Below are 144,179 nucleotides of genomic sequence, written 5' to 3'. Positions count from 1 at the left end.
AACTTCATACATACCCAAATCTCAGCATAAACAAAAAAATCATTCCTTAACACAAAACATATCATCTCATAATCATGATTGTCATCTCATATCTATTAGATTTGATCAATCATCAAACACCAGGGTACATACCTAGTTTAGATCAAGCAAAGCATCAATAGCCCATAACATGCATATTTTCTTCAGATCTAACTATTCATAAAATTTCCATCACTTGCACACAATGCACACACTAATCTTCATCATCTTATATATTTTAGCCTTTTTCCAATACCAAGGGTCAAAACCATACTCTAGTAGATGGTTTTCTTAGATGGGATCAAAACATATGTTACTAGGCTCAATACCACATGGTAATGCCATAGTAAGGACCCTTGGTATTTAGAATACCATGGTGCAGAAACTGTACACACCTTTGCTTCTCCAAACTTGCGTGTGTATGCAAATTTTCTTAACAGAACCTGCATTTACTTCTTGAACTTTTCAAATTTATCATATATATGCCTTTGAACTACTATGTCTTTTCCAAAACTCTCTGGCACATCTGTAAAACACTCTGTCACATCCTGTTTACATCTTTAAGAAGTAGGTTTCCATCAAGAGACAAATCATCAAGTAGGTTGTCATTCATCAACTAGGCTTTTTTCAAGGACAACTCATCAGTTAGGTTTCCATCAAGGACAACACTTAGTTCACAATCCCAATAATCTCCCCCTTTGGACTTGATGGAAACCACTTTGCTGTTTGGTTACCACAACTTGTAAATATATTGAGCAAAGCACCAATATTGTCAAACACCAAGCTACTCTCCTCCTTTGACATCAAGGGTAAAGGACTGACCAATGTTGAATGAATACTTCCATATCTGAACTGCTGAGTATGAACACTGATCATGCTCCCCCTAAGAACATGTTGAAGTTTCTGAATGATGAACATTGAAGTACATGACTCTATGACTCATAATACTTTTCCTAACACCAAGGACTCAAATTTACATCAATTACCCAATCACAATGGGTTTAACATCATTATTACATCAACTTCCCAAAATAAGTGGGGTTACAAATTACATTACATATCCAAAGGGACTTGACCAAAATAGTCCATACATGACTGAATTTGATAATGAGTACATCATAGGTATTTACGAATGATAGATAAGACATTTATAACCAAGACTAGAGACCTCAATAAGGCCATGATAGTCATCAAAAACTATCATACACCATATATTATCTACACTATAAACATATGTCAGTAGCAACTCATCATCAATTATAAGATAGAAAAATGTAGCTTCAATATCATCCACCTCTGACCCAGTATGTAGTCACAACATCATAAGTGAGAATCATCATAAGATAGGACAATGTAGCATCATTCTTCAATATGCCATGTTTAGATGTAGCAGTAGCATATCAAAATGTCTTCACAACATCATTTTCTTGGCCCAAATTCTTCATAAGAAGATTTATCACACCAACACCACTTCATCAATATGCAACATAATCAACTGTTCGTCATAGAAAATTCATCATTCAAGCAATTCATCAACATAAGAAGCAATGCCAAAGAATCATTATGTATGAAGAAAACATAATTCCAACAATGCATTATTAGAAGCATATAAAATGCTCCCCCTGAACCTATGCCAACCATTCACTATTAGATCTTATCATATCATTTCATATATCATTAAGAATCATCGAGGCATCATCATCAACCGACCATCCATCAAGTCATCAAAAACTTATACAAGCCAAAATCACTTTCAAATGGCATAAAAAAGCTATAACCTTAAACCATCAGAACAGAAAATGCAATTAATAATTGACTTGAACCATGTTAGAGCCTTTTCTTGAGTCTGTCCCACTGCTTCTTCATCAAACCAAGATATACGTGACTATGGAACTTAGAAATCGTGTATATACACTCATTTTCTTCATCAGATCTACATACAGAAAGTGAAATACTAAAATTTCACACTTTCCACTCCCCTCGAGTCTGTTTTTTTTGTGCCTATTTACGCTACTTCACCAGGGACATTATTAGTAGTATAAGCAGTAAGAAAATAAAAAACAACCATGGGAATCAATATGTATTACTCCCCCTGAAATTACACATCACTAATCCTAAGGACCTGATAACCATCTTCTATTTCCTTGAGATTAAGTACCTGTCACCACTTCTGTAGTCAATGTTAGAAAGATTCATTTATGAATAAGAGACTACCATAGGTACCATATTATTTTACTCTAAGTCTAAACCTTTCTCATATCTATGAGAATTACAATCTTCAAACACATATAATTTGTCTCACTTTCTATATCCTCTTATTATTACTTTTTCAGTTAATTCATTCATAACATTACACTTGGTTGATGTAAACACAGTTATATTTCCCTTGTCTACCATTTTTCCTACACTTAGAATATTCTACTTTAGTCCTTGAACTAACAAAGCATCAATTGTTGCTCTAGTTTTATTAATTCTAGCTTTACCTTGTCCTAGAACTTTTGCTGAGATATCAGTTCCAAGAATAACATTACCATGATGGTTTTTCTCGGGAGACTCCATTTTACTCTTATCTCCAGTCATGTGATGAGAACATGCAATATATATGTACCATCCATCTTCATATTCGAATTAGTAGAGAGCAAGACCACACCTTATTTGTTCTTCCATTTCTTGCTTATTGGTGGATCCATCTTTTTAAAATTTTCTGATATCAATGTTTTTATTTGGTTTCTTAACATATTGTTTGCAGCGATCAATAGACTTGTTTCTGCATTCTTTTTCTACATGCCCAAACTTGTTACAAGCATAAAATGTTATATGTTTCATACTCCTTTTATTGAAATCAATGGCTTTGTGACTGAACATATTGAAAGAAAAAAAATATCCCTTAAAGTACCTGGAAGCTAATGATCTTTCTGTGAGATGGTATTAGCTTGAAAGATTCTACTTCTACAACTGGATGCAACATGTCCAAAATTATGACATATAGAACATTCAACGTTTTCTATTAGAGGAGAAAATCGATTAACACTTCTATAGTTAGGAGTAATTGATTTCCTTTGAAGAATTTCTTTCCTTTGTTGTTGATGAAGTTGAATTCTTATCTTCTTGTTGAGCATTTCAGATTTTGCATTAGAATTCCCCACTTTAGCTTGTGAACTAGATTCACCTTTAACAGTTTCATGAAATCGAAGACTAGATTTGATGGCAGGAGAGATTTGACAACTAAGAATATTATCCAAAATGTTAGCACTATCTTGAAATAGAAAATGTTTATATTTTTCTTCTAATTTACCTTTTAGGATATTTACCTCAACCTAATATTGATTTTCCTACTCTTCAATATTTCTTAAATCTTTCTTCCTTCCTCTGCTTGTTGTTTCAATTTGAGAATATCTTCTTTCAGCCCATTCTCTTGTTCTTCAAAAACTTGAAGTAGATATTAATTCTTCTTATTTTATTTTTCAAGATATGATCTTAGAGTGATGACCTTAGCTTCAATACCTTCACAATATTGGTTAGATGCCATACCAACATGATCCTTGTTATCATAAGCCTGCAACTTATCATTCTTTTTCAAAGTAAGATCAAGATCAACAATTTCTTCTAAGATCAAAAATTTGTTCTAACCTGCCTTATTTTGAATCAACAACTCCATTTGTCGTTTTGGACACATTCTTAGATATAAGATTACTTGTGGGATCTTCCTTTGGGACTTCTTCATGTATTGCTTGTAACTTGTCCCATACTTTCTTTGCAGTGGTACAATGCATAACCTTATTCAATATTGAATCAGATATACTACAAACGATGTTACTCAAAGCTTTACTATTTTTTTTCACTTCCTTGTCTGATAGAGGAAACTTGGTGCAACCATTGCATGCTATATTCCAGACCAAGGATAATTTTAGGGGCGAATGTTCGCCCTTTGGCGAAATTAAGGGGTTTTAAATTTTTAGTGGGCGAATATTTTGTATCATAGTACATTTTTACAAATCACCTCAAATAGCCCACCTTATTTTAAGGGAGAGGGTAAAAAAGGTAAATTTAGCCCTTGAAATTAGGACTTACAACCTTCCATTCGCCCATTTTCAAGAATAGGTTTTATTTAAGTGAATCCTATGGGCCAAATACCATATTATTTTCAAGAATAGGTTTTATTTAAGTGAATCCATTCGCCCATTTTCAAGAATAGGTTTTATTTAAGTGAATCCTATGGGCCAAATACCATATTTATAAAAGAGGTATGGTAAATTAATAAAAATATAAATAAATGAGTGGTATGGTAAATAAATAAAACATTTTTTATATTTACTCCATAAGTCACCTTATATACATGTAAGGGTGTAAACAAATAAAAATATAAGTAAAGTGGAGGTATGGTAAATAAATAAAACGTCTTTTTATACTTACTCAAAATGTATGGTAAATAAATAAAAATATAAATAAACTAGATGTATCGTAAATAAATAAAACCTCTTTTTATATTTAGTCCATAACCTTCATTCTATTTATGAAGGCTCAAGAAAACGGTTTTATTTAAGTGAATCCTATGGGCCAAATACCATATTTGTAAAAGAGGTATGGTAAATTAATAAAAATATAAATAAACGAGAGGTATGGTAAACAAATAAAACATTTTTTTATATTACTCCATAAGTCACCTTATATTTACGAACACTCAAAAAATGGGTTATATTTAGGTGAAACCTATGGCCAAAATACTATGGGACAAATACCATGGACTAGATTGTTATTAATACCATTCAAAAAACAATTATTAACCCTAATATTAGAATTAATAAAAATAAAAATGGCACATGGTATTGACCCATGGTATTCACCAAAATGACACATGGTATTGATCCATGGTATTCACCTGGAATGTAGCCTATTTAAATGGGGGAATTAAACCAGCATGTAGCCTATGCTAAGATTCACTAGGACTTTACAAAGTTTTATTATTTAGTGAAAGACTTGCCAAGATCTTACAAGATTTTATAATTGAGTAAAATATTCGCCATGCCTGGTGAGAGATTCGCCAAAAAATTATATATACATATTATATTATTGATAAAATCGCCTTCCATTTTTCCTATATACCATGGAGATTCGCCCATTTATTATATTTATAAATTTAGGGGGGGTTCTTAAAATTTTCCCTGTTCCAGACATCGAGATTCATTAGATTTTGTTTCATATTTCCTTTCCATTGTTGATAATTATCTTTGCTTAGCATAGGCACATCTGCATTGTCTATTGATTCTAATTTTCCTTGATCTGTTGCTTCAAGAGACTTACTTTCACTTTTACCCATAAGTGCAAACTTAGTAGCTTCATTATCATCATCACTATCATTGTTGAATATACAAGAAAATGTATCACATCTTGAACAAGAATCCATACCTAATGATGCTTCGTCTTCTTCATTCTTGATCACTAGAAAGTGGTTTTCTCTCATATTTGAATATTTGCTGACATTTGTAATCGTTACTGCATATGATCTGTTCATGTCAAATTTTTCAATAAAGGTATCATTTTCTTCTAGCGAATGAATGAAATTATCATCAAACTCATCTTCAAATTTCATAAGTAAATGAAAATCTTGATTATACTCACCTCCATCACCATTTGAAAGACCACCACTATCTTCATGTGAATAAAAACTTCTCTTGTTTTAAAAAATCTTACTATTTATTTTGGGAGCTTCTTTTCCTTTCTCCTAATTTTATTTATACGAACACTTATCAAAATAATGACCAAATCTACCATAAGAAAAACATTTGAAAGGAAGCTTACCTTTGAATCTTCCTATACCCACTTGGAGTTTCTTTACGAAGTTTTCTTCTTCTTCTTCTGATACACAACCTAATTCTCCCTTCTCTTTTCCTTTTATGGTAGCTTTGAAGGTTGCTTTTCTCATATATGAAGTACCACCTTTCTTCATCTCAAATGCTATCAATATTCCATGGATTTTATCAAGTGTAAGACTTTTCAGATCTTGCATTTCTTTAATAGCAGATAGTTTGGATTTGAACTTTGGAGTTAGAGATCTCAAAACCTTTTCAATAATATAGGCATATTTTATTTATTCACCAAGATTTATCATGGAATTCACAACTTCATCTACTCTAAGGAAAAATGTTGCAATGCTTTCATCATCATGCATTTTCAATGTCTCATATTGAATTATGAATATTTTAAGTTTAGCACTTTTTACCTTGGTTTCACCTTCATAACTTTGGATAATCTTATCCCACATTCCCTTTGTTGTGTTCATCTACATTATCTTCACAAATTCGGTCTCTGCCAGACTTCCCAAGATGGCATTTACATCCTTTGCATTGGTTTCATATTGTTTCTTTCCTCTAGTGTCTGAAGGAATGGAGGCTGGAAATTGATATCCACTTTCAACTATTTCCCATACATCAGCTCCTAGTTCCTGTAAGTATGATCTCATCCTAACTATCCAAAAGACAAAGTTAGTTCCATTAAATATAGGAGGCCTAATAGGAAATACTCTGTCGTGACTACCCATCTTGATAGATCTCCTTCAAGCGATCAAACTTTTGCCAAAGGACCTTCTCTCATACCAATTGTTGGGAAAAATATTGGTGGGGGGGGGGGTGAATTAGTATTTTCAAAATCAAAAACTTTTCAATTCTTATTATTATTATGTATGGGAATTTATTGAAAGGAACTCTCATGTGTACATAAATGTTCTTAAGACAACTAATGTACATCTAGTAAACTTATGTTTCAATTAATTCCTCATATGCTTATCTTCAAACAGTGCATCGATATTTCATTAAACATTAGATAGATAGTAGCCATGTGAAGTAAGAACAAAGTAAATCATCACACACAAACAATAGACATGAACACCAAGATTTAAGGTGGAAACCCAATGCGGGAAAAAATCACCTTTCAATGTCATCTCTGTCTTATTTTAATATAAATAAAATATTTTTACAATCTTGCACTAGTGTAGACTCATACCAGTACCTAGGCACCCACCTATAGAAGGTTATAACCTTCTCTTATTCTCCAGCTCCTAATGAGAGGTAGCTCCAACCCCCTAGCTATTGTACTGGCATAAACTTGTACTAGTATGTAGGCACAAACCTGCTAAAGGCTACAACCTTCACTCATTCTCCAACTGCTACTGGAAGGGAGCTCCAACCCCCTGATCTGATTTACTAGCTACTACTGGAAGGAATCTCCAACTACCTCAACTCCGGGGAACACATTTCATAAATTTTCATATTGGATCCTCCTGCTACGACACATCATAAATTGTAGGCCATGTTTCATCAAATTTCATACTGGACCCACTACAACCATTTAAGCTCAATATCAATCATCAAATTGTAACTCATCACTGTAACTCAATCATCAAAATTTGACACAATTAAATCAACTAATCAATGAAACCCAATCAAATGAAACTCAAGCAAAACTCAACGAATCAGTCAGATCACTATAACCAAAATATCAGACATCATACTACACATCACAGAAACCAGATCCTATAACTGTAAACCCTGATCAACCACTTGTCAAAATGTATACGATATTTTACAGTAGCAAAGTTGTGTATGTACGCGCCTTTCATGAAGCATACCTGCATACAGATCTTAAACCTCTGAAAAATGAAAACTGAACAACTGCCATTCTGAAACAAACATTGAATCATACTCAGATCTACTACAACATTTTGAACCAATCACAAAAATTTCTCTGATCTTCAAATTTAATCAGCAAGTAAATTCAACATTCTTCAATTAATCAATTCACAATCAGGACATCACTGCTTAAGCATAGATCATTAAGAAGATTTCATTATCAAAATTAGAAACAAATCAAAAATTGATTAACTAATCAGACATTCGTTTTTATCAAAATCCTAGTTTCTGTACGCGCTTTCCTCAAAGCATATCGCATGTGTACGCGCTTTTCAGGAACCAACCCCACATGTACGCATCTTACCAAAAACACATCTACGTGTTTACGCGCCTTGCAAGCTATAAAACCCGCATATAGATCTTCAAATTTAGATCCAAATCTTCACTGCAACATAGAAATTCAGACATACCCAGCTCTTGGCATAAACATAAAAATCACGCGTTAACACAAAACAGATCATCTCATAATCATGATTGTCATCTCAGATCCATTAGATCCGATCCATCATCAAAATCCAGGGTGCATACTTAGTTTAGATCAAGCAAGACATCAATATCCCATAACATGCATATTTACTTCAGATCTAACTATTCATAAGATTTCCATCACTTGCACACAATGCACACATTGATCTTCATCACGTTATATAGTTTATCCTTTTTCTGATACCACAGGTCAAAATTGTACCCCAGCTGATGGTTTTCTTAGACAAGATCAAAACACATGTTATTTGTCTCAATACCACAGGGAAATACCATAGTAAAGACCCTTGGTATTTAGAATATCATGGTACAGTAACTGCACGTGCCTTTGCTTCTTCAAACTCGCATGTGTATGTGGATTTTCTTAAGAGAACTTATGTATACTTCTGGAACTTTTCAACTTTATCATACCTATGCCTTTGAACTGCTATGCCTTTGCCAAAACAAGTAGGTTTCCATTAATCAAATAGGTTGTTATCAAGGACAATTCATCAAGTAGGTTGCCATCAATGACAACACTTAATTTATAATTCCAACAGATGCACTCTTTTCTTTGTACATGAAGCCAACTGCACTAACCAAGATTCTACATGCACTTCTTTATTCAAACCACACATATCCACCAAGTTAGGACTAACATAAGTATAATTATATCTAGGGTCAATCAAAATAGAAACAACTTAATCAAAAATCTTACCATCCATCTCAATGATAAATGCCTGAAGGTATTCCTTTCTGTTGCCCAGTGTTGCATAGATACAAGGAACGTTTTGACCAACATACCTAATAGTCTGTGCCTCCTGTGCATTATAGATCTGAGGCATACCACCCTGATTATGTGGAAAATCTCTCTTAAGGTGTTCCTTACTACATGTTCAACACTCCAATCATCCAGTACCATCACCTCTATGTTTCTGTTGTGATCCATGTCCATGTCTAGCTATATTGAACTTCTTTTTTGGTAACACATTTTATTTCTCTTTTGCATTCTGAGGCATTCTTATTTTTGGTTGCCATTTACCCTTAACTTTCACATCATGTTTATGTCACATCATGTTTACATCTTCAACAAGTAGGTTTCCATTAATCAAATAGGTTGTTATCAAGGACAATTCATCAAGTAGGTTGCCATCAATGACAACACTTAATTTATAATTCCAACAGATGCACTCTTTTCTTTGTACATGAAGCCAACTGCACTAACCAAGATTCTAAATGCACTTCTTTATTCAAACCACACATATCCACCAAGTTAGGACTAACATAAGTATAATTAGATCTAGGGTCAATCAAAATAGAAACAACTTAATCAAAAATCTTACCGTCCATCTCAATGATAAATGCCTGAAGGTATTCCTTTCTGTTGCCCAGTGTTGCATAGATACAAGGAACGTTTTGACCAACATCCCTAATAGTCTGTGCCTCCTGTGCACTATAGATCTGAGGCATACCACCCTAATTATGTGGAAAATCTCTCTTAAGGTGTTCCTTACTACATGTTCAACACTCCAATCATCCAGTACCATCACCTCTATGTTTCTGTTGTGATCCATGTCCATGTCTAGCTATATTAAACTTCTTTTTTGGCAACACATTTTATTTCTCTTTTGCATTCTGAGGCATTCTTATTTTTGGCTGCCATTTACCCTTAACTTTATCCTTATCCTTCCCTTTCCATCTTTCTTAGATTCATTCTTACGGTTTGAATGTTCATAGAAATGATTCAATTTCCCAATAACTTCCTCAAGTGATCAAGGCTCATCATACTCAATCTGATCTCTAAATACTAATGGAAAACCACTGACAAATATCTAAACTTTAGCCTTCTCATATTTAAGATAAAGTACATACCTTAATAGCTCCAGGAAATTAGTTGTGTACTCTTCATTTATCATTGATCCCATATTTAACTCATAGAATTACTTGACCTTACTATCATAGTACTTTTTTGACAAATAATTCTTCCTGAAAAGCCTCGTGAAATCATGCCAACTCATGTCCTCCATCCTGATGTCTCTGACCCACTTCACATCTTCCCACCAGATATCTACTTTACCTTTTAGGCTAAAGATAGAAATTATGGCCTTTATTCTTTCCGTGTACTCATTCAACTCAAAGAACTTGCTCATCCCAAGTATCCAAGCCTTTGCATCTTCTAGTTTATTTAAGTTTCAATCAAAAGTAGGTGGATTTTGTTTCTTAAATTCATCTGGAAAGTATCCCCTGTCACTCCTCTTGTAAGGATGATAACAATGATGATCACGATGCATTTTAGGACTAGAACTAGAATAATACTTGTGTCCATCACCTCTCCTATCTGGAGTATCCAACAACATGCCATCTCTCACTGTGTCATCTCTATCTGACCCGTGACTACCATGAGACCTACTGCCATGTGCCCAATTAGTTATATCCTCCTATGCATGGTTGATCCAAAGTGGCCCCTGTCACTGCAATTATATCAAGCTCTGAAGGAGTATTGCTTTAACCTTTACATGTTTCTCTTGTGCCTTCATGATTTTGTCATTTTCTGCCTTACAACTCCTTATTTATTCCTTCAATTTTCTCCATGTATCTGCTAATTCAGAAGAGTGCCCAACACCACGCTGCTCATCTGATTCATAGGGAGAATCTCTGTAGTCTACCATCTTGCTAGTCATTTTTTATCTCTGTCCTACAAGGCATACTATGCAAGCTAAACCAAATATCAATAAACCAACATACCTTAACATAATTTGGGGAGGATATATCATCTTCAAGATCAACCAAATCAACGTAATACATGTACAAACATAATCATAACAACATATAGATATATAACAAATAAGTGTATCAACACATAATCCTCATTCTAGCTAGAGTCCAGTCATCAATGCATGATCATATCAACTACACATACCATGACCTCTTGCATGAAAACAACAACAATACCAATGTACATTGACAATGCGCAATCATAAAAAACATGTAACCAATCATACACTCATGATGACACACTTCACAACAACAACATCCTCTTTCACATGGCAACACCACTACAACCATGCCCGACACCATGCATATGCAACAAGAATATGGACCACAAGGATGATTAACACATGTGTAACCAACATGAATGCATGACTGACACACACCACCCATCCAGTCCAAGGGGTAAACCATGCTTTGATACTACTCTATGGTATCAAATATCATCCAAAAAGAATAGAAACCAGACACCACCCAAAGATAATGAAACCCGCTCTGATGCCACTATGTAACACTCTCATCCCACATCTATCCATCTAACCGACCAACTGGGGTAAATATGCGATAAGAGACCACTATAATGGGATTCAACCTCCTAAGTCCCCTTAAGGAAGTGGAATCGACAAAAACACACCATGCAGACCTTCTACATTAGCAACAGAACTCCTAGGAGCTATCCCAACCACTCAGGTAACCAACCCCTAGGTCCCACTGAGTTTTTATACCATTAAACCCTCGGACACCCCATTAATATGGACAAGGGTGTGTCTGGGAGGTTCCAAACGTTCCCACAACATGGGTATCCATGTGTCTAGGGACTTTTATCCTTAGACCTGTGCCTACGACTCCAGGATTTGTACAACCTTTTAGACCTAGAGCCTAGGTCATTTCCTAGAACTCAATGATGGTTTCTTAAATGAATTTACACAACAAAAAAATGATGCATTTGCAAAAACATTTACAAGGTCTAGGCTAGACCCCTACTAGCCATGACATGCATTTTGTCAAACATGTCACAAATATGTAATCTACAGGTTTCAATAATTGATTTGAGCATAGGGGTCTCATACTTATATATGAGAATAGCTAAGGAAAATTGTTCCCTTATATCATTAGACACATTGTAATATATCATGAGCGAGATCTCTCTTCAACCAAGCAGCCCCGTGCCATATTCCAAGCATGAATGTGGGACTCAAACCAAAATAACAAACCGGGGCATCTCGAGGCTACACCACCTCACCCTCATCAATAGAAACCAGGATTTACCACAATCCACACTACATCACTAGGCCAACATAATAAACATGTAATAATAGGATTTACCATGATCTCCACCAGATCACTAGGTCAAAAAAAGTATGTATGCCACCAGATTTCTCCACCTACACCATGAGGAATTTTCCTATATCCTAGTCTCTCAGGCTTTACCATAATGCACAGCGGATCACTAGGCCCTAAACTAAGACTCAACCCTCTAGGTTTTACCATATATCCTGCAATTCACCGGCAAGGATTCCTAGGACTGATCAAGGGCAACCACCTCTAGGCTTTACCGTATATCCTACCATTAATTGGTCGAGTATTCCAAGTCCCATCAAGGCACACAATACCTGGCTTTACCGCAACCCACAATATGGTTCAAGGGTCACCAGGGTAGTGGCTTTACCGCAATCCACATTCTGTTTCAGGTATCACTAAAACATGTGTTCTTTCTTTTGGAGATCCACCTCACTCAGCTTCAAATCCATTCGACAATCCATCTCAACCAAAACATGAGAACCCCATCACACCATGGCTATCTGGAAATGCCAAGGCTAGGCTGAAAACAATGTCACACCTAGAAAAATCAATGCCATGACATAAAAGAACCACATGAAATACCATGCATGCCAAATCTATCGAGGAAAACACACATAAAAATTGATACCTGTAAAGAATCTTGTTGTAGCTGCAAGATCCTACTCTTCCTTTCTTCCCCTTCCTTCCTCTTGCTTTCTTTTCCTTTTTTGATCCAATGCCAAATTTCTCCAAGAAAACTCTAAGTGTCCAAGAGTGAGAGAGAGAGACAAAATAATGAGAGAGCTGCAAAACTGAACTAACAAAAAGGTACCAACTAATCCTCAGAAGCCTTTTTAACAATTAGGCCTCTTATTTCTTCATTTTCCTTCATTTTTCTCCTCATGTGCAACCTGTGACCTTTTACCTTCCTTTTCTCCTAATTTCCATTATTTTCATAAACAAATGTGCCAAAAATGCCATTTTTCCTTTCCAAAGCCTTAGCCATTGCTTTTTCCAATTTCCTTAGCCATAATAAACCAAATGAATACCCACACTAGGATGTCTTGCCCACATTCAGCTTGGAATAAGTGTCCCATCAACCATGGTTATAATTTTTCCTTTATTAACTTTTATTACTTGTAATTTTCACCAAGGTTTACATTTATCTTTCAGTCAATAAATTTGAGTTTTGTGATCTAACTATGTGCTAATCATATTGGTGGCAAATGTAACCTCATCTATGGTGCAAATCGAGTGATATAGGCCAACATTGTGGTAAGAATTATATTATATTCATCTACCTCAGTGTCATTTTCTCTTTCTTCATCAAAAAATAAAATCATAATTACATCACTTCTTTAAAAAAATTCCAAATACATTCTTCAGATGCTTTCTCAATCATTTTTTGTTAACATCCCTCACCTGTGACATTCTAAATCTTAATATAAAATTGTTCAAATATGAAGTTACTCTTTCTTAGCTTCATCAAATCTAGTATATCAAGAAAAAATACTCTACTTATCTACTCATAGAATGCATATAATTTCCCTGGTGGAGATATGACTTTAATATCTATAAACATAATAAATAGCATGATGAAAATTAATAAAGAGTAATATTTGATCAGAGATAAGGAATATTATAGGTAGGACAATATCTTTCTCCCAACATTATTTCATGAAAAGGAAGGTGATACTATTTCAAAATGTATCCATTCCTACCTTTTTCTATAATCAACATCCACATTTGTCTCCCTATACACATGCTAAAGATAAATGTGGTTGAACGAAATTTCCAAACCCTTAACATCTTCCAAGATAGAATTTAGAAACACATTTTTACATATTTGTTCATCATTTACGCATCTGATGAAAACTTGAGAATCACTAAACACCTATAAATTGGTAATTCCTTTTTCATTTGCCAACAACTATAATAGTTTTAGTGCCATAAATTTTGCATAATTATTTTACCCCTCCCCCAATCTCTCCCTAAACATAATGTAATGAATTTATTAGAATCCATACCCTTTTACATACAACAAGATCCATGTGTGATTCCCCATAAAAGAAAAAATCCCAGTGAAAGATCTTATAAATTTATTATATATCTTCTAACCTCACTAAGTCTTCTTCCTTATCCTATGGAAAATGAGTCAACATGTTGAGCCCATTGGCTAAACACTTTATAAGAGTAATTTGTTTTTATTAAAAAATTTAAAGTTTCCTAGCCAACTATATCCCTCAGACCATTATTTAGGGAAGATTCTTAAAATCCTTTGTTTGTGGATTCCTTTCCTAATTTCTCAAGCATACTTCAATAAAATCCCTTGACCAAACATTTTTCAATCATCTTAGAATATCTACTTCTAGCCACACCTATTTTGAATAGGCATAATCCATGAACAAATGACCATTTGTCTCCTCATTGAGTTTGCAAAGAGCATGTCTAATAGGACCCTACCGATTCTTATTCTATAATATATCCCAAGTTAATACTCACTGCATAATATTTTTTCTTCATGGAATTCTCTTATTCCTTCCTTTATACTTAACAACATATATCCAAGGCTAGGCATGTAAACCACCAAAGGAGAAAAAAACTAGGCTATCTAATCATGACATTCTTGGTTGAACTAGACTCTTTTCTAAACATGATAAAATAACCATTCCATAAATAACTTCATTTCCTATGAATCATAACCTATTTTCCATAAGCCAACATTACTTCCATATCAAAGTTATAAGTAGCTCTACAATGTGGGAAATAATGCAAAAACCTTTATCCCTTAATGACTAAATCATTTGTAGCAGTAGTAGATGTTCTCTTCCACTCCCAAAGTGAGCATCCTCTCTAATCCTAAGTAGATTTCAATACCCACCTTGCATTCTAGGGACCCCAATCAAAGGAAAATCCTTCACAACTTCCTTCCACATTATTGCAATATTATGCTTATATTTTCAACCCTCTTGATCCCATCTTCAACTGAGTTTATATAAATATATTTATGAATCACCACTTGACACCAAAACCCTTCAACTAAAACAAGCCTCCAAACATGCTTAGCTGCCAAAGCTTTTGGGAAAAGGAAAATGTTCTTAATGCTCCACCCTCTAAACAACTTTATTACAACTAGTTTCTCCCATTTAACCCATAGAATCACCTTTTTACATCTAACCCACCATAAAAAATCCCAAAACATGTTATTTTAATATATTCAATAATCCCTTTTGGAATCCATGACATATACATGCAACAGAAAATAAAAAAATTCCTCAAGAATGGATTTAAATAGAACCAATCTTCCTCCCCACAATAACCATCAGTAACTCCAACATGCCAAACATTTTTTTTGTTTAGCTATAGGCCAATTCCAATATTGTTTCAAATAGTTATTAGTATTTTTACTTTTTATGTAGAGCCCTAAATATTTTAGTGTATATTCCAAATCCATCATTATGTAAGGAAAAGCAGAGAGAAAAATCTTGTTCCTCCTCCTCCAACTCTAAAAAGGAAGTTGAATATTTAGCTATGCTAACCTCCATCTTGATTTCACCATAATAAAATATAGAGCACCACCAAACTCAATTAGTTCTTATTTATTACCATCGCAAAATAATAATACATCATCTACAAATAAAAAATGAAAGCTATAAATTCAACCTTATATAAAATTATTTCAAAGGTCCCTCATATCTTTTCCTCCATTAACGATCTACTTATAACTTATAAGGGGAAACCTTTCCTGAGACCTCTTCCTACTTTAAGAAAACTTGAAGTAGCACCATTATTGAGAATCAAGAAAAAAGGATGTTTACACAACTCATCATCCCAGTGATAAAGGTATCTCAAATCCTAGATGTGTCATCAATAAAATTATGTAAAGCTAGCTGGTCATGTCATAAGACTTTGAAAAATCTAGTTTTACAAACATTTCCTTTAAATGCATTAATTTAATGCTATGAATGCCCTCATAAGAAATCCCAATAGCCTCATGAATCGGCTAACCATCTAGGAAACAAAACTACTCCCTTAAAATTGTATTGGATAAAAGATTTTTTTACTTTGTCTAAAATGATGTTTGTCACTATCTTATAAATAAAATTGCACAAACATATTGGATAAAAATACTCAAAGGAAAATAAATTATCTTATTTTATAATAAGAACCAAAAAATTCATATTAAAGCTACTAACATTCTTCCAGACAACCTTGTATTCTCTACCACTTAAAGAAAACCAATTTCCAATATTTCTAAGAATGACCAAAGAAAGTCCATGGTCCATCCATCTAGACCTAAACATTTTTCCTCACAAAGACTATAGAGACTATCTTTTAATTCCTCGAGAGGGACCTCCTCCATTAATGAAATAATATCCTCTTTTGAGAAAACACTAGTGAACACTTGTGTTAGTTTGGTAAGCTATGCCTTAGGGGGTGGGTGAGTTATCTTATTGTCCATTGAATAGGGTCATTGTTTTTCCCTTGTATCCCCCAAGCAACATGGTTTAGTTTGACTATTTATGGATTTTCCCTTAGGTCTAGGAAAAGTTCATACAACTTAGAAGTGAGAGGCAAGGTTATCGAGGCAAAAATGTGTAATAACCCCATGTTGATTATCCATGTAAATGGAAGGACCTTATAAAAGAAAAATAATACCAAGGTCATGGGACACTATTCCAAGTTGAATGGAGGGAAAAACATTAAAGTGGGCATCACTTGTGGTTAATTAATGGCTATGGAAATTGGCAAAAGGAAAAGGGAAATAAATGGAAATTAATTCAAGAAATAAAGGAAAATAGGAGAAAAGGAAGATGAAGAGACAAAAATATGCATGTAAGGGAAATTAAAGAGAAAATAAAGGAAAATGAAAGAAAAAGAGGAAATGGAAAGGAAGAGACACCAGATACCAATGATAGAAAGATATTTGAGAAACAATTGATAACTTTTGATCAATTTGAGCTTTTAACAACTTTAGTTTTTCTAAGGAAGAAATTGAACTCCAAGAGGAGCGGGAGAGCACTTGGACACACAAGCAAGAAAGAAAGAAAGCAAAGGATAAGAAATGGAAAGCAAATGAGTGCTAGGAGAAGATTCGAAGAGCAGCTACAATAGGAATATTTTTCAGGTAACATGTTGCATGTGCGATTTCCTTGACAAGGTTTGAAAGTATGGTGCATGCATTTGGTTTAAATGATTATTTTGTTGTCATTGGCATGGGTTTTTCTTGGAGTGATAGTGGTTTAAAAAAATTTCCTTTTCCATTTCCTAGAGAGCCATGCTGTGATGGGATTCATTCTTGGTTAATCTTTGGATTGTCAGAAGATTTTGGATCCGAGTGAGGTGGTCTCGTGAAAATTCCAAGTGTTGGGATGGAGATGGTTTCCTTTGGAAAGCCCTTGATAGGTGGTTAGAGACAGGAAAATTACTTTGGGCATGGTGAAGAAATTCGAAGGCATCCAAGCTTGTATTGGTTTGATGATCTATAGATCGGTTTAGGTGAGATCACTATGGCTTGAGGGTGGAGGTGGTTTAACCTATGGAGTCACCATTTGGTTATATTTGGTTTATCCAATGAAATCCCACATTCATTCTTAGAATATGGCATGGGGGTGATTGTATGAAAGAGAGATTTGGTTCAGCCTAATATATGGTCAAGTGGTACATGTAAGTCCCTAACTTGGTTGAAATTTACATATGTTCTTATCTGTTACTTCTTATTAAGATCAATGAGCACATGTATTGGTTATTATGTTGATTTTATGACTAGCTTGTCATGGTTTCATTCTAGTTAAATGCTAGTTATACGCATGGTTAAATGATGTGCTCTTGTTACAGATCTTGTTCATGATTCGATAAGTTATTGAATGGTTACATTAATATATGAGCTAACAAGTGTTGTTTCAGCTAGCTTGGGAGACTAGAAAGCCTTCTTAATGATTCTATGATGAAATTGGTGAGACAATGAACATATATGCATTCATGACCTATAGCTAATATGTTTACCATATGTTTGTATAAATGTTTATCATGGTTTGGCATGTTTGGGTAATATCCGAGCCTAAGTGTAGGCTATACATATTTGTGATTATCTTCAAATTTATTTTGGAAAGTTTTGGGCAGTTTCCTGTAGGTCAGCCTTGAAATTGTGGCACTGAATCCATGGTTACAGGAAAAAAATTGAGGATTTTCTACTGTAGCCACATGTAGGATAGATTGTGCATGTGGATATAGCCTTTTGCACACATGGAAAACTTTGCATGCATGCGGGAAGGATCACCAATGGGTGTTGTCAGACATTTGGGTGATCAAGCGTCCCTAGGAGGTTGCAGTAAAGTTTAAGGATAGTAGGCCCCACTTCCATAACGGGAACTTGGTTGTTGGGTTAGGCATGATAACTCTTAGCTCATGTTTACCCTGGAGAGCTTGTAAAAATAGGTAAACATGGGGTGGGGTATTACAGGGTGGTATCAAAGAAATTATGTTACATGTAAACCTTTCTTTGATGCTAGTGTTATAGAGTGGTATCAAAGCAAGGTTTACAGTATTGGACCTCAGGGTAAATGTAGATAGTTATGGTTATCATCCATGTAGTTATTGTTTTAGTTTGTATTGTCATCTCGATTCATGCATGATGTTGATATGTTGTTATTATATATTGTGCTAATCTAGACTGACTTGTGCAGATGTAAAAGCCTCCCCTGAGATACATTGAGGTATGATTTTGATTATGTCTTCTATTTGGTTTATCTAACATGGTATGTTTGTAGGAAATAGAAGGAAAAACAATGAAGAAAAAAATGGTGGATTATAATTCACATGACTCCCCATATAGACCTGAAGTGAAATACGTGGAATAGGAGAAGTCAGTTGAGCAACCAGGAGAGGAATATTCTCTTGATCTAGAAGATATATTAAGAAGTATGAGGAAAAATATTAGAAGTTGTAAAGAAGATAATAATAGGTTGATTGAGGCACAGGAAAGACTTGAAAATTCTCAATAAAAGTAAGCTAAGGTCAATGTAGAGATTCTTCAAAGACTTTGAGACTTACAAAAGCAGGGGAAACTGGGGAACAATCACGGGAACATGTAGGAAGAAAAGGCTAATGAGGAAGATGATAGCACGTCTCAGAGAAGGCACATATTGGACAGGGATGATACAGTGAAGAGTGGTAGACTCTTGGATACACCTGAGAGGAGGGATAGAAATCATGGATTTTATTCTAGATCTTTGTCTAGGAGACATCACCGCTAGCATCATAGGAGGAGTGAGTATTTTCTAGAGGAATTCAACAAAAAGACAAGAATCCTATTTTTGACATGAACATGAACAAAACTATGTGACAAATGATCTTGAGTTGGCAACCATTATTCATGTATTGAAGATGTGGAGGTATTATCTCCTTGGTAGGAGGTTTGTCTTGATGAGTGATCACAGTGGAATGAGGTATTTGTTTAACCAACCCAATCTGAATGTAAGGAAACCTACATGGCTGGCTAATCTTAATGAATTTTATTTTGAGATTAGGTACATCAAAGGCAATGAGAACGTGGTTGTAGACACTCTCAGTAGGAGAGTATAGGGGAATCATATTTCAGTTGTGAGCTCTTATGGGACATATTTATAGGAGAAAATCTTACATGCAAGGTAGCATGATGAGAAGTACCAGCAACTGAAGCAGATATTGCAATAGCAGGGTGAGGGTGATCAAGATGAGGAGTATCACCTCATAGTAGATTGCTTGGTCAGATTTAGGAGCATGATCTATGTTCCAAATAACAACGAATTGAAGAAGCTTATTTTGATAGAGTTTCATGTCAAGCCATATTTAGGCCACCCACAATACCATAAGACTTTGATAACTATTAAGAAGTTCTACTATTGACTGAATCTGAAGAAAGAGGTGGTTGAGTTTGTTGGCAAGTGTTTGGACTGTCAATAGGTGAAATTTGAACGCAAGTGCTATCACAAAAAATTGATCATCTAGTGATAATTTACTAGATGGATCAAAGTACACCATGTAAGGCCAATTTTACCACAGTAAAATTGCTTTCACTGTGAGAAATTACTTAATAAACCACATTTATACCCATGAAGAATAATTAAATAAATCACTATTTGTTTAATTATCTTCTAAGAAAAATTAATTAATCACTAATTAGTTATTATTCCTTGTCAAGTTTGACCAAATCCCTTAGAAATAATTAAATAAATCATTATTTGTTTATTATTCCTTAACCATATTTCTTGAGATGATAAATAAATCATTTATTTATTTATTTATTATTTCTATATAAAAGTTTAAATACTTTTTCCCTCTAACCAAATATAATAAAATATTCCAAATGGTTATTTCTAGAATGGGTTAACAATATTTTATTATTTCTCATTATTTGAGGATAACCTAATATTTTGTTATAAATAAAAGGGTTTTCCATTCATTATTCACTTTCGATTATTTTCATTGTTGCGCTCACTGTTGCGGCTCTAATTATTATCATTGTCGCACACCATTTTTTCTTTTCCATTGGGGTTCTCATTGAGCTCAAACATTTTGTTTATTGGGTTTTACAAATTATAAAGGAGAGAGACTCTACAAAAGATGAAGACATTTTAGGATAGCCAAGAACCCATCCCATAGAGGGGGACTGGTAACAGTATTCTTTCCCTTCACAGGTGTTGTTTAATAAAATATATTCTTTATATATCTAGTTTCCATTGGATTATTGGAGTTACTTGTGCTTATTTTACTATTCCATTTTGTTGTTTAACTATGATTGTGGCATAGATTAGGGCTTTGGTAGGTTTTGTTTCTATCATTTACTGCATATCTACAATTTTTAGCAGCCATTTTCATTAGTAAGACTATTTTTCATCCACAACCTGAAGTGATTTCTTTTTGTACACATTCAAGAAGAAAACACAATAAAAATTTGGGGACTCCACTGGGGAAATTTCTTATAGTCGCCAACAATTTGGCTTGTTGGCGACTCCACTGCATTTTTAATTATGATTTGAAAACCTAGGTAACCTTCAGTTTTTGACTTAGGGTTTTTATTTTTCAGTGTCCTGATGTTTTTTATTGGATTTTTAACCCTAGATCAGTCAAATTTCTAACTCCTGCAAGTTTTCTGGTCTTTTCTACAGGTCACAGGAACCAGCCACGACAGAGATGGCAAATTTTTTCGAGACTTGCCGACCGAGAATCAAGGAGAAGAAATCGTAATTTTCTGCCCCAAAAGTGTGATATGGAGGTCCAGAGTGCACTTTTTGGCCAAAAAAGTGCGATATCCCAGTGATCAGTTTAGTACCTGCGATTTTACGTTTTCTGGGATTTTTTCCGATCTATATTTGGATTTTGCCGAGAGCTGTCTGCTAGGTTGGCTGACCACTGTCTCATCCCACTTAGGTCTTGATCTACTCTATTTTTCTTGTCGAAGTGGAATTTAGCCTCTTTAGGGCTTCTATTACACTTCCACCTTTATAGGAGGATTTTAGTTGAGTTAGAAGTCTGAGTTTTTGCAGAGCATTCAACCATATTTTCCAGATTTGTACCTTCTTGTTTAAGATCTTCAAAGATAATTTGTTTCCATCCAAAGTTTCATCTTATACCTTGTTTGGTCATTTGCTTGAGGGTCCCATTGGTTGCCCTAGGTTTCACACCCATCTCCCTATCTTTTTGCAACGATTTCCCCTTGGTTTTTTGTTGTTGATGCACCACTTTCCAACAACATATTGTCATTTGATACCAGTCACACTGACACTTAGATCTGTTGGCCTTTTCCATGCCTTTTCAATTGATTGTTCCACCAACCAGCACAGTGTTTTCAATCCCAGTTTGTGTGGGGTCTAGAAAGTTGATTTGTTGTTCATTTTCTATTTTTAATTTCAGTTTATTTCAGCAATATTTTTATTTTTTCAAACACGATCTGGGCTTAATTAATAAACACAATTGTACACACAAGTACACCTTAAGTGAAGGCGCTTGGTTTACACCACCAAGCCAAGACTTAAATTAATTAATTTATCTCCCCACACAGAAGAAAAAACATCTTGTTGATCTCCTTTCACCATTTCCGTCTCAGTTGTGTCTTATAGCCATTGCTCCACCAAGGTGTTTGTCGCAAAGACTCATATACATTCATCCCCAATTTCCTCTTGGGAATATTACTGCTCCTCCCAGGGTTCAATTTCATAGTCCCTCGAGTCCCAATACCGACTTCTCTTCTGGTTCATCTAATTCCTCATCTGATTCCAAGCCTCCGTCACCACATACCCTCATCATGTCAAGACCCACTACAGGTGTAGGAACCCAACCTCATGTTGGCTCCGATTCTACCCCAGTGGTCATATCTAACGGAACCATTTCAAGAACCATTTCAGTAGCTCCCATGCTACCTTTCATTGTTGGGTTAAGCCTCCCGGATTTTAGCTAGTTGATCAATGACCCTGTACACCACGATGTTGGTTGGCCAACTATGCCGACTAAACTTCCCTCTGACATTCCCACGTTTGAGGGTAATTCGGGAGAGGACCCTACCAATCACATCCACTCCTTCCATATGTGGTGTTCATCCAATTCCATCTCCGATGATTCCATTCGTCGTCGGTTGTTCCAGCGCACGCTCATTGGAAATGATGCAAAGTGGTATGTAGACTAGCCCACTGCCTCTCATTCCATTTTCGCGATGCTTACTAAAGCATTCCTCTCAAATTTTTAGTTACCTCTTTGATACAACATTGGTACGAATCTCTTGAATAGATTTCATCAATCCTCTGCCACCCGTCTTTCCAATCATGTGCAGGAATGGCATAGAAGGAGGAGCATGTGCCGTGCTCCACCCTTCAAAGACCATGTCTACCTCGATTGGTTTCTTAGGACTCTTTTAGTGCCTATTTCCAAAGATGTCGTGTCTCATTTTCCTTAGGAGGAAGAGGCTCTCCATACTACTCTAAGATATGACTTGATTTATGCTCAATCTGGTTATGTCTATACCATTATACTAGACCTCCCCCATCTTGGTGGTGCCAATGCACTAGGGTCATCTGATGTCGCCAACGATATCGTTGGAGATATTTCACATCCTTCGCCATATACTCAGCCAAGTTATGGCTATCCACAGGGGGGCACCAATTCCTCTAACACTTATTCCCCTCCTGCCAGCAACGTGTATTCAAGACAAAGCACCTCTTACGGATTTACCCAACCACATCAACAGATTTCAGTGCTAGCTAGTGCTCAACCTATCTACCAGACCATTTCCCCTTCACCATATTATACCTATGCACTGTTGAGCACTCTAGCCCCTCAGGAATTAGCGTCATAGCTTCCCATGCATCCTCAACCCCAGCAGCCACCGCTCCCTCAGGGTCAAGTGTTTGCACAACAGAGTGCAATCAATCCCCAAAATTCGAAGAAAAAGAATAAGGGGAAAGGTAACAAGGGTAACCAGGGTAACCAAGGTAATCAACCTAATGAACCCTAGGGGATCTAGCCTAACAGCAACAACCAGTAACAGGGTGACCAACCCAAGCAGAACAAGGTTTTTCATATGAAAAAGCCTTGTGCATGTTGTGGTGTACATGGCCATTATAATCATGAGTGTCCCCTCTTACCCCATATGCACCAAATGTGGTAAGCCTAAGCAACTTCTAGAGGTCAAACTCCCATACAACAACCGCCTCATAATCCTACGTCATCTCAACCGGAAGTGCTCACAAATCCTTTCCCTCAGCAAGGATTTGTTGCTGCTCAACCATAGCCAGCTCAAGAAGCTCACCTTCCCCAACCTTCTAGTCTTGGTGACTACCAGATCCTCATGATGAATTTTGACGAGGTCAATACCTTTGACATCAACTTGTAGACTCGGCCACGTCAATATGACAAGCCATCGACTTCATCTGCCATTGTGTCCAAAAATAAATCATCCACTGAGCCTCTTACAACACCAAATGGTCCGCTACAGATCCCTCAACCTAAAGTTGAGTCAATTCTTAAGATCCCAAAGGGTCCATTACACCGTAATGCAGCTTCTAACCGAGCTGCCCATACATACAATATAGTATATGACTTGGCACAATCACCTACTGCCATGTCGACACTAGACGTCCTCCAGTCATGCCCATCTCAAAAGAAAGCTCTACTAACTTCTTTGGGCATAGTAGTTCCTTCAAATGATTGTTTGATTATCTTCCTCATTGACACATCAGAACATCCTCCATTACTTCCATCCGTTGCTTTCCAGATACCAATCAAAGTCTTTAATTCCATCATCTCCCAATGCATTATTGACGAAGATGCATCCACCTGCGTGATGTCCACTCTTGTTTGGAAGCAAATCAAGTCACTCGAGTTGTCCCCATCCACCATCACTTTGTGTGATTGGGATGGTCAATCCTCCCAGCCTCTCGACATGTATCTGCGTTCTGTCATGTTGCCGATTATGTGTCTTTACCTTCCTTGCAATCCCAGAAAGAGTGTCTCATTTCATTATCCCTAAAGAAGACCCTTTTTACCTAAGTTTTTGGGTCGTCGCGAGTTCGAAGTTATCCCCCTCGTGAAGCTGGTCACATTAACACTAGCCCTAGCAAAGTCTTTGCTCTATCCCCATGTTGCACCCGCGATGAACCAGATTTGGCAAGTTTTTCAAAAATTCATCGAAACTTCAAGATGAAGTTGCTTCATGGGTGGTCCTAGGGCTGGTTTTTGGGTTAGTTGAGCTCGCCTTTCTCCTCTAGGATAGTTCTTCCACCTTTTGGGCAACCTCCCTAAGAGATAAGCTCTTCCTTCCTTATCTTATGGGACCTCTCCCTCCTATAAATATCTCCTCCACGAATAACATCAGCTAGCTTGGATGTAACTAGATGATAGCTAGATGTAATTTGATAGTTTCAAGTTTCTAAGAGAGGAGTAGAGGTATCTAGAGTGTTATTGGAGTGTAGAAGTAGCCTCATTTGTATGTTGATTTGAAAGATGTTTGAGTAGAGTTGGTTTGAGAGCTATCTAGTATCAACCCTTTTGGACAGAAGAAAGAGTCATATGTTCCCTTGGGAGACGGTTCACAAGTACATACTTATGGAGACATACTGATAAGACCCTTCAAGGAGGCTTACAATGTCAAAGCTCAGTTGTAAGTTTTACTTTGATTTCTATTAATACAAATCAATAGCTTGTTTCCTATATCGTGCGTTAAATTATATGTTGATAGCTTGAGGTTCCTTGACTCTTCAAGTAGATTGTTTGGTTATTTTCTATTGTGTTTGTGGTGTTTCTGTACATGTTGCTTTCAGGTGTGAGTGACTAGAAGAACAAGAGCTAGACCAACACGACAAGGACTTCATCGAATGTCGAATTGAAGGTAGGTATTCATAACACCAACTTTCTAAGGAAATTTTCTTTGGTATTGTTTGTGCAGTGACTAGACCCACTCTTGGGCTAGAGGGGTTTCCTCTGTCCACAGTGGGAACTTACTTGTGTCACACATATCATGCTTTGACGCCGGTTCAACCGCTCCCTATGACCCCTGTCACTGCTTCAGTTCCACCACCACCTCAATAGGAACCCACTCCTATTGCAAAAGCATATCGACTTGGGAGAAAGTCCAAGAAAAAGGAACCTAAGGACAAGGCTCCCCAAGCACCTCCAGCTCCCAAAGCTCAAAACCCAACATCTTTATGCGCTTTGTGTGAGGTTTTTGGGCATGCCACCAAAAAATGTCTTGAACTTCCTCATCTTAAACCTTTGGTTAATGAAATATTCCTTGAGTTAGAGATCCCTGAGGTCCAAGCTACCTTACCGGGATCAACCAAGAAACACCAAACGTTGTGCACAAATCACCCTTGTGCTTTGTACAATCATTATGGTCATTATTCCCATTATTTCCCTCATCTAGACAAATTTCGTGATTGCATCCAAGCACTTTGCGAATATGAGGCCAGTCATAGTGGATCATCTACTCCTCTAACTGTGGATTCTAGTACCACTAGTGTACGAGAATAGGGGGACTCTGGTCCCACCATCGTGATCCCTCCCCCCGATGTCAAGATGGTAGAATCCATGGTCAATATCCTTTACCTATTATCATCCTTGAGTTCCTCGCAGGAAAACCTCCCTGATATTTCTATGCACACTTCTATTGAACCTCCTTCGTTGGAAACCCATGTCTCAACATTGATAGATTTCCTATCTACTAGCTCATCGTCTACCATTTCAAATGATGCATATGTGAACCTTATTTCTTAGGATGATGCACCAGTTATCATCATCGCATCATGTTATCAATCTTCCTCTCATCCCCCATCTTCCATTCTGATGAGGACGTCATTGAAGCCATGACTACCAATTATTATCCTTGGCACGATATGAACCATCATGCATAATTCCTTGCATATTTGGAGTCCACCACTCTTAATACATCTGATATGCCCATAGCATACTGGGGGGAACATAGGCCCCTACATCTCCTTATCATCCTTTGGACGATATCGTGCCAAGTTGGGACGAGATGCCTGAATCCCTTTTTATAGCACTCGAAACACAATGGTGCTCCACAAACTCCTCCTGCTAGGGGGCATCATCCCCACCTTTGCATACCAGATCAATCCCTTCCATCTGTTTGTGGGTAGTATCCCATGCTTGGGGTCATGATGGTTTCCCCTGGCCATATTCTCAATTGATTAACATAAGTCTCAGCCTAGATCCCACCAGATCTAGGTATGGTCGATTATCCTCCCATTCTTTGGAAAGTTTTTCCTACCGACCTCCCCAGCGAGCCATATTCAAATCGAATATCGTAGACATTTGATACCATATCTTTAAATATTATGATCTATGTCCATAGTTCCCATGTTTAACTTCGTAGGTGAGGATGAATCTATACCTCCTCTAGTAGTTCATTCTCGTTTCCCTCCTCCCTTAGTTCTTCACCAGGAACCATTGTTCTAAGAAGCATTAAGGCCATTTTTAGACAAGTAAGGCCACTTGCCTAAAAGCCGCAGATTCCAATTCTGATGGTTGGTTTATCTGCTACGATCTCCATAGGATTTAGGGCCTTTTCCTCCTCTCCAAATTCACCACAGCTCACTTAGCAAATGAATTCAAATTGGAGGGAAAAAATTCTTTTAGAAGAAAACCCATAATTTTTTTGTCACCCATTGCGACTAAACCGTAGCTCAGTTTGACGAACCTCTAGCACCATTGGAAAGATCTCATCGAGTAATATAATGGGTCTCTCTTAGTTTTTGATGATTTTACACTTCACCATGAAGTCATTTTTCCCAAAAGTGTCACTTCATCGCCTCTCAAAATAGAATTTCTTCATATGTGATGCTTGAACTTTCAGGACCACCTTCCCTTTGCACTTGTCATCTCATGTGTTCATGAGAAACCATCATTTTCTCATGTTTTCATGGTCCCAAGCAGGCCTATTTTGTGTGGCGGCGTCAGTGAGTGACCCTTGTTCAGAGCATCCGCGATGAGTCACCCTTATATCCATGAAGTCTGTTTCACATCCCATTGTATAATGTCACAATATTCCATCCATATTTGCATACCATTCATCCTATGTTGCCCATTTTTGCCTTCAGTCATACTATCCACCATCCCCTCTGGAGTCGAGTAAGTCACTACTTGGTCAACCATGCATGTTATGCTCTGAGAAGGGAAGTCATCTGTTTGTCCCTTAGTCCCATTTTTTCCATTGTCCTCAGTGTCAATCCATCAGTCATATTACTATTTTTCCTCGTGCCTTAGATGATGATCCTCATTGCCTCACCTATGGCGGGCCCTATTCTGTCGACATCTAAACATCTATTCCAGAAGAATGGCCTAGAGGGTGGTATATCTTGGTTCCAACTTCCACTCTTGTTTAGCACCTTGAACCAAGCAAAGGGAATCATCATTTCTCTTTGACTTGGTTGTTTCATGCTCATGATTCATACACTTGATGGTCCAGTGATGCAGCATATTGTACCAGTGATTCCCGAGTGTGTGTGAGATGTTTTAGACCTTATGAGGGGGTGGCCCTTCAGGTAGTCCCCACATTCCCGGATGCATTCATATTATGCTACAACCTTAGATGAAGTTCCATAGATTTGATGGGTTTATTTCCTGCCACTTGTAGCGCTCATGACATACATGTCTCCTTCAGATGATCCATTCAGTTTGTAGTGCCCTTTCCTATTCAACAGAGCTTCTTTGGTTGTTCTACCCTCCCTCCCACCCATTTTTGAGAGAAGGGTCATTATATCTCATGTTCTCAGATGTCATTGTATTTAGTCCTAGATCATGTTTTTTCCAGGTGCATTGTGTATATGGGACACATTGTATTATTTTTTGCCTCATTTATGCCAACGTGTCATGTACCATTCATCATGTACTTCATTGCTCATATTCATGTTTATGTGTGCATCATTATTTTTGTACTAAGTTATCTCGGTGGGTATAGGTATGCCTCCCCCACCTCACTGAGATACGGCACCACAAAACAAAATGAGACTTGCATTAGTGTCGCCCCCTTTGTCACTATCCTCTTTCACTTCAGCTCTATTGGTCTCTCTCTATCTCTCTCTCTCTGACTCCACTTTGTTGTCTACTGATTGTGTCCTTACAATGTACTTCGGTCACACATTTTTCTCCTAACACTCGTACATTTGGGGGCAATTTGTTATCACAAAAAATTGATCATTTAGCGATAATTTACTAGATGGATTGAAGTACATCATGTAAGTACAATTATTACCATAGTAAAACTGCTTTCACGGTAAGAAATTACTTAATAAACCACATTTATTAAGTCATTTATAATTAAACCCATGAAGAATAATTAAATAAATCACTATTTGCTTAATTATATTCTAAGAATAATTAATTAAACCATTGTTTAATTAATATTCCTTGTCATATTTGACCCAATTATGAGAAATAAATAGACAAATCATTAATTATCTTATTTTTCTCTCCGAATAATTAATTAATCACTAATTAGTTATTATTCCTTGTCAAGTTTGACCAAATCCCTTAGGAATAATTAAATAAATAATTATTTTTTTATTATTCCCTAACCACATTTCTTGAGATGATAAATAAATCATTTATTTATTTATTATTTCTAAATAAAAGTTTAAATACTTTTTCCCTCTAACCAAATATAATAAAATATTCTAAATGGTTATTTCTAGAATGGGGCTAATAATATTTTATTACTGCTCATTATTCAAGGATAACCTAATATTTTGTTATAAATAGAAGGGTTTTCCATTCATTATTCACTTTCGATTATTTTCATTGTTTCACTCATTGTTGTAGCTCTGATTATTATCGCTATCGCACACCATTTTCTTTTTCCATTTGAGTTCTCATTGAGCTCAAATATTTTGTTTGTTGGGTTTTACACATTATAGAGGAGAGAGACTCTACAAAAGCTGAAGACATTTGAGGATAGTCAAGAATCCATCCCATAGAAGGGGACTGGAAACATTATTCATTCCCTTCACAGGCGTTGTTTAATAAAATATATTCTTTATATATCTAGTTTCCATTGGATTATTGGAGTTACTTGTGCTTATTTTACTATTCCATTTTTCTTTTTAACTATGAATGTGGCATAGATCAGGGCTTTTGCAGGTTTTGTTTCTATTATTTGTTGTAGATCTACAATGTTTAGCAACCATTTTCAATGTTAGGGTTGTTTGTCATCCACAACCTTAAGTGATTTCTTTTCATACACATTCAAGAAGAAAACACAATAACAACAAGCATCCAACTGGTCTATTGCATCCTATTCCGAGGACATTGAGGCAACATGACTCCATCATGGTTGTGGTTGAAAAGTTGAGCAACGTAGATGACTTCATTACGTTAAGTATACTAATTCATCTAGTGAAGTGGCTTAGATCTTCATCAGGGAGATAGTAATGTTGCACGCGGTTCCCAAGAATATTATATCATATAGATATGCCAAGTTCACTTTCAAGTTTTAGAAGGAACTATTTGTAGGCTTGGGGAAAAGATAGACTTCAGTACAACTTATCATCCACAAACATATGGACATACATAAATGGTTAGCAAGATTCTTGAGGATATGCTGAGGATGTATGTCATGAATCAACAAAGGAAGTGGGAGGAGTATCTTCCACTAGTCGAGTTTTCTTATAATAATGGGTATCAAGAATCCTTGAAGATGATTGCATTTGATGCTTTCTACAGGTGGAATTGTAATACTCCTATCAGTTGGCGTGATCTAGTGAGCAACTTACTGATTGGACTGGATATGTTGGCAGAGATGGAGTAGGAGATATAGGAAATTAAAAGGAATTTGAAAGCAACACATGAAAAGAATAAGAGTTATGTGGATCAACAAAGAGCATTCAATGAGTTTTAGGTTAGGGAGCATGTGTACTTGTGCGTCAAGCCCAAGAGGAGCTCCTTGAGGATTTGGTCATGCGCCAATTTGGCACTACAATATTGTGGTCCTTTTGAGATCCTTGAGAGGATTAGACCAGTGGCATACAAACTTTCTTTGCTTCCATCCATGAAATTCCATGATGTTTTCATGTTTCATTGCTTAAGAGGTATGTACAAGATGTTGATCATGTGATTGATTGGTTTGTGTTGCAAGTGGAACTAGAGAGAGAGTTCCAGCCATATCCATAATACATATTGCAGTGGAAACAACTCATGCTCTAGAACTGAGAAATAGAGCAAGTTAAAGTGAAATGGAAGCACTTTGGGCCTGATGAAGCTACATGGGAGATGAATGATTAGATGCGGGTATTATATCCTTCTTTATTTGTTGGTTGAAGAAAATGAGTTTTCATATATGTATATGTGTGTGTGTGTGTCATTATAAATATTTGCATCGAGCTATGTTTATAAAGCTCCAATAAGCAGTATGATTGTCCTGTTTTTAGTAGTTTCTCACTGTAAATACTGCAACGAGTTGTGTTATAAAGCTCCAATAAGTATGATTTTTTTTTCAACAATTTCAGTTGGTCATAAGTGTAATAGAACACTGATGATGGTGTTCCCCCAAGGGGGAGGGGTTTGTAATAGCCTCAAGATGATTTTCCATGTAAATGGAAGGACATTATAAAGGAAAAATAAGACCAAGGTCATGGGAAACATATTCCAAGCTGAATGGAGGGAAAAAACATTAAAGTGGGCATCACTTATGGTTAATTAATGGCAATGGAAATTGCAATTGGAATTAGCAAAATGCAAAGGGAAATAAATGGAAATAAATTCAATAAATAAAAGAAAATAAGAGAAAAGGAAAATGAAGAGACAAAAGCATGCATGCAAGGGAAGTTAAAGAGAAAATAAAGGAGAATGAAAGAAAAAGAAGAAATGGAAAGGAAGAGACACCAGACATCAATGATAAAAATGAATCTGAGAAACAATTGACAACTTTTGATCAATTTCAGCTTTTGACAACTTTACTTTTGCTAAGGAATAAATCAAAACTCCAAGAGCAGAGGGAGAGCACTTGGACACACAAGCAAGCAAGAAAAGGACAGGAAAAGGAAGGTAAGGGAGAATAAGGAGAAGAATGGAAGAGTAGCTACAATAGGAAAATTTTGTAGGTAATAGGCTGCATGTGCGATTTCCTTGAGAGGATTTGAATGCATGGTGCATGCATTTGATTTACACTATTATTTTGATATAATTGGAATGGTTTTTTACTTAAGAGGTAGTGGTTTACAACCATGCCTTTTCCATTTCCTAGATAGCCATGGTATGATGGGATTCATTCTTGGTTGAGCTTTGGATTGTTGGAAGATTTTGGATCCAAGTGAGGCGGTCTCAGGAAAATCCAAAGGGTTAGGGGTGGAGATGGTGATCTCTAGACCAATTTAGGTGAGATAACTATGGCTTGAGGGTGGATATGGTTTAACATATGGATTCCTTGTTTGTTTATATTTGGTTTATCCCATGAGATCCCAAATCCATGCTTAGAATATGGTACATGGGTGATTGGTTGAAAGAGAGATTTGGTCCAGCCCAATCTATGGTTGAGTGGGGAAGTCCCTTACTTGGTTTACATTTACATATGATATTATGTGTTATTTCTTATTGAGACAAATGAGCACATGTATTGGTTATTGTTTTAATTTTCTGACTAGTTTTTGACAGTTTCATTCTAGTTAAATGATGCTTACATGCATGGTTAAATGATGTGCTCTTGTTATGGATAATTTTCATGATTCAATATTTTATTGAATGGTTACATGAATGTATGAGCTAACAAGTGTTGTTACAACTAGCTTGAGAGGGTAGTAAGCCTTCTTAATGATTCTCTAATGGAATTGATGAGACACTGAATAGATATGCATTCATGACTTGTAGCTACTATGTTTACCATATGTTTGTCTAAATGTTTATCATGTGTTTGGCATGTTTAGGAAATATATAAGAATAAGTGTAGGTTATGCATATTTATGATTATCTTAGAGTTGATTGTGGAAAGTTTTAGGAAGTTTTGAGCAATGGCCTATAGGCTAGCCCTGAAATTGTGGCACTAAATCTGCAACCACAAGCACAAAAGTAATTATTTTCTACTATAGTCACATGGAGGATTGCTTGTGTGTGTGGCTAGAGCCTTCCAACCACATGTACAGCTTGGCATGCGTGCAGATGAGTTGTAAATACAGGAAATATAAATTCCCAACTCAGGGAAGGATCACTAATGGGTGCTGTCTGACATCTAGGTGATCAGGGATTCCTGGGAGGTTGCAATAAAGTTTAAGGATAGTAGGCCCTACTTCCAAAACTAGAACTTGATTTTTGGGTCATGCATAATAACTCTCAGCTCATGTTTACCCTGGAGAGATGGTAAAAGCAAGTAAATTTCGAGTGGGGTGTTACACAATGGGTGGCTTGCATAGTAGTTTCCCCTAGAATTTCACTATTAGGACCAAACTTTCCCTTTATCAAGAGTTTCAATGACAACACAACAATCAAAGAAACATCTAATTTTTTAGAAATGGAAATTGGCACAGTAACTCATCCACAAAAGGAGTGCAATGAGACCATATTGAAATTTTCTCCTCTACATAACCTAGGTCACTTTCTTGCTGAAGGATAATGCTAGCTATTAAGAATGTTTTTAGAGAACCTTGGTCTTGATGGTATGCCTCTAAATAATAGACCTAGCTTACCTAGATAAGCATGTGAAATTTTTTGATTGAGAATTTGAGTCACAAGACTTGGTGACATGGGTTTCCATATTTCCCAAACAAACTGTGAGAACCTCCCTAAAGTTGGGGGGTCATGAAGGAGCCAAGAAAATGTATCACTAGAGGGTGCAAGAAAATATTGTTGGTGATGATTATTGAACTCCTCCCTCATGGCCCTAGTAAAATTGTAACTGTCACTCAAACAAATTTTCAACTTATTGTAACATGTTAAGTTTTTTCTATCTTATTTTAATGCTTAGAGGGTGGTATTGATGATCAGGATCCAAATATATGCAATGATTTTCTAGGTATTTGTTGTATCATGAAACTTTTGGACTACAAAGGTCATCTACAACCTCTTTGTTGATGTAGTTTTGGTTCAACTATTGAGTGTACTCAATGCCATATTGGTTGTATACATTGTTTCTATACATATGAGAAAATTTGCATATTTTTGTATAATGTTTTGAATTCATATGGATGCACATGAATATTTATGTATGTTTTTTTTCAAAATTTGAATATTTATGTATTATTTTGTTGACTAATTGTTTGGTCCTGTTTTTTTCCAATTCTCATTTTTTAGGTCGACCGAATCAATCATTAGTGTCATAACATTGGTTGAATGTCCATTGTTCATTTTTAATTTTAACTTTTTGAATCTTGAATCTGGATAGCATGACCTTAAACCAAGTCTTTGATTAATCACTTTTACTATTTTGAGTTTGAGGAATTTCAATTTACTATTCTAGTCTTTAGACTTTAGTATTACTGTTTTGTTTAAAACTAGTTATATTCTAAAAAAATGAATGATGAATTTAAATCAATATATACAATTTTTAATATGTATATTTCATTGAATCATTTATGATATGTGAATCAATTATTTGATTATTGAATTTGAATCATGTTTATAATTAATTCACACAGATGTATACCCCAATAGCCCCCTCCCTCCTGAATTTCCCTAAAATTTGGAGGTACTCCCACACATCTCCCCCATGCATATCCCTGTTCCCACTTCCCTTAAACCCAGAAACTTGGTGGAACATATGTTTAATCAATCTTTCTTCTATATATGACTATGCATCATTTATGAAACTATTAATCTTTCACATGGATGCTCCACCCATCGCTAGGGACACATGAAAATGTGAAGCTATTTGTGATGATGGGTGGAGTGTCCACTCAATATGTGGATAATTTTATAAATGATACATAGTGCTTTCTAGCAGGAAAAATTGACTAAACAAAAAGTAACAACTAGCTTAAATATATTTTAAATTTAGATCTACCAAGCATCCAAAAAAAAACAAATTTTTTTAATGTGTAAATTTCTTAATACACAACATAAAATTAAATAATACAAATTTTTACACATTAAAAAAATTTAATCTCTCTGACTAGTAAATAAATACAAATTTAACATAAATCTAAACTAATAAAATAATATAATAGGAGCTATAAATAATAGTTTGATTAATTAATATGAATTCTCAACTTTATATAATTATTGGATTTGGTGATAGATCAACATTTTAATAATACTAAAATTAACTATACATTTTTGAAATTACTAAAATGACAATAACTCAACAAACATTGTAGGTCTGTGTATACAAGAGTCTTGGGACATTGTTAGGATTGATCATTTTCATCACATGAGGTTTAGGGAGGTCATCGAAAATGAGAGAACGTCGAGGATGTTGAATAGGGATGATGGTTGGAAAATTAGCAGTTGTTGGATCCTTGCATTGTCAATCTAGTAATATTATTTCTTGTTTTCTCCTCATTCTTTCTTTCCTTATGTTAATATGTTCCCTTCTTTTTGTTTCCTTTTTATTTTATTTTATTTTTATAAGGCCTATTTTACATTTTTCCTTTTTCTTATTATTTTTTCATAATTAATTCTTGTAGCATTATTTTTTTACTATATAATTTTTCTAATCTTGTTACTATTATTTTGTTATACATATATAGTTATTCATTAATACATTTCTATATTCCATATATATTTTTTTACACATATATTCTAGATTTTTATTTCCTAAATTATGGATTTTTTTTTTCTCTTTATAATTCTTATTCTAAACTTTTATTTTCTAGATTATAGATTTTTTCTTTCTTCTTTATGATTTTTTCTCATTATTTATAGAGTTTTTATTTATTAATTCATTCATACTTTAATGTATATTTATTAATAATTTATTTATTTTGTTTCCTTCACTATTCTATGTACACATAAATATACATTCATACAAAAATATTCATAAAAATAGATAAAAAGATACATTTATTTATTATTAATATGTTAATATATATTTATTAATCAATTTAATTATTTTTCTTCTTTTCACATATATATAGTCAAGAGGTTTCCCAAAACTGCTTCCAATTCTAATCAAAACCCCCACTTCCTATTAGAAATTAGAGAGAGATCAGATAGCGCTTACACACAACACAAATTGCCCACTATATTATTATTGAGCATACAACAAATTACATATAAACCTATAGATCACCAACCTCTAGATGATAAGATCCGAATAAGGTGGATCTATGACTCATATACAAGTCACACACATAGGGAAATAACTACTTCTAGAATCACACCTAGGGACTCACAATGACAACTCACAACAACCTAAACCCATTGAAGCATTACTTCCAATACCTCCCTTAATGCTTATATGTAACAAATAAATAAAACAAACAATTAAAAAATAAATGAATCTTTGTCACATTTTTCTAATATGGTCATCACTAACACTCATATCCACTCTGAAATCTCATGGTTTCCACTCTTTTCTTCACCACACTTTCGAGCTTCCCACTTGATCCATTTAACACATAACTTCTTCAGACCATTGGTGAGATATTTTGCAGAAATGACGCTTCTCAACCTCCCAGAGCACAACGGTCCAATCTTAATACTGAACCATCCTATGGAACTGCCACCATCTATTATATGAACATTGTTCATTACGTAGAAAATAACACATTGTTAAACATTGTTGTCGAATGCCACCATTAAAGAAATGTTCCATACCCATGACATAAAGTTGATGTGCATTGTATAGACAATCAACAATCTAATGCTCCATAGCCCTACTCTAAATGACGATGATACCCATCTTTTTTTCGACTGTATGGGTAATCGATAATCTAAACATGAATTCCTTCTACATAAATGGTACAACATGTGAGTTTGAATCCCACCAACACCATGCCCTCAGCTGCAACTCTTGGTCTATCTGTGAGAACAAATAAAACATTGAAACTGAGTTTTAGACTCAACAGATCTAGCCCGAATCAATCCTTAATTCGCTGAATCATTGCTAGCGTAGATGACCATGGATTTTCTCCAACCGTAGTATTCAACTAGCATTGCACCTTTGAAGCACCACCACTCTCGGTCACACAGCTCATGGAATTCACATGCAACAACACATAGTCAAATCCCATTGCACAACTCACATCCTCATGACCCTTCAAGTTGGATTCAAGAGCCATGCCCTAACCCTTTTGATCAAATGTGTATTCCTCCTGTACGGCCTCGAGTAGATGACTAAAGCACAAATGATATTTGCATCTTTTCTTCACACATGATCTAACATACTATTGCACAGATTCCTCCACATTGGCAGAGTGACCCTGGGGAATATTAGCGATCAAAAATCCTTCCATGCTCTTTAATCCATGTGACTAGTTGATCCACAAAATAATTCATTTTGTCACAAGCTTTGCACTTTTGTTGTGTTCTGGTGAAGGCCATATCCATGATTCAAGATATTTTACTACAAAATAATAGCCTTTGAGCTCTTTGTTTCTCATGGTTATGGGTCGTCTACAAACCCACACTTCATCGAAGTCCATTTGCTAGGTTGCACACTATCAGTATCACAGTTGGTCACAAGCATTATAGGATATCTCTATCCTTGGATCTTTGTTCATCATGGTTATAGATGAACCAAACAAAACCCTTCTCTTTAGTGGCTTTTCATATTCAACAAAAGGCTTCGCAAGAGGGAACTTCATGTAATGGGGACTATTGCTTCTTAAGGAGGGAGGAATGATCCAACTGGAAAATGGCATCCACCCATGGTATTCATCCACCCATGGAATTTACCCATGGTATTTTAAGTGGCATCCACCCACGGTATTCATCCACATGGTATTTATCCACCCATGATATTGTAAGTGGCATCCACCCATGGTATTGCGACATCCAACCATGGTACTCATTCACCCATGGTATTTACCCACCCATGGAATTTACCTGTGGCATTGTAACCAAAAAAGGATAGAAGTAACAGGTCGCACTCTGTAAAAGGACAAATTGTTCGCCACAATGTAGTCTTTATAGATATTATCTATTTTAATAAAAAAAGGTTCTTTGTGGTTTTGTTTATTGAGTGTTCTCCTCTTTTCCTTTTAACATTTTAATTTTTTAGATCTTAGGGCCTGCCCCCCAAGATCCATTTCAATATTTTAGATCTTGGGGGCCTCCCCCCAAGATCCGAATCACTCAGTTTCTAAATTGTGGTGAATATCTCACCCAAGTATTTGCCTCATCAAATGGTGCTATAACAATTATCCATGGTAGACATGCCATATATGATGCATCAAAAGAACTGTAATGACTAGGACCATCTGTGCCAACCAGTCCATCCTTATCGATTGCAAAACTCACTCGAAACTTTTGCAAATCCAAGAAAAACACACAAGCACTCATCAACTATTGAAAATTTCTACGATTGCAAAAAAATGGGTGTTCTGATCGAATGAGGGTTTGATCACAGCACGTGTATAATACTCATGGACAACAATTTCATACTCTATTTTTTTTTTCCACAATCATGCCCAACAATTTTGCTTAAGACTTCAGATCTACATCGGAAACAAATCTACTCACACAAACACGGAAATCAAATACTAAACTGATCTATATATAGAGGATTAGCTCTCACAACTCTTACATATTCCTGACCTTCCCATAAGGGAATCAAGCCAGAATAGGTCCTGATACCATATTAGAAATTAGAGAGAGATTAGAGAGCTCTTTCACACAACACAAATCACCCACTATATTATTATTGAGCACATAGCAAATTACATATATAGTTGTAGATCACCAACTTCTAGATGATAAGATTTGAAGAAGGTGGATCTATGAATCATATATAACTCACACACATAGGGAAATAACTACTTCTATAATCACACCTAGGGACTCATAATAACAACTCATAACAACCTAAAACACATGGAAGCATTATTTCCAATACCTTTGTTTCAAGTGTGGATGGCATAAGGATGCTTAACCTTGGCTCAATCATTAGGGGATAAAGGATGATATAATATTGGGGAATAAGGATAGTGATTAAAAATACTATTACCTCCAAATTTAAGGATAAATTGTGGGATGATAATGAGCTAGAGGGGAAAAAGAAGCTAAGGTATTACAAGGATGAGATCAACCTTACCCTTTCTAACCCGAATTATCTCTTTGTCTTAACCAATACTAAGAAGATAATGAACATTGTAAAGATTAGAACTAATTCTCATGAGCATCATAGTGAAACCAAGCGTTGGACTATCTCCAAAACACCTTGGGACATAAGAACTTGCCACCTTTGCGATACTAAGAGGTTTGAAGATGATAAACACTTTATCTTAGATTGTCTAGCTCTTACTCACATTCGTTCTCGTTTCCAAAACATTTTTCACACATCCAACCTTCCTGACTTGTTAAGTCAACAAAACTATACTGATATTGGAGCATTTATTTCATAGAAATAAAATTTTAAAGAGTCACAATTAATCCCTTATTAAGGTGGATGCATTGGTTTTCGTGAACATTAATCATCATCATCACACACACATATTCATCAATATGCGTAAATATATGTTTATTATTATTACATAGATATATATTTATTAACAATTTATTTATTTGGTTTCTTTTTCTTTTATTTGAAATTCAATTTATTATTTTATTATTTTATTTACTCTTTTTAATATTATTTTTTGACTAGTTCTTGAATTATTGGATTTTAAATCCTTATTTACTGGATTTTAAATCTTTATTTGAATAATAATGTAATGTAAACATTATTAATTGGTTTATATTTTTTATGGTTGCATTTTTACATTATTTAACTGCTTCCTCATATCAGACTTTCCATAGACTCTCCATCTTAATCTTCATAATGAACCATCATAAACTCTCCATCTTAATCTTGGTATGAACCATCACATTAGGTGGTTCAAAATTTTACAGAACTTTTTTCTTGAAACAATAACTTTATTTGAACTTCTACCTAATTGTCGATTCTAAAAAAGATTTGAACTTCTATCTAATTATCACTTATCTCTGTTAAAATGTATCCATCTGCCATGGTGAAACTACCTTTCTGGAAAGATCTGCAAAATTATATGCTGAATGACCTTGTAGCTTTTATGTTCTGTTCAGCAATCAACACAGTTCAAAAAGCATTTGAGATGATCCTATTCTTAGCAATATTCTGTCCGATGTTAATTTTGGACCGGCAAAGCTCTCGGGTCAGATTTTACCCTCTGCATATTGTAATCGCTGTCTCTCTGCTTCTTAGGTTCAATTGCAATCCTTACCTTCAAATTGATTTGATTATAAGCAAAGCACTCGCCTCAAATTTTACTATCCGTCGATTAGACTCAATTATAACTCTCAACGTTTCCAGAGGAACATGATGAATATATCAGTATATATCTCTGTTTACAAACGAAGTTAAAACAAACAACATCATTTAGTGGGCATAGCTGGAGTCCTGTTAAACAAAAAAACGCCCTAGCCTAGAGATAGATCTAGGAATCAGTAGAGTTTCAGCAATATGAAAAGCAATTGACTAGTTATCGTTGGAAATGATGAAGTTAGATCTGAGAAAATTAAGGCTAAAGTTTCAAAGTACAAACAGTTCTGAAAATTACAAGATGCAAGGAAATTAACAATGATTTACACTAAATCTATATTACTTTCTGCTTCTGCCAACATACCCTGGTAAGTTCTGGGATTAATTCTGAAAATCTAAGCAGTAAAAACAAAATAATAGGTTATAACTGCCATTCTTATGTCTACTGTAGATTTTAGAATATTTTGAAATCTGATTGAAATTGGTAGACTTTGTTCATTTCTGCTAAAAATTTTAAATATGCCAGAATATGCAATGGTACAGCCAATGGCCATCCTCATGTCCATTGCAGATTTGGAACATCAAACATGAGCAAAGTCAGTCATCTCATATCGATCAAATTTTTGAAATATTCAAGAATCTGCTATCTAATTATGATTAAGTACAACTAATGGCCATCTATGTCCATTGCAAAGTTTTGAATATCCTTAAAATCTGACCAATCCTTCTGAATTCAAAACTGGTATACAAATTTCCTGAGGTTGTTTTCTTGGAAGCTGTCTCACTGAGGAATTAATATTACTAAAATGTGTCGGAAGAAAAATTGTCTTGGTGTATTGCAAAACTTATCAGGCAGTGACCACAAAAGAGCAGCAAACTTAGTTTACGGATGCCATGTAGTTCCCATTGAAATTGTAAATGTTTGAATTTCTCATGATGTGCATAAAAACTTTCTAACAATAATTACAGTTGATGCATCTCTGGTGGTAATTACAAATACAAAGTCCATTAGAGAAGAACAGCAAGATTTTCAATCAAAATTAAAATGAGTAACTAATCTCAAAGCAGAGTGATGGCCCTTAATACGAGGGCCAACACGGCTTGTTGCACAGTTTTTACTTATCTGATATTCACAGAATATCATTCAAACAAGAGATGAGATATGCGACCTCAGAAGGAGTGTTGTAATGGATCAATGAAATTCTCACTACCCCTTCATTTACATTGTTGGTGAACAGGAGACCATTAGAGCATAAAGCTGAGATGAGCCTGTGAGTATACATATGACCATTCCTAACAGCAATACCCCTTTCATAAAGAGCTTGGGCAATATCAGAGGATTTCTTATTCATGTGCACAAAACTGATGGTGGGAACTCTGCATTCTCCATCTCCTCTGGTAGGTCCTATTATTAGGACATCTGTTCTAGAGTTAAGATAGTTTACCAATGCCATTTGTAGGGGCTCCTCTAACAGCTTAGCTGTTCGGAATGCAGCTTCAATGGGCTCTCTAGAAAACTTAGAAGAACTACGTATTTCTAGAGCAAAAAGAGACTTCTCAACTTGCTTCACCAAGTCACTCTCTTGTTCCCCATCTGCACCCGAATTCAAGGCCAGCACCTCTTCTTTTGCCAAATGTTGTAGGTACTCTGGAAGGGCTAGAATTGCAGCACAGGCCTCATGATTAAGACATCCAAGCTCAAATTTGCTACTGAAATGATGATTGGGAATGAAATAAAAGTTGGGCATTTCATCCTTGATTTCATTAAAAGCATCATGGGTACCAAACAAAACACCCATGTGAGGGCCACATACCTTATAAGTGCTAAAGGCATACCAGTCCACACCCCATTTTGCTACATCGATTGCACGATGAGGAGCAAAGGCTACTCCATCCGCAACCACTATGGCTCTCTTGCAACCCATCTCATCCCGAACAAATTTAACTACTCTTTCCAAATCAAGGATCTCTCCCAACACGTTGGAAACATGGGCTACTGCTACAATTCTTGTTTTGGTGGATAAGAGCCGACCAAGTGATTCCAAGCTTGAGCTGAAGTCCTCATTCAGCTTCCAAAACTTGAGAGGGAGGCCTCTCTGTTCTGCCAGTTTAACCCATGGACCAGCATTTGCTTCTTGATTAGCCTCATGAACAATCACTTCATCCCCTTCCTTGAGGACATTGAGATAACAGTTGCTGAGAGTTTTGAGGAGTTGTGAAGATGAAGACCCAAATGCAACCTCTCCAACTTCATCACCATTCACAAATGTTTTCATGAATTTATGAGCAGAGTCCACCACCTCTTTTGCTCTCATGGAGAGCTCATATCCAGCCCCTATTTGGACATACATAGATCTCATGTAATCAGCCATCGAATCTATCACCACATTGGGGCACAGGCTTGCGCCAGCATTCTCCAGGTAGATTGGAAAATTTTTGTTTGGATCAAAGTAGGAGAAGTGCTTCCTTAACCTTTCGTAGACTGCATCCATTTGGGTGTTGGGAACTGCAGAGAGATTTGAGGCTGCAAGTACCTTGTTGTTTAAACTCAGTGCTATTGACGAGGCCATTGTAAGCTATGGGGGAGCTTTGTAACACAGTTGCACGATAAAATCAATGAAGCAAAATTTCAGTTCAGTGAAAATAAATGAGGCCAATTTATAAAGACATGCACCAGCGTAATTGAATATAAAATCAATGAAATTCAATTTCAGGGGAAAAAAATAAATTAGCGGAGGTTATAAAGCCATGCACCAGAGGGAGTAACTGAATATAGAACATAAAAGTAATGAAAACAGACAAACATATACCGATGACTCAGCGTGTAGTGATAACGCTCGGCGGTGAGATTGATAAGATGCTCCTGAAATATAAGGGAATCATCTCGTCATGCAGGCGACACAAATAGGCCTACTTGTATTTTTCTATTAGTGGCGATCAAAAAATACCCCCTCAGTTCATAGATGGCCAATTATCCCCACTATTAGTGACACAAGTGTGACAAACCAATCCACTGTGTTCAATTGATTGCATCATATTTTAACACATACACCGTCTTATCTGGCATGCTAATGGTCAAATGGCATATACGGAAAAATGCTTGAAAATGTACCCCCTTATCCAAATAAAGTTGTAAACCATGCTTGATTGGGATAATATCTCTTTCCGAAGATCCATTACCACCTTAAAATATTTTCGTGAACCTTCTAAATGATAAATTTATATACATTATTTATAAAAATAAATCATTTTTAAAATTATTTTAATAAATTTTTAAAATTATTTTAATACCGGTGTATATTTTGAAATGTTAAAGGATTTTAGTTTAAGTGGTTTGGAAAATAGTTTGTTTCTCATGTGTATGGGTTTAAATTTTTTGGAGATATGTTGTAGTTGGTTATGCCTGACATTTATGAAATAGTTGTATCAAGTCAATATGGAATAAATGTTGTAGTGTGAGTAAATTACTAAACATTTTGAATGCGACTTTCTTAACTTTTTGGACATATATATTAACTATTTGGAAGGTCATTTAGATAATATTGATATAGTTATAATTTTCTTGTTTACTATGTGATATTGTTCTTGGTAAAAGTTTTTATATATATATATATATATATATATATTCAAAAAGAATTATTTATTGTACTAAGAAGCTTTATACAATATTGTATGAGGGAGATGTTATAGTTTTTATAAAAGCATTTACAAATTTAAATACAAGTCAATATGGCATAGATGTTGTAGGGCCAGTAAATGAATAAACATTTTGAAGGCAGTTTTCCTATTTTTTTAGACATATATATTAACCATTGAGAATATCGTTTAGAGAATATTGATATAGTTATCATTTTCTTTTTTACTATGTAATATTGTTCTTATAGATAAAAGTTCATATATATATATATATATATATATATATATATATATATTTTGCACTAAGAAGCTCTCTATAACCCTATATGAGAGAAATGGTGTAGTGTTTGTAAAGGCATGTAGAAATTGTTGTAAGGCTAATAAACCAGTAAACATTTTGAATGCGGCTCTCCTACTTTTTTGGACATATATATTAACTATTTAGAATTTTTGTTTAGATAATATTGATATAGTTATCATTTTTCTTCATATTGTTCTTATAGCAAAAAGTTCATATTTTATATATATATATATAGAGAGAGAGAGAATTATTTACTGAAGTAAGAAGCTCTCTATAGCCTTGTATGAGAGATGTTGTATTGTTTGTAAAGGTAGGTAGAAATTTAAACATCAAGTCAATATGGAATAGATTTTGTAGGACCAATAAATGAGTAAACATTTTGAATGCTACTTTCTTACCCTTTTTTTTTGGACATATATCGTTTGGGAAGATAGTTTAGATAATATTGATATAATTATCATTTTTCTTCTTTACTATGTGATATTGTTCTTATACATAAAAGTTCAAGTGTGTATATATAAATAAAGAATTATTTATTGCACTAAGAATCTCTATGATGTTGTAGTGTTTATAATGACATACAAAAATTTAGATATCAATTCAATATGGAATAGATGTTGTAGAGTCCCTAAATGAGTAAACATTTCCAATGCTGCTCAACATTAAAGAAATTAATAATAAAAAATTATCATATTGGCTCAATTAAAAAAATATTAAAAATAATAAGTAATACAAATAATAAATAGATTCAATTCAATTTATTTTATTGTAATTTTGTTTTTATTAATAAAATTAAAACGATTTTTTTTTAGAAAAATCATTTTATATATATATATATATATCACATTTAAATAAATTTATATCAACATAAATTTATCTTAAATTAATCTACCAAATACTAAAAAGATTTTAATATTCAAACTTTAATTTTGAATGTAAAATTAAAAAAAGAATACATTTTGGAAATTTTGATTTCTCATTCCATTTCCAAAACTTGATTAAAATGTCTCTCATAAACTAACATTTACTTCATAAACAATTATTTCATCCTCACTCCATCCCTTCATAAACTTGATTAAGAGACACTTCAACTCCATAGATCAGCATTTTCTTCCTAAACCATCACTGCATCCCTTCCTTGAGTACATTGAGATAACCTTGACTCTGAGTTTTTAGGAGTGGTGAAAACCCAAATGGAAGCAATCCAATTTCATCACCATTCACAAATATTTTCAGAAAATATTTTCAAGAATTTATGAGCAGAGTCCACCCCCTCTTTTTCTCTCATGGAGAGCTCGTACCCAGTCCCTATTTGAACATACATAAATCTCATGTAATTAACTATCGAATCTATCACCACATTCGGGCACAAGCTTGCGTCAGCATTCTCTAGGCAGATTAGAAAACTTTTGTTTGGATCAAAGCAGGAGAAGTGCTTCCTTAGCCTTTCGTAGACTGCATTCATTTGGGTGTTGGGAAGTGCAGAGAGATTGAGGCTACATGTATCTGTGTGTATTTGGAAATAATGCTTGCAATAGAAAATTAGTAGATTTAGTTGGTTAAAGGTTGAAGTTTGTTTTCCTATCTTGAACTATGTTGAATTCAATATAATGCAATATGCATTATACCTATATTATAGGTATAATGTATTTTGGTTTGATGTATAAAAAGCATGCATTATACCTATATTATAGGTATAATGTATTTTGGTTTGATGTATAAAAAGCCATTGCAAACTTTGGAAAAACCTTGAAAGACAGATGCATCATAAAATTAACGAAGCAAAATTTCAATTCTGATACAATGAACGGAGGCAGGTTACGAAGCCATGCACCAGCGTAATTGAATATAAATACAATGAAAATTCAATTTGAGAAAAAGGAAGAACGCAGGTAATAAAGCCATGCACCTGAATAACTGAATATCGAACATACAGATAATGAAAACAAACAATTTCACTCAGTGTGGAGTGATAACGATCTGTGAAATTGATAAGATGCTTCTGAAATGGTTGAGAACCGACTGATGAGAATATACTGGAATGTCTCGTAACGCAAACGATACAAATAGGACTATTGTATTTTTCTATTAAGTGCCAATCAATAAATACCCACTCAGTTCATAGGAGGCAGTATCCCAGTAACAGTGACACCAGTGTGAGAAAATAATTACCCCACCATGTTCAATTGATTGCAGCATAAACACATATACCGTCTTATCTGGCAGGCTCAAGGACAAATGGCATATATGGAAAATTGCTTTAAAAATTTACACATATAAAGTGGTTATTGCCTTTCCAAATAAAGTTGCAGACCATGTTTGATTGGGATATGGCAATCTCTCTCTCCGAGGATCCATGACCACCTTAAAGATTTTACTTTATATGCATTATTTATAAAAATAAATAATTAAAAATATTTTAGATATGCGGCATTTGTGTCAAGTTGAATTTTGGAGTATCTATAGTAATAATTATATTTGTCAATGTTTCAAATCCCAACATGTATCATCAAGACAATATCTGAATGATGATGGAAGAAGAACAACTTAAGTGAGAAGATAAATAGTAAAAGGATAATTCGAGTTGAATTTTGGAGTATCTATAGTAATAATTATATTTGTCAATGTTTCAAATCCCAACAGGGATCTATCATCAAGACAATATTTGAATGATGATGGAAGAATAATAACTTAAGTGAGAAGATAAATAGTAAAATGATAATTTGATTTTAAGGATAAATCAAATTATCCTTTTACTATTTATCCTTTGACTTAAGCTCTTTTTTATCATCATTCAAAAATTGTCGAGATGATGGATACTTGTTGGGATTTGAAACATTGACAAGTATGATTATTAATAGATGCATGTTGGGATTTGAAACGTTGACAAGTATGATTATTACTGTAGATACTCAAACTTGAAAGATAAAAAGAAAAAGAAAAAATTTAATAATGGTGTACATTTTGAGTGTCAAAGAAAGTTAGTTAGAATTGTTTGATAAAGAATTGGTTTCTCATTTGCATGGTTCAAGTTTATGGAGACATGTTTTAAGTGGCTTGTTAGTGATATTTGTAAAATAATTGTATTAGTATAATAGTCGCAGCTAATAACCATAGATAACCATTGTTATATTAATCACTTGAAAAATTGTTTAGATAATATTGATATAGTTATCATTTTTCTTCTTTACTACGTGATATCATTTTTATAGAAAAAGTTGCTATGTATTGGTAAATAATTACAAATATTTAAATATTTATAGTAATATGACTATTAATACTTAAAAGGAATTATAATAATTAAATTAAAAAAGAATTATTTGTTGTACCAAAAAGCTTTCTAGAGCTTTGTATGGGGAGATGTAATATTTGTGAAGGCATGTAAACATTTAAATATTAAGTCAATATGGAAGATATATTGTAGTGTGAGTAAATGAGTAAACATTTATATGTCCCTTTGAACATTAAATCAGAAATAATGATGATCATGATGATGATTAAAAGTCTACTAAGGCCAATATGGTCTATCACACCTTAAAAAAGTCAAAGATTAATTAAGACTCTTTAATTTTTATCTTTTATTTTTTTATAATAAATCATAATATTGGCTCAATTAAAAAAAATTAAAAATAATAAATGGGGTCAATTCAATTTATTATATTGTAATTTTCTTTTTATTATCCCTCCATAGATTCTTAATTAAAATGGATCTATGTTGATTCTTAGTATTATTATTTATATTATATAAATTTCACATCTGTATATATAAAATTATTCTCATATTTAATTTTAATAAAATCTTGATTTAATCTCCCAAATAATTTTAGTAATAGTGGGGATAGAAGGTTTACTCAAAAGTAATTGTAATCTTTTTGCTTTTAGATTTAATTAAAAAATGTTATAAAAAATAAATAAAATAAATATTTCCACAAATGAATAAGTAAAAGCCTAAGAAATGAGAGCTAATTCTATCTCCACATGTCACTAATAATCAAAAAGTGTGTTAAACAAGCCTTGCTAGGTGTTAAGCGAGCAAACGTTCAGTGGACAAGTCTGGGTATAATTTGGTTAGTCTAGGCAATAGTGCACATTTGCATGGGTCATAGATGAGGGATTTGAGTGCAGTGGGTGTAGTACATTTGTATGGGTTAGAGAGATGAGAGATTGGAGTGCAGTGGGTGTAGTACATGTGCATGGGTCAGAGATGATGGATTGAAGTGCAGTGGGTGAAGTTTGTTTAGGAGAGCAAGGAGGTTTTGTTGTCAAGCCACTCCTATTCTCTAGTTGGTGTTTGTGTAAAGCTAACAATGGAGGGGGGAAGATTAGAGCGGTGCAGTGGGACCCTGGTTCTAGATGACTTACTATGAATAAGGCTATTTTCATGCTGGCTAGGTGGGTGGTGGGTCGCAAAGTCAGGTTCTCAATTTTCTCGGTCTTGAGGTAGCAACACTTGCCTCCTTGTAGGTATTCCTATTTGGTTTGCTTTCTGAAGGTCTAAGTTTTTGGTTTTCTCTATCTAGATTGGAGTATGTTGTAAGGTGGGGGTGGATAAGGGGCTCTTTGTGACCCACTGTTGGCCCTCGTGACCTTTTTTCAGTAGTATTTTTGTTCACTTGGATCGGTTGGCTCAAATTTATGGTTATTTTGTTGTTACATTATGGTGTATGTCGCCCTGTGGTCTTGGTAAGAAGTATGGGAAGAGAAAGGAATTCTATGGCTAAGTCGTGGTGGTCATGGGTATAATTCATTATCTCTGAGAAGAATTTTTCAATGGTGGTTTTATGGTCATGGAGGGGAGTGCTACTGTGATTTTGGAAGGAGAAAATTTTGGTTCCCCTGGGGTTTCAAGTGAGAATTTTTAGATCGATCAAGAAGCCTAGGGTAGTGGAGTCAGTAGTGAAGCTCTGAAGTAGGGCTTGGTTATTGTAGCAAGTGTAGAGGTTTGGAGCAGAGGGAACAACTATGTAGATAGCTTGGAAGTTTGTGTGCAGTCGAGGTGGGGGTCCACAGAGATCCTCAACGCCATGATGATGCTTCGTTAGATAAGAAGGCCCCGAAGAGGGGTAGGCCCATAGGGATAGGATGTTTTGCATCAAGTAGCGCCGCATGACAATGGGGAAGAGCTGGAGTAGCTGCATGGTGTCTCTCTAGGGCATGTGGACTTGCCACCACATTTGATTTTTTTGGAGGCTTAAAATTGTCAAGTGATAGTAGAGGTTGAACAATTGGCTCCAGACAGACACTATGACCACAATGAGGTCATCAGAATGATATACACCATAACTAGTAGATTATTTTAGATCAGCAAGTCTCCTTTTGCAGAGGCCAAAAGTGGCTCCAGGAGGGAGAATGGCACATATGGATTCACATGTTCATAAAGCATTTCACCACCATAGAGGTGGTCATCTTGATTACCCAGATCTGAGTAACATGGATGGCTAACAATAAGTGTGGGATGTATTCTGATTTTGGGATGGTTTTGGTTCATCTGGGTTATTGATCATTGGTATTTTAATTTTATTTTGCTGATTTCTATGACTTTTTGTTTGTATATATGGACCAAAAAATCAGATAGGAGTGAGACATTAGTTGTTTTGAAGATGTGCTCACCACAATGTATTATCTTGATGAATTAATAGAGGTGGATGATTTACTATATATATATATATATGATTACGAAATGAGATATGAGTTTTTGGACAGGTAGTATTGTTAAGCCATGGTATTCGCGCATTGTATAATAAAAAAGCCTATTTACAACTCACTAATATCTATGGTAAGGTGAGAGTGAATATCCATGGTTAAGAATATTATTATTTGTAAGTTTATTATAAGTATTATTTTTTTATGTGTTTATAATTAAATTTAAAATATCGTTATGAAATCATTAGGGTAATGTGGATCTTAGTTTATAGTTACTATTTATATGTTTTGACTTGTTTAGTCAGCAAAACTATAGTGATCTAGGAACCCTTAAAAAATCTCAATTAATTTCAAATATTAACAAGTCTCAATTAATATCTTTCTTTCATAAAGTATGATAGACCTCATTGGTCTTAGTGGACATTAATCATCATCTTCATCATCGTCATCATTTTAATTTTGTAGAAGAAGAATTCCAATTATCCACAGTAGTTATCAAAGTTGGTCAACTTTTCAAATCCCAAAGTGGATCCATCATTAAGACGATGATTGAGGAAAGAAAAACTAATGTTTAAGAACATTTACGCCACTACAACATGGCCCCCATACTATGTTGTAGAGCACTTATAGATGCAATAATAATAATTATTCATACTAATAATTGTAAATTTAATTAACAAATTAAAATAACTATTCATATTCATAACCATCCTATTTCACAACTTCATATTTAAATTTAATTAATAAACAAATAAAATTTATATACTTTATAATAAACTCTCTTATTTATATATATTAAAAAGATAAATTAAGAAAATTATTGTAAGTATAAATCTTAAATTTTTACACAGAAACATAGGTTTACATCTTGATAATCTCTTCAACACCTTAGAAACTAAGATAAATTTAAACTAATAATAATTTCATATATACCAATAATATTCTGTAAATAATAATTTATCACTATGATAAATTTAATTGAAAAAAAAAAACTAAATCTGAAATTTTTTTAATTGAAATGTATTAATAATTCAAATCCAAAACTACTTTAAATATTTAACATTATAATTTAAAAAAAAAATTATCATTTATTTAAAAAATACATTATAACTATTTTAATTTAAAATAGCATATATATATATATATATAAAACTATTTTTTTATTTTCAAGTTAATATATATATATATATATATATACTATTTTTTTATTTTCAAGTTAGTATTCACTAGGTTAGGTTTTATTGGTAAGGGAGAGGACATTGAAAATTATAAATATTATATATATAAGGAGAGAAAGGTTTAATGGTTAAAAACATGTTATTTTTCTTAAGAGATGATAGGCTTAAATCTAAAGTGTGTACACCTCCATAAATTTTAATAATCAAATAAGCTTATGGAGATGGGATTTTTTATCCCACAAACAAGAGGGTCTTTTACACCAATTTGGTGTCTAGCTTGAGCATGATCTTAAAAGTGTGAGTGTGTGTGAGAGAGAGAGAGATAACAAATTTGTCACATTTAGGATCACTGTATAAAAGTTCCATAATAATAAAATCAATTTCCTTTTTAGTTTTATTGACTTAAAGGAAATCTTTTGACATAGTATCTATATAATTTTATTGATTTTAAAAAACTTCCAAGATAGTGCCCAAAAAATTCTTTACAATAGGTTGGAAGTGTTACAAAGTTCCTTTAGAGTTGAGGGTTATTTTGGTAACACTGTGTGAAAATCTTTTCCCAAGTTGAAGAACATTAATCATTGTTCGAGATAAATTTACCTATAATATTGGAGTTGAGTGAAATTTTCCCTTGTCCCCTACCCTTTTTGGAATGTACATTGACAAGTTAGAATAGTTTTTGGAAGAACTAGGTTGTGTTAGCCCAATTCTACTAGTGTGGTCATCATTCATCTTATTTATACCAATGATATTGTTCTTATGGCAAGGAGTCTCTATGAAGTTTTCAAGTAACTAAGAATCTTCAAGGATTTCTTCTCTAATACAAGCATTATTATTAATATTGACAATATGAAAGATATATTCGTCATGAACTCAATTATAACTATAACAATGAGAAATATGATAAATGGAGGGTGGAAATCTTATTGTGAGATTGCAAACTATTTCAAATCAATAGACCTTTGGATATGGGATAAGAAATATTCTCTTTGCAATTCTAGTTACTCTTGTTATTTTATATGTATGAAAATTTTTGGGATGTAGTATGTCTAGAGAATTATGGATAACGATGGATTAGATCCAAAATAAATTTATCAATTATAATCTCAAGAAAAGAAAAGAAAAAAAACACCATATCTTTTCCTCCTCATAGAAGTCAGTGTTCCCCCATTGAGAGAAAGACTATGATCAGGCACTCCATGCATTTAAGCAAATCAAATAAAATGGAAGACAAGATACTTCCAAAAATTGCTTAAAATATAATGAAAACCACTTTAGCCTCAAGCAATGAAGACATGGCAATGCCAAATATTAACTAAACTATTTGGAAATAAAAGAAGAAATTATTCTATAGAATAAATTTAATATTAAAACTAATAATACTTCTAAATAATTATTGATAATTATTAAAATTATTGATAAATAATATATCATCCATCTAATAATTATTAATAATTAAATTAAAATTTTGGAAGTTCTATTTCAAAATAGACAAGTCTATTTAGATAATTAGGAGTGGGCAATAATTAATAAATTATTAAGATACTTCCAAAAATTGATTAAAATATAATGAAAACCACTTTAGCCTCAAGCAATGAAGACGTGGCAATCCCCAATATTAACTAAACCATTGGAAAATAAAAGAATAAATTATTCTATAGAATAAATTTAATATTAAAACTAATAATACTTCTAAATAATTATTGATAATTATTAAAATTATTGATAAATAATATATCATCCATCTAATAATTATTAATAATCAAATTAAAATTTTGGAAGTTCTATTTCAAAATAGACAAGTCTATCTAGATAATTAGGAATGCGCAATGATTAATAAATTATTATATCCATTGGGTGAATATCAATTAATTTGTGTAAAATTTAATGGCCATCATATATTAAGTTTAAACTTTATGAAAAAAATTAAAAATAAAATCCATTTTATAAAATTAAATTATCCCATAAAATGTGTCCGCTAGACTGAACTTAGCACAATCTTAGAGCTAAATCTAACTTAAGTTTACTCTAGTTTACAGAAAAATAATAGTAAAATCTCACATCTAATACAGAACTGGGATATATATTTCTAGATGTTGTTCCTTGTAATCGTTCTAGAAAATTAAATATTAATATAACGTGGTGGGAGAATTGTCCTGGTTTACCGAGAAATCTATAACGCCGTGCCCACAGAAAGGCAGCAAACGTATAAGGTTGCGGATGCCATGAAGTTCCAGTTCAAATTTAAATATTTAAATTGCACATGATGCACACAACTTTCTAACAAATATCACAGTTGATGTATCTGTGGTGGTAATTACAGATACAAACATTTTTAGGAAAGAAATGCAAGTTTTTCGATCAAAATTAAAATGAGTAGGTGATCTCAGAGCAGAGTGATGGCCCTTGATACGAGGCCCAACATTGCTTGTTGCACATATTTACTTATTTGATATTCACAAAATATCATTCAAACAAGAGATGAGACATGTGACCTGAGAAGGAGCGGTGCAATGGGTCATTGAAATTCTCATTCACAGGGTTGGTGAACAGGAGACCAGTTGAGCATAAAACTGAGATTATCTTGTGAGTATACATATAACTATTCCTAATATCTTAATATTAAAAGATTTTTTTTGTTTGTGTGGGAATTTTGTATTTTCCATTCAAAGAATATTTTAAGAATGAATAATTATCTTGAAGTTTAAAAGTATTAGTGAATCTCACTAGTTTTTAATGTAAATTATAAAATGTTTATTGATATTTGTAAAATATATTTTTCTAAAAAATTTAAGTAATATTAGAAGATTTCTTGTTTTTGTGGCAACCTGCATTTTCCATCTAAGGAAAATTTTAAAGATGAATAATTATCTTGAAGCTTAAAAATATTGGCCAATCTGGCTCGTCTTTAATATGTTTATTGATATTTGTGAACTTATTCAAATATAAATGATTTTGTATATCCTTTCTATATAATATTAGTGATTATTAAGGTAAAATAATTTTATATTGTAAAATTTGAGAGAGTCATTTTTATAGAAAAATGGAAATTAGCTAGGATTTTAGAAAAATCATAGAAAATTAACCCACTTGTGAACAAGAATCCCTAAAATTTTCCAACTATTTCTTCATTACTAAATTATACTATTCCGACATCTATTTTAGATTTAAAATTGCTAATTAACAACTTAACAATTCACAACTTAACCATTCAGAATACAACTTCAATAAATTCTCTAAAACACTTAAAAGAACACTTACTCCCATAGCAAAAAGGGACTTCTCAACTTCCTTCACCAAGTCACTCTGCTGTACCCATCCGTACCCAAATTTAAGGCCATCTCCTCTGCTGAGAGGGCTAAATTGAAAGGTCTAAATTCCAACACAGGCTTCATGATTAATACATCCAATCATCATTTTAGTTGGAAATTTGAGCTGGGATGTCTTAATTCCAGCACACGCATCATGATTAAAACATCCAAAGTTATAAAACCATGCACTCAAGTAACTGAATATCGAATATACAGGTAATGAAAACAAACAAACATATACCGGTGACCTAATTGATTTTTCTAATAGCCTCAGCTGTGAGATTATAATGATGCTTCTGAAATGGTCGAGAATCGATAGATAAGAATATACTGAAATCATCTCTGACGATACAAATAGGGAATCATCTCGTGCGATTGATAAGATGCTCCTGAAATATAAGGGAATCATCTGGTCATGCAGACGATACAAATAGGACTACTTGTATTTTTCTATTAAGTGGCAATCAATAAATACCCCTTCAGTTCATAGATGGCCAAATATCCCTACTATCATGACACAGTGTGACAAAGTGTCCCAGTGTTCAATTGTTGGTATCATATTTTAACGCATATACCGTCTTAGCTGCATGCTACTGATCAAATGACATGACATACGGAAAAATGCTTTAAAAATTTACCCATATAAAATGGTTATTGCTTATCCAAATAAAGTTGTTGATAGCAGGCCCCTTCGGTGGCCTGCTCCCTTTTCCCAGGATTCTATTCCCTTGTGCACCGGCAACTTCTTTCTTTACTCCGAGCATATTTCATGCCCATTCACTCATGAGGTGTCAACCATGTTTGATTGGGATATGGGAATATCTCTTTCGGAAGGTGACTACCACCTCATTTTTATGAACTTTCTCAATATATATATATATATATATATAATATTTTAATAATGGTATATATTTTGAAAAGTCAAAAGAATTAAAAAAATTTAAAGATTGTTAATTTTAAAAAAAAATTATTATTTTTTATAGTAATTAAATTTAAAATTAATTATATGGAAAATTAAAAATGTGTAAACACTTAAATACCAAGTTAATATAGAAGAGATGTTATACTTAAATATTAAGTCAATATGGAAGAGATGTTGTATTAATTAAATGAGTAAACATTTAAATGTCAACTCAAATAAAATAAAATAATAATAATAATAAATCATAATATTGACTTATTTAAAAAGTATTAAAAATAATAAGTCACAAAAATAATAAATAGATTCAATTCAATTTATTATATTGTAATTTTGCTTTTATTAATAAAATTACAAACAATTTTTTTCTAGGGAAAAATGATAATATATGTATCACATTAAAATAAATTTAAACCAACATATATCTATTTTAATTCTGGATTTACCAATCTTCTTTTTGAGTTTTGGATAAATTTGAAAAGTTTTGCAGCTAAATCAATTTGCTTCCTCCTTAGGTAAATCCTTAATTAAAATGGATCTATGTCTGTTCTCAATAATATTATTTATATTATACAAATTTCACTCTCTATATATAAATATAATCTCATTTTAATTGTATTAAAATCTCCATTTGATCTCTATAGAATATCTAATAGTAGTGAGGATAAAGGGTTTAAAAGTAATTGCTTTTAGAATTAATTTAAAAATATTATAAAGCTAAATTAAAATAAAATATTGATAAAATATTTTGATTATAAAATGGATTATAGTTTTTGGACAATGTGCCATTGATAAGCCATGGTTTACTCACATGGTATTATAACAAAACATATTTACAATTTAATAATATATATGATAAAATGGGGTGAATATTCATGGTTAAAAAGCTTATTATTTTGTAAGTTTATTGTAAGTATTAAGTTGTTATGAGCTTATTAATTAAATTTCAATATGGTCACTAAATTATTATTTTAAATTTTATGGTAATATGGATCTTAATTTATAACTACTATTTATATGCTATATATTTTATGTGATATGTATATTATTAGTTTATTTTATTTAATATATTTGTGTTTTTATTAATAAAATCAAAATAATAATTCATATCCAAAACCATTATATTTCACAATTTCTATTAAAGTTAATTAATAAATATATACAAATTCAATATTTACACTAAACTCTCATATATATTCAAAGAAAAAAGCTAAATATATATATATGTAACCATGTGTATTATTAGGATTTTAATAAAATTTAAAATAAGAATATTTTTATAAATTGAGATGTAAAATTTACATAAATGTAAATAATAATATTCAAATCTGCATAGATTCATCTTAATTCTGGATCTATGAAGTGTTAAGAGGAATCAAATCTTTGGAACTGAAAATTTTTATTCATATTTTGCACTCAAAATAGATTTACATCTTGAGAAGTGTAATTCCTTTGAGGACTTCGTACATCCGAAATTAAAATAAATTTATACTCGTAATAATTTTACATATAACAATAAATTCCCTTAAATATTTTTATAGCCATTATAATTTAGCAAAAATATTTTTTATTTAAAAAATAATTTTGATAACTATTTTAATTTTTTTTTAAATTATATATATTTTATACATAGTTGTAATTATATTCTCCTCCATGTCTACTTTTGGGTTTTGTTGGTAAAGATGATACGTTAATTATATATATATATATATGAAAGGTTTAATACGTTAATTATATATGTGTGTGTGTGTGAAAGGTTTAATAGTTAAGAATACGTTTTTTTAAATGATAGATTTAAATTTAGAGTATATATATTTCATAAATTTTAATAATCAAATAAAGGGTTTGTATAATAATTTGGTGTCTATTTTTACTATAACTTTAAAATTTTGTGTGTATATATGTATGAAAGAGCAGGATAACAACTTTATTATACTTAGGATCATTGTGTAAAAGTGCCATGACTATAAAATTAATTTCCTTTTAACTTTTATTGATTTAGAAAAAACTTTTGACATGATGCCTATGCAATTTTATTGACTTAAAAAAAACTTTTGACATAGTGCCAAACTTTATTGACTTAAGAAAAACTTTTGGCATAGTGCTAAAAAAATCTTTTAAATAGGATGGAAGAGTTAAAAAGTTCCTTTAAAATTGAGGGTTATTTTGGCAAGATTGTATGAGAATGTTTTTATCAAGTTTAAGAACATTAATCACTAGTTGAAATAAATTTACTATAATATTGGAGTTGAGCAAAGTTGTCCCTTGACACCTAACCTTTTTGGAATGTTCATCGACAAATTAGAATATTGTTTGGAAGAACTAGGTTGTGTTAGCAAAATTCTGCCCAATTCTACTAGTGTAGTCATCATTTTATTTATGTTAATTATATTGTTATTATGGCAAGGAGTGAGATTATACTAGTATTATTTGTCTTATTTATGTCAATGGTATTGTTCTTATGGCAAGGAGTCTCTATGACATCCCCAAGTAACTAACACTAGTATTATTTGTCTTATTTATGTCAATGGTATTGTTCTTATGGCAAGGAGTCTCTATGACATCCCCAAGTAACTAAAAATCCTCAAGGATTTATACACTAATACAATTATGGCTATTATTATTGACAAGATGAAAGTTATTTTGGATCAATATTCATAGTAATCTCAATTGTAACTATAACAATGAGAAAGGATAAATGGAGGGTGTAAATCTTATTATAAGATTGAAAACTATTGCAAATCATTAAACGTTTGGATGTGGGATTATAAAATTTTATCTTTGATATTCTCATTACTCTTGTTATTTTATATGGATGAAAAGTTTTGAGATGTAGTATGTCTAGAGAATTATGGAGAAAGATGGAATAGATCCAAAATAATTATATCAATTATAATCTCAGAAAAATAAATACATCATACAATATCCTCCTCATAGAATGAGTTCTATGATCTGGTACTTCATGTATCAGAACAAATCAAATAAAAATGGAAAACAAGAAACTGCCAAAAATTGTTTCAAAACCCAGTCAAAAAAACCTTAGATTCAAACCATGATGGCATGACAATGCCCAATATTAATTAAACCTTTGAGAAATAAAGGAACAAGTTATTCTCTAGAATAAGTGTAATATTAAAATTGATATTACTTCTAAATAATTATTGATTATTATTAAAATTATTGAAAAAGCCTCAGCTTTACTGTATTCCTCTCATACTGTAAATCAATGTACAAATAATGATAATAGTATAAATAAATACATGAGAAAGTTTCGCTCAAGTTAGTATGTCTATCTTGGACTCTATGGTTGAACAAATCTCTCAACCAAACACTAATCTAGGATCCTAACTAGTTAGAGGGAGTCTCTCAACCAACTAAGCCTAAACTGACTCCTAACCATGAGGAGCAAACTCAATCTAGAAAGGTAGGATTAAATCCAACTTTCTTGATTTTAATGAATTTAATTGTTTTGGACTTATAAGTTTTTTCATCACATGAGAGAGAGGCTAACATTCCCCCCCCCCAATGATAAGTCCAAAATAAGAACTAGGAACCATCTTCCAAGTTCTCACGCTGAAACTGTTGATCCTCAAAAAATGCTGCCTAAAAAACTGCCAAAGCTAGATGCTGACAAAACTCCAATTAGAAGAGAACATGAGTCAGCTGCAAGTCTGAGTCATCTCTGAAATTTTGCTTGACAACTCCATCACGTGCCAAGCTGCAAAAGGATCCATTTGTCCTTTGCTTGCAATCAGCAACCTTTGTCCACTGACAAAATATTGAGAACACCCATTGGCTACTTTGATGTTGATAAACGCCGACTAGCTAAGTTGATGATGACGACTGGCTGATTTGTTGATGATGCCCACTGGCTGATTTGAAGATGACCAATGGTTGCTTTGTTGATGTTGTCGATACTTTCAGTCTGAAAACCACCTTCAATTCCATTATCACTTCCCCCCTTTGTCAGTTGAAAGGAGAGACAATTATTTTCACTTGATTTTTGAACTCCCCCCTTCAGGGGTAGAAGAGTTTCACTGTTGTACTGCCACTTTCATGTGCATGAGAGTACCATATTCATTTTACTGATGGTTGCAATAGGTGAGATTGAATTCTGTTGTAAAACTTATACAATCGTTCTATTGTTGACAACCATTCCCAAGGATCAATCCATGCATAATTGATATTTGATCTGGCAGGTTGGTCTTGTTTGCATCATTTCTCTCAAGAATGATTTTGCTTGCCACAATGGTGATAAGGATGGAGATCAAAACAATGATCTTCCATGTGACCTTTTATTTAACAATGTTTGCATGTGGGTTAGTCTTCAACTTTCTCATGGCTTGTTGATGTTATTTGATCAAGAAATCCTGCGCTGATGAACTTGATCAGCTTAGAATAATTGGGTATATGCACGTTGTTTTCATCTTCGTCATATCCTAATCCTCATTGATTTATGTTACTTTTGAGTTCTTCCCACGGATTGATGATTGGTTTGGAAGAATCAAGTTCAATTTGATCAGAACAACTTCTACATTTGAAGTTGTTTGGATGAGTGATTTGGAATCAACATCTTTATCTTAATCTGTATGGTTGAATGACCTGGAAGAAGCACTCTTTTGTTGTAGCTCATCTCTTTTTAGTTGTGACTCTAGTTGAAGGAACTCAATTGTTTCATGTGCATGTTGTAGATTCATTGAAATATCAACAAGATTTTCTTTGCTGATTTGCACCATGTCTTTAGCAGTTGAGAGGATCAAATTGTTAAGAATTTGTAACAATTGAATGTTTTTCGCCATGTGAGCTTGATAGAACTCATGCTAGCTCGCTTTTAATACTTGTTGAATTTTTAAAAATCACTCGCTTGAATGCTTGAGTTTGCTTTCTTGAACTCATGCTCGCTTGCTGTAGATATGAACATGCTTGATTGTTGTTTGAATATATGCTTTCATTAAAGTTGAAATCTCTCAATTTCAGGCTCGCTTGATGTTGGGAACTTTGCACTTGCTTGAACTCACACTCTTCATTGATCAAAAGAACGGTGTCGAATACTATTGAAAATGCACCCAAAAGAAACGCTTACAATGATTTGAACGACTCAGTTAAAAACAATGGATTCACTTGGTTTAATTGATTCCCTATCAATTCAAACCTTGGGTGTCAGTTTCAACTAAGAATGCACCCTAACAATTCAACTCAATTTGACTTTGATTACAATCCAACTTACAAATTATGATTTGCAAGTTATAGTTTTGTATTGAGCTTATTAAAAAAAATGGTGCAAGTGCATTTTCCAAAAAAATGTTGCTGAATTGATGCAAATGTTGTTGATGTAGATGACAGCTTCATTAACTTGATTGGATGTTGATGTAGAATTTTCTTTGACAACTTGATTATGTATTGCTGCTTCTTGATTGCTTGTAGTTTGCTTGATTACATAAGCTTGAATGGAATTGATTATGTGCATGCATTGCCTTAATTTGTTGTGTACTTCATGTGTACCATATTAGAAGGATAGTGTCAAAACTAGACACAAAAAATAAGCAACATCAAGAAGCATGCGCCATCACAAACATACACATGGTGTACCTAAGATCCCCTTATTCAATTTCGGGCAGATCTAGGACACATCAACACCACAAAAAATATGTCTTTATTAAATAGTGGAGTACATCAACCTTCAACTTACCAAGGGACTTTGGTGCTTATGATGAATTTCTAAAGGAATTCAAGCAAGCGGCAATAACACAATTTGGCTTTGGTTGGGCCTGGCTTGTTTTAAAAGACAATAAACTTGTAATTGAAAAAGAAAAAAACTCCAAATGCTCTGAATTCTCTACTTCTGACCATAGATGTTTGGGAGCATGCGTATTACCTTGACTATCAAAATCGATGACTCCAAGTAGATTTCAATGCAGCAACAAATCTCAACATAAACTCTGCGTCAAGATCGAGTCACTACCTGTGTTGGTGATGAATTTAGACTCTGAGGATTAGGGGATCCAATTGTGGCTGTGACCTCCTTCTTTATGAGTCATTTTTGAATGGAATGTGTGGGAAAATCCTGTTATGAAAAGCCTGTTATGAAAGGCGTTTTCTAACCAAATACCCTCCAACTCTAATTATAATTGAAAGGCCAGCAAAAGAACTATGGAACGAAAAAAATCTCGAGCAATGGCGTTTTCTTCTTGCATTGAATGCCAGAGGTTCTCGAACGCTTGTAGGCTTCGCTAAATAAAACTGAGAGTCAAGCGATGCTTAACCACGTGGCTCATGTCATTAATATGAGTTCAACATATTCTGTCAACATTATTGCTGCTACTCAGAGACATTTATAACATCATTAAGCCTGACTTAGGCTGCATAACAGCAGATTGTAAACAGGTTTGGTGCAAACCCCCAGACTGCACGAGCATTAGTGTTATGAAACCAGCTCAAGAAAAAGATAGAAAAGATAGATCAACGCCTTAGAATTCAGCCTCTTCGAGGGGGCAACCTCCTTTACATTACATAAATGAACAATTCTTGGATGATTCAAATGAAAAAACCTCCTTTCTATATATAGGAGTCTAAGGAGTCACAATATAACCCAGCCGACCTAACAATAACAATATAAAGCCACAAAAATAACAATAGAGGGATTCTATGGGGCACAGTAATAACAATATGGGGACAATAGGGGCACAACAATATTAATAAGGGGTACAACTACAATAGTAATGGGGTAATCACTAGTATTATAGGGACCCAACATGCCCCTCTCCTTCAAAAAAGTGTTGTCCTCAACGCTTGAGTAGTTCTAGATGCTTCTGTATAAAATTCTCATCCTCCCATGTGGAATCTTCAACAGATAAGTTCTTCCACTTGATAAGATACTCTGAAATTGATCGATTTCGTAGCTGTCGAGTTCTTGTTTCTGTGACTGCTTCTGGTTCCAATATAATTTTTCCTTCCTCGTCAAGTTCTGGCAATATTGTTTGAACTGGGAGCTTATCGCCTATAACCTTCTTTAAGCATGAAACATGGAAAACTGGGTGCAATCGAGAAGCTGCAGGAAGCTCCAATTTGTATGCCATAGTACCAATCTTTTGCAACACCTTGTACGGACCATAATACTTTGGTGATAATTTATTATTTTTCTTAGCTTGCTTGAGGGACATTTGCTTATATGGTTGTAGCCGTAGGAATACCCAATCACCTACATCAAAACTTCTTTCACTGCGATGTTGAACTGCCTGTTGTTTCATTCTATTCTGTGCCAACATGAGGTTATCCTTTAAGAGTTGGAGGACTTGTTGTTGATGTTCGATGTGATGTTCCACTGCTTGAACCTTAGAATTTTCTCTTAAATATGATGTGATGGATGGTGGCTGATACCCATAAAGTGCCATAAATGGGGTCATTTTTGTTGCTGTATGGAAGGAAGTGTTATACCACCATTCAGCCAGAGGCAACCATTTGACCCATTGTGTCTGTTTATAAGATACAAAGCAATGAAGATATCCTTCCAAACATTTGTTTACTATCTCAGTTTGCCCATCAGATTGAGGATGATAAGATGAGCTATGAGCTAATTGATTACCAAGACAAGAAAATAATTCTGTCCAAAAATTTCCAGTGAAAATGGGATCTCTGTCACTTACAATAATCTTTGGGTTTCCATGTAGCTTTTGAATTGTTTCCATAAATGCAGTAGAAACTGTACTGGCTTTAAATGGATGTGATAATGCACAAAAGTGTGCATACTTGGTAAGTCTGTCAACTACCACCATGATGACACTCTTTCCCTCAGACTTGGGTAAACCTGTGATAAAATCCATTGAAACCTCCTCCCAACGTTGGCTTGGAATGGATAAAGGTTGTAATAGACCCGGTGTCTTAATTGTTTCAACTTTATTTTGTTGGCAAACCAAACATTCCGCCACAAACTTTTGAATATCTGATTTAAGGCCATCCCAAAAAAATTCCTTCTTAACCCTGTGGTAAGTTTTTAAAAATCCTGAGTGCCCTCCTAAGGGAGAAGTGTGCAATTCCATAAGAATCTTTTGTTTTAGCTGGGAATTCTTACAGAGGTATAAGCGATCTTTGTACCATAACGAATCATTTTGCCAGCTAAATGTATCAGACGTACTGGAATCTTGTTGTAACTTTCGAATAAGTGCCCACACTTCTTCGTCATTCTTCCATTCCTCCCTTGCTTCGTTTATCCAATCTGGTTGGATAATAGAAATGGCACACAACAATGCTTCCACATCCTCATCCTTTCTTGAGAGTGCATCTGCCACCACATTTTGCTTCCCTTTTTTGTAGATGATTTCAAAGTCATAACCCAACATCTTTGTGACCCACTTTTGTTGCTCTTCAGAGGATAATCTTTGTTCTAAAAAGTATTTAAGGCTATCATGATCCGTTTTTACCTTGAAGTGTCTTCCCATTAGGTAGGGTCGCCATTTCTTAAGTGCATGGAGTATTGCCAACATTTCCTTCTCATAAATAGCTTTGTGTAAAAAATTTCCCTTGATTGGACGACTTTCAAAAGCAATGGGTCTTTCATCTTGCATTAGAACAACACCAATTCCATTTCCTGAAGCATCACATTCCACAATAAAGGTTTTTGTGAAGTCCAGTGTAGCTAAGACCGGTGCTTGGCACATTGCCTCTTTAAGATGTTCGAAGGCCTTTGTTGCTTCGGAGTCCATGAAAATGCATCTTTCTTCAATAATGTTGTTAGAGGTGCTGCTATTCTCCCATAATTCTTAACAAACTTGCGATAATACCCCGTCAACCCGAGAAATTCTCGCGGATGCTTTATGGATGTGGGGATTTTCCATTCCTTAATGGCTTTAATTTTGCTAGGGTCTACCTTAACTCCTTCATGAGATATAATATGACCCAGATATTCCACCTCTTGGACTCCAAAGAAACATTTGGATCTTTTTGCATATAATTGTTTTTCCTCCAATAGTTGTAGCACCCTGTCAACATGTTCAACATGATCCTTCCAAGACTTGTTGTAGATTAGTATATCATCAAAAAATACTAACACAAATTTTCTAAGGAATGGTTTGAAAATTGAATTCATCAAACTTTGAAATGTTGAAGGTGAATTGGTAAGGCCAAAAGGCATGACCAAAAATTCATAATGACCCTCATGAGTTCTAAATGCTGTTTTCGGAATGTCTTCAATCTTCATTCTGATTTGATGATATCCTGAACGAAGATCCAACTTGGTGAAGTAAATTGATCCATGCAATTCATCCAGTAATTCATCAATGACAGGAATGGGAAACTTATCTTTAATAGTGAGCTTGTTGAGCTCCCTATAATCCGGACACATGCGCCATGATCCATCCTTCTTGTGCACCAATACTACTGGAGTAGAGAAAGAACTTTGACTCGGTTGAATTATACCAGCCTCTAGCATTTCTGCAACCATACGTTCAATTTCACTCTTTTGGGCATAGGGATATCTGTATGGCCTGATGTTTGGAGGAACACTTCCTGGAATCAGATGAATAGCATGATCATGATCACGCATAGGTGGGAGACCTTTGGGAGTCTCAAATACCTTGGAATGATTGTCCAGGACTTTTTGTAGATCTGGAGAAATAGATGATTCCGATGTGGAAACATCTAGCGAACATAATTGTGCAATTACACCTCCTTGTTCCTTTTTTAGAAGCTTTGTCATACCATTAGAGCTGATTATCTTTCCTGGTTTCCCTGCAATACCCCTTAATTCAACTTCCTTTCCTTCCACAGAAAATTTGATGAAAAGTTCTTGAAAATTAAAAGCTATTGTACCCAAGGATTGTAGCCATTCGACTCCTAGTACAACATCAGCACCTCCCATTGGAATGGAAAGCATTGGGCTAGTCAATACATATTCTCCCATGGATAGCTTGATATTATGGCACTTTCCAGAGCAATTTATTGTTCCTCCATTTGCAATCATCACTTGACATTCTGGTGCTGGATATAGGAAGCAATTCAATTCTTTTTCTACCTTACAATGAATAAAATTGTGGGTGCTTCCTGAATCAATCAACACTATTACCTTTTTCTTCTTGATTTGTCCTTCTATCTTGATGGTTTGAGGAGTGGTAATTCCTGCCAATGCATTACAAGATATGGTCGGATTCATTTCTTATTTATCTAGGCTTTGTTCTTGGAGTATATCCTCTTCTTTTGACCTTTCTTGCTCCTTTTCTTCTTCCTCTTCACAATCAATGTAGAATAATTTCTTCTCAGCACACTTATGACCTTTAGTGTATTTGCTATCACAACTGTAACAAAGCCCTTTTGCTCTTTTTTCTTCCAATTGTTGTGGTGTCAACCTTATAGGTTGTGGAAGACTAGGGGCAACAACACTTCCGTCTTTATAGTTGTGAGTGGTATGCTTCCTCGTTGCCATAATTTTACTTTCCATTTTTCTTGCTAACCTGAATGCCTTCTCTAATGAATCAGGTTCCCAAAGGTGAACATCATGTTGGATATTATCCTTTAAAGACCCTATGAACACATCAATCCTATGCTCCTCTGGAATATCTTTTACCCTTATGTTCAATTTTTGGAACTCCTCAATGTGCTCCATTATTGAACCCTTTTGTTTGAGACTTATCAATTGACTAAAAAAAGTGTTGCTTTTTGTATCCTCATAATGTGCTATCAATTCTTTCGTAAAAATTGCCCAAGTGATAAATTGTTTACGAGAGCAAAGCCATTGATACCATACAAACTGATTTGGTTCCAAATATAAAGTTGCAATACGTACCTTTTGTGTGTTTTGCACATTATTGAGATCGAAAAATTGCTCCATCTGTAATATCCATGTTGCGGGATCCTTGCCATCAAACTTCCTCATATCGATTTTTGGAATATGGTGGGTCTTCGATCCAACATTAGAGTCTATGGAATCATGATTAACATTTCTTTTGTTGTCATCATGAGTTCCCTTTACTACCCTTTCACCGTTAGTGACCATTTCTTGTAGCAAATTATTCATATTTATCTTCAATTCGTCCATGTCTGTCTTCAAATCTATCTTCAAATCATCCATCTTAGCTTCTACACCTTTCTTTAAACCATCCATCTTAGCTTCTACATCTTTCTTTAAACCATCCATCTTAGATTTTGTTCCTTTTTGTGCAAGTGACAATTGTTGCACTTGGTCTCGTAATTTTGATATATCATGTTGCATTTCTTCCTCTTCTTCATGGGTCATGCTAGAGCTTTCAGGTTGCTTACTAGGTGTTTGCATTTTCTTTCCTCGGGGCATCAATTACCAATAATAATGCTTTACTATGCCCTTTGAATTCCTTCGAACTAATTTTTCAAACCAATCTTATGCAAAAATTTAAAAAAACTACAGACCTTTTTTCACTTTGTAGGAGCTTGATATTGAATCTGATGTATCTCTGTAATTTCGGATCATCCAGTTTTGAAATTTCGATCTGTGGTAGCCCTCTGTGTCCTCTTTCCAATGCCACCAGTCTGATCCAAATTGGATTCTCCAAGGAAGAGTTATGCGAAATCTCCCACAGTGACCAGATTATAGACTAGTTTAGTAGAGCGAACTTGTACGACGTGCCACGAGTCACTGTTTCAACCTTTAGCTCTGAAAAATATATAGAAGAAACTACAGTCCGTCCTCTTTCTGCACCTTCTTACGAAATTTCAATCCAATGCTCAGAGAAAAAGTTATGACGATTTTCCCCAGGTCACCTGTTTGGAATGTAATTCAGGAGTCTGCAAAAAGCCCAACTTCCTCAGATCATATCTCCGCAAATATAGCGCAAAAAGCTCTGAAATTCGGACCTGAGATTTAATGCGATGTCTTCTCAAATGGGTTTTTTTTTTCAACTTCTGAAACGTTGCAGAAAAAAAAGTTATAGCGAAAATGCCACGATGACCTGTTTGGAGCAGCGAAACCCTAGAATCCAAAGCCTCTGATACCAAATGTTATGTAACCAGCTCAAGAAAAAGATAGAAAAGATAGATCAACGCCTTAGAATTCAGCCTCTTCGAGGGGCAACCTCCTTTACATTACATAAATGAACAATTCTTGGATGATTCAAATGACAAAACCTCCTTTCTATATATAGGAGTCTAAGGAGTCACAATATAACCCAGCGGACCTAACAATAATAATATAAAGCCACAAAAATAACAATAGAGGGATTCTATGGGGCACAGTAATAATAATATGGGGAAAATAGGGGCACAACAATATTAATAAGGGGTATAACTACAATAGTAATGGGGTAATCACTAGTATTATAGGGACCCAACAATTAGACTTTCGAATATTTAAAAACCTAACCGAATCACCATAAAAATTTGAATATTATAAAAGCCCATTGTAGAATATCAATATTTATGTTATAATAAATTGATAAATGCTTTAACGTCTGATAATGCTTTAATGTCTACCGATGGAAAGGAACTACTAGCAATCAAATCTTGTGTGATAAATCCCATAGGCCATCTAAACGATTGGCATGAAAATAATGGCAAGCATTGCCACTGGACTGGGGTCGCCTGCAACGCCTATAGAAGAGTTACTGAACTCGATATTTCTAATATGAATTTGACTGGTCATATTTCCGATGATATTCAGTTGCTTACAGAGCTTCGAAGCTTAAAGATCTGTTGCAATAAATTTTCCACAGCGTTGTCAGATTCGATAGCGAATTTGACCCAATTACTGGTTTCTGATATAAGTCACAATTTCTTTGTCGGCGGTTTTCTGAGCGGTTTGGGTCAAGCGCAGGGACTCGTCAATATTTCGGCATACAACAACAATTTCACGGGAAAGCTGCTACAGGATCTCGGTGGGCTTTCGAAGCTGGGGTATTTGGATTTGAGAGGAAGCTACTTTGAGGGCAGTATTCCCAAGTCGTTCAAGGGGATTTTAGGCTTGATATTTCTAGGCCTATCGGGAAATAATCTGACTAGCCAAATTCTGCTTAAAATCGGCTAGCTGCCATTGCTGGAGCAATTGATTCTCAGATACAATAAATTCAATGGTGGCCTTACTGCAGAGAAAGGGAATCTGACAAAGCTTGAATACTTAGGTCTAGCCTATGCTAATCTCGATGGCAGCATACCAAAAGAATTGGGGGGTCTCAAGAATCTCCATACTTTGTTTCTTTACAAAAATAAGTTAACAGGAACTATATCACCCGACTTTGGCAATGAGTTCCATGATGTCCTTAGATTTATCTGATAACTTTGCATGATCACAACATCTTCAATGGACTATCTCAACACAACCTCCAAACCTGAATTTATTCAATGTATATATTTTCTTCCCTCAAGGAATCTTCCTATTGTACGCAGAGGATATGGATCTCAACGATTGTATCTGGGTGCTCCCACAGTCCTGGCCATTCTCTCCACACAAAATTCCATGACTACTTACTACAGGAAGTGGTCTTTTCCACTCCACAATTCGCACAACTCCAAACTTTCAAACACTCCAAAATCTTCACATGTTGTTCAACAACCCTTTGCTCTTCAACTCATTCGGTCTACTTCAATGTGCCGAGCTCAATATTTAGAATTAGCCTCCACCAAGTGCATGCCAGATAGTTTCTTCTCCACACTACTTACAATAGGAATGTAAGCCAATACTCTAACACAACACACAATCATCATGCCTATGATACCACTTGTAGAGTATTAAACAAAATTAACACATATAAAAAAACAACAGAGACAGAAATGGCAGAAAAGGCCTCAGCTTTACTATTTTTTTGGTGGAAAGGCCTCAGCTTTACTGTATTCCTCTCATAATGCAATCCAACTTTCTTGATTTTAATTAATTTAATTGTTTTGGACTTAGAATTGTTTTCATCACATGAAAGTGAGATTAACAATAATATACTGTTCATCTAATAATTATTGATAATCCATTCAAAATTTTGGAAATTATATTTCAAAATAGATTTATAGTGCACATTAATTAATAGGTTATGACATTTATGAGTTATAAATTCATTAATTTATGTGAAATTTAGTTCCTATAAAATTGTAGTTCAAACTTCATTAAAAAAAATTAAAGATAAAATTCACCTTTAATAAATTAAACTATCCCATTTTGCAAAGAAAAAGCACAATTCAAACTGACATAAAACTTCTACCTTAATAAATTAAGCACAATCTCAGAACTGACTAGCTGACTCTAACCATAAAATTTGCACGCTAGACCCAACTTAAGCACAATCTCAGAACTGACATCTTGGAGCTGACTCTAACTTGAGTTTACTTTAGTTGCAAAGGAAAAAAAAAAATTGTAAAATTTGACACCTAATACAGAACCGGCATACATATTTATAGATGTTTTTCCCTTGTAAACAATCTTTATAGGAAATTAAATATTAATATAATGTGGTGGAAGAAAAATTGTCCTGGTGTACTTAAAAAACCTGTAACACCGTGCCACATAATGGCAGCAAACGTAGTTTGTGGATAACTGTAAATATTTAAATTGCACAATGTAGACAACAACTTTGTAACAAATATCACAGTTGATGCATCTGTATTAAACCTTTTTTTAGAAAAGAAGTGCAAGTTTTTCAATCAAAATTCAAACGAGCATCTGATCTCAGAGCAGAGTGATGGCCCTTGATACGATGCCCAATACTGTTCCTTGCACATATTTACTTGCTTGATATTCACAAAATATCATTAAAACAAATATGAAATATGTGACCTCTGAAGGAGTATTGTAATGGAGTATTGTAATGGATCATTGAAATTCTCACTACCCCTTCATTCACATTGTTGGTGAATAAAGCTGATTTGAGCCTGTGAGTATACATATGACCAATCCCAAACGAAATATATTTTAGTAAAGAGCTTGGGAAATATCTGAGGATTTCTTATTCATGTGGACAAAACTTATAGTGAGAACCTTGTATTCTACATTTTTATGGGTAAGTTTTAAGAAATTTGTTATTACAGAGGTTTAATGGGAACAATACCATATCACATGAGTGGATATTGGGAGATATATATTGAGGAAAAATTGACTTAATATATTGGGGATATATAGGGGTAAAGTATTTTTATATTGATATTTATAAAAAATTGGAGCTCAAAATTAATGAAAAATATGAAAAGGTAAAAAATGTTAATGAAAAAATGGATACGTGTATAATATATGGTGAGGTGTATTGGGTTTATATTGGTAGGGGGTTAAATAATGTGATTTTTAGAGGTATTTTCCAATATATAATCAAATTGAGGTACTGTTTAATAAACCATAAACTCATGAAAACTTCATTGAATGAAACCTCATATCTCTTATAAGCTTAAGATAGATGATCAACATCATTTGTATAGTTTCCTTTAGATAATTAATTAAAATCATTTGTATAATTTCCTTTAATAACTTAGCGATTAGGAATGCAACTTCAATGAGCTCTCTAGAAAACTTAGAAAAACTACCTACTTCCAGAGCACAAAGTGAAGTCTCAACTTCCTTCACTGAAGTCACTCTGCTGTTCCCCATTTGTACCCAAAGTTAAGGCCAACTCTTCTTCTTTTGTCAAATGTTGTAGGTATAATGGAAAGGGTAAATTCCAGGGCAAACCCCATGACTTTGGGCTAAATATACTACTGAAATGATGATTAGGAATGAAATAAAAGTTGGCCATTTCATCCTTGATTTCATTGAAAACATCATAGGTACCAAACAAAACAAAACAGCCATGTTAGGGCCACATACCTTATAAGTGCTAAAGGCATACCAGTCCACACGCCATTTTGCTACGTCGATTGCACGATGACGAGCAAGGGCTACTCCATCTGCAATCACTATGGCTCTCTTGCAACCCATCTCATCCCGAACAAATTTAACCACTCTTTCCAAATCAAGGATCTCTCCCAACACGTTGGAAACATGGGCTACTGCTACAATTCTTGTCTTGGTGGATAAGAGCCGACGAAGTGATTCCAAAACTTGATAGGGAGGCCTCTCTGTTCTGCCTTTGCTTCTTGTTTAGCATCTTGTACCTTGTTGTGTAACCTCATTTCTATTGACGACGCCATTGTAAACTATGGAAGAATTTTGTAAGACATGCACAATAAAATCATTGAAGCAAAATTTCAGTTCAGTTAACATGAACGAAGGCAGGTTATGAAGCCATGTACCAGCGTAATTGAATCTAAAATCAATGAAAATTCAATTTCAGAAGAAGAAGCAAAAAACACCAGGAACGAACATAGAGCCATGAAAACAAGCCATGCACCATGAAAACAAGCCATGCTCCAGAAGGAGTAACTAAATATCGAACATACAGATAATGAAAACAAACAAACATATACAGATGACTCAGCGTGTAGTGATAGCGATAAGCTGTGAGATTGATAAGATGCTTCTCAAATACAAAGGAATTATCTCGTCATGCGGACTATACAAATAGGATTACTTGTATTTTTCTATTAAGTGGCAATCAATAAAATACCGCCTCAGTAAGTATCCCCACTATCGGTGACACCAGTGTGACAAAGTATCCCTCTGTGTTCAATTGACTGCGGCATATTTTAACACATACACCGTCTTATCTGGCATGCTGATGATCAAATGGCATATACGGAAATTTCCACAAATAAAATGCTTATTGCTGATCCAAATAAAGGCGTAAACAATGCTTGATTCGAATATGTCATTATCTCTTTCCGAACATCCATGACCACCTTTGATGTTAAGGGAGACCTGTTATAATTGTTGTTTATAATTATTTGTTAATAGTATTTATGAAATAGTTGTATTTAGTGTAATAGTGAAACCAATCTAATAAATGTAGTCAATTTTAAAGAAATTATGATTTAAATGAAAAGAAAAAAATAATATATATTTTGAACTTAATAATTAAAAGTTATTAAAATAAATTTATTCAAATTATTGAATGATTTAGAATAAGTTATTGTAATATAAAAATTACTAATCATATATATATATGATTGTTTAAATAATATTGATATAGCTATCATTTTTCTTCCTCGTATTGATATTGTACTACTATCAAAAAGTTTATGTGATATTGTTTTTATAATAAAAAAATATATTGATAAGAAATTAAGAATATTTAAAGATTTGTATGTTTATGATTATGGATACTTTAAAAAATTTATAATATTTAAATTTTAAAAATATGTTTATTATATTAGCTCAGAGTCATTTTAATTCTTGATGAGTCTAGATGGATCAAATCTCAAGGTGTAAATCTCTTCTATGAGTGTAAATTTTGAGAAAATGTTTACACCTCAAAAAAATTGGTCCATCTAAGGATCTAGGCTAGTTTAATTATCAATAATTAATAACTATAATAATTATTAATTATTAATTATAATTAATAATTTTATTTTTTAATTTAATTTTAATTATTTTTTTTGTTTTTATTTTTATGTAGTTTGACCAAACTAAAATGTTTAAATAGCCTATACATTAAAATATCAAATCAATATGGAAGATGTGTTGGAGTGCTAGTAAACTAGTATAGATCCATCTTAACCACAGATGTAGCAAGAGCCAAAAGAGATCAAATTTCTTAAATTGCAAACATATTTTAAATTCAAAAAAAATATTTATACTTTGATACTATTGATCCTTTCTAGATTCATGGTTGCTTTATATATATATATATATATATATATATATATATATATATATATAGTTTCATTTTTTAATGTATAAATGGATTCAACAACTTGAAAATCTCTTTGGTCACAACTCTAACAAATAGTTGCTGGTTTTTAGACAATTGACTAAAAAATGTACCTAAAAACAAATAAATTGCATTTTTTAAAACAAAAATGGATTCAACAACTTGAAATTGTCGTTGGTCACTTAGATTGTGTAGACTACAAAAACTTATACTTACCACTCTAACTAATCTTCGTTTGTTTTTAGACAAAATTGACTAAAAGTATACCTAAAAACAAATCAATATGTATAACAATAAGACTCCCTAAAATGCTTTTACCATAATAATTCTTTTATTTTTTAAATCATATATAATATATACATAGTTGATATAAATATATTATAGTTGTTATTAATATATTTTAGCCACATTTCAATGTTACACAACTTAAACTTGTAACTATAATAACTTTTTGTTGATTTTGAGACAAAATTAATTAAAAATTAAAACTAAAAACAAGTGAAACTATAATAATTTTACCATAATTTTTTTTCAATTTTTAAAACCATATATAATATATACATAGCTGACATAAGCATTAAAATATTTTATTTATGAATTTTTTGTATTATTTTCTTTTGTTTTTAAGTATATTTTAAACACACCTCCATATTACTTACTTAATTATGTATATTAAAATATTTTTTTTATAATGTGTAATATTTATTATTATTATTATTTATAATTTTAAATCCAACATATTATTATTATATTATTTTTCTATGTACTTTCCTTTGTGTTGGCTCAACCATGGATTCTAACCTCAAACTTGTGACATCTCAATAATAGCAATGTTAAGTTATGGTATGTTCTATGCTTATAATAGTTTACTTCTTTTTCTTATTATATTCCACAGATTAGCAATCACATGTACATAAAGTAAAGTGTAGATAGAACATTAAACGATCGATAGAAAACAAGCCAAACAAGAGACACAAGATGTGGTGACTAGCCAGCGACAAGCCCCACAATGGGTGGGGAAACCCTTTGATCAAATCTTCTTTTATCTTCAATAATTCAGCAAGGAGAAATAGTACAATAAATCTATTTCATATCAGTAGTAGCAAACCCTAGATCAGTAGCATCAGCATTAGCGGTTTCTTCATCAAACTAGGGCAAACAATATCTCACAAACCGACCATCGGATCAGCTTGATTCCACCACCAAAAGTTGTCACTTCCAGAGGAGGTTCAGATGAACCTATAGTGCAGTTTAGATGAGGAAATATTCTAGTCCACGCAGGTCAATCTTTACTTTTGCAGTTGCAGCTTCAGTTTCGGCAGCTTCTGGCTTCAAACTAGGGTAGTCAATATCTTGCAAACCGTCTGTTAGATTGACTTGATTCCACCACAAAAAGTTGCGGCTTCCAGAGGAGGTTCAGAAGAACCTATGGTGCAGTTCAGATGAGGAGATCTTCTAGTCCATGCAAGTCAATCTTTACTTCTACAGTTGCAGCTTCATTTTCGGCAGCTTCCGGCTTCAAACTAGGGCAGTCGATATCTTGCAAACCGTTTGTCGGATTGACTTGATTCCACCACCAAAAGTTGCGGCTTTCAGAGGAGGTTTAGATGAACCTATAGTGCAGTTCAGATGAGGAGATATTCTAGTCCACGCAGGTCAAGATTTACTTCTACAGTTGTAGCTTCACTTTCGGCAGCTTCCAACTTCAAATGTGTGAGGGAGAGACCCTTTTCTGCGCAGTAGAGAGAGAGAGAGATGTGATGAGATGAGTGAGTCAAAATGAGGAAAAGTCCTCCTATATTTATACACAACGTTGGGGTTTGAATAGATGCGACTGTTGGGCTTTTGAGCCTACATGAGTTGTAGGTTGACTTGATAATAATTCCATAATCAAAATAAATTCATATCTCCATGAATACTTATCGGAATCGGATGATCCTTATATGATTCCTACACCTCTCGATGAGAGGAATCTAATAAAAATATTATCATCCATGAATAAGATGACCCACATGAAGTTTTTCCCTAGTTTCCAATTTTAACACTCCCTCTCAACTAGGGAGAACTTCGTCTACAATTTGTCTGTCGGTCGCTACTCTTCCTCCATCAAATGCACTACCCTGTACAGCCTGACCCTTGCCCTACTCTCCTCTATTCGGCCTATTCTGCTTTGTCTTGTACTGCCCTGTACTGATCTGTATTGTTCTGATCTGTTCTGCTCTACTCTTGCATTTCTCTGTTCTGCTATGCTTTTGTCCGAATTATGAAGAAGAAGAAATGATCGAGGATGTATCATATTGATTCAAATTCAGTCTCAGAGTATGTATCACTAGTCCCAAACCAGTCTCAACCAACTCAAAGTCAACATCATAGTGAGTACAACTCCATTGGTCCCAGACCAATATCATCCTCCACTGACTCAAAGTCAGTCTCAGAGTGCGTACCACTGGTCCCAGACCAGTCTCAACCAACTCGAAGTCAACTTCATATTAAGTACCACTCCTACCACTTGTCCTAGACTAGTATCGCAGTATCAGAGAGTGTACCACTAGTCCCAAACTAGTCTCAACTAACCTGAAGTCAGCGTCACAGTATGTACCACTCTCACTGGTCCCAGACTAGTACTGTACTAACACGAAGTCGGTCTCAGAGTATGTACCACTGGTCCCAGACCAGTCTCAACCGACCCGAAGTCAGTGTCATAGTATGGTACAACTCCTACCACTAGTCCCAGACCAGTATCATTGATCCCAGATCAATGGAGGCCATCCAGTGTAGGGAGTACGGTAGATACAACGATGCATCCATCGGTACTACTATGGTCCCTAACTTCATTTCCTTGCTCATTGATCAGATGAGAGGTACTTCCCATGAGTCCCAAACTACATGGGTAGGATGCCTAGACAAGAGAAATAATCAATCCTGTCCTCACAGGAGAACACATCAATCCTGCTACTATCACCATGGAGAACACATCAATCCTGCTACAATCGCCATGGAGAACACATCAATCCAGGCCTCAGAGGAGAACACATCAATCCTGCTACAATCACCATGGAGAACACATCAATCTAGGCCTCACAAGAGAACACATCAATGCCGCTACAATCGCCATGGAGAACGCATCAATCCAGGCCTCATAGGAGAACTAATCATCTTGATACACAGGAGAGCGAATCATCCTATTCCAAAAGAGAGTGAATCATATTGTCCCACAAGAGAGTGAATCATCTTGTTCCAGTGCACACCACCAGGGGAGGGTGAGTCACCCTGTGGGAGGTTGCTCCAGTAATAACCGCAAGCCCTCAGAGCTCATAGAGCTCAATGTATTGAACATGTAGGACCCTTGTACAAGGGTTTCTTGACGACTCCAAGTCATTTGGGAAAATCACATATTAGATCTTTCCTCAAGGCTTTGACAAGGTGTATCGACCTGTACATCATCTTAATGCGATGGAGCCTCCTTGCTCATCGACTTACCATATCCTAGATGATGTCTATCTGTTAGAGCAATAAACGAATACAGGATTCCTCAAGAATCAAATCCCACCTCTGGTTGTTACAGAGAATCAAAATGGTATCCAATGTAAATCCAAACAGCTCACTAAAAAGATTTTGCAGCCAGACTGGCTCACAGGAGGCCATGTTAGCAGCAAAATATTTCGCTTCGGTGGTGCTCAAAGCCACCAATTTCTGATTCCTACTCATCCAGGATATCGAAGCAGATCCCAAGGTGAAACAGCACCTAGAAGTGCTCTTACAGTCCACCACACTTCCTGCCCAATCAGCATCAGTATATCCAAGTAGTCTCACATCTTCAGTAGTGTATCTTAACCCATTAGTAATTGTGCCACGAAGATATCTCAAGATTCTTGGCATCAATCCAATGAGGCTCAACTAAGTATGAGCTCACAATGCTAACTACAAAACATATGTTCAGACAAAGGTTCACCAAGAACATCAATGCGAATGAGTTTATGAAACTCAGAGGCATTTCCCAAATCTAGTTCGACATCACTACCATATAACTTCTAAAAGTTAAGATCCTCGAGGTAGTCACAGGCTTGCAGTCCATCATACCAAATCTTTTCAGAATCTTCACCACATATTTTCCTTGAGATAGGAAAATTTTCCTTAGCTTCTACCACACTTCAAGTCCTTGGTTCTTCATTTCAAAGTCAGAAGCCAACTCCCTCTTACATTTGTGAATGAGAGGGTATGCACCTGTTAGAAAGAGGTCATCCATATACAACATCAGTATGAGAGGCTTGTCATCTTCAACCTTAAGGTAAAGGTTAGGATTGGCTTCACTCCTAGTGAATCCCAGCTTCATTAAGTAGCTATCAATCCTCTCATACCATGCTCGGGGTGCTTGCTTCAACCCATAAAGAGCCTTCTTCAACCTGCATACATGAGATTTTCAATCATAAATCTCAAATCCTTCGGGTTGCTCCACATAGACCTCTTCTTTGATCGAACCGTGCAAGAACACGGTCTTGACATCCATCTGATGTAGGTTCCATCCTTGTGAAGCCACAATGGCTATGATCAAGTGAATGGTCATATATATGGAAACAAATGCAAATATCATAGTCTATACCTTCCTTTTGAGAGAAACCACGAGCAACAAAACGAGCCTTATACTTTTCCGTACTTCCATCTGCTGCATGCTTTATCTTGTAAAGCCATTTTGAAGTAACAATTGTCTTACCCTGGGTTTGGGAACTACTTCCCAGACATCATTCTCCATAATGGTCATAGCATCCTTCCATACTTGATGCTTGACGACATCTGAGAATGACGAAGGCTCATTTTGTATGATCGTGCTCATGATGGTCAGGTATCCCTGATACCTGTTAGGTTTCTTACTTTCACGAAAGGTTCCTCGGGGTGCAGCATGTCCTTCAACATCATCAAGTATCTCCCTAAGCCATGAAGGCCTCTTCCTAGAAGAGGAAGGCTTAGGTGGATATATAGGATCCATGGGTTCCTCCATGTCAAGAATTGTTACATCATCTACCCATAGAGATAACTTCCACAATTGTATAGTTATTCCTTTCCACCACACCATTCTGCTTGGGATTATGTGGTGTAGTAGTCTCCCTCTTAATGCCAGCCTCAGGTATGCCTGAGTGAACCAATTGTAATACATCGGAGGTATTGCTTTGGCTTGAGGGGAATGGTCCCCTTTTGAGCTTTCCTTCAGCACATACCCCTTGTTTCTCTACTCGGAATTCGGGCATCCCTGTCACCATTTGTCTTACATCGGGTAGAGCTTTATAATGAAGGTGGGAAAACCTCTGATGCCAAAGTTCGGACTGAAGAGATGTGTTATAAGACATGACACCTAGCAGACTTCCATCGACCTGATATAAAGAATCAATATGAAACCCAAGAGTAAAGGCATATTTAACATTATTTTTCCATATACGTACCTTGCCATTACTAAAGGTTACCTTGTAGCCTTTGTCTTCCATTTCCGAGATGGACACCAGGTTCTTTTGGAGGTCAGGTGCATTTAATACATCCTGGAATTTCTAACCTTCTTGAATGGTTATCCTCTTCCTTGATTCCCAGCTCTCCTCTTACCTTTGCTATTGAATTTGTTATTCCTTTGATTGCCATTAGAGGGATTTTGATCATCGTCCCGGTGTGAGTCCTTTCTATCAGGGCACTCCCTTGCATAGTGACCTACTTTATCGCAGATGTAACATCGTCCTTTTCTTCCACCCTTAGGTCTAGCCTTTCCTTTTGATTTAGTCCTGGAATTATTTCTTTTCTTAGCATGAGAAGAAAAGGCAGCAGGAGGACCTTTAGGCATGGGCATTTCTTGCTCTTCTACCCTTGTTTCTTCTTGAATGCATCTAGCCATTAATTCCTCAAAACCAGGAATTACATTATTGTTCAGAAGAGTAGTCCTAAACACGTACCATTCAGATGGTAATTGTTGGGTCCCTATAATACTAGTGATTACCCAATTACTATTGTAGTTGTATCCCTTATTAATATTTTTGTGCCCCTATTGTCCCCATATTGTTATTACTGTGCCCCATAAAATCCCTCTATTGTTACTTTTGTGGCTTTATATTATTATTGTTAGGTCGGCTGGGTTATATTGTACTCCTTAGACTCCTATATATAGAAAGGAGATTTTGTCATTTGAATCATCGAAGAATTGTTCATTTATGTAATGTAAAAGAGGTTGCCCCCTCGAAGAGGCTGAATTCTAAGGCATTGATCTATCTTTTCTATCCTTTTGTGAGCTGGTTTCATAGCATTTGGTATCGGAGCTTTGGATTCTAGGGTTTCGTTGCTCCAAATAGGTCATTGTGGCATTTTCGCTATAATTTTTTTTCTACAACGTTTCAAAAGCTAAAAAAACCCATTTGAGAAGACATCGCGCTGAACCTCGAGTCCGAATTTCAGAGCTTTTTGTGCTATATTTATGGAGATATGATCTAAGGAAGTTGGTCTTTTTGCAGACTCATAAATTACATTCCAAACAAGTGACCTAGGGAAAATCATCATAACTTTCTCTCTGAGCATTGGATTGAAATTTCGTAAGAAGGTACAGAAAGAGGATGGACTGTAGTTTCTTGTATATATTTTTCAGAGCCAAAGGTAGAAACAATGACTCGTGGCACATCGTACAAGTTCACTCTACTGAACTAGTCTATAATCAAGTCATTGTGGAGATTTCGCATAACTCTTCCTTGGAGAATCCAATTTGGATCAGACTGGTGGCATTGGAAAGAAGGCACAGAGGGCTACTGCAAGTCACAATTTTAGAACTAGATGATCGGAAAGTACAGAGATACATCAGAGGCAATATCGAGCTCCTGCAAAGTGAAAAAAGGTGTGTAGATTTTTTTAAATTTTTGCTTAAGCTTGGTTTGAAATTTTATTTTGAAGGAATTCAAAGGGCATATTAGAGAATTATTATCAGTAACGGATGTCCCAAGGAAAGAAAATGCAAACACCTAGTAAGAAACCTGAAAGCTCTAGCATGAATCATGAAGAAGAGGAAGAAATGCTACATGATATATCAAAATTACAAGACCAAGTGCAACAAATGTCACTCTCACAAAAGCTAACAGAAGCTAAGATAAATGGCATGGAATCTAAGATAATGGGAATGGAAGCTAAGATGGAAGATTTGAAGATAGATTTGAAGACAGATTTGAAGAGAGACATGGCAGATTTGAAGACAGACATGGTAGATTTAAAGACAGATTTGACAAATTTTCTATAAGAAATACTTACTAATGGTGAAAAGATAGTAAAGGAAACTCATGATGCGAACAAAAGAAATTTTAATCATGATTTCATAGACTCTAATGTGGGATTGAAGACCCACCATATTCCAAAAATCGATATGAGGAAGTTTGATGGCAAGGATCCCGCAACATGGATATTACAAATGGAGCAATTTTTCGATTTCAATAATGTGCAAAACATACAAAAGGTACGTGTTGCAACTTTATATTTGGAACCAAATCAGTTTGTATGGTATCAATGGCTTTTCTCTTGTAAACAAATTATCACTTGGGCAATTTTTACAGAAGAATTGACAGCACATTATGAGGATACAAAAAGCAACACTTTTTTTTAGCCAATTGATATGTCTCAAACAAAAGGGTTCAATAATGGAGCACATTGAGGAGTTTCAAAAATTGAACATAAGGGTAAAAAAAATATTCCGGAGGAGCATAGGATTGATGTGTTCATAGGGACTTTAAAGGATAATATCAAACATGATGTTTGCCTTTGGGAACCTGATTCATTAGAGAAGGCATTCAGGTTAGCAAGAAAAATGGAAAGCAAAATTATGGCAACCAGGAAGCATACCACTGACAACTATAAAGATGGAAGTGTTGTTGCCCCTAGTCTTCCACAACCTATAAGGTTGATACCACAACAATTGGAAGAAAAAAGAGCAAAAGGGCTTTGTTACAGTTGTGATAGCAAATACACTAAAGTTCATAAGTGTGCTGAGAAGAAATTATTCTACATAGATTGTGAAGAGGAAGAAGAAAAGGAGAAAGAAAGGTCAAAAGAAGAGGATATACTCCAGGAAAAAAGCCTAGATAAAGAAGAAATGGATCTAACCATATCTTGTAATGCATTGGCAGGAATTACCACTCCTCAAACCATCAAGATAGAAGGACAAATCAAGAAGAAAAAGGTAATAGTGTTGATTGATTCAGGAAGTACCCGCAATTTTATTCATTGTAAGGTAGCAAAAGAATTGAATTGCTTCTTATATCCAGAACCAAAGTGTCAAGTGATGGTTGCAAATGGAGGAACAATAAATTACTCCGGAAATTGCCATAATATCAAGCTATCCATGGGAGAATATGTATTGACTAGCCCAATGCTTTCCATTCCAATGGGAGGTGCTGATGTTGTACTAGGAGTCCAATGGCTACAATCCTTGGGTACAATAGCTTTTAATTTTCAAGAACTTTTCATGAAATTTTCCATGGAAGGAAAGGAAGTGGAATTAAGGGGTATTGCAGGGAAACCAGGAAAGATAATTAGCTCTAACAGTATGACAAAGCTTCTAAAAGAGGAACAAAGAGGTGTAATTGCACAATTATGTTAGCTAGATGTTTCCACATTGGAACCATCTATTTCTCCAAATCTCCAAAAAGTCTTGGAGGTATTTAAGAGTCCCAAAGGTCTCCCACCTATTCGTGATCATGATCATGCTATTCATCTGATTCTAGGAAGTGTTCCTCTAAACATCAGGCCGTACAGATATCCTTATGCCCAAAAGAGTGAAATTGAATGTATGGTTGTAGAAATGCTAGCGGCTGGTATAATTCAACCGAGTCAAAGTTATTTCTCTGCTGTAGTAGTATTGGTGCATAAGAAGTATGGATCATGGTGCATGTGTCTGGATTATAGGGAGCTCAACAAGCTCACTATTAAAGATAATTTTCCCATTCCTGTCATTGATGAATTACTAGATGAATTTCATGGATCAATTTACTTCACCATGTTGGATCTTCATTCAGGATATCATCAAATCGGAATGAAGACTGAAGACATTCTAAAAACAACATTTAGAACTCATGAGGGTCATTATGAATTTCTGGTCATGCCTTTTGGCCTTACCAATGCACCTTCAACATTTCAAGCTTTGATGAATTCCATTTTCAAACCATTCCTTAGAAAATTTGTGTTAGTATTTTTTGATGATATACTAATCTACAGCAAGTCTTGGAAGGATCATGTTGAACATGTTGACAGGGTGCTACAACTATTGGAGGAGAAACAATTATATGCAAAAAGATCCAAATGTTTCTTTGGAGTACAAGAGGTGGAATATCTAGGTCATATTGTATCTCATGAAGGAGTTAAGGTAGACCCTAGAAAAATTAAAGCCATTAAGGAATGAAAAACCCCCACATCCATAAAGCATCTGCAAGGATTTCTCGAGTTGATATGGTATTATCACAAGTTTTTTAAGAATTATGGGAGAATAGTAGCACCTCTAACAACATTATTGAAGAAAGATGCATTTTCATGGACTCTAGAAGCAACAAAGGCCTTCGAACATGTTAAAGAGGCAATGTGCCAAGCACCGGTCTTAGATACACCGGACTTCACAAAAACCTTTATTGTGGAATGTGATGCTTCAGGAAATGGAATTGGTGTTGTTTTAATGCAAGATGAAAGATCCATTGCTTTTGAAAATTGTCCAATAAAGGGAAAGTTTTTACACAAAACTATTTATGAGAAGGAAATGTTGGCAATACTCCATGCACTTAAGAAATTGAGACCCTACCTAATGGGAAGACACTCCAAGGTAAAAATGGATCATGATAGCCTTAAATACTTTTTAGAACAAAGATTATCTTCTGAAGAGCAACAAAAGTGGGTCACAAAGATGTTGAGTTATGACTTTGAAATCATATACAAAAAGGGGAAGCAAAATGTGGTGGCAGATGCACTCTCAAGAAAGGATGAGGATGTGGAAGCATTGTTGTGCACCATTTCTATTATCCAACCAGATTGGATAAACGAAGCAAGGGAGGAATGGAAGAATGACAAACAAGTGTGGGCACTTATTCAAAAGTTACAACACGATTCCGGTACATCTGATACATTTAGCTAGAAAAATGATTCGTTATGGTACAAAGATCTCTTATACCTCCATAAGAATTCCCAACTAAAACAAAAGATTCTTATGGAATTGCACACTTCTCCCTTAGGAGGGCACTTAGGATTTTTAAAAACTTACCACAAGGTTAAGAAGGAATTTTTTTGGGATGGCCTTAAATCAAATATTCAAAAGTTTGTGGCGAAATGTTTGGTTTGCCAACAAAATAAAGTTGAAACAATTAAGACACCGGGTCTATTACAACCTTTATCCATTCCAATCCAATATTGGGAGGAGGTTTCAATGGATTTTATCACAGGTGTACCCAAGTCTGAGGGAAAGAGTGTCATCATGGTGGTAGTTGATAGACTTACCAAGTATGCACACTTTTGTGCATTATCACATCCATTTAAAGCCAGTACAGTTTCTACCACATTTATGGAAACAATTCAAAAGCTACATGGAACCCAAAGATTATTGTAAGTGATAGAGATCCCATTTTCACTGGAAATTTTTGGACATAATTATTTTCTTGCCTTGGTACTCAGTTAGCTCATAGCTTATCTTATCATCCTCAATCTGATGGGAAAACTAAGATAGTAAACAAATGTTTGGAAGGATATATTCGTTGCTTTGTATCTAATAAACAGACACAATGGGTCAAATGGTTACCTCTGGCTGAATGGTGGTATAACATGTCCTTCCATACAGCAGCAAAAATGACCCCATTTATGGCACTTTATGGATATCAGCCACCATCCATCACATCATATTTAAGATAAAATTCTAAGGTTCAAGTAGTGGAACATCACATCGAACATCAACAACAAGTCCTCCTTAAAGGATAACCTTGTGTTGCCACATAATAGAATGAAACAACAGGCAGATCAACATCGCAACGAAAGAAGTTTCGATGTAGGTGATTGGGTATTCCTACGGCTACAACCATATAAGCAAATGTCCATCAAGCAAGCTAGGAAGGATAATAAATTATCACCAAAGTATTATGGTCCGTACAAGGTGTGGCAAAAGATTGGTACTATGGCATACAAATTGGAGCTTCCTATAGCTTCTCGATTGCACCAAGTTTTCCATGTTTCATGTTTAAAGAAGGTTATAAGCGACAAGTTCCCAGTTCAAACAATATTGCCAGAACTTGACGAGGAAGGAAAAATTATATTGGAACTAGAAGCAGTCACAAAAAAAAGAACTCGAAAACTACGAAATTGATCAATTTCGGAGTATCTTATCAAGTGGAAGAACTTATCTGCTGAAGATTCCACATGGGAGGATGAGAATTTTATACAGAAGCATCCATAACTACTCAAGCGTTGAGGACAACACTTTTTTGAAGGAGAGGGGCATGTTGGGTCCCTATAATACTAGTGATTACCCAATTACTATTGTAGTTGTATCCCTTATTAATAATGTTGTGCCCCTATTGTCCCCATATTGTTATTACTGTGCCCCATAGAATCCCTCTATTGTTATTTTTGTGGCTTTATATTGTTATTGTTAGGTTTGCTTGGTTATATTGTACTCCTTAGACTCCTATATATAGAAAGGAGGTTTTTTCATTTGAATCATCGAAGAATTGTTCATTTATGTAATGTAAAGGAGGTTTCCCCCTCAAAGAGGCTGAATTCTAAGGCGTTGATCTATCTTTTTTATCTTTTCGTGAGCTGATTTCATAACAGTAATCGTCCAAGAGTTGTGAGTGTCATTTCTCTGTCAGTAATAGTCTCCCCAATAGATAGGAGATCGTTCTTAATCTCAATGATTCTTAAGAAGTATGCTTGCATACTCTCATCTTTACCCTTCTTGATTTCCCTCGGCTTATTTCTAAGAAACAAAACTTGATTTACATCATTAAGTTTAAATAAGCTCACCAGTCTATCATAGATTTCCTTGGAGGTGTCTAGTTCAGAGATGTAGGCCACGAAGCTCTTGTCGATAGAGTCCTGGATGATCTTCTTCGCTTTAATTTCTCCGTTCTTCCATTTGTTCCTAGCAGCAAGAGGTACATTTGATGAAGGCTCAACAATATTGCCTCTCACATGATCCAACACTCCTTGATCCTCAAGGGTTAGATCGATAGACCAGCTTTCTCACGGAGCTTGTCTTTGGTAGGACAGAGTGTTGAGGACCCCATCGTTCTTTTAGGATAGCCTTGCCAATCTTATCTTCGGTGATTGCTCTTGCTCTTGCTCAGGCTTTGTCTTCAACTCAACTCTGATACCATGTTAAGCTACGGTATGTTCTATGCTTATAATAGTTTACTTCTTTTTATTATTATATTCCACAGATTAGCAATCACATGTACATAAAGTAAATTGCAAATAGAACATTAAACAATCGACAAAAAACAAGCCAAGACAAGAGACACAAGATGTGGCAACTAGCCAGGGACAAACCCCACAATGTGTGGGGAAACCCTTTGATCAAATATTTTTTTATCTTCAATAATTCAATAGAGAGAAATAGTACAATAAATCTGTTTCATATCAGTAGTAGCAAACCTTAGATCAGCAGCATCAACATTAGCGGCTTCATCATCAAACTAGGGTAGACAATATCACACAAACCGACCATCGGATCGGCTTGATTCCACCACCAAAAGTTGCAGCTTCCAGAGGAGGTTCAGATGAACCTATAGCGCAGTTCAGATGAGGAGATCTTCTAGTCCACGTAGGTCAATCTTTATTTATACAGTTGTAGCTTCAGTTGTGGCAGCTTCTAGCTTCTAACTAGGGCAGTCGATATCTTGAAAACTGTCTATCGAATTGACTTGATTCCACCACCAAAAGTTGCGGCTTCCAGAGGAGGTTCAAATGAACATATAGTGCAGTTCAGATGAGGAGATCTTCTAGTCCACAAAAGTCAATCTTTACTTCTGCAGTTGCAGCTTCAGTTTTGGCAGCTTCCGACTTCAAACTAGGGCAGTCGATATCTTGCAAACTGTTTGTCGGATTGACTTGATTCCACCACCAAAGATTGCGGCTTTCAGAGGAGGTGAAAATGAACCTACAGTGTAGTTCAGGTGAGGAGATATTATAGTCTACGTAAGTCAATCTTTACTTCTGCAGTTGCAACTTCAGTTTTGGCAGCTTCCAACTTCAAACTAGGGCAGTAGATATCTTGCAAACCGTCCGTCAAATTGACTTGATTCCACCACCAAAAGTTGCAGCTTTTAGAGGAGGTTTAAATGGACCTACAATGCAGTTCAAATGATGAGATCTTCTAGTCCACGTAGGTCAATATTTACTTCTGCAGTTGCAGCTTCACTTTGGGCAGCTTTCGGCTTCAAAAAATGAGGGAGAGACCCTTTTCTGCGTTGTAGAGAGAGAGAGATGTGATGAGATGAGTGATTCCAAATGAGGAAAAGTCTTCCTGTATTTATACATAACTTTGGTGTTTGAATAAATGCGATTGTTGGGCTTCTGAGCCTACATGAGTTGTAGGCTGGCTTGATAATAATTCCATAATCAAAATAAATTCATATCTCCATGAATACTTATAGGAATCGGATGATCTTTATATGATTCCTACACCTCTCGACAAGAGGAATCTAATAAAAATATTATCATCGATGAATAAGATGACCCACATGAAGTTTTGCCCTAGTTGCCAATTTTAACAAGCAAAGATGCGGACTTGACCAACTAACCTAAACCTTTTGGATTTATTGAACATCTTAATTTTATATTAAGACTTGAATGAATTATTCATCTGTCTCTCATTACTTTTATTACAAAACAATATTTTTCTAATGTCAATTACTTTTTGGGCATTAAATTGTTTTTTTATTATTATTAGACATATATAAAATTTTAGTTCATGTGTGTGTGTGTGTGTGTGTGTGTGTGTGTGTGTGTGTGTGTATATATATATATATATATATATATAGAGAGAGAGAGAGAGAGAGAGAGAGAGAGAGAGATTCAAATAGTTTATACTTTCCTCACACTACATATGGAAATATAATTGTTTTTTTCATCACTAAATCTAATATAAAATTAAATTATTTCACATGGACATTGACTTGTATTTTATTTATGGTAGAGAGTGAAACTCATATCATGTTGCAATATCAATAACTAATGGAAAGTGAAATATTTTTACCACGTCTCCTTCATTCTAGGTTATCATATTTACAATGTAGAAATGTGGGTGTTTTCTTCATTTGTACTCTTTCAGGGAAAACTATCTAAACATGTGTATTCATGTTTTTTAATTATACCCAACATTATTTGTTTATTTAGATATTATTTAATTTTTATTTTAAAAGGTGACACATGTCAAATTTAGATGTGTATTCATGTTTTTAAATTATACCCGACATTATTTGTTTATTTAGATATTATTTAATTTTTATTTTAGAAGGCACATATGTCAAATTTAGGTTGAACACCAACGAAATCATACATATCCCTTGTGCTAAACTGTAAAATGCACCTCCCTATGCAAAAGTTAACAATTAAATGTCGTCATAACATTAAATAAAAAAATAATAATAAAAAAGCATAATATTCACTCAATAAAAAAAAGTAATCAACTTAGTAAGTAGTAGAAATAATAAATGAATTCATTTTAATTTATTATATTGTAATTTTGTCATTATTAATTAAACTAACACACTTTTTTTCAAAGGGAAATATTACAATATATGTACAAATTAAAATAAATTTAAATAATAATCATTCATATGTATAATTTTAAATTTAATTAATAAACATATAATTACTAAATACAGAAATGCAAAAAATATATTAAATATAAACAATTGTTATAAATTAAAAACTATTTGACCATATAAATTAAAATATTGTTTCATATTCATTAACCGCTATACTTCACAAATTCATATTTAAATTTAATTAAGCAACACATTTCTAACTTTGAATCTACAAATTACTAAGAGGCTAAAGGGATCAAATCTATCAAGATTCAAACCTTATATATATATATATATATATATATATATATATATATATATATATATATATATATATATATTAATTACTAGTATTGAAATATTTTATATATTATTCATATTCTCCACATTAAAATGTTAATACATACCTCTCTCTCTCTCTCTCTCTCTCTCTCTCTTAATATGTTTGTTTTTTTCGAAATGTTACATATCTGTGTATACAAACACTCACATTAAATTATTTTTGTTATTAATATTTTGTAAAATGTTATATGTCAAATCCATATTAAAGGAATTACAGATCTTCCACAACATGCATATTGAAATATTTGATTCATGAAATATTATATATCAACTCCATATGAAAAATGGAATATATTTGTGTGTTTGTGTGTGCTACTTTATTTTTCTCTATAAAAATTGATATAAAGTTATGTTATTAATATAGACATTGAAATATTTTATTTATGGCTAACACTAATTTTTTTTTTTAGGCAAGAAAAAACACTAATGCTAAATCACACATCTCTCTTACAAAAGAAAGTGAGTGTGTGTGAGTGTGTTGCTTTATTTTTCTCTATAAAAAATGATATAAAGTTATGTTACTAATATAGACATTGAAATATTTTGTTTACGGCTAACACTAACTTTTTTTTTAGGCAAGAAAAAAAACCAACAAGTTTATATTAAAGTAAACCAATTTACATGATCCATAGTTCATAGTGAATTGTATGCTTTAACTACAGTACTACATTACATGTTTCCAAACAGGAAAAGTACCCCAGAGAATATCTCCAATATTTTGGCCTATTATAGATCCCAAAATGACCATGTAGGAAACATATGATCACAGTCCTTGATGTAAGTCCTAAATATTACATAGTAAAACATATATAAAAATGACTAGATGCGGAATAAACTTAGGTGTATGTCCGATATCACTGCACATAGTGTGCCAAACATAAACATATAAAAAAAACAACAACAAAAAACCATAGTTGCCAAGGCCCATGATAAAATGAAAAATAAGCATCAAATCCATATATATAGTGAGAGGAATGTTCCCTTCACCAAGTAAATTATCATATCTATACACCTCGAAATTGATCACTCTCACCTACATGGATAGTCCCCTCTTAGATAATATGTCCGTTGTGGAGTTTTGAAGATGGAAAATATGGGAAAAAGTGAGATTAGTGAAGTGTTCAAACATGGCCCTAATGCACTTTAACTAGTTGGATAATAACGTAGGGTTAAAATAAGATTTGTCGTTGACCCAAGCTATAGATACTTTTGAGTCTCTAAAGACAGACAAGGATATAAGTAAATAACCAATGTGCAAAATAAAGAAGTCACCATTAGGCCATGATCTCCTCTTTGGAATTGGTCCCAAGGCCACTACTCCAGTTGAAACCGTAACTAAATATAGGAACCAGGGCAATATAAGCTCCACACCCACAAACCATATCCTGAGTAGTCCCATCAAAAAAAATAACAGGGAATTTTTTTCAAAAATTAATAAGCAGAAAATATTTGTGTATCCCAATGCGAGGTTTCTAATAATATTATGTGATAAAATAAATAATTTTAATGCAAATCCTATCAATATAGAAAGGGATTTCTTCAAAAACAATTTCACTTTTGGCTCTCCAAATACCCCAGAAAATAAAGATAGGAAGTGTCTTATAAGCCTTTGAAGTTATTATACTAGTCCACAATGCACTCATTTATAGTGGAATATGTCCAAACAACATTAATGTTAAATCTTTGTAATACATGAATTCCAAATAAGTTAGTCGATATTGTCACTGAAGTTGGTTCCCGCTTCATACAAATTTTGAATTTAAACATCACATGTCTCCGCCATCTAACCATCAAAACCCAATGCCTCATGTCTAATCCAAATTGGATATAGAACTAATGGATCGTCATAAGTTCCCAACTGATGTAGTTTATATATCCCCAACACATGGATATGGAGAATGATCTCCCTGGGTAAAATTATGATTGCCTCCAAACCCTCGGATGGGGTTCAAACCCACCTACACCTCTGTACCCAACCCGATATCCCAACATAGATCACCAAGAAGCCAATATTTGAGTTTCATAAAGCCATTCCAAATATAAGAACATTTTTTCAAAGAGAAAGCATCGTTTGCAATCCACATTTGTAAAGGTTGTTCTTGTAAGTATTTTTCAGAAATGATTTTCTACAAAAGTCCATAATTGTAAATATTTCTCCAAAAAAAATTAATGTTAAGTTCCTATCCAAAATGCTCTAGATGTTTTATGCCCCAACCCCCTTAACCTTTCCACCTAGTGAGTGCCTCCAATCGAGAAAGGTGAAATTTTTCTAGTCCATGAGCACCAAACCATATTTTTTCATTATTTTTCATAATTAAATGCTTTACTTAACCAGCTTCACTCCTTGGACTACCACGAATTTGATTATAATTTTAATCTTTTATCACTACCCTTTCTATTTGTTTAGAAAAAATTGTTTATGTTTTTCTCACTATCCCCTCACATATTTGTTTTAAACTCTGACTTAGTGCATCTATCACTTTGTTTTCTTTCCCTTTTATGTGTTTTATGTCAAAATCTTATTTTCTTAGGAAATCCATCCACCTAACCTGCCTGGCATTCATGCCACATTGGTTGAAATAATATTTTAACATTATATGATATGTAACCAAAGTGAATTTCCTACTAATTACATAGGCTCTCCACATCTTAAGGGCATGGATGACTTCTACTAACTCAAGATCATAGACTGCATAATTCCTTTCATGTTATTTTAATTTATGAGACTCATAGGCCACCATGTGTCCATCCTTCATGAGAACACCTCTAATACCTTAAAATCAAGCATAAGTACATACTACAAAATCCTTATCTGGGTATTTTATTTTTAACATAGGTGCCACAGTCAATAAATGTTTCAACTTCTCAAAACTTTCCTGACATATGTGTGTCCACATGAATTTCACTCCTTTCTTCTGCAAGGAAGTTACGGGGTTTGATAACTTAGAGAATACCTCTATAAATTTGTTTAATACACAGTATTTACCATAAATGATCTTATATCCACCACATGTTTTGAGACTATCCAATCGAGGATGGCCTTTACCTTTTCAAGATTCACTGATACTCTCTATTTTGAAATAACATGCCCAAGATATTTTATGTTATCTTAGTAAAATTCACACTTGCTATATTTAGCATATAATTGGTGTTCACATAGGGTATGTAGCACTATTTCCAAGTGCTTCTTGTTCTCTTCCTGAGTCTTGGAATATATTGAAATATCTTCTATAAAAATTAATATGAACTTATCCAAGAATTTATTGAAGACACTATTCACTAAACACATGAAGGTAGAAAGTGCATTCATACGTCCAAAAGGTAATATTGTAAATTCGTAATGTCCATACCTGGTTTGAAAGGTTGTCTTTGGTATGTATTCCTCTTTAATTCTCAGTTGGCACTAACCGGATCTGAGGTGTACTTTAGATAACATTGTTGCCCGCTTATCTTGGTCAAACAAACCATCTATTCTAGGTAAGGGCTAGTTATTTTTTATTGTCAACTTGTTCAACTATCAGTAATCAATGCAAAACCTAAAATTTTCATCCTTTTTTCTTGACAAAAAGGACTGGTGCACCCCATGGTGACACAATAGGTCTATTGTACCTTTTATTTAGTATTTCCTACAACTTCATCTTCAACTCCATCAACTCCAACACACTCATTCGATAAGGATCCTTTGATACTAGTGTTGCACGTGGTATAAATTTCATGGAAAAATATATTTTCCTTTTTTGTCATAGACCATTAATTTCATCGGGGAATACATCTTGATAGTCTTGGAAAGCTTCTAATTTGCTTACATATTTTCCTATTTTGTTTAATGAGTGGTCCTCACCTAAATAGAAAAAAGTTGGCATCCCTTCATTGCATCCTTCTTTAATTGTAGCGCAAATATCTATCACATAGAAATGGGCCTAGGTATGCCCCTTATAATTCAAATTTCTCCATTTTTTGCTAAACATGTGACAATGTTATCCAAACAATGAACAATTTCCTAATGCCCCTCTAGCCAATCCATCCCTACCAACACATCATATGAGCCTAATGGTAGTATATTCAAATTCATGGTAGTCTGATTTCAGTTTAATATAAATAGGAATTTATTTATCCTATTAGGAACCTTTCTTTTCATTCTAGTGGCCAGTTGAACCAATCATGAATTCTTGTATTTTTCATATTTAAACTTAAATTTTTCTACAACCCGAGGGCTAAAATAAATCAATTTAGCACCAGGGTCCATTAGTACATTAATATATATGTTAAAAATGGTACCTTCTATCTCCACCATGGTGGATTGATGCTCTGCTTGGGGACCTTCCAAAGCTGTATTGATACATGATATATTTTTGGCCACATTATTGACAATCAAGGCCTCTTGGAGGTTCAACAGGTTCTTCATGGACCTGGTGTTATGCAGACAATTCCTCAATAGATGGGATTTTCTGCAACCCTAACATTTTAAATGTTCCCTATATTTACCATCAAGTCCCTTACTATTGTTTTTTTCCTATTTGGACCCAGCTTGGGTTTGGTTATGTGTTCTTAGTGCTTGGTTGTTGTTTCTGCTAAAATTTTGGTTATGACTACCTTTACGAGGCTATTTAAATGGCCCAAATTTTCCATGTTTCCACCCCAAGCCATTCTGTCCTTCTTCTTATTAAACCAAGATTTCATATTTTCATTTATTTTCTTGGCCTGTTGGTAGCATATTATGGCTTTCCTAATGGCTTCTCCATAGTCTTTTGATTTTCGTATTTGATTCACTCTTAAAAAAAGTGGAAGGTAGTTTAGAAAACATTTTACTTTTTCTTTTTCTTCTTTTAGGTATGGCACATAGCGTAATAGATGAGTAAACTTGGTTACTAATTTGTCCATGGACATCTGGCTTAGTTTTAGATCATGGAATTCTTAAGTTGTATCATCAAAATAATGCTCAATCAAATGCTTTCCTTTAAATAACTGTTGGAATTCCTCCCACTCAATATCTCTACCCTCTAACTTAAGAACTATTTTCATTTCCTCCCATAGGGAGGATTTTCCCTAAAACTGATAAGTAGCTAACTTGGTTTTTAACGTTGCAGAATAGTCATACGCTTGAAAGTATCTATTAATACTAAGTAGCCATACTTTAGCTACTTCTTCCATCTCCCCATCATAAGTTGGGGTCTCATATTTTAAATTCTCCACGAAGTTCTCTTTTGGGCCTCTTCCTTGGTTTTGTATGATTTTTTGATGAACTATGCTCCTCCCCTTCCTCATACTTTTCCTCCCTTTTTTCCATCTCCTTTGTAGTTTTATGCTTAGATGTCTCACCTTGGTTTTCCTCATCCCTCACTATTTCTACTATTTTGGGATTTGATTTATCTGTTAGATTCTTAATAAGCTACTCATGTTTAGAATTAGCTTTCAGTAGCTACTCATGACTTGGACATAGATTTAACAGCTATATATGTAAATTTTTCACCATGTTTAATAGCTCTCCAGTGGGTACTTGTGCTTGCTGTCCCAAATGCAGATAAATTTCTTCTTCCCCAATATGTGTATGTCCTTATGGTTCAACCATTATGCTCATCCTATACAAATTTCTATTATTATCTCTATAAACACAAACACTTATTAATTTATAAAAAGCGTAGTCAAACCAAAGGCCACTATATTGTAACTTGACTTGCTATGATACCATATATAACATCTCTTCCATTTTTATGCAAAAAAAGTTCATATTTGTCCCAGAAATTGGCACGATAAATCTTTCTTTTACAAGGTAAGGCTTCTCAAAATTATAAAATTCCATCATTCTTTATGATCATCGTGTGAGATATTCGAACATGCATTACTTACTATATACAAACAAAATTTGTTGATTCTACTATGCTCCTATGGAAATTCATTACAAAATGTTTATACATACTCTTAAATTCTAGTTTAAGTTGGAATTATGGTGAAACTCTAATGTATCACAACGTGTTCTTTCCTTCTCTTTTAACTATTGATTTTTTCACGTTTTTCTTCTTAACTATAAATACAGGTTCCTTTTATTGTTTTCACCATATACATCCTCTTTTCACCCCATATCTATATCTATTTATTTACATAATAATAAGCCTCATATAACTATGGTAGGAAATACCTTTTGTTCCCCATACCTACATGCATCATTTACATTATGAGAATCGTATAAACTGTTGGCTTTCAGAGCATTATATATAATGACATAAACTATTTACTTTTAGAATTCTATATACCACCAACGTGATATATATATATATACTCTTTGGGTTAATTTGTGTTCACCAACCTTTTGTATGGCATGGTTGTATATTTTATAAGCATTTTATAAAATTAAAATTATACCCTCCATCTATGACGGTTGCCACATAGAAGTGTATCACGTGGACTTTGGTTGTGGCTTGGGTTCACGTTGCCTACAGGAAACCCTAACCAACTAGTAGAATCAATAACGTAGATCCAATCTTGATTAATAGATGGTGGAGATTGATTAAGTGATGGTTAGGGTAACTACCCCTCCAAGCCCCAACATCATGTATTCATTGTGTTGTTTCTCTTGTGGTGAAACATGCTCTGCTACTTTATTTGGAACCCCAATGCAACAAGGGTTTTGTCTTCTTTCCTTTGAAGGAAGTACCACCAAATTCTTATTGGCTTTGCTTGAGTAAACCTTATGGATTTCAATATGGTTGCAAGTATGGTTACGGTGTTGCACAATAGAATTATGGATAAGTTTTTCCAGAATTTTTGTGTTCTCTTATGGGGATGCTTTGGAGTGGAGTTTTGTTTTGATGTCATCTTCAATTGTATATGCTAACTAGTGCTTTTTCCTTTTCCATATTTGTTTTAGTTCTAACTCTACGCTCAAGGGTTTCTTAGCTACGACACTAAACTTATGCAAAGAATTTGGGAACAGTTTCGACCTCTTCCAAGGATTTAGCTAGTGAGATTTATTTAGGGTGATATTTTCCATAACCTTAATTCTAACTTAATTATCTTGCAAGGGTTTTTCTATTCTTATTTTTTCCTTCATGAGAATTGTAGGACTAATTACTATTTTTCCCCTGTAAGAAAAATGAGGTCTGTACTCGATCATCTATAGGTAAGAACTTTTCTTTTAAAAACCATTATTACTTAATTTCTTTCCTTTTAATAGCTCTAATAAAATTTACTATAGGTATCCAACCAGGGCATCAAGTCTTGGTGTCGTCAAGTCTTGGCATCAAGTCTTTGAGTGAAAAAAATTGTTGGAAAAACAGTGTCTCTATCTGTCTTGGTTTCTCACTTTACATTAGCATTACAACTCGTCATATAACCTTTTTAATATTTATGTAGGCATGTTTCTCTCTATTTATATATGATGCACAGACCATTTAAGGGCAATTCCCAAACCCTTGTAGACAATTTATTGTGTAATTTTTATTTTTTTAAGAAAAAGTTGTGTACTTATGTACGAGGGTTTCTTTTCCTCCTATGGTCAGATTCAGATTCATATGTAGAGTTACATAATATATTTATTTATTTATTTATGTATTTGTAAAACTTATGTCTTATATTCTTATTGTACTTATGGATAAATTGGTGTCACTTGATATAAAAAGCTTTTTATTTTAAAGGTTTTATTGCTCAGGGCTATATGGGTTCTACATTTTTCAGCTAACATAAGCACTTATAGGTTCTACATCTTTTAGCTTCTATTCTTCTTAGCACTAACCCTCATTTGTTCACGACTATTTATGCTTGGATTATAAACAAAGTATTTGTTTTCTACAAGCCTACACATTTAACCTAATAAAAAAGGTATTTTTTTTCTGCAAGCCTACACATTTAAACTAAACATAAGCACCTATAGGTTCTACACTTTTTAGCTTCTGGTCTTCTTAGTACCAATCCTCATTTGATCACAACTATTTATTCTTGGATTATAAACAAGCCTACACATTTAAACTAAACATAAGCACATATAGGTTCTACACTTTTTAGCTTCCGGTCTTCTTAGCACCAACCCTCATTTATTAACAATTGTTTATGCTTGGATTATAAACAAAGTATTCATTTTCTACAAGCCTACACATTTAATCTAATAAACAAAGTATTTGTTTTCTACAAGCCTACACATTTAAACTAAACATAAGCACCTATCTGCTCTTCCTAGCACTAACCCTCATTTGTTCACGACTATTTATGCTTGGATTATAAACAAGTTATTTGTTTTCTACAAGCCTACACATTTAACCTAATAAACAAAGTATTAGCACTAACCCTCATTTGTTCACGACTATTTATGCTTGGATTATAAACAAGTTATTTGTTTTCTACAAGCCTACACATTTAACCTAATAAACAAAGTATTTGTTTTCTACACGTTTAACCTAATAAAAAAAGTATTTGTTTTCTACAAGCCTACACATTTAACCTAATAAACAAAGTACTTGTTTTCTATAAGCCTACACATTTGAACTAAACATAAGCAACTTAAACATAAGCACCTATAGGTTCTACATTTTTTAGCTTCATTCTTGGATATTTAACCTAATAAATAAAGTATGTGTTTTCAACAAGCCTACACATTTAAACTAAACATAAGCACCTATAGGTTCTACATTTTTTAGCTTCTTGTCTTCTTAGAACTAACCCTCATTTGTTCAAGACTATTTATGCTTGGATTATAAACAAATAATTTGTTTTCTACAAGCCTACACATTTAACCTAATAAAGAAAGTATTTATTTTCTACAAGCCTACACATTTATCCTAACAAACAAAGTATTTATTTTCTACAAGCCTACACATTTAACCTAAACATAAGCACTAACCCTCATTTGTTCAAGACTATTATGCTTGGATTATAATTATTTGTTTTCTACAAGCCTACACATTTAACCTAATAAACAAAGTATTTGTTTTCTACACGTTTAACCTAATAAAAAAAGTATTTGTTTTCTACAAGCCTACACATTTAACCTAATAAACAAAGTACTTGTTTTCTATAAGCCTACACATTTAAACTAAACATAAGCACCTATAGGTTCTACATTTTTTAGCTTCATTCTTGGATATTTAACCTAATAAATAAAGTATGTGTTTTCAACAAGCCTACACATTTAAACTAAACATAAGCACCTATAGGTTCTACATTTTTTAGCTTCTTGTCTTCTTAGAACTAACCCTCATTTGTTCAAGACTATTTATGCTTGGATTATAAACAAATAATTTGTTTTCTACAAGCCTACACATTTAACCTAATAAAGAAAGTATTTATTTTCTACAAGCCTACACATTTATCCTAACAAACAAAGTATTTATTTTCTACAAGCCTACACATTTAACCTAAACATAAGCACCAACTCTGACCTTGGTATTATATATGTATGTACTTATTTCTATTATACTACTTCTAAAACACACTTCTCTCATAATGGTAATCCCTATGTACAGTTACTTGTAACAATCTTGATTTAGGGAAATTATTTGAGAAATTGTTTTATGTTTCATTTATTTCATCTATGTATTATCCACTCAAAAAATCCTCTTGCTTCTTTCAATCTTGATTTAGGGAAATTATTTTAGCAATTGTTTTATGTTGCATTTATTTCATCTGTGTAGTCTCCACTTAGAAAATCCTCTTTCTTCTTTCAATGATTAGAAGGACCTTTGCCCACCTTTGTCCTATCACATGATTTTCTTTCCCTGCAACAAACACATATAAGCAACAACAATTTCATTTTCTAATACACCAACATTTATGTCCATTGAGCCTCCAAGTTTCACCAAATCTTGAATCAATTTCTTTCTTAGCACCCCCGGAGATCCACTCCTATCTATCTTCACCTCTTGAACCCCTTAGCAATGCCCTATTAATTAATCCTCTTGCTTCTTTCAGTGACCAGAAGGCCTTTTTCCTATCACCTAATTTTCTTTACCTGTAACAAACACATATAAGAAACAACAATTTCATTTTCTAATACACCAACATTTATGTCCATTGAGCCTCCACGTTTCCCCAAACCTTGAATCAATTTCTCTCTTAGCACCTGTGAAGATCCACTCCTATCTGTCTTCACCTCTTGAACCCCTTAGCAATGCCCTATTAATTCTCTCACTATTTATCTCAACACTTCAACACTGAAAGTTAAGAGTTAACCTCACATATCATCCTTTAACATATTTCTAAAAGAATTAACATACCAAAAATAATTTCTTCTTTCATTATTTAAAAATAAATATTTAAATCAACATATCATGTCATTTTTCTTTTGTGAGGATCCATCCTAGGGTCCTCTAACTAAAAACTTAATTTATTTAATTTAAACACAATAAGAAGGAAAATAACTTAATTATAAATCAACATTTATTTGATGACAATATACAATTAAAATTTATTTACAACATATTAAACAAATAAAATTTTCATTTCAACCATTTACATAAGTAATCAATAAACAGAAGAATACTTGTTCCAATAGCTTGGTTAAGATGCTCCTGACTCTGTTGGGATGCTCCTCTTGACTACCCAACTGAATTTACCTCCCAGCCAACTAGGAATGATTTCCTCGCACAAGGAACCTCCACATGTTGCCTAGCCCTCCGAACCCAATTCCAACCAGATGTAGTATGTCCAAGTTAAACAAACACTCTTTAGATCCAAGTTTTTATTCCCTCATTTATTTCTCCATTCTCTCCCTTCTCTTTCTCCCCTTTGCTCCCCCAAAACAAAATCCTCCAAAACAAAAAACCAAGACCGAGGATCCCCCTCTCCTCTCATCATACTTCCCCTTTTATGTCTCTTCCTCCCATCGACCACAACCACCTAACATTAATGTCATGACTACCCCCTCATCCTTTCATTTAATATCCTTGACTTTTCTTACCATATCTTATTCAAATTAGATTTGAAAAGACATTTTGGGAATAAAATATGGATATTTAATTTATAATTAAATTGGAGAAGACTATATCTTCTCCCAAGTGGATTTTGAGAAGACACCTTGGGAAATGGATATTTAATTTGGAAATTAATTGGAGAAGACCATATCTTCTCAAAACTAGATTTGAAAAGACATCTTGGGATATGGATATTAAATTTTGAAATAAATTGGAGGAGACCATATCCTATCCAAAATTAAATTTGAGAAGATGTCAAGTTGTGGATTGAATAATAACAATAATAAAAATCATATCAGTAAAATAAAATTACAGTTTTATAAATGTAGGTATATACAATATTTCTTGATAATTATAAGTCAATATTTTCAGGTTAATTAGACACTAACGAAAATTATAATGATAATATCAAGTAGGGCATTACATAAACCCCTCCTTCAGAAAACTTTGCCCTGATGTTAGAGTGAAAAAGAGACAAGGAGTTCGAAAGAAGTTTGACAATAAGGCATAACAAAAATAGAGAGAGAGTTATAGTAGTAAAATTAAGTAATCCATATAATAATACCACTTCCCATCAAGAGTATCCAACTAATCTATATCCACCTATCCTTCCTAACTTGCTTCCACTCCCACCCTATCCATCCTCTACTGCTATATACTATGGCATCGGCTATACCAATCTAACCACTGATAAAACCAATATGGCGGAAGTGTCGACTATATCGACCTAACTTCCCCAACATGCAATTGGCAATCGTCATCACATGTCTAGGAGAGCGTGTCCATCACTACCCTCCCACGATTCCAATTTTGGAGGTTACACTGTGGGAAATACCTCCACCCCTCCTCACAACTAGGGTCAAAACCCTAATATGGACCACATTACAGAGCTAGTTGGATACTTATCATCAAATAATCCAATCAGGTAGTCTTTTCACCTGCCATTTACATTTTACCCATCTCATAAGAGTGCATATCCTGTAGATACAAAATTTAATAGAACATTTTACATCATATGTTTCCTTATTAGATGTCTTAACCTTCCCTAATGGAAGAGTATATCTTGGTTATTATATAGTTCTTTCCAATGCTAGTTCTCATTCATGCATATATATAACAACAAAATTTATATAAATAAGTGATATTAAACATCATGTTATTAAGTCTAGTATCCACATGTCAATTTTGTAGTTCATACTGGAAATAAATCATACATTAGATAAATCATTTAATTTCTCTAAGTCATTCATTAGATAAATCATATCCACTTAAGCCATACATGAAACAACAATAACTATGATAAGTCATGCACTAGATAAATCATAACCAAGTAATTCATACATTAGGTCATACATCAAACATTTCAATCATCAATACCTAATCCATCTAATTGTTTATATAAGTAGTTTCACCTGTCCAACTAAATGCATCAATATTACATAGCGTTCATAAATAAATAACATGGAACTGCAAATAGAGCCTTAGCATAGATATCTATCTAAGTCAAAATGGGCATCACAGATGCTCAAAAGGTGAGGGGTAGTCACGACGTATAATCTCTGCATCCTCCCACGTAGTAGACCTTGGGCTATACTTGTCCCATTAGACCTTAACCTGGTCCACCATGTGACATCTAAGTTGTCAAACCCTACGATCCAATGTGCGTAATGGTTCAACCATTATGGTTCCCACATTCGAGACCTGCAATTCCCTCCAATCTAGTTTGTGAGATTCATCAGAAACATAATGTCGTAAAATAGATACATGAAAAACATCATGAGTTTTATGCAAATGGGGTGGAAATACAAGATGATAGGAAATTGGTCCAATCTTCTCCTTGATCCTAAAAGGTCCTACAAAACGAGGTGACAATTTCGTCCCTTTCCCAAACCGAATGGTGCTTTTGTTGGGTCAGATACGAATAAAAACTTGGTCTCCTACTTCATAACTTCAATCAGTCCTATGTTAATTAGCTTAACTCTTCTGTCTATCTTGTGCTTCCTTTAACCTTCGTCGAATCTGTCTTACCTGTTCCTCCATTTCTTGAACTAATTCCGGCCCAACTATTACTTGGTTCTCCAAATTTTCCCAAAACAATGGCATCCTACATGGCCTCCCATATAGAGCTAAATAAGGAGGCATCCCGATTGAACTGTGGTAATAATTATAATAGGCAAACTCTAGCAATGGTAAGTACCTTTCCCATTGAGTATGATTATCCATGATGTACATTCTAAGCATGTCTTCCATAACTTGATTTACTCTTTTAGTCTTCCCATATGTTTTTGGGTGATATGCGGTGCTCAAGTTCAACTGAGTACCTAGTGTTGACTGCAAACTTGTCCCAAACCTAGATGTAAATCGAGAGCCTCTATCCGAAATGATCTTTGTGGGTAACCCATGTAGTCGAATAACTTCACTTATAAAAATTCTTGCCACATCAGTAACATCGTAAGTGTCTCCTACTGGGATGAAATGGGCACTTTTGGTCAATTTATCAACTACAACCAATATAGCATTGTGCCTCTGTTACGTGAGTGGAAAACCCACAACAAAATCCATTGAAATGACCTCCCATTTAGACATATGGATGTCATGTGGTTGTAGAAGTCCTGCTGGACGACGATCATCAGCCTTCACTCCTTGGCATTCAAGACATTTAGCGACAAACTAGACTATGTTGTGCTTCATGCCTGCCCAAAAGAAGAGTTTCTTCATGCCCACATAAATCTTCTTCACTCCAGGATGTGCACAATAGAGTGCTCTATGTGACACTTCGAGGATGGTCCTTCTTATACCCCCTTCCTTAGGTATGTGCATTCTCCCTTGAAATCTCAATAGCCCATTTGGTTCAAGGACATATCCCTCAAAATTTGTTTTTATCTCCTTCCCACTCTGGAGTGTTGATATAACCTTTATATGCCAACTGCCTTCAAAGAGTTTCCCCAACACATGTTCCCTTAGATTGACCCTCAAGGGTAATAGGGAGAAGGTTCGTGGCCTCCTACTTAGTGCATCGGCCACCACATTCTCCTTTCCCTTAATGTATGAGATCTCAAAATCATACTCACTCATGAATTTGCTCCACTGCCTTTGTATAGCATTCAAATCCCTTTGAGTGAAGAGGTGCTTCAGGCTTTGATGATCTGTTCTTAACTCAAATCTTCTCCCTACAAGGTAGTGTCTTCAAACTCTAAGTCATGCGTAGCATACAACTCTTCATGTTTCTTCGATTTTCAGGATGTGTAAGCTATTACTCAGCCTTCTTGCATCAATACTTCTATCAATCCTTGCTTCAAAGCATCGATGTAGACAATGAAGTCTTTTCCCATGTCCGCTACTTGAAGGATCAGTGCACTAGTTAGTAACCCATTTAGTTCACTGAATGCAGTGTCACATTCATATGTCCATTCATACCTGACCCATTTTCACTGTAATGTGGTGATGGGTTTTGCAATCCTCGAAAACCCATCCACAAACCTGTGATAATAACCTGCTAGCCCCATAAAACTACTCACCTCATGAGCATTTTTCGGTATCGCCAATCCATTATGGCCTTTTCCTTTTCTAGGTCAACTGAAATCCCTTCCCCTCAAATGTTGTGCCCAAGATAATGAACTTTCTTCTAAAAGAAGGAACATTTTAACAATTTTCCATACAATTGATTTTCCCTTAAGCAAGTCAATACAACCCTTGGGTGCTTTTCATGCTCCTTTCCATTCTTGGAATACACAAGAATGTCGTCCAGAAAGACTTTCACGAATTGGTCCAAATACTTCCTGAACACACCATTCATAAGGCTCATGAATACTACTGGTGCATTGGTTAAACCAAATGGAACAACTACGAACTCGTAGTGCCCAAACCGAGTATGAAATAAATTTTTGGAGATGTCACCTTCCTTAATCCTCAATTGATGGTATCCAGATCGTATATCGATCTTTGAGAAAACCATTGCTCCCTTCATTTGATCAAATATGTCATCTATTCTAGGTATCGGGTACCTATTATTTATTGTGGCTCTATTCAAGTCCCTATAATCTATGCATAGCCTTAAGGAACCATCATTCTTCTTGACGAAAATCATTGGTGCACCCCAAGGTGAAAAACTAGGTCTGATAAATCCCAAGTCCAAAAGCTCTTTTAACTGCATCTGCAACTCACAAAGTTCTGGATTTGTCATCCTATAAGGTGTCTTAGATATTGGTTCTGCACCAGGTTTTAGGTTGATTCTGAAATCAATCTCCCTTAAAGAGTTAATCCATGCAATTCCTTAGGGAAAACATCCTTGAATTCTGACAAAATTGGGTGTTGATCTATGGAGGGTCCTTTCTGTTCACTTACAACCTCAACCACATATAGTTTGCAACCTTGTCAGAGACAATGTTTTACCTTCATCATGGATATGGATCATAGGGACACTCCTCTCTTAATTCCAAAAATATCAATTAACCTACCTTCATCATCTAAACAAATCACCTTCTTCTTGAAATAGTCTACCAAAGCTTGATGAGCTTCCAGCCAGTCCATTCCAATAATTACATCGTACATCCCCAATGTCATGACATATGCTTTCAACTTAGTTATACACACCCCGAGGTTTACCTAACATCGGTCAACACTAGGTCCTACTACTTGTTTTATCCCAGACGCCATCTCAACTTTCTTAAAGTCATCATGCTCATAGGCTTCCAACCCACATTTTTCTAATGCAATTAGCGAAACAAAACTATCTGCAGCACCAGAATCAAATAAAATTTTAACTTTTACTTTGTTTATCATACCTGAGGTTTCTACCACGACAGATTGGAGTTCAACTTGTTGGTTATCAACTGCTGCATAGATTCAATGGTGGCTACTTTCTCCACCCATTGGTGCCTTTCCTTCTCTACGATTGTTACCAATTTGTAACTTAGGATAGTCACACTAGTATTGAGGTCCCCTGCATCCCCAACAAGTTATGCGTGGTAGAATTTGAACAAAGTGTTGTGGAGTTCTTTGGAAAGAGTCCCTTCCCCTGGGACCCCTACCCCTACTTGTTGCTCCTTGGGTATGACCTTGACTTGCACACGTCCTTGAAGCTGCGGGTGAAGCTGCACTAGTAACCATTGAAATACCCAATGTCGATGCTCTGGGTACAACCCTGTTTCCATATGGCGATGGCCTCAAACTTCCTCCCCTGGGGAGGGTACAAGGGGCCTTCCCCATAAACCTTGGTTGTTGTAGAAAAATGGTTTTGTTTCTAGCCTTTAAGTCTAAGTGCTCTTTAACATAACGAGCATGTTCCACAGCTTCTGCAACTGAGGATGGTTTCCATGTCTGCACCTTTTCCCTAATCTTAGGGTTCAATCCATAAATGAAACAATCTTCTTGGCACTAATCAATATCCATGTAGGAGACATACTTGACCAATTCCACGAATCTAATCTCATATTCTTCTACCGTACGATTTCCCTGTACCAAAGTATGGAAGGCTTCTACCTATTGTTCTTCATAATATGATGGTAGGTACTTTTTCCTGAATCTCTCCTCGAATAAACCCAAGTAACTGTGTATGGAGTGAGGTGTATTTGACGCTCTAAGTTACCCCACCAATTTAGAGCACTATCTCTAAGTTGTAATATCGCTATTTCATCTTTTGAATTGCAAGTATAATCTCTTAGTGCGAAGCACCTTCTCATTCCTTTTAACTAGGCTTCTGCATGTTCACTAGCACAACCTCCAGCAAACTCTGGGAGCTTAATATTTTGGAGCTCCCTAGTAATGCCCTAGATTGGAGGTCCTCTATCAGATTCTCTTGATCCCTCGATATTTCCCAACCCTGATTGAGGGTGCTCTACTTCCACTTCAATTGTTTAGCGCCCTCTTAAAGTCTCATTAATTGCTTCTAGGGAATGCAAGATGAGAGCCAACTCTGGTGATGGTAATGGGTTATTTGTAGGAGTTCCTTGTGGTGATCCTCCTTGACCTTGATTTCTTTGCGTCGTCACCATTTTGAATTGTTCAAATATCTGTATGATATGCAATACTTATTAGCACAACTTAGGGCCTTGTCAATTCTTACTCGGTTCACACATGTTTTGCATAATGATAGGTGTAGTTTTTCCTTTTATTATACTTTTAAACGAGTATTTTTAGTATTGAAAAGATAGCGTGGATATACTAAATCCTCTCCCATTGCTATCTAAGCAAGTGCTACGATGCACTACTAGTCACCCTCAAATATCTTTAGATATCCCTAAACAATCATCCTAAATCCATCTTATATATTTTGAGCATTCACATAAACATTAACTTACCATTTTTAATCACATTATTATAACTAGGTGTCCTCTTGAAATTCCATCAATAATGCTAGATTGTCATATATATATATATATATATATATATATATATATATATATATATATATACATATTATCCTTGTGTTTTCAAAGTAGTTATCCTTGTGTTTTCAAAGTAGGTGTCTAATGGCCTCAATCAACTCAACACTGACATTATTGTTAGGTATTTACTATCCCAATGATATATATAGAATGGCTAGTGCTACATGTTTTAATATTTCAATATTATATATTGTCTTAAAGGAGGTTTTAATGTGCTAATCAATTGGTGTTCACCTTTGACACTTTGATCTCAATATGTTGGATTTTCGTTTTGTAAACATATTCATATTAATATTATGACAATATCTAATATAACTCTATTGTGTATCAATTTCTTTTTCAAGAAGCTGCATAAAAAAAAAAGGTTAAGAATTATGCATGGCATCAAGCATAATGTGAGCAACTTGTAAAAATTTCACTTAAGTTCATTTATATTATTGAATATTATTAATAAATAAACAACTTGTTTTAATGCAACTTAAAAAGTCAAAATTTTTACTAAATCTTGTCATTATATGAATTAATATGGTTGTAAGAAAATATATTTTCTTCAAAATAATATTTCTTTGTATTAATGTTAATCTCAATTTTTAGGAAATAATCTGGATTTAATTAAAGGGACTTAACTCTATAGGAAATTACAACCTTCTTGTATACATAGATAGGTTATTCTTGTTTACTAAGTCAATAATTCTTCTATCTAAAGGTTCTGCCACAATTTGCATAAATTTTGGTGGGCACTAACCTCGGTAAACTCCTATGTAAATTTATGTAGTGAATTGCGTAATTTATGGTGGGTAGTAACTCTTGGTAAACACAATTAGCTATCTAAGTGTAATTTTGGTGGGCATTAACCTTAGTAAACTTCTATATAAATTTATGGAGTGAATTGCATAAGTTGTGGTCGGCAGTAACTCTTGGTAAACATATTTGGTTATCGAAGTGTAAAGAATGTCTTAAAGAAAAGTATTTCAACTATTTAATTCTCATTGGTGGGTCAGTTAATCATTTTGAACATGATTAATTTGAAAGTCAAGGAAGGTCAGTGAAAATGAAATATTGACATAAACCCTAAATTTGTGTTATCAAAAAGTGGTGCTCTAAAAATAGAATATCAATTTCTTTTTTGGTTGTGCTCAGGAAATTGCCATACAGCAAATATCCTTTTACAAAAAAATGTGAGTAATTTTTTTTTAACTAGCAGTCTAGTTTTTGCATTGTTGTCCTAACATTATAGTTTTCACCTAAGCGAAAATGTAGTACACAGGGAGACATTTAATATAGAGGCCATAGAGCGTCTGCAGCACACTATAAGTCCTGTTTTATTCTTGGACTCAAGAGCTGATATTTATCCATGGTTTTGTGGACTTTTTTTTTCTACACGGCTTTGGTTTTGGCCATTAGATTTGATGCATCAGGCACACCTGATAAGAGCTTTGATGGAAGAAATTTCTTTAGATCCTCAGCTACTGGTAATCTAGAGGGATTTGTTTTTTGTGAAGGGAGGATAATTGTGGGATAATTCCTTTACCCTACCTCTGGAGGAGGAGGGTGGAGAAGAGTGCCTAGCCTGGCCTCTCTGGATAACAGAGTACCCACTTGGTACGTACCTATTTCTGGTTTCTGGAGCTAGCAGAAGAAAAAAAACTCATCTGGGTCTTCGTTGTCAGGTAGTATACTACTGAGAAAGAGGTCAGAAGCCTCATATAGTCAAGGGTCCCTATTCTGTTGCATTAAGTTTACAGAGGGCTTGATTTTCATGGGTTCTTGTATCTGAGACAGTTGAAGGAGGGAATCGATTTGGGTCTCTGTTTTGAGTGCAACATATAGTATTGAGAAGACGACTAAGGGCTTCAACAAAACTGGGATGAAACTTTCAAATCATCTCTTACTTTGGGTGTGGATGGATTGCTTCCTGTATTACTAGTAATTATGGAAGACATTGTCTGAGCAACAGGAGGCTCTTTGCCACTATCATTTGGAGATTTAATTTAAATAGAAAGGATAGTAGGGTTGTTTATGGAGTTATCTACTTTGGATCAGGAGGAGATACATCTACTCATGAGCCCAAAGTTAAGACCATGCCAGCATCCGCATGCCTCGTCTTCATCCTTCTTTCGTCTGTGCCCAACCCGAATGGAATTGCCCACCTGCTCCCAAGTCTCACTACAGAACGATGAGACCCGGGTTCAAGTCCCGAAAACGAAAGTTTCTGGTTTCTTTTATTTATATGAAAAATAGATCTCTAGAAAATTCAACATTTAACCAGCTTTTATTTATATGAAAAAAAATCTCTACCGAGAGACCCGGGTTCAAGTGCCAACAACGGAAGTTTCTGGTTTCTTTTATTTATATGAAAAATAGATCTCTTGGAAATTCATTATTTAACAGCGGTGGAAATATGAGATTTGCAACTGATATTAAATACAAATGTTAAGTAAAAAAATATAAATTTTTAATAATATGAGATTTGCAACTAGAACATATTAAATATTAACTACATATGGAAAAAAAATCTCTAGAAAATTCAACATTTAACCAGTAGTGGAAATATGAGATTTGCAACTGAGCATATTAAATATTAAATACAAATGTTGAGTAAAAACATATATTTTAATAAAATCTATTAAAAGGGAATTAAACTTGTTTTATTACTCTATAGCCAATGATAGAGTTATGAATTATTAGACTATGTGGCCCTATAAAATATCTTTTTGTCAAAGCAATTCAATCTTTAACTAGAGGTAAAATATAAGATAAAGCTAGAACATATTAAATATTTTTAGTAATTTAGATTTAGTGTATTAATACTTGAGATTTTTTTTTTATGAAACCTATTAAAAGTAGAATGAAATATTGTTTTTTGTTTTTATAGTTTTTTTTTTTAACTTTCTTTTAAACTTCTATTATTACTTTATAGCCCGTGATAGAGTTGTGAATTTCAAAATTTTGCAGGTTTATGTATATTGTGGTAATACATTCCAAGGGTACACTTCATGGACTAAATTATATTCCATACTAAGATTTACCATGTGTCATGGTAAGATAAATTGTATTCATTAGTATGGCATCGGGTTAAATTAGAAAAAAAAATCCAAGAAAACATCTGTAGTAGAAAAGATACAAAACCCCACCCTGGCCTTATGCTAGCTTTGACCCCAATGGTTTTATGATGTTGGTGGGATTTAGGTCTCAGATTTTGAAACGTGGCTCTGATACCAAGTGTGAGGATCCATCCTAGGGTCATTTAACTAAAAACTAAATTTATTTAATTTAAACACAATAAGAAAGAAAATAACTTATTTATAAATCAACATTTATTTGATGACAATATACAATTAAAATTTATTTACAACATATTAAACAAGTAAATATTTCGTTTCAACTATTTACATAAGTAATTAATAAACGAAAGAATACATGTTCCAATAGCTTGGTTAAGATGCTCCTAACTCTGTTAGGATGCTTCTCTCCCGACTGAATTTGCCTCCCAGCCAACTAGAAATGATTTCCTAGCCCAAGGAACCTCCATAGGTTCCCTAACCCTCCGAGCCCAAGTCCAACCAGATGTAGCATGTCGAAGTTAAACAAACACTCTTCAATCCAAGTTTGTATTCCCTCATTTATCTCTCAATTATCTCCTTTCTCTCTCTCCTTTCCTCCCCCAAAACAAAATCCTCCAAAACCAAAAACCAAGACTAATGATCCTCCATCTCCTCTCATCATCCTTCCTTTCTTATGCCTCTTCTTCTCATCCACCTCAACCACCTATCATTAATTCCATGACTACCCCCTCATCCTTTCATTTAGTATCTTTGAGTTTTCTTACTATATCTTATTCAAAGTAGATTGAAAAAATATTTTGGGAATAAACTATGGATATTTAATTTAGAATTAAATTGAAGAAGACTATATCTTCTCCCAAGTGGATTTTGAAAAGATATCTTGGGATATGGATATCTAATTTGGAAATTAATTGGAAAAGATCATATCTTTTCAAAACTAGATTTGAAAAGACATCTTGGGATATGGATATTAAATTTGGAAATAAATTGGAGACCATATCCTATCCAAAATTAAATTTGGGAAGACAAGTTGGAAATTGAATAATAACAATAATAAATGTCATATCAGTAAAATAAAATTACAATTTTACAAATGTAGGTATATACCAATATTTCTTGATAATTATAAGTCAATATTTTCAGGTTAATTAAACACTAATAAAAATTAGCATAATAAGATCAAATAAAGCATTACATCTTTTAACTTTCCAGCCGACAATTAAATGTAAAACTCGCAAAGTAAGTTGCAAGGGTATTACATTAAATATTAATATAATGTGGTTGAAGAAAACTCTCTTGAGTAGTGACAAAATCTATAATGACAAAACCTGTAACGCCCTGCCCACAGAATGGCAGCAAACGTAAGTTGCAGATGTCATGAAGTTCCACTTCAAATTGTAAATATTTAAATTGCACATGATGTACACAACAACTTTCTAACAAATATCACAGTTGATGCATTTGTGGTGGTAATTACAAATACAAACTTTTTTAGAAATGAAGTGCAAGTTTTTCAATCAAAATTAAAATGAGAAACTGATCTAAGAGCGAAGTGATGGCCCTTGATATGAGGCCCAACACTGCTTTTTGCACATATTTAATTATTTTATATTCGTATAATATCATTCAAACAAGAGAAGGGATATGTGACCTCACGAGTGTTTTAATGGAGCATTGAAATTCTCACTACCCCTTCATTCACATTGTTGATGAACAGGAGACCAGTTGAGCATAATGCCGAGAGATGACTAATAGCAATACCCTTTTCATAAAGAGCATGGGCAATCTCAGAGGATTTCTTATTAGTGTGGAAGAAACTAATGGAGTGAACCCTGCATTCCCCATCTCCATTGGTAGGTCCTACTATTCAGACATCTGTTCTAGAATCAAGATAGCTGATCAATGCCATTAGGAATGCAGCTACAACGAGCTCTCTAGAAACTTGGAAGAACTACCTATTTCCATAGCAAAAACAGACTTCTCAATTTTCTTCACCAAATTGCTTTTCTGCTCCCTATATGCAACCAAATTTAATGCCAACTCCTCTTCTTTTGCCAAATGTTGTAGGTACTCTAGAAGTGCTAGAGTCCCAGCACAGGCCTCAAATTTGCTATTGAAATGATGATTGCGAATGAAATAAAAGTTTGGCATTTCATCCTTTATTTCATTAAAAGCATCATGGGTACCAAACAAAACACCCATGTGAGGGGAACATACCTTATAAGTTCTAAAGGCATACCAGTCAACACCCCACTTTTCTACATCGAATCTATCACTACATTAAGACACAGCTTGCGCCAACATTCTGTAGGTAGATTGGAAAACTTTTGTTTGGATGAAAGTAGGAGAATTGCTTCCTTAACCTTTCGTAGACTGCATCCCTTTAGGTGTTGGGCACTGCAGAGACGCATGTACCTTATTTTATAACCTCATTGCTATTGAAGAGGCCATTGTAAAATGAACGAAGCTTATGAAGCCATGCACCAACGTAAATGAATACAAAGTCAATGAAATTCAATTTCAGAGAAAACAAAAATGAACACAGGTTATAAGGCTATGCTCATGATGAAAACAAACAAACATAAGCATATACCGAGGACCTAATTGATTTTTCTGATAGACTCAGCGTGTAGTGATAACGATCAGCTGTGAGAGTGATAAGATGCTTCTGAAATGGTTGAGAACCGACGGATAACAATATAATCGTAATGCAAAGGATGCAAATGGGACTAGTATTTTTCTATCAAGTGCCAATCAATAAATACCCCATCAGAGATAAAATGTGAACATAATTGAAAAGAAAGAGATGTAGCTCTCAGGTGTGGCCTGCACCTGGAGACTACACTCACAAAACAGAGAGATCACTCTCGTACACTCTATTATTCATCAATGAAAGATTACATCATTAAATACAACACTAGGAATTAGGAAGTTGCAACCAAACCCCTAAACTCTAGGAACTAATCCTAAACTAGGGAGAATGTTACAACAATGTAACCATTTTCTCCATTAATACAAAATAATATTAATTATTTTCAACTCCCCCCCTTAATGGAGAAAGGGTTCTCCTGGACTCCTAGCATCCTTCTAAACAATTCAAATTTCACATGTGCAAGTGGCTTTGTAAAAATATCAGCCAAATTGTCACAAGTTTTACAATATTCAACAACAATTTCTTTTGACTATATTTTCTCTCTAACAAAATGGAACTGAGTGTCTATATGTTTGGTGTTTTTGTGGAACACTGGATTGTATGCCAATTTAATGGTGCTCTGGTTGTCGCTTTTGATGGAAGTGGGATTCTTCTGTTCTTTTCCTGCATCTTTGAGAATCCTTCTCAACCAGATCGCTTCACACATTGCTGCACAGAATGCTTGATGCTCAGCTTCACACGAAGACAAAGCTACAGTACTCTGCTTCTTGCTGCTCCATGCTATGACCCCGGATCCTATGTAGAATGTGTAACCTATGATGGACCTCCGATCATCCAAGTTACCTGCCCAGTCTGAGTCTGAAAAACCTGCTAGTGTAACATCAGATGCGTCAGTGTGTAAAATATCATAATTAACAGTACCACAAAGATACCGCAACATGCTTTTTGCTGCTACCTAGTGACTTTCAAGCGGTTTCGACATGAATTGGCTCAACACACTAACAGAGTATGCCAAGTCAGGTCTAGTTGTTGTAAGATATATCAAGCTGCCAACCAGCTGTCTGTACATTGTAGCATCAACCTCTTTAGTGCCATCGTCACTGCTCAATTTCAGATTCTACTGCAAAGGTGTCGCTGTTGATCTACACTGATTCATACCAAACTTTTCCAACAGATTTTTGGCATACTTCCCTTGGGTAAGAAAAGTTTGCCCAGTATCTCTGCATACTTCTAATCCCAGACAGTAGTGAAGGCTTCCAAGATCTTTCATCTCAAAAACTTGTGCCATAAGCCTTTTGATTCCTCTGATTAAATCATCTGCATTTCCTATTATAATCATGTCATCCACATACATAGAAATCAAAATAATCTGCCCCTGATTATTGTACTTGGTATACAAATTTGGGTCATTTAAACTTATATGAAAGCCATGCTCTACGAAGAAAGAATCAACCTTTTCGTACCAAGACCTGGGTGCTTGCTTTAAACCATATAAAGCCTTTTTCAATCTGCAAACAAGATGTTCCTGCCCCTACTTTACAAATCCTTCTGGTTGTACTAAGTAAATTTCCTCCTTTAAATCACCATTTAAAAATGCAGATTTAACATCATGCTAGTGTAATTCCCAATTACATTTAGTAGCTAAAGCAATAAGCATTCTGATTGTATTTAACTTTGCTACAGGTGCAAAAGTATCATCAAAATCTATACCGTCCTGCTGTGAATATCCTTTTGCAACCAAGCTAGCTTTTAATTTCTCTATGCTTCCATCTGCATTCATTTTTTGTTTAAACAGCCATTTACATCCTATGGGTGTTTTATTCTTAGGCAGCTCAACTAAATCCCAAGTATCATTTCTAAGAATTGATTCCATCTCTTCATTCATTGCAGCTCTCCATTCCTTAAATTGAATAGCTTCTTTGTAATTAGAGGGTTCTACAATGTTCAAAACCTTTGACATCAAAGCATAGTCTCTCAATTTTAATGGTAATTGAGTCTTCCTACCTATTCTCCTTGGTAGGGGACTTACCTCAAATTTGTTTTCTTCTGCTGCAATTGGGCTTGCATTATCACCTTCTTGTTGTTCTTCTTTTTGCTCTTCTTTCTGCTCCTGCTCTCTTTCATCCTCACTGCTTTCCTCCAACAACAATGGAATGTGCCAATCATCACCAACATCATCTTTCCCTTCCTGTACCTGTTCATGAAACACTACATCCCTGCTTGCAAATGTCTTACGAGACTCAGGATTGAATAATTTATATGCTTTAAATTTTGTGCCATAACCAACAAAGATGCATCTAACTGCTTTAGGGTCTAATTTCTTCCTATCATCTTTGGGTATATGGGCAAATGCTTTTGACCCAAATACTCTTAGATGGTTTACTGCTGGTTTAAATCCATATAGAGCTTCAAAAGGGGTTTTGAAGCCAAGATACCTGGTAGGACTTCTGTTCTTCAAATATATAGCAGTGTTAATAGCCTCCGCCCAAAAACTATTAGACAGACCCTTACCTTGTAACATGCTCCTTGTGCACTCCACCAAGGTTCTGTTTTTGCGCTCTGCAACTCCATTCTGTTGTGGTGTGTGTGGCACTGTATACTACTAAACAATCCCATGAGATTTGCAAAATTTCATGAATTCCCTTAGCTTGTATTCTCCCCCTTGATCAGATCGAAGAATTTTTATACTCTTACCAAACTGTTTTTCCACCAAGATTTTAAATTCTATAAAGCACTAGAAAGTCTGACTTTTCTTGTTCAAAAAGTAAACCCATGAATATCTAGTGCAGTCATCAGTAAATAACAGAAAATAATATGCTCCTCCTAGTGATCTTGTCTGCATAGGTCCGCATACATCAGTGTGCACTAGTTCTAAAATATCTGTTTCCTTCCTCCTATCATGCACAGGAAACTGTTCTCTATGCATTTTTCCTAAGGCACAACCATCACAATTTAACTGAATATTATGAAAGATAGGAAGCCCCTCAACCATACCTTTCTTCTGCAATAACATGAGGTCCTGCAAATTCAAGTGACCGAACCTCTGATGCCATAGTTGTTCGGCTGTCAATCCTCCTGCAACCATGGCTTTCTTTGGTACACTTTTTGCATCCAATCTGTATAGGCTTCCAACTCACATGCCTGTTGCAACTATTTCATTCCTGCAATCCTTTATCACACAATGAGTCTTAAAGAACTCGACTTGCATATCTTGATCAGGCATCATGGATACAGATATCAAATTTTTCTTAATTCCAGGTACACATAAAACATTTTTAAGGTGGCTAATTGTTCCATTTGGTAACTTAACTGAAATCACCCCATAACCTTTAATCTTGTATCCACTATCATCTCCTAGGTATATTTTTGATCCATTTATACTTTCTTCAAGAATATCAAAAAATTCCTTTTTACCTGTCATGTGAGAGGATGCTCCGAAATCGACATACCAAATATCGTCCTCATTAGATGCTGAAAGGGCACAGTCGATTGTGAACAGTCGAAATTCATGACTGAAGTCTTTATCTTCTTCAACAAAGTATCCTCTATGCTTTGCATTTCCTGCCTCCTCTTTGCATCATCAGCCTGCTTCTTATAACATTCACTCTGTATATGACCCTTCTTTCCACAATAATAACATTTCTTTTCAGAATGATTTGCAAGCATACCTTTATGTGAATGTGAATTCTTATGTGATGTTCCTCCTTTCTGCTTTGATTGCTGCTGTGGCTGCTTTCCTTTGAATGATAGTCGTTTCGCCATCAGTGAAAGATCATCACTCCGGGGGTTCAAGTTCTGTCGCCGCTCCTCCTCTTGTTGCAAGATCCCTGTGAGATCATCAAATGTGGGTGCTTTCTCTCTTGCTGACAATCTAGTGATGAACGTTTGAAATTCATCTCGCATCTCGTTGAGTGTGATTGCGACAAGATCAGAGTCAGACACCGTCACTCCGATGTTCCCCAATCCGTCTTTCACATATTTGATCCGTGCAATAAATGCAGCAACAGTCTCATTTTCGTTCATCCTCATCGAAAATAGCTTGCTTTTAAGTGCCAAGACTCGGCTTGTGTTTTGGGTCTGATACAAATTTTTGATGGTCGTCCAGATCTCCGCGGACATTTTACAATCTCTGATGTGCGCAATAACGTTGTCCTTCACAGACATCTTCAGCAAAACTTTCACCTTGTTCTCTTGTTTATCTCAGTCTTGCTCCTGTGGCCCTGCGTTCCTCTTCTGCTCATCGCCTGTAACTATGGACCAAGCATTCGCACCCTCAAGTAAGGTCTGGATCTTAAACTTCCAATTCGTGAAGTTAGATCCATCAAGTTTACCAGACTCGTGAAGGTAAGATTCCATCGTATTACTCATTCTGACCAGATTTACAAAATGAATCTACCCAACAACAAAAAACGATACTTGTCAGATCGATCTGTCACCTCTGCCACCAATCTACAGTGTCTGGCAATCCCGCTTCACTGAGCAAATTCTGCGTTTTCAATAGAGCCGAAGAATTGATCTAATCAAAATTGATCTGATCTGCCTCTCCCGGATAGATCTGCAACTTCGCCGATCTGCACCCCTCATAAATCGCCAAACGAAGATGAGGCTTCCCGCAAATCCCCTTAAAGGTGATTTGGAACTCTCCTGAGCGTAAATCTCGTGCTAAGATAAAATCGATGCGAGGAAAAATGTCTGGCACGATTTTCCCCTTAAATTCCACACCAATCCAGTATTCTAGCGCGGTGGCACGCTTAATAACCAAACAGACGTGCCAATATAGAATTCTGGCACGCTCCCGAGCCAGAAACCCATGCCAACACTCTTCTACTCAGGAAAAAAAATAAATCCGAGTCCGAGCCAGGTGTTCTATAGTCCACCTGCTCAATTGAGCACAGAGCTCTTGTGTACATGCGGCCACAAAGGCACTTCAAGCCACACAGGCAATTCTACCACACAGGCAAGCTAGCTACAAAGGCACTTCAGCCACAAAGGTGATAAAAGATCAAGCTCACCCAATCTGAGCTCTGATACCAAGATAAAATGTGAACAGAATTGAAAAGAAAGAGATGTAGCTCTTAGGTGTGGCCTGCACTTGGAGACTACACTCACAAAATAGAGAGATCACTCCCGTACACTCTATTATTCATCAGTGAAAGATTACATCATTAAATACAACACTAGGAATTAGGAAGTTGCAACCAAACCCCTAAACTCTAGGAACTAATCCTAAACTAGGGAGAATGTTACAACAATGTAACCATTTTCTCCATTAATACAAAATAATATTAATTATTTTCAACTGTCAGTTCATAGAAGGCCAAGTATCCCCGCTATCAGTGACACGAGTGTGAGAAAATAGTAACCCACCCTATTCAATTGATTGCAGCATATTTTAATACATATAACGTTTTTTCTGGCATGCTCAGGATCAAATGGCATATACAGAAAAATACTTTAAATTTTTCACATATAAAATATCCAAATAAATATGTAAACCATGTACCTATAGCTTTCCCCATGCCTTGACAGGGTGGTATCACTCTCTAAATGCTGGGTCTACTGTTGCTGGAACTACTGGTTCAGGGTCAACCATAGGAACTACTGCATCTGGCTCTGCCATTGATGGATCATATGTTGCTCTAGCCTCTGCTGCTAGCTCTGGCTATGGTATAAGAGTCTAGCTGGCTTTTACTGGCTATGGGTATGCTACTAAAGCCCCTGCTGCTGGCTACTAGATCAAAAGTAGAATAAAGGGCTAAGGTAGGTGGCTTAGATGGCTCTCTGGCTGGTGGTGACTGGTGCTACTTATGATGCTGGGTATCGAACTACTTGCTTTGCTGCTGCATCTTTAACTACTCGTGCTGCTTCGACAGAATCTACTACTTTTGCTTCATCAACAGACTCTACATCTGCTAGATCTACTACTTTTGCTGCTGTTGGACTTGGATCTGCTGCTGATGGGTCACAACCATGGACACCCCAAGCCAAATTTACTTTTCACTGATGGATGTTACACCATATTAAATATGGTAATTCTGAAGATCCATAACCACCTTAAATTTTCATGAACATTTAAAAAAAAAAAAGGTTATATATATATATATATATATATATATATATATATATATATATATATATATATATATATATATTGTATATTTTGAATGCCAAAATATTTTAGTTTAAATGGTTTGGTGAAGTTTGTTTATTCATTTCCATGGGTTTAAATCTTTGGAGACATGTTGTAACTGACTCATTAGTAGTATTTATGAGATAGTTGTATTTAGTGTGATAGTGGAAGCTGGACTAAATGAAATTATAGAAAAATTCTCTTTCAAATAATGTATATTTTCAAATAAATAATTGAATGTTGTTGACATATTTTGAAATAGATAATTGAATGTTGTTGAAACAGAGATATTCCAAAATGTTTTTATCAAGTATAATATAAAAATTAAAAAAATACTATTTTCTATATGACTGTTAATACTTAAATAAATTATTGCCACCAAAAAATTTCTCTTTCAAATAATGTATATTTTCAAATAAATAATTGAATGTTCTTGACATATTTTGAAATAGATAATTGAATGTTGTTGAAATAGAGATATTCCAAAATGTTTTTACTAAGTTTAATATTAACCCTGTAAAAATAAATAAATAATATAAAAATTAAAAAGATTATTTTCTATATCTTATATTTTAAAAGATTTATGTACTTATGACTATTAATACTTAACTAAATTATTGTCAGGACATTTAACATTTAACAACTTTAATCTAATGGGAGCTCATAAATGTAAAGTGTAAACATTTAAATGTTCACTCAATTAATAGAAAGTTTAAAGTTAATTTGTTATATTTTAATTTTGTTATTAACTTGTGAATAGACTTTGTTACAATACCATGGGCCAATACCATGACTTATTTATTTCACAATAAAAATATTTTATAACAATATGCTATCATTCTTAACCATGGATATTCACTCCCACTTTATCTAAAAAGAAAAAAGTTGTAATTACTTTTGAGATATAACTAAACCCTCTACCCTCAAGATTACTAGAAAGATTCCCATAGAAATTAAATCAAGATTATAATAAAATTAAAAATGATAATACTTTTACATATAAAGATGTGAAATTTATATAATATTGGCTAAACTTACTAGAAGCTCACTAATCCTTAATATGCAAACTATAAAATGTTTATTGATATTTGTAAAATTATTCAAATATAAATGATTTTTATATACTTTTTATATAATGTTGGTGATTATTAAGTTAAAATAATTTTATATTGTAAAATTTGGAAATTTGCTAGTTTTTTTTTGAAAAATCATGGAAAATTAGCCTACTTACAAATAATAACCCCTAAAATTTTCCAATTCCATCTCTATTACTAAATACTCTTCAACATCTGTTCTAAATTTAAAATTGTCAATCAATATTATTAACAACATAACCATTCACCCGGATGCGAGTGCTTTCAAGGCATAATCAATGATGGTTCATGTCAAGCCGGCATCTAGACTTGTAGCTGGCAATTCTGCACGGCCTCCAAAATCGTCCTATAGATGAAATGGATTAATTACAGTACCTGCAGATCATCAAGCATTCGGAATTGAATGCGCTCCCTGTTCGAGACTCTTCGTAGGTTGTTTTATTTATGGCTTCATTGGTTGTTTCAGTTGTCATTCCCATCGGGTCTCTCTTCATCAGCTTGTCTTTATCCCTGCATCCTCATATCGCTCTGGTAGCCTAGTTGCATATTTGGTGTAAGACCTTTACTTGGCTTTCCCACCTTCGAACCTGCTCCGTCTGGCCTTGTTCCTCATCTCCTTCAGGTCACTTCGTTCCCTTGACAATGGTGCGTCGTCGTGGTTGCTCTCGCCGTGGAGGCAGCAGTGGAAACCGTGGGCATTCTCAGCCTGCTCCCCAGAACATTATCCCTTTGGCTTCGGCTTCCCCGTCCTCTGATCATGGCAAGCCCTTCCCACATAATTCGTTCCAAACCACCCGCTTTAAATTCCACAGTCATCTCAACAGACCGATTCTCTCGGCCAGCATCACTGTAATTTTGGCTGAGGAAGAAGATAGGCCTAGTGTCTCTGTGCATACCTCAACTTCGCAGTCTCAGGATGATAGCGTGCTCCAGGGAGAAGATGTAGGCATTGTGTTTGATCGTGGTGAATTGCAGGCTGAGGGGAGTGTCCCTGATGTCCTCAAGCCTCCAGAAGATAATACTCAGGACATTTCGGCTTCGGTTGATCCGGCGAACCCCTCAGATGGAAATCAGCGCTTGGCAGCTCCTCCAGGTGGCAGTGGTACAGGTGCTGGGGACAATGTTGATGATTCGTGGATGGGCATTCCTTGCCGGGTGGAGAAGGATGCTCAGGACCCTCTGATAGATGCATGATGCCTCCGGGACCTCGTCTGATGTCGCAGTTTCCCTTCTGGTTCTTTTATCCTATGTGTTGTGTTATTCTGGCTTTTGTCAATGTGTTTTGTATCAGGTCTTGGCTCGGCATGTTTATCAGATCTTATGTTAATATGCTTTTTATCAGGTCTTGGCTCGGCAAGTTTATCAGGCCTTTGGTCTTTCAGTTTTGCATATGGTTATCCGGGCAGCACAAAAAATATCATGGCTACAACTCTCATCTGTCCTGTACTGTTGTTTACCATTATGGCCAGTGTTTTTGTATGCATGGATTCTGGGTCTTGTGTATCTGGTTATTTCAACCCGGGGATAGTTTGTCAGTTCTGTTGGACAGTATCGGCTTCCTCTGAGGTCTTGACCTCCATGTAACTATATTTTCCTTTTTATTAATAGAATTAGCCTTTACTTAGAAAAAAACAACATAACCATTCAAAATACCACTTCAATGAGTTCTCTAAAACACTTTAAAAAAACTTCCATAGCAAAGGGAGACTTCTCAACTTCCTTCACCCAGTTTTGTTCCCCATCTGTACCCAAATTTAAGGCCTATCCCCTCTCCTGAAAGGGCTAAATTCCAACACAGGCCTCATAATTAAGCCATCCAATCATCATTTTAGTGGAAAATTTGAGCTGGGATGTCTTAATTCCAGCACACGCCTCATGATTAAGACATCCAAGGCTATAAAGCCATGCACCCGAGTAACTTAATATCGAACATACAGTTAATGAAAACAAACAAACACATACCGGTGACCTGATTGAATTTTCTGATAGTCTCAGCTGTGAGATTAATATGATGCTTCTGAAATGGTCGAGAATCGATACATAAGAATATACTGGAATCATCTCGTATACAAATAGGACTACTTGTATTTTTTCTATTAAGTGGTAATCAATAAATACACCCTCAGTTCATAGATGGCCAAATATCCCCACTATCAGTGACACAGTGTGACAAAGTATCCGACTGTTCAATTGATGGCATCGTATTTTAACACTTATCTGCATGGTAATGATCAAATGACATGGCATACGGAAAATTGCTTAAAAATTTACCCATATAAGATGGTTATTGCTTATCCAAATAAAGTTGTTGATAGCAGGCCCCTTCGGTGGCCTCGGAAAAATGCTTAAAAATTTACCCATATAAGATGGTTATTGCTTATCCAAATAAAGTTGTTGATAGCAGGCCCCTTCGGTGGCCTGCTCTCTTTTCCCTGGATAGCAGGCCCCTTCGGTGGCCTGCTCTCTTTTCCCTGGATTCTATTTCCTTGTGCACTAACAACTTCTTCTTTCCTCCGGGCATATTTCCTACCTACTCAGTCATCAGGTGTAAACCATGTTTGATTGGGATATGGAAATATCTCTTTCGGAAGGTCTATGACCACCTTATTTTCATGAACTTTTTAAATGATAAATTTATATATATTACTTATATAAATAAATAAATAAAAATATTTTAATAGTGTGTATTTTTTGAAATGTTAAAAAATTAAAAATATTTAAAGATTTATACCCATATGATTATTAATTTTTAATTTTTTTATAATAATTAAATTTAAAACTAATTATTTATTGTTCCGGGAAATTTTTTATAATTCGATATGGAAAATATGGTGTAGTGTTCATAAAGACTTATAAACACTTAAATATCAAGTTAATATGAAAGTGATGTTGTATTGTGAGTAAATGAGTAAACATTTAAATGTCATCTCAACATTATATCAAATAATAATAATGGTAAATCATAATATTGAATCAATTAAAAAAGAATTAAAAATAATAAGTCACAAAAATAATAAATATATTCAATTTATTATATTATAATTTTATTTTTATTAATAAAATTACAAACAAATTTTCCCTGGGGTAAAATCATAATATATGTATCACATTAAAATAAATTTAAATCAACATATATCTATCTTAACACTGAGAGGGATCAAACCTCTCCATATTCAAACTTCTTTTTCAAACTCGGATAAATTTGAAAAGTTTTGCAGCTGATCAATTTGGTTCCTCTCATCATTTGGTAAATCCTTAGTTAAAATGGATCTATGGACCTTTGTTGGTTCTCAATAATATTATTTATATTATACAAATTTCACTATCTCTATATATAAATATATTCTCATTTTTAATTTTATTAAAATCTTCATTTGATCTCTATAGAATATCTACAAAATATGTAGTAGGAGCGAGAATATATGGTTTAAATATATCTGAAAATTAAATATAACCTTATTGCTTTTAGAATTAATTAAAAAAATGTTATAAAGATAAATTAAAATAAAAAATTTTGATTATAAAATGGGTTATGGTTTTTGGGCAATGTGATATTGATAATCCATGGTTTTGTCCCTTGCTATTATAACAAAACATATTTACAAGTTAATAATATCTATGATAAAATGAGGTGAATATCCATGGTTAAGAAGCTTATTATTTTGTAAGTTTATTGTAAGTATTAAGTTATTATGAGCTTATTAATTAAATTTAAATATGGTCACTAAATTATTATTTTAATTTTTATGGTAATATGGATCTTAATTTATAACTACTATTTATATGCTTGTGATATGTATATTATGGTTTTTTTTTTATTCAATATGTTTGTATCTTTGTAAATAAAATCAAAATTACAATATATCAAACTAATTTTTATAATTTTTATTACATCTAACCTTTTATTATTAATTGAGACAACATTTAAATGTTTAAACTCATTTAAGAACATTACAACATCTCCTACATATTAGATTTTATAATACTTTTAACTTTTTATTAATTTTTAATTAAACTGACATGTCAATGTTTACTAGTATTTCCTATTGACCATATAAATCAAAAAAATAATTCATATTCATAACCATTATATTTCACAACTTATATTAAATTTAATTAATAAATATATAAAAATTCAATATTTACAATAAACTCTCATATATATTTAAAAAAAAAAAAGCTAAATATATATAACCATGTGTATTATTAGGATTTTAATAAAATTTAAAATAAGAATATTTTTATAAATAGAGATGTAAAATTTACATAAATGTAAATAATAATATTCAAATCTGCATAGATTCATCTTAATTCTGGATCTATGAATTGTTAAGAGGAATCAAATTTTTGGAACTGAAAATTTATATTCATATTTTCACTCAAAAAAAGTTTGCATCTTGAAAGATTTAATTCCTTTGAGTACTTCGTACATCCAAAATTAAAATAAATTTGTACTCGTAATAATTTTACATATAACAATAATAATTTGAAAAAAATAACTTACTTTTATCATAAATTTAATTTAATTGAAAATTAAATTATTAAAAACAAAACAACAACAAAAAAATTATTATCATAAACTTGAAAAATATTTAATAAGATGTCACAATAGCTCAAATCCAAAATTACCTTACATATTTTCATGGAGAAACAAATATATTATTTATTTGAGAAACAAATATATTATTTATTTAAAAAATAATTTTGATAACAATTTTAATTTTAAAAAGATTATATATTATTTTATACATAGTTGTAATTATATTCTCGTTCATGTCTACTTTGGGATTTTATTGGTAAAGGATGAGAGGTTAAGGTTTTTATATATATATATATATAAAGGTTTAATAGTTAAGAATATGTTTTTTTTAAATGATATATTTAAATTTAGAGTATATATATTTTGTAAATTTTGATAATTAAATAAAGGGTTTATATACTAATTGGTGTCTAGCTTTACTATAATTTTAAAATTTTGTGTGTATATATGTGTGAGAGAGTAAGATAACAATTTTATTATATTTAGGATCACTGTGTAGAAGTGCCAAATTTTATTGACTAAAAAAAAAACTTTTTCCATAGTGCCAAAAAAATCTTTTAAATAGGTTGGAAGAGTTAAAAAGCTCTTTTAGAGTTGAGGGTTATTTTGGCAAGATTGTATGAGAATGTTTTTGTCAAGTTTAAGAACATTAATCACTAGTTGAAATAAATTTACTATAATATGCATTTGAGCAAGGTTGTCCCTTGACACCTAAACTTTTTGGAATGTTCATTGACAAATTAGAATATTGTTTGGAAGAACTAGGTTGTGTTAGCAAAATTATGTCCTATTCTACTAATGTATTCATCATTTTATTTATGTCAATTATATTGTTATTACGACAAGGAGTGAGATTATACTAGTATTATTTTTCTTATTTATGTCAATGGTATTGTATTATATTGTTATTACGACAAGGAGTGAGATTATACTAGTATTATTTTTCTTATTTATGTCAATGGTATTGTTCTTATGGCAAGACGTCTCTATGACATCCCCAAGTAACTAAGGATTTATACTCTAATCCAATTATGGTTATTATTATCGACAAGATGAAAGTTATTTTGGATCAATATTCATAGTAATCTCAATTGTAACTATAGCAGTGAGAAAGGATAAATGGAGGGTGGAAATCTTATTATAAGATTGAAAATTATTGCAAATCATTAAATGTTTGGATATGGGATTATAAAATTTTATCTTTGATATTCTCATTACTCTTATTATTTTATATGGATGAAAATTTTTGGGATGTAGTATGTCTAGAGAATTATGGAGAAAGATGGGATAGATCTAAAATAATTTTATCAATTATAATCTCAGAAAAATAAATACATCATATTCTATCCTCCTCATAGAATGGGTGCTATGATCAGGTATTGGACAAATCAAATAAAAATGGAAAACAAAAAACTGCCAAAAATTGTTTCAAAATCCAGTGAAAAACACCTTAGGTTCAAACCATGATGACATGACAATGCCCAATCTTAACTAAACCATTGAGAAATAAAGAAACAAATTCTTCTCTAGAATAAGTATAATATTAAACTGATATTACTTCTAAATAATTATTGATTATTATTAAAATTATTGATAAATAATATACTCTTCATCTAATAATTATTGATAATTAATTTAAGATTTTGGAAATTATATCTCATAATAGATTTTTAGTGCACAGTAATTAATAAGTTATGACCTTTATGAGTTGTAAATTCAATAGTTTATGTGAGATTTAGTTTCTATAAAGTAGTAAGTTCAAATTTCATAAAAGAAATTAAAGATAAAATCCACCTTTAATAAATTAAACTATCTCATAAAATTTCCAAACTAGACCCAAGTTAAGCACAATCTCAAAGCTGACATCTTGGAGCTGACTCTAACTTGAGTTTGGAAGAAAGAAAAGGAAAAAAATGACACCTAATACAGAATTGGCATGTATATTTCTAGATGTTGTTCCCTTTAAACAATCTTTATAGGAAATCAAATATTAATATAATATAGTGGAAGCAAACTTGTGTACTAAGTTCTTCCATAGTTTACGATGGCCTCGTCAATAGAAATGAGGTTACACAACAAGGTACAAGAGGCTAAACAAGAAGCAAATGCTGGTCCATGGGTTAAACTTGTTGGAACTACTACACACCTACATGCAGACTCTTAGTTAGAGCATGTGACTGCATGCAAGATTCCTTTTGCATGATTTACTCCTTGATTTGCTCCTTCTTTAACTCCGCAACTGACTAGTTATCTCCGGAACTTGTTGTAGGTGTTGAGTCTTCTCATTGATCACCACTATAGTGCATTACCTTGGGATTTTCACCCAGTGATGCTATATCATGAGCATTGTAACATATTTTCGAATGAATCATTCTTCTCTTCTTTCGATTTTCTTTTAGTGTTTTTGCTTTGCAAAGCTGTGTGTTCAACCTTTACTAGCTAGATTCATCTGTGCAGGTTTTCTAACACATTTACATGGTATCAAAGCCCATAGGTTGCTAGATAAAAGGCGCACCAGTACTTTATTTTGCAAGTATTACAGCTTGGAGATCGAAGATTGACAGAAAAATGGAGTTTCCCAAAGCATCGATCCTAACACCGTACAACTATCATGAATGGAAGGACCAAATGGCTCGATACCTTCGTCATAAAGGGTTGTACAGGATTACCATGGCTACAGAAGTGGAACCCACTTCAGCCATAGAGAAATCCAAGTACCTCAACCATATGGATGAGGCCCACGGATCCATATGCATGTGCATCTCTCCAGAGTTGCAGTTTCATCTATCTGCCTGCAATACTCCCAATGAGATTTGGAAAAGGTTGAAGAGATCTACGGGAAACAGAATGAGATGAAAGGACATCTGCTCGAAGTGGAGCTGCTATCATTGGATCCACGGAACTATGATAGAATTCAAGACTTCTTCACCAAATATAATGATCTATTGCTGCAACTCAAGGGTTGTGGAATTGACAAATCCAAGGAGGAGAGTCGCCAAGTTCTCTCTATTATGTCAAAGCTCGGACCATAATACTCCATCTTTGTGTCTACATTTCATTTAGTAAGGCTCGCAACAGGTAAATCCTACACTATGCCTTCTCTCAAAGAATTTATGGAGTCCCTTATTTTTGAGCAAGATAAACTCATTGGCATGGGGAAAATCAAACCTCCAAAAGCACATGCACTTGCTGTGCATGATGGCAGCCACAATAAAAATCACAGATCTGATTCAAATCAGAAAAATAAGCAGCAAAAAGACAAAGGAAAAGCACATTCCCATCCAAAGAAGGAAGGGTACACCAAGCCCTTCAATGACTCCTCTGGCTCGAGAAATGAGAAAGGGAAGAAAGGAAACAGATGCACCTACTATCAAAGAGGATTCCATCCAGAATCCTCTTGCATGAAGAAACAGATTGACCAAATGGCATAAATTCTTCAGAAGCACAACCTTGGGGACCACATCCCTCAGGGCGCCAAGAAGAAAACTGAGGATCCGCCACACGGGAAAGGTAACAATTTTCATGCTTTAGTTGCAATTAATTCTTCTCCTGATGCATGGATTATAGATTCTGGTGCATCACATCATATGGTTGCTGCAAAGGAAGTCTATTCCTCTTTGGATGCATGCAAAGGACCTCCCATCCTCATGGGAGATGACTCACCTATTGAGGTCACCAGAAAATGTAGAGTGGAACTTTTACACGGAAGCTTTGAATATGTGCTTCATGTTCCAAAACTTTCGGTAAACCTGCTTTCAGTTTATCAGATCACTCATTCCGGCACCGGAAAGAGAGTGGAATTCACTCCAGATGCAGTGAACATATATGATCTACATAGCAATGCCAAAATTGCAACTAGTGAGGTAAACAATGGAGCCAGACTGTATACATTTTCTGAATTTATTGAATCTGAATCCTCCTTATTGCTTACACATGCTGATGATAGTAGTAGGCTTTGGCACGAGAGGTTTGGTCACTTAAATTACAGGTATATGCAGCAGCTAAGCAAGAATGAGATGGTGGAAGGCTTGCCAAATATCAGTTTCTCCAAAGGAGTTTGTGAAGGGTGTGTTCTTGGCAAACATCCCAGAGAAAAGTTTGACACCGGCAAGACTCACAGAGCATCCTCTCCTCTAGATCTGATCCATAGTGATCTCATGGGGCCTTTTCCTCATCCTTCCATCAACAAAGCAAGGTATGTGCTTACATTTATTGATGATTTCTAACGGTATACTTGGGTGTATCTTCTCAGGAACAAATCTGAAGTTTTTGAGCACTTTGAAGATTTCAAAGCACTAGTTGAGACACAGTCAGAGAGAAAGATCAAAGCCCTCCGTACAGACAATGGGGGGGAATATGTTAACACAGCACTTCGGAACCTTTGCCTTCAATCCGGCATACAGTTGCAATACACAGTTCCATACACTCCGCAGCAGAACGGAGTTGCTGAGAGAAAGAAACGATCTCTCAAAGAGATGACTTCTTGCATGTTGCATGCCAAGTCACTGCCTCATAAGCTCTGGGCCGAAGCACTTAATTGTGCTAACTACATCCAGAACAGATCTCCTCATAGGTCTGTCAAGGATCAAACCCCCTTTGAGGCTTGGAGCGGCACTAAACCAGAGGTCACTCACCTCCGTGTTTTCGGCTCTCGAGCATGGGCCCGGATCCCCTTTGAAAAGAGGAAAGCTCTTGATCCACAGAGCATTGAGTGCATCTTTGTTGGATACCCTGATGGTGTGAAGGGATATCGACTCCTGATTCCCTCTACGGACAAGCTCATCATTGAGCGAAGTGTCAAATTTGAGGAAAGTCTCTTGCATGCACCTCAAGCGCCGCATGCAGACACTTTTTATCTACCTCATGTCCGAGATGATGACTCAGTGCACTCAGATGCAGATACAGATCATGCAGATGCCGAGGAAGAGCATGCAGATGCAAAGACAGAGTCTTCAGATACAAATCTAGTGCATGCAAATGATGATCCACATCCAAGCCCAGATCGAGCTTCCAGCAGTGAATCATATTCCCCTGTCATAAATCAGAGAACAAGGAGCTTACGTGAGATATATGCAGAAGACCAACCAACTACTAGAAATGGTCTTGTGGGGGATAATTCTGATCTGCAGAGGATTAGCTCAGAGTTTATTGAGCCTCCACTTGTCCTCACTGCCACTAAACCATCACCCTCCTGGCATTGTCATTTAGTTCAGTCTTCTAATCCACAGTCTTATGCTGAGGCTGCTGGGCATCCATCTTGGGAGTCCGCCATGGAGGAGGAGTATAATTCCCACCTCGAGAACCAGACTTGGGATCTGGTCCCCCTTCCTTCAAGAAGGAAACTTGTCCGATGCAAATGGATCTACAGGACCAAGAGTGCTGCAAATGGGCAAATCACCAGACGGAAAGCAAGGCTAGTAGCCAAAGGCTTCCAACAAGTGCATGGCATTGATTATGACGAGACCTTTGCTCCAGTAGCAAAGATGGATTCCATATGCCTTACACTTGCCATTGCGGCTGCCTAGCGGTGGGAAGTACATCAGATGGATGTAAAGAATGCCTTTCTTCACGGAGACCTATCTGAGGAGATCTACATGGAGCAGCCACATGGTTTCATTCAGGATTCATCTTTGGTCTGCAGACTAAAGAAATCTCTCTACGGCCTTAAGCAGGCCCCGAGAGCTTGGTACGCGAAGATGGATTCTTTTCTCTTATCACAAAACTTTGAAAGATGTAAGTCTGATCCGAATGTTTACATGCTTAGGACACATGATTCTCTTCTTATCTTAGTTTTGTATGTAGATGATCTCCTAATCACTGGCAGCTCGGCTTCAGCCATTGCTACAGTCAAGAGGGCCTTGCATGATAGGTTCTTGATGACGGACATGGGTCCATTACACTTCTTTCTTGGTCTTGAGATCAGCCAGAATGCCACAGGCATCAAACTCTCTCAGGGTAAGTATGCACGGGATCTCCTCGAGAGATTTCGCATGACTGACTGCAAGCCAGCACCGACTCCTTTTCTGTCTGGGGTCCGCCTTGAGGATGGAGGTGACACTCCATTAGTTAAAAACACTCTCTACCGACAGCTAGTGGGGAGCTTATTGTACCTCACCCACTCCAGACCAAATCTCTCATATGCAGTAGGGGCAGTTTCCAGATACATGCAGGAGCCGCATGAGCTACACTGGAATGCTGCCAAGCGCATCCTCCGATATGTGTAGGGCACCATCACCTTCAGGATTCACTATGCAGCAGGCACTGCATTGAATCTCCTTGGCTTCACAGATTCTGATTGGGCGGGAGACAGAATTGATCGCAAGTCCACCTCTGGATATTCACTTAGTCTAGGATCTGGCCCTATCTGTTGGTCGAGCAAGAAGCAGGCTGCTATTGCTCTCTCTTCAGCTGAGGCTGAGTACCGAGGAGTAGTCAACATCACCATTCAGGCTCTATGGCTACAACACTTCCTCACTGAGTTGGGCGTCCAGTTCCACCAGCCCATTGTCATCTGGTGTGACAACCAGAGCACTCTCAAATTTTGCAGGGATCCAGTACAGCGGCAACGGACGAAGCACATAGAGATCCATATGCACTACATCAGAGACTTAGTACATGATCGGGTCATTGATTTGCAGTTCTGTCCTTCAGCAGAACAGACTGCAGACATCTTCACCAAGACATTCACTGAGCAGAAGTTTCGCTCTTTGCGTGATCGTCTTGGAGTGAAGGACACGATTGCTTAGCAACTGTATTTTTCTTCCTCTTTTCTTTTGATTACATTGTATTTTGAGGGGGGGTATTTACAAAACTGGCAGAACAGAGAGGCCTCCCTATCAAGTTTTGGAAGGTGAATAAGGACTTCAGCTCAAGCTTGGAATCACTTGGTCGGCGCTTATCCACCAAGACAAGAATTGTAGCAGTAGCGCATGTTTCCAACGTGTTGGGAGAGATCCTTGATTTTGGAAAGAGTGGTTAATTGTTGGGGGATGAGATGGTTGCAAGAGAGCCATAGTGATTGCGGATGGAGAATCCCTTGCTCCTCATCGTGCAATCGACGTAGCAAAATGGGGTGTGCACTCGTATGCCCTTACAACTTATAAGGTATGTGGCCCTAACATGGTTGTTTTGTTTTGTTTGGTACCCATGATGTTTTCAATGAAATTAAGGATGAAATGTCCAACTTTTATTTGTAGTAAATTTAGCCCTTAGTCATGGGGCTTGCCCTGGAATTTACCCTTTCCATTATATCTATAACACTTGACAAAAGAAGAGGAGTTGGCCTTAACTTTGGGCACAAATGGGGAATAGGAGAGTGACTTAGTGAAGGAAGTTGACTTCACTCTTTGCTCTGGAAGTAGGTAGCTTTTCTAAGTTTTCTAGAGAGCTCATTGACGCTGCATTCCGAATTGCAAAGTTATTAAAGGAAACTATACATTATAAGAGATATGGGGTTTCATTTAATGAAGTTTTTTTGAGTTCATAGTTTACTAAACAATACCTCTAATTTGATTATATATTGGAAAATACCTCTAAAAATCACATTATTTAACCCCCACCAATATGAACCCAATACACCTCTCCAATTTAAAAAACCTCTACTTTCACTAGATATTATACACTTATCCATTTTTTCATTAACATTTTTTACCTATTCATATTTTTCATTAACTTTGAGCTCCAATTTTTTATAAATATCAATGTAAAAATACTTTACCCTTATATATCCTGATATATTAAGTCAATTTTTTCTCAATATATATCCCCCAATATGAACCCATGTGATATGGTATTATTCCCCATTAAATTCCCCTGTAATAATAAATTTCCTAAAACTTACCCATAAATTTCCTAAGACTTACCCATAAAAATGTAGAATACAAGATTCTCACTCTAAGTTTTGTCCACATTAATAAGACATCTTCTTATATTTCCGAAGCTCTTTGCTAGAATGGTATTTCGTTCGGGAATGGTCATATGTATACTCACAGGCTCAAATCAGCTTTATTCACCAACAATGTGAATGAAGGGGTAGTGAGAATTTCAATGATCCATTACAATTCTCCTTCTGAGGTCACATATCTCATATTTGTTTTAATGCTATTTTGTGAATATCAAATAAGTAAATACGTGCAACAAGCAGTATTGGGAGTCGTATCAAGGGCCATCCCTCTGCTCTGAGATCAGCTGCTCGTTTTAATTTTGATTGAAAAAATTGCACTTATTTTCTAAAAAGAGTTTAATACAGATGCATCAACTGTGATATTTGCTATACATTGTGCAATTTAAATATTTACAGTTATCCACAAACTATGTTTGCGGCCATTCTGTGGCAGGGCGCTCGTTTTAATTTTGATTGAAAAAATTGCACTTATTTTCTAAAAAGAGTTTAGTACAGATGCATCAACTGTGATATTTGTTAGAAAGTTGTTGTATACATTGTGCAATTTAAATATTTACAGTTATCCACAAACTATGTTTGCGGCCATTCTGCGGCAGGGCGTTACACATTTTGTAGGTACACCAGGACAAGTTTTCTTCCACCACAATATATTGATATTTAATTTCCTGTAATGATTGTTTACAAGGGAACAACACCCAGAAATATACATGCCAGTTCTGTATTAGGTGTCAAATTTTACCAATTTTTTTTTTCCTTTGCAACTAAAGTAAACTCAAGTTAGAGTCAGCTCTGAGATTGTGCTTAAGTTCTGTCTAGTTAAGTAAACTCAAGTTAGAGTCAGCTCTGAGATTGTGCTTAAGTTGGGTCTAGTTTGGGAATTTTATGGTATAGTTTAATAAAGGTGGATTTTATTTTTAATTCTTTCCATAAAGTTTGAATTTACTACTTTATAGAAACTAAATCTTATATAAACTAATGAATTTATAATTCATAGATGTCATTATTTATTAATTACTATGGATTACAAATCTATTTTGAAATATAATTTCCAAAATTTTAAATTGATTATCAATAATGATTAGATGAACAATATATTATTTATTAATAATTTTAATAAGAATCAATAATTATTTAGAAGTAATATCAATCTAATATTAGATTAATTCTAGAGAATAATTTGTTCCTTTATTTCTCAATGGTTTAGTTAATACTGGGCATTGGCATGCCATCATGGTTTGAACCTAAGGTGTTTTTGACTGGATTTTGAAACAATCTTTTGCAGTTTTTTGTTTTCCATTTTTATTTGATTTTTCGAGTACTTGATCATAGCACTCATTCTATGAGGAGGATAAGATATGATGTATTTATTTTTCTGAGATTATAATTGATAAAATTATTTTGGATCTATTCCATCTTTTTCCATAATTCTCTAGACTTACTGCATCCCAAAACTTTTCATCCATATAAAATAACAAGAGTAATGAGAATATCAAAGATAAAATTTTATAATCCCATATCCAAACATTTAATGATTTGCAATGGTTTTCAATATTATAATAACATTTCCACCCTCCATTTATCCTTTCTCACTGCTATAGTTACAATTGAGATTACTATGAATATTGATCCAAAATAACTTTCATCTTGTCAATAATAATAACCATAATTGGATTAGAGTATAAATCCTTGAGGATTTTTAGTTATTTTGGGATTTCATAGAGACTCCCTACAATAAGAACAATACCATTGACATAAATAAGAAAAATAATACTAGTAGAATCTCACTCCTTGCCATAATAACAATATAATTGACATAAATAAAATGATGGCTACACTAGTAGAATTGGGCAGAATTTTGCTAACACAACCTAGTTCTTCCAAACAATATTCTACTTTGTCAATGAACATTCCAAAAATTTTAGGTGTCAAGGGACAACCTTGCTCAACTCCAATATTATAGTAAATTTGTTTCAACTAGTGATTAATGTTCTTAAACTTGAGAAAAACATTCTCATACAATTTTGCCAAAATAACCCTCAACTCTAAAGGAACTTTTTAACTCTTCCAACCTATTTAAAAGACTTTTTTGGCACTATGCCAAAATTTTTTTTTGTAAGTCAATAAACTTTGGCACTCTCTCAAAAGTTTTGTTTAAAGTCAATAAAATTGCATAGGCATTATGTCAAAAGTGCTTTTAAGTCAATAAAAATTAAAAAGAAATTAATATTATTGTCATAACATTTCTACACAATGATCCTAAATATAATAAAGTTGTTATCTTACTCTGTCACACATATAGGCACATAAAATTTTAAAGTTGTAATAAAGCTAGACACCAATTAATATACAGACCCTGACCCTTTATTTGATTATTAAAATTTATGAAATATATATACTCTAAATCTAAATATATCATTTAAAAAAAAAATATTCTTAACTATTAAACCTTTATTTATATATGTATATAACCTTAACGTATCATCCTTTACCAATAAAACCCAAAAGTAGACATGGACAAGAATATATATATATCAAAAAGTAGTTATCCAATTTTTTTTTTAAATAAATAATTTATTTGTTTCTCCATTACAGTGGTTATGATAATGGTCAAGGTAATTTTGGATTTGAGTTATTGTGACATTTTGATTAAATATTTTTCAAGTTTATGATAATAGTTTTTTGTTGTTTTGTTTTTAATAATTTAAATTTCAATTAAATTTAATTTTTGATAAAAATAAGTTTTTTTTTCAAATTATTATTATTATATGTAAAATTATTACGAGTATAGATTTATTTTAATTTTGGATGTAGGAAGTGCTCAAAAAAATTAAATCTCTCAAGATACAAACTTTTTTTGAGTGCAAAATATGAATGAAAATTTTCACTTCCAAAAATTTGATTCTTTTTAACAGTTCATAGAATTAAGATGAATCTATGCAGATTTGAATATTATTATTTACATTTATGTGGTCAATAGGAAATACTAGTAAACGTTGACATGACAGTTTAATTAAAAATTAATAAAAAGTTAAAAGTATTATAAAATCTAATATGTAGGAGATGTTGTAATGTTCTTAAATGAGTTTAAACATTTAAATGTTGTCTCAATTAATAATAAAAAGTAAAAGTAATAAAAATTATAAAATTTAGTTTGTTATATTGTAATTTTGATTTTATTTATAAAAATACAAACATATTCAATAAAAAAAAATTATAATATACATATCACTGAAATATATAGCATATAAATAGTAGTTACAAATTAATATCCATATTATCATAAAAATTAAAATAATAATTTAGTGATCATATTTAAATTTAATTAATAAGCTCATAACAACTTAATACTTACAATGAACTTACAAAATAATATGCTTCTTAACTATGAATATTCACCCCATTTTATCATAGATATTATTAATTTGTAAATATGTTTTGTTAGAATACCACAAGACAAAACCATAGCTTATCAATAGCACATTGCCCAAAAAGTATAACCCATTTTATAATCAAAATATTTTATCAATTTTTTTATTTTAATTTAACTTTATAATATTTTTTTAATTAATTCTAAAAGCAAAAAGGTTACAATTACTTTTCAGATATATTTAAACCCTTTATTCTCACTACTACTAGATATTTTGTAGATATTCTATAGAGATCAAATAGAGATTTTAATAAAATTAAAAATGAGAATATATTTATATATAGAGATAGTGAAATTTGTATAATATAAATAATATTATTGAGAACCGACATAACTGCAAAACTTTTCAAATTTATCCAAGTCTCAAAAAGAAGATTCAATATTGAGAGGTTTGATCCCTCTCAGTGTTTGGTAAATCCAAAGTTAAGATGGATATATGTTGGTTTGAATTTATTTTAATGTGATTCATATATTATGATTTTTCCCTAGAAAAGAAATGTTTGTAATCTTATTAATAAAAATAAAATTACAATATAATAAATTAAATTGAATCTATTTATTATTTTTGTGACTTATTACTTTTAATACTTTTTTAATTGAGTCAATGTTATGATTTATTATTATTATTATTAGTCCATGCCTGGACTATAGCGATCGATTGATCGTTGACTCTGCATTAATTCATCTTTTGACCGATTTTTTTTCCGCCTAAACATATTTTAACCAAAGTTTAATGCTGACAATGTGATTTACTGAAATTTTAACCAAAGTTTTCCTTTGAAAAATATTGTACCTCTTATTGCGGCCTTCACGTGGCCCGAGACAAAAATATTGTGGTAACTTTGTTTTATACAAAGTTTTCTGGCACCCTAAAGCAGTGATTTTTTCGTGCCTTCATTTTGCAAGAAGCAATACCATTTTATCCAAAGTTCTATCATTTTATATACTGTTGCCAATTTCTTTACATCAAAGTTTTTGCAATTTATTTATATCGCAGCGTTTGAAATCTTTTATGCAAATTTTTTAAGTCTCCACTGGCTGCATGCCGGCCACCTGCATGTTCTTCGGGCCACTTGTCACCTCCTATATCTCCTGTCCTGTATTCGTTCCACGCAATAAACAATACATGCTCATTCCTCTTGCCCCTCCATGCTCATGTTAGCCCATTGTTCTCTGCAATAGTTGAGCCAGTCGTTGCCTGTCCAAAGAAAGAAATGGCGAGATAAACAATGAGATAAACGCATGGTTCAATAATAATTCGCTCTCCCAGAAGGAACCTGGAACCTTACACTATCTCCCGGAGTCAAATTATGTGAAATAATGGCTGCAGATGGCTTCTTTCTTCTGCAATTCTTAAGGTATGGTTTCCTTTTCAGTAGAAAGTACTTATTTCTTCCGTAATTCTTGAGATATGTTCTTCTTTTCAGTAGAAATTTCACTGGAATTTTAAAGTTAGGCCAAACAAGCCCCCTTTTAAAAATTACAAGTAACATATATCCATTATATCTCTGATTTCTGATTTAGTGTTACAAGGATAGAATTGCTGTAGCTACATATTCAATGTATACTTTTCTATTTTTTTCAACCATGAAGATCTACTTGTAATTGTTTTTTTAAAACATAACTCTGTTAACACCAGAACTTTATTTTTTTTTGGTTCATTTTAAGGGAATTCTCCAGGGCGTATGGCTCTCGCTTGACGTTCTTGGCTATCAGGTATACAGATCCAAAATATGTGCAATTGCAAAAGTTATTTGCATTTGCAGTTCGGCAAGATATTATTAAGCTAGAAAATCAAATACCTGTATTTGCGCTATGGAGGATCCTTCAATGGGAGCTAGCTATACTTTCAGATTTATATTAAGAAATCATAAAAGATCTTGAATAAGCCGTAGCTCGACGAATTTGGACGTGAATTTACACGCAGTAACGAATTTGAAAGTAGAAAAAGCTCAATGCGAGTGCTGTGGAATGTCTGAAGAATGCACGCCGAGTTACATTTGTAGGGTTAGGGATCTCTTCTGTGGGCAATGGGTTTGTGGGCTCTGCGCAGAAGCTGTCAAGGAAGAACGGCGTCGGATGGGTAAAGGAGTACCCATGGAGGACGCTTTGCGTTCGCATATGGTTGTGTGTGTTAAATTCAACAAGGTCGCCCGGTCGAATCCTGCGATGCATGTTGCTGAATCAATGCGCGATATTCTGAAGAAGAGTTCCCGGGCAAATGGTATGAGATCGAACCACAACAGTCCCAGAGACAGAGCAATTCCGAAAAGTACTATTTCCCGTAGTACCAGCTGCATTCCAGCGATTGTAAGGAAATAAATTAGCACCCGTTTCTGATCTTTACTTTGATGGTCATATCCTATCGAAACTCCGCACCGCGGTTTCTCTAATGTCTCTGGACTACAAGTGTAATGCATCCCTTCTGCAATATATCTCCATGTTTCTTTTTTGTGTTGACACTGCCTTAAGCTTCTGGAAACAGTTCTCTTTCGGTTCTTTACGTATATCTTTTTGTTTGGAGCCAACTGGGCTAAAGCAATAACTTACTGACTTTGAAATTCAGGTTGACTGAAGGACAACTAGTCTGTTATTTTCATTTACTCACGGTGATAAGCTGTGCAAAATACCCAGAGTTTGGCGTTGCAAGTATTTTTATTATGACAAGGTATTTTTGAAGGGAAATTAATGGGAATGAGAATCAATATAATCTGTTTGTTGGTTTCTTTAGGTTCATTTTCTTCAATTTTATAAAATATTTTAGAATATACAATAAAATTACACTCAGATTATTTTCCCTTTATTTTTATAAAATTTATGAACAGATCCATCGGCTCTTTCATAGTATTCGGAAATTCATGTTCTTAATTGATGGGTTTTCGTTCGTGGTTTGGTTGCCTGGACTGCACTTAATCCAGGTTAAAAAATAAAAATAATTCTCGTGTTTTATGCTTTCACAAATTGATTGTTAGACTTATCTCAACCCGCAATAAATACAGAAAAACATATTTATTATCCGCTAAATGCTTTTGGTGGGTATGATATGTACAGAACATCTAGTTCACATTATGCATTATGATGACAGTGTGAAAGTGCAATGAATGACAGCATGACAATCCCATTAGTTTCTTCATTGCTCTCCATCTTATTATGGTGATACTTTTCAAAAAAATATTAAACTTGAAAATATTAAACTCTTTTTTAAATGTGTTTGAATTTCATCTTATCACCTAATTTATACATAATACTTTTCCTAATCTTATAAAACAACTTTAATCTTTATTAACCATTATTATGTAAATTAAATATTAAAAATAAAAAATCATTATTATTTCATCTTATCACCTAATTTATACATAATACTTTTCCTAATACAAATTCTGCAATTCAGTCCAGCTCCTACTTCATGCAATCCATTTGCTGTTAGCTAACTTGCAGTTGTCCCTCCAGACCCCGGCAGGGACTACCGCCACGGCAGTGGCTCCTTGTTTGATATAATGTTGAGTTGACATTTAAATATTTACTCATTTACTCACAATACAACATCTCTTCCATATTAACATGATATTTAAGTGTTTATAGGCCTTTACTAACACTACAATATATTTTCCATATCAAATTATAAAAAAATTCTTAAAACACTAAATAATTAGTTTTAAATTTAATTATATAATTTTTTTTAAAGTTAATAATGATATGGCTATAAATCTTTAAATATTTTTTAATTCGTTTAACATCTCAAAACATACACCATTATTAAAATATTTTTATTTATTTATTTATTTATATAAGTAATATATATAAATTTATCATTTAGAAAGTTCATGAAAATAAGGTGGTCATGGACCTTCCGAAAGAGATATTGCCATATCCCAATCAAACATGGTCTACACCTGATGAGTGAGTGGTTTGGAAATATGCCTAGAGGAAAGAAGAAGAAGTCAGTGCACAAGGGAATAGAATCCCGGGAAAAGAGAGCATGCCACCGAAGGGGCCTGCTATCAACAACTTTATTTGGATAAGCAATAACCATTTCATATGGGTAAATATTTTTCCATATATGCCATTTGATCATTAGCATGCCGAATAAGACGGTGTATGTGTTAAAATATGATGCAATCAATTGAACACTGGGATACTGTCACACTGGTGTCACTGAGTGGGGATATTTGGCCATCTATCAACTGAGGGGGTATTTATTGATGGCCACTTATAGAAAAATACAAGCAGTCCTATTTGTATCGTCAGAGATGATTCCAATATATTCTTATCTATCGATTCTCGACCATTTCAGAAGCATCATATTAATCTCACAGCTGAGTCTATCAGAAAAATCAATTAGGTCCAATATATTCTTATCTATCGATTCTCGACCATTTCAGAAGCATAATATTAATCTCACAGCTGAGTCTATCAGAAAAATCAATTAGGTCACCGGTATATGTTTGTTTGTTTTCATTAACTGCATGTTCGATATTCAGTTACTCGGGTGCATGGCTTTATAACCTTGGATGTCTTAAACATGAGGCGTGTGCTAGAATTAAGACATCCCAGCTCAACTTTTCTGCTAAAATGCTGATTGGATGGCTTAATCATGAGGCCTGTGTTGGAATTTAGCCCTTTCAGGAGAGGAGATAGGCCTTAAATTTGGGTACAGATGCGGAACAACAGAGTGACTGGGTGAAGGAAGTTGAGAAGTCTCTTTTTGCTATGGAAGTAGGTAGTTCTTTCAAGTGTTTTAGAGAATTCATTGAAGTTGTGTTCTGAATTGCTAAGTTCTTGATATTGAATAACAATTTTAAATTTAGAAGAAATGTTGAATAGTATTTAGTAATGGAGATGGAAATGGAAAATTTTAGGGGTTATTATTTGTAAGTTGGTTGATTTTTATATTTTAGAAAAAAGGGCCAATTTCCAAATTTTACAATATAAAATTATTTTAACTTAATAATCACCAACATTTTATAGAAATTTCCAAATTTTACAATATAAAATTATTTTAACTTAATAATTACCAACATTATATAGAAAGTATATAAAAAATCATTTATATTTGAATAATTTTATAAATACCAATCCAACATTTTATAGTTTGCATATTAAGGATTAGTAAGCTTCGCCAATATTATATAAATTTCACATCTTTATATGTAAAAATATTGTCATTTATAATTTTATTATAATCTTGATTTAATTTCTATGGGAATCTTTCTAGTAATTTTGAGGGTAGAGGGTTTAGATATATCTCAAAAGTAATTACATTTTTTTTTCCTTTTAGATAAAGTGGGGTGAATATCCATTAAGAATGATAGCATATTGTTATAAAATATTTTGATTGGGAAATAAGTTATGGTTTTTTGGCGCGTGGTATTGATAAGCCATGGTATTGGCTCATGGTATTGTAACAAAGTCTATTCACAAGTTACTAACAAAATCAAAATATGTAGTAACAAAAAAAAACTGAAATGCAAATATGTAGTAACCAAAAAAAACTGAAATGCAGAAACATTAAAGAAAATTAAAGCAGGTACCTACCTGAACTACTATCTGATCTGGTGTAGTTGATGATGTTGCCACTGCTCTGTTCCAATTACCGAGAGACCAATTCCACCCAGCCAGACTGAGCAGAACCTGGCTGCTCAATCCAGTAAGCTTCTACTATCTGATCTGGTGTAGTTGATGATGTTGCCACTGCTCTGTTCCAATTACCGAGAGACCAATTCCACCCAGCCAGACTGAGCAGAGCCTAGCTACTCAATCCAGTAAGCTTCTGGACAGAAGTTCATTGTCCCCCATGCCCAGAACCTCAGAATGCTTAAGCTCTTCCAATGGTCAATTTTCTTCCTCCTGGTTTGTCCTCCTGGTTTTCTCCTGATTTTTGTTTCCCCCTTCTCAGCCCATTATCTGCGGTTTATAGCCTGGGTTTAGTGGTGGCCGCCCTGCACACCAGCGACTCCACCGTTTTCTCTCGTGGTGACAGCTTTCCTCATAAGCGTGAGTCACACTCCCGTTACAGGTGTTTATATGTAGCATTAAGGTATTATAACGTTTAAACCTTATATATGTGTTATTGTCATTATAACACTATCACGCCTCATTATAACCATATAACGTATCCTTTATAACTTTATAACATTTATATGTACTTTATCATATTTGTTTGTCATTTAACTTTATGATATTCATATATACTTTTGTTTTATTTATATTTGTTTTTAATATAAACTTTATAACTTTATATTAATTAATTATTGATACTAATACTTAATCTTTATTCTATTTTATTAATATGATTTTTTTTCAATATTCTGGAGCGTATAATATATGTATTTAGAGATGGGTCGTTACAAAATATAACAAATTAACTTTAACTTTAATTTTCTATTATTAATTGAGACAACAATTAAATGTTTACGCTTTACATTTACAAAGCGACATTACCATTAGATTAAAGTTGTTAAATGTTAAACATTTATGCTTGACATCTCCGGGCAATAATTTAGTTAAGTATTAATAGTCATAGGTACATAAATATTTAAAAAATAAAATATAAAAAATAATTTTTTTAATTTTTATATTGTTTATTTATTTTGACCAGCTTAATATTAAACTTGATAAAAACATTTTGGAATATCTTTATTTCAACAACATTCAATTATTTATTTGAAAATATACATTATTGGAAAGAGAATTTTTCTTAATTTCATTTAATGTTGCTTCCACTATTACACTAAATACAACTATCTCATAAATACCGCTAATGAGTCAGTTACAACATGTCTCCAAAAACTTAAATCCAGGGAAATGAAGTAACAAATTATTCACCAAACCATTTAAACTAAAATATTTTCATATTCAAAATATACACCATTAATAAAATATTTTTAATTATTTTTTTATAATTAATATATATATATATGAAAATTTAAGGTGGTTATGGATCTTCAGAATTGCCATATTTAATATGGTGTACCATCCATCATTGAAAAGTAAATTTGGGTTGGGGTGTCAATGGATGTGACACATGGTTTACATATTTATTTGGATATTTTATATGTGAAAAATTTGAAGTATTTTTCCTTATATGCCATTTGTTCCTGAGCATGCCAGATAAAACGTTATATGTGTTAAAATATGTGCAATCAATTGAATAGGGTGGGTTACTATTTTCTCACACTCGTGTCACTGATAGTGGGGATACTTGGCCTTCTATGAACTGGGGGTATTTATTGATTGGCACTTAATAGAAAAATACTAGTCCCATTTGCATCCTCTGCATTACGATTATATTGTTATGCGTCGGTTCTCAACCATTTCAGAAGCATCTTATCAATCTCACAGCTGATCGTTATCACTGCACGGAGTTTATCAGAAAAATCAATTGGGTCATCGGTATATGATTATGTTTGTTTGTTTTCATCGTGAGCATAGCCTTATAACCTGTGTTCATTTTCTTTTCCTCTGAAATTGAAATTTCATTGACTTTGTATTCAATTACGTTGGTCCATGGCTTCATAACCTGGCTTCGTTCATCTTATCAGAATTAAAATTTTGCATCACTGATTTTATCGTGCATCTGTCTTACGAAGTTCTTCCATAGTTTACAATGGCCTCTTCAATAGCAATGAGGTTATACACCAAGGTACATGCAGCCTCAAATCTCTTTGCAGTTCCCAACACCCAAATGGATGCAGTCTACGAAAGGCTAAGGAAGCAATTCTCCTACTTTCATGCAAACAAAAGTTTTCCAATCTACCTAGAGAATGCTGGCGAAAGCCTGTGTCTCAATGTGGTGATAGATTCGATGTAGCAAAATGGGGTGTGGACTGGTATGCCTTTAGAACTTTTAAGGTATGCGCCCGTCACATGGGTGTTTTGTTTGGTACCCATGATGCTTTTAATGAAATAAAGGATGAAATGCCAAACTTTTATTTCATTAGCAATCATCATTTCAGTAGCAAATTTGAGTCCTGTGCTGGAACTCTAGCGCTTCTAGAGCACCTACAACATTTGGCAAAAGAAGAGGAGTTGGCCTTAAATTTGGCTGCATATGGGGAGCAGAAAAGCAACTTGGCGAAGCAAATTGAGAAGTCTGTTTTTGCTATGGACGTAGGTAGTTCTTCCAAGTTTCTAGAGAGCTCGTTGTAGCTGCATTCCTAATGGCATTCATCAACTATCTTGAGTCTAGAACAGATGTCCGAATAGTAGGACCTACCAATGGAGGTGGGGAATGCAGGGTTCCCACCATCAGTTTCATCAACACTAATAAGAAATCCTTTGAGATTGCCCATGCTCTTTATGAAAAGGGTACTGCTATTAGTCGTCTCTTGGCATTATGCTCTATTGGTCTCGTGTTCAGCAACAATGCGAACGAAGGGTAGTGAGAATTTCAATGATCCATTAAAACACTCGTGAAGTCACATATCTGGTCTTTTGTTTGAATGATATTATATGAATATAAAATAATTAAATATGTGCAACAACCAGTGTTAAGCCTCGTATCAAGGGCCATCACTCCCCTCTTAGATCAATTTCTCATTTTAATTTTGATTGAAAAACTTGCACTTCATTTCTAAAAAAGTTTGTATTTGTAATTACCACCACAAATGCATCAATTGTGATATTTGTTATTGTCACCACATATGCATCAACTGTTATTTGTTAGAAAGTTGTTGTGTACATCATGTGCAGTTTAAATATTTACAATCTGAAGTGGAACTCCCTGACATCTGCAACTTACGTTTGTGGGCAGAGCGTTACAGGTTTTGTACGTTACAGGTTTTGTCACTACACCCAGACAAGTTTTCTTCAACCACATTATATTAATATTTAATGTAATACCTTTGCAATTTACTTTGTGAGTTTTACATTTAATTGCTGGTTTGAAAATTAAAATATGTAATGTCCTACTTGATCTTATCATGTTAATTTTTATTAGTATTTAATTAACTTGAAAATATTGACTTATAATTATAAAGAAATATTGGTATATATCTATATTTGTAAAACTGTAATTTTATTTTATTCATATGACTTTTATTATTGTTATTATTCAATTCCCAATTTGTTTTCTCAAATTTAATTTTGGATATGCTATAGGCTCCCCCAATTTATTTCCAAATTTAATATCCATATCCCAAGATGTCTTTTCAAATCTAATTTTGAGAAGATATGGTCTTCTCCAATTAATTTCCAAATTAAATATCTATATTCCAAGGTGTCTTTTTAAAATCCACTTGGGAGAAGATATGGTCTTCTTCAATTTAATTCTAAATTAAATATCCATAGTTTATTCCCAAAATATTTTTTCAATCTACTTTGAAAAAGATATGGTAAGAAAAGTCAAAGATACTAAATGAAAGGATGAGGGGGTAGTCATGACATTAATGATAGGTGGTTGAGGTGGATGGAAAGAAGAGGCATAAAAAGGGAAGGATGATGAGAGGAGAGGGGGATCATTGGTCTTGGTTTTTGGTTTTGGAGGATTTTGTTTTGGGGGAGGAAAGGGGAGATAAAGAAAGGAGAGAATGGAGAGATAAATGAGGGAATACAAACTTGGATCTGAAGAGTGTTTGTTTAACTTGGACACACCACATCTGGTTGGATTTGGACTCAGAGGGCTAAGAAACCTGTGGGGCTAGGAAATCATTCCTAGTTGGTTGAGAGGTAAATTTAGTTGGATAGTCGAAAGGAGCATCCCAACAGATTCAGGAGCATCTTAACCAAGCTATTGGAATAGGTATTCTTTCATTTATTGATTACTTATGTAAATGGTTGAAATGAAATTTTTATTTTTTTAATATGTTGTAAATAAATTTTAATTGTATATTGTCATCAAATAAATGTTGATTAAATAAGTTATTTTTCTTCTCATTTTTTAAAATTAAATAAATTTAGTTTTTAGTTAGATAACCCTAAGATGGATCCTCACACGTGGAGGTTACAAAATCTGAGGCCTAAATCCACCAACATCATAAAACCATTGGTGTCAAAGCTAGCATAAGGTCTAGGGCGGGGTTTTGTATCTTTTCTACTACAAATGTTTTCTTGGATTTTTTTTCTAATTTAACCCAATACCATACCAACTAATAAAATTATCCAACGATGACATATGGTAAATCTTAGTATGGAATATAATTTAGTTCTTGAAGTGTACCCTTAGAATGTATTACCACAACATACATAAACATGCAAAATTTTGAAATTCACAACTCTATCATGGGCTATAAAGTA

The 144,179-nt window shown here is 34.3% G+C and overlaps 2 protein-coding genes and 2 pseudogenes across 2 annotated transcripts; 2 read left to right on the top strand and 2 right to left on the bottom strand.

The window, feature by feature from the left end:
- Positions 1 to 41,070: 41,070 nt before the first annotated feature.
- LOC149219952 (aminotransferase-like protein FGM3) lies at positions 41,071 to 42,781 on the bottom strand. Its single transcript, XM_089384577.1, has one exon. It carries the CDS (start codon positions 42,630 to 42,632, stop codon positions 41,193 to 41,195), a length of 1,440 nt encoding a protein of 479 aa, XP_089240703.1. The 5' UTR covers positions 42,633 to 42,781; the 3' UTR covers positions 41,071 to 41,192.
- A 27,543-nt stretch (positions 42,782 to 70,324) lies between these two features.
- On the bottom strand, positions 70,325 to 115,016 carry LOC149219951 (uncharacterized; annotated as a pseudogene).
- Positions 115,017 to 119,269: 4,253 nt separating this feature from the next.
- LOC149219949 (aminotransferase-like protein FGM3) lies at positions 119,270 to 142,401 on the top strand (annotated as a pseudogene).
- On the top strand, positions 135,267 to 136,411 carry LOC149219950 (uncharacterized). The gene is made up of 3 exons (XM_089383652.1): positions 135,267 to 135,304; positions 135,615 to 135,716; positions 135,842 to 136,411. Exons 1-3 carry the CDS (start codon positions 135,267 to 135,269, stop codon positions 136,266 to 136,268), a joined length of 567 nt encoding a protein of 188 aa, XP_089239778.1. The 3' UTR covers positions 136,269 to 136,411.
- Positions 142,402 to 144,179: the final 1,778 nt, after the last annotated feature.

The sequence above is a fragment of the Pinus tabuliformis genome, chromosome Q (assembly GCF_031772625.1).
Source record: "Pinus tabuliformis cultivar Carrire ecotype Pingquan chromosome Q, CPIR1, whole genome shotgun sequence".
NCBI lineage: Eukaryota > Viridiplantae > Streptophyta > Pinopsida > Pinales > Pinaceae > Pinus > Pinus tabuliformis.
This window is presented reverse-complemented; position numbering and strand designations above follow the sequence as displayed.

Bases quoted from the DNA above. Each gene is read 5' to 3' on its own strand.
- LOC149219952 (XM_089384577.1), bottom strand. From the start codon at position 42,632: ATGGCCTCGTCAATAGCACTGAGTTTAAACAACAAGGTACTTGCAGCC.
- LOC149219950 (XM_089383652.1), top strand. From the start codon at position 135,267: ATGGCTGCAGATGGCTTCTTTCTTCTGCAATTCTTAAG. The intron at 135,305-135,614 runs GTATGGTTTCCT...GTTCATTTTAAG, and splicing joins TTTCTTCTGCAATTCTTAAG to GGAATTCTCCAGGGCGTATG. The intron at 135,717-135,841 runs GCAAGATATTAT...AATAAGCCGTAG, and splicing joins TTATTTGCATTTGCAGTTCG to CTCGACGAATTTGGACGTGA.